We start from the raw sequence: 144,179 nt of genomic DNA, 5'->3' as shown, positions 1-144,179 counted from the left end.
GTTTAAACAACTACTCCATTTCCTTCTACGACAAAAACTATTCCCCATGAATACCCCTGACATATAGGCATACATACATACATACCTACGTCGTACGTACATGCTGCGACGACCTGCTTAGATCTTCTTCCTTCTTATTATTATAATACCACAGGCTCATGACATACTACTGATGATGATGATGACTAGAAAGCTCGCTGACTGTTACAAATGACATCAGCAGCAGCAGCAGCACCTTGGAGGGGCAACACAGATATGCCAACACTGGGTGGTGGTGGTGGTGGTGGTGGAGGAGGAGGAGGAAGAGGATGATGCAGAGGACTTGACAACATCACGTCCAACACCACTACTACCTTTTTCACCTTGTTCAGTCCTGCGCCTGAACCCAGGCCCACTTCCTGCACAGGCCCGACTGGCTCAACCCTCAGAGCCAATCCTTGTCCCAAAGTTACGGATCTAACTTGCTGACTTCCCTTACCTACATTAATCTATCGTCCAGAGGCTTCTTACCTTGGAGACCAGATGCGGATATTGGTACGTGCAGGCCCGAGACTAGGCGCAGCCGACTTTATTGGGAGGAAAAGTCTGCTCTACCTCAGTGACCTTCCCTCGCGTTTTTAAGGTCCGGCAGTGGAGCACGGGACGCCACAAGAACCGCGGCGCTCCCACGTATTTCCTGCGTGTCGTAGAAGGCAACTAAAAGGGGAGGAAGCGGGGGGTTGGAAATCTTCCCTCTCCTTTTTCATTTTCCAAAAGAAGGAACAGAGAAGGGGGCCTAGTGAGGATATTCCCTCAAAGGTTCAGTCCTCTGATCGAAATGCTACCTCGCTAATGCGGGAAATGACGAATAGTACGAAATATATATATATATATATATATATATATATATATATATATATATATATATATATATATATATATATATATATATATATATATATATATATGTTCTCGACTTCCACACATTCTTCAAGGCCCCCAGAATTTTCGCCCCCTCCCCCACCCTATGATCCACTTCCGCTTCCATGGTTCCATCCGCTGCCAGATCCACTCCCAGATATCTAAAACACTTCACTTCCTCCAGTTTTTCTCCATTCAAACTCACCTCCCAATTGACTTGACCCTAAACCCTACTGTACCTAATAACCTTGCTCTTATTCACATTTACTCTTAACTTTCTTCTTCTACACACTTTACCAAACTCAGTCACCAGCTTCTGCAGTTTCTCACATGAATCAGCCACCAGCGCTGTATCATCAGCGAACAACAACTGACTCACTTCCCAAGCTCTCTCATCCCCAACAATGTTGTATGGTTGCGAGGCGTGGGCTATGGATAGAGTTGTGCGCAGGAGGATGGATGTGCTGGAAATGAGATGTTTGAGGACAATGTGTGGTGTGAGGTGGTTTGATCGAGTGAGTAACGTGAGGGTAAGAGAGATGTGTGGAAATAAAAAGAGCGTGGTTGAGAGAGCAGAAGAGGGTGTTTTGAAGTGGTTTGGGCACATGGAGAGGATGAGTGAGGAAAGATTGACCAAGAGGATATATGTGTCGGAGGTGGAGGGAACGAGGAGAAGAGGGAGACCAAATTGGAGGTGGAAAGATGGAGTGAAAAAGATTTTGTGTGATCGGGGCCTGAACATACAGGAGGGTGAAAGGAGGGCAAGGAATAGAGTGAATTGGAGCGATGTGGTATACCGGGGTTGACGTGCTGTCAGTGGATTGAATCAAGGCATGTGAAGCGTCTGGGGTGAACCATGGAAAGCTGTGTAGGTATGTATATTTGCGTGTGTGGACGTATGTATATACATGTGTATGGGGGGGGGTTGGGCCATTTCTTTCGTCTGTTTCCTTGCGCTACCTCGCAAACGCAGGAGACAGCGACAAAGTATAATAAAAAAAAATAAAATAATATATATATATATATATATATATATATATATATATATATATATATATATATATATATATATATATATATATATATATATATATACATATATATATATATATTTTGGGAAGGAGACTTGTGTGAGGAAGTACCAGGAGAGACTGAGTACAGAATGGAAAAAGGTGAGAACAATGGAAGTGAGGGGAGTGGGGGAGGAATGGGATGTATTTAGGGAATCAGTGATTGATTGCGCAAAAGATGCTCGTGGCATGAGAAGAGTGGGAGATAGGTTGATTAGAAAGGGTAGTGAGTGGTGGGATGAAGAAGTAAGAGTATTAGTGAAAGAGAAGAGAGAGGCATTTGGACGATTTTTGCAGGGAAAAAATGCAATTGAGTGGGAGATGTATAAAAGAAAGAGACAGGAGGTCAAGAGAAAGGTGCAAGAGGTGAAAAAAAGGGCATATGAGAGTTGGGGTGAGAGAGTATCATTAAATTTTAGGGAGAATAAAAAGATGTTCTGGAAGGAGGTAAATAAAGTGCGTAAGACAAGGGAGCAAATGGGAACTTCAGTGAAGGGCGCAAATGGGGAGGTGATAACAAGTAGTGGTGATGTGAGAAGGAGATGGAGTGAGTATTTTGAAGGTTTGTTAAATGTGTTTGATGATAGAGTGGCAGATATAGGGTGTTTTGGTCGAGGTGGTGTGCAAAGTGAGAGGGTTAGGGAAAATGAGTTGGTAAACAGAGAAGAGGTAGTAAAAGCTTTGCGGAAGATGAAAGCCGGCAAGGCAGCAGGTTTGGATGGTATTGCAGTTGAATTTATTAAAAAAGGGGGTGACTGTATTGTTGACTGGTTGGTAAGGTTATTTAATGTATGTATGACTCATGGTGAGGTGCCTGAGGATTGGCGGAATGCGTGCATAGTGCCATTGTACAAAGGGAAAGGGGATAAGAGTGAGTTCTCAAATTACAGAGGTATAAGTTTGTTGAGTATTCCTGGTAAATTATATGGGAGGGTATTGATTGAGAGGGTGAAGGCATGTAGAGAGCATCAGATTGGGGAAGAGCAGTGTGGTTTCAGAAGTGGTAGAGGATGTGTGGATCAGGTGTTTGCTTTGAAGAATGTATGTGAGAAATACTTAGAAAAGCAAATGGATTTGTATGTAGCATTTATGGATCTGGAGAAGGCATATGATAGAGTTGATAGAGATGCTCTGTGGAAGGTATTAAGAATATATGGTGTGGGAGGCAAGTTGTTAGAAGCAGTGAAAAGTTTTTATCGAGGATGTAAGGCATGTGTACGTGTAGGAAGAGAGGAAAGTGATTGGTTCTCAGTGAATGTAGGTTTGCGGCAGGGGTGTGTGATGTCTCCATGGTTGTTTAATTTGTTTATGGATGGGGTTGTTAGGGAGGTGAATGCAAGAGTTTTGGAAAGAGGGGCAAGTATGAAGTCTGTTGGGATGAGAGAGCTTGGGAAGTGAGTCAGTTGTTGTTCGCTGATGATACAGCGCTGGTGACTGATTCATGTGAGAAACTGCAGAAGCTGGTGAATGAGTTTGGTAAAGTGTGTGAAAGAAGAAAGTTAAGAGTAAATGTGAATAAGAGCAAGGTTATTAGGTACAGTAGGGTTGAGGGTCAATTCAATTGGGAGGTGAGTTTGAATGGAGAAAAACTGGAGGATTTGTGCGCAGGAGGATGGATGTGCTGGAAATGAGATGTTTGAGGACAATGTGTGGTGTGAGGTGGTTTGATCGAGTAAGTAACGTAAGGGTAAGAGAGATGTGTGGAAATAAAAAGAGCGTGGTTGAGAGAGCAGAAGAGGGTGTTTTGAAATGGTTTGGGCACATGGAGAGAATGAGTGAGGAAAGATTGACCAAGAGGATATATGTGTCGGAGGTGGAGGGAACGAGGAGAAGAGGGAGACCAAATTGGAGGTGGAAAGATGGAGTGAAAAAGATTTTGTGTGATCGGGGCCTGAACATGCAGGAGGGTGAAAGGAGGGCAAAGAATAGAGTGAATTGGATCTATGTGGTATACCGGGGTTGACGTGCTGTCAGTGGATTGAATCAAGGCATGTGTATGGGGGTGGGTTGGGCCATTTCTCTCGTCTGTTTCCTTGCGCTACCTCGCAAACGCGGGAGACAGCGACAAAGCAAAAAAAAAAAAAAAAGAATATATATATATATATATATATATATATATATATATATATATATATATATATATATATATATATATATATATATATATATGTGTACATTGAGATGTATAGGTATGTATATTTGCGTGTGTGGACGTGTATGAATATACATGTATATGTGGGGGGGTTGGGCCCTTCTTTCGTCTGTTTCCTTGCGCTACCTCGCTAACGCGGGAGATAGCGACAAAGGAAAATAAATAAATGAAATATATATATATATATATATATATATATATATATATATATATATATATATATATATATATATATATATATATATATATGTTCTATGAAGGTGCGCGTTCATATACACTTTATTCGTATTCATATAACTCCGCGTTGTACAGTCAGGTTCGGTAAAACGCTATCAGACGCCTATGTGTTCTGCTCGGAAATAACCGATAAACCCCGTTGCTCACCATAGTGAGACGAAGGGTATTCGAGTACTTAGTATTTCGAATAGTTGTTTCCTATTATACAGTCCCTTTGCCTAGCGGTTAGCATGCCTGCCTCTTGCACAAGGGGTCCCAGGTTCGATCCTGGCTGATGGAGCTTTGTATGTTTTATGAAGGTGCGCGTTCATATACACTTTATTCGTATTCATATAACTCTGCGTTGTACAGTCAGGTTCGGTAAAACGCTATCAGCTGGCTATGTATTCTGTTCGGAAACAACCGATAGACCCCGTTGCTCACCATAGTGAGACGAAGGGTATTCGAGTACTTAGTATTTCGAATAGTTGTTTCCTATTATACAGTCCCTTAGCCTAGCGGTTAGCATGCCTGCCTCTTGCACAAGGGGTCCCAGGTTCGATCCTGGCCGATGGAGCTTTGTATGTTCTATGAAGGCGCGCGTTCATATACACTTTATTCGTATATATATATATATATATATATATTTTTTTTTTCATACGATTCGCCATTTCCCGCATTTGCGAGGTAGCGTTAAGAACAGAGGACTGGGCCTTAGAGGGAAAATCCTCACCTGGCCCCTTCTCTGTTCCTTCTTTTGGAAAATTAAAAAAAAAAACGAGAGGGGAGGATTTCCAGCCACCCGCTCCCTCCCCTTTTACTCGCCTTCTACGACACGCAGGGAATACGTGGGAAGTATTCTTTCTCCCCTATCCCCAGGGATAGAATATATATATATATATATATAATATTTTATTTTTATCTTTTATTATACTTTGTCGCTGTCTCCCGCGTTTGCGAGGTAGCGCAAGGAAACAGACGAAAGAAATGGCCCAACCCCCCCCCATACACATGTATATACATACGTCCACACACGCAAATATACATACCTACACAGCTTTCCATGGTTTACCCCAGACGCTTCACATGCACTGCTTCAATCCACTGACAGCACGTCAACCCCGGTATACCACATCGCTCCAATTCACTCTATTCCTTGCCCTCCTTTCACCCTCCTGCATGTTCAGGCCCCGATCACACAAAATCTTTTTCACTCCATCTTTCCACCTCCAATTTGGTCTCCCTCTTCTCCTTGTTCCCTCCACCTCCGACACATATATCCTCTTGGTCAATCTTTCCTCACTCATCCTCTCCATGTGCCCAAACCACTTCAAAACACCCTCTTCTGCTCTCTCAACCACGCTCTTTTTATTTCCACACATCTCTCTTACCCTTACGTTACTCACTCGATCAAACCACCTCACACCACACATTGTCCTCAAACATCTCATTTCCAGCACATCCATCCTCCTGCGCACAACTCTATCCATAGCCCACGCCTCGCAACCATACAACATTGTTGGAACCACTATTCCTTCAAACATACCCATTTTTGCTTTCCGAGATAATGTTCTCGACTTCCACACATTCTTCAAGGCCCCCAGGATTTTCGCCCCCTCCCCCACCCTATGATCCACTTCCGCTTCCATGGTTCCATCCGCTGCCAGATCCACTCCCAGATATCTAAAACACTTCACTTCCTCCAGTTTTTCTCCATTCAAACTCACCACCCAATTGACTTGACGCTCAACCCTACTGTACCTAATAACCTTGCTCTTATTCACATTTACTCTTAACTTTCTTCTTCCACACACTTTTCCAAACTCAGTCACCAGCTTCTGCAGTTTCTCACATGAATCATCCACCAGCTCTGTATCATCAGCGAACAACAACTGACTCACTTCCCAAGCTCTCTCATCCCCAACAGACTTCATACTTGCCCCTCTTTCCAAAACTCTTGCATTTACCTCCCTAACAACCCCATCCATAAACAAATTAAACAACCATGGAGACATCACACACCCCTGCCGCAAACCTACATTCACTGAGAACCAATCACTTTCCTCTCTTCCTACACGTACACATGCCTTACATCCTCGATAAAAACTTTTCACTGCTTCTAACAACTTTCCTCCCACACCATATATTCTTAATACCTTCCACAGAGCATCTCTATCAACTCTATCATATGCCTTCTCCAGATCCATAAATGCTACATACAAATCCATTTGCTTTTCTAAGTACTTCTCACATACATTCTTCAAAGCAAACACCTGATCCACACATCCTCTACCACTTCTGAAACCACACTGCTCTTCAAAATCTGAGATCGACGACTAACTTCGGATTTGGCGCGTACATCCTCTACAGCTGCATCTACATTCCTACCAAGGCATACACATCATCTACAGAAAGTGAACTACGCGGGAAACGGCGATCAAATTTAAAGAGGGAAGTCAGCACCACAAGTAAAGCATCCTCATCAAAGGCTCAGAGTAGGGTGCCTAAATGTGTGTGGATGTAACCAAAATGTGAAGACCCTTACTGGAAAAACAATCACTCTTGAAGTAGAACCTTCAGACACAATTGAAAATGTGAAGGAAAATAGTGAAATTGGAGAAAAATGTAGCTTAGACATTGAAGCTTATTGATACAGTGGTTAAATTGATGAGAACTGCTATTGACGTTTGTGTAAATAAAATATACATTTCCTTTTTTCCATAGCCAGAGGTTGAACCATTATGTGACATTCTTTTTTTTCATTCATTTCAAGCTAGAAGTTTCAGTTTTCTAAATTGTTTCTTACATTTCTCATATGTATATATATGTATGTGTGTGTGTGTGTATATGTGCGTATGTATGTGTATGTGTGTGTATGTGTATATGTATATATATATGTATATTATCCCTGGGGATAGGGGTGAAAGAATACTTCCCACGTATTCCTCGCGTGTCGTAGAAAGCGACTAGAGGGGACGGGAGCGGGGGGCCAGAAATCCTCCCCTCCTTGTATTAACTTTCTAAAATGGGAAACAGATATATATAAATATATATATATATATATATATATATATATATATATATATATATATATATATATATATATATATATATACATATATATATATATATATATATATATATATATATATATATATATATATATATATATATATATATATATATATATATATATATATATATATATATATATATATATATTATACTTATTTATTTATTTATTTTGCTTTGTCGCTGTCTCCCGCGTTTGCGAGGTAGCGCAAGGAAACAGACGAAAGAAATGGCCCAACCCACCCCCATACACATGTATATACACACACGTCCACACACGCAAATATACATGCCTATACATCTTAATGTACACATATATATTACACACACAGACACATGCAAATATACCCATGCACACAATTCACACTGTCTGCCTTTATTAATTCCCACCGCCACCTCGCCACACATGGAATACCATCCCCCTCCCCCTCATTTATGCGGGGTAGCGCTAGGAAAAGACAACAAAGGCCTCATTCGTTCACACTCAGTCCCTAGCTGTCATGCAATAATGCCCGAAACCACATCTCCCTTTCCACATCTAGGCCCCACACAACTTTCCATGGTTTACCCCAGACGCTTCACATGCCCTGATTCAATCCACTGACAGCCCGTCAACCCCGGTATACCACATCGATCCAAATCACTCTATTCCTTGCCCGCCTTTCACCCTCCTGCATGTTCAGGCCCCGATCACTCAAAATCTTTTTCACTCCATCTTTCCACCTCCAATTTGGTCTCCCACTTCTCCTCGTTCCCTCCACCTCCGACACATATATCCTCTTGGTCAATCTTTCCTCACTCATTCTCTCTATGTGCCCAAACCATTTCAAAACACCCTCTTCTGCTCTCTCAACCATGCTCTTTTTATTTCCACACATCTCTCTTACCCTTACATTTCTTACTCGATCAAACCACCTCACACCACAAATTGTCCTCAAACATCTCATTTCCAGCACATCCACCCTCCTGCGCACAACTCTATCCATAGCCCACGCCTCGCAACCATACAACATTGTTGGAACCATTATTCCTTCAAACATACCCATTTTTGCTTTCGGAGATAATGTTCTCGACTTCCACACATTCTTCAAGGCTCCCAGGATTTTCGCCCCCTCCCCCACCCTATGATTCACTTCCGCTTCCATGGTTCCATCCGCTGCCAGATCCACTCCCAGATATCTAAAACACTTCACTGCCTCCAGTTTTTCTCCTTTCAAATTTACCTCCTAATTGACTTGACCCTCAACCCTACTGTACCTAATAACCTTCCTCTTATTCACATTTACTCTTAACTTTCTTCTTTCACACACTTTAGCAAACTCAGTCACCAGCTTTTGCAGTTTCTCACATGAATCAGCCACCAGTGCTGTATCATCAGTAAACAACAACTGACTCACTTCCCAAGCTCTCTCATCCCCAACAGACTTCACACTTGCCCCTCTTTCCAAAACTCTTACATTCACCTCCCTAACAACCCCATCCATAAACAAATTAAACAACCATGGAGACATCACACACCCCTCCCGCAAACCTACATTCACTGAGAACCAATCACTTTCCTCTCTTCCTACACGTACACATGCCTTACATCCTCGATAAAAACTTTTCACTGCTTCTAACAACTTGCCTCCCACACCATATATTCTTTATACCTTCCACAGAGCATCTCTATCAACTCTATCATATGCCTTCTCCAGATCCATAAATGCTACATACAAATACATTTGCTTTTCTAAGTATTTCTCACATACATTCGTCAAAGCAAACACCTGATCCACACATCCTCTACCACTTCCGAAACCACACTGCTCTTCCCCAATCTGATGCTCTGTACATGCCTTCACCCTCTCAATCAATACCCTCCCATATAATTTACCAGGAATACTCAACAAACTTATACCTCTGTAATTTGAGCACTCACTCTTATCCCCTTTCCCTTTGTACAATGGCACTATGCACGCATTCCGCCAATCCTCAGGCACCTCACCATGAGTCATACATGCATTAGATAACCTTACCAACCAGTCAACAATACACTTACCCCCTTTTTTAATAAATTCCACTGCAATACCATCGAAACCTGCTGCCTTGCCGGCTTTCATCTTCCGCAAAGCTTTTACTACCTCTTCTCTGTTTACCAAATCATTTTCCCTAACCCTCTCACTTTGCACACCACCTCTACCAAAACACCCTATATCTGCCACTCTATCATCAAACACATTCAACAAACCTTCAAACTACTCACTCCATCTCCTTCTCACATCACCACTACCTGTTATCACCTCCCCATTTGCGCCCTTCACTGAAGTTCCCATTTGATCCCTTGTCTTACGCACTTTATTTACCTCCTTCCAGAACATCTTTTTATTCTCCCTAAAATTTAATGATACTCTCTCACCCCAACTCTCATTTGCCCTTTTTTTCACCTCTTGCACCTTTCTCTTGACCTCCTGTCTCTTTCTTTTATACATCTCCCACTCAATTGCATTTTTTCCCTGCAAAAATCGTCCAAATGCCTCTCTCTTCTCTTTCATCTTACTTCTTCATCCCACCACTCACTACCCTTTCTAATCAACCCACCTCCCACTCTTCTCATGCCACAAGCATCTTTTGCGCAATCCATCACTGATTCCCTAAATACATCCCATTCCTCCCCCACTCCCCTTACTTCCATTGTTCTCACCTTTTTCCATTCTGTACTCAGTCTCTCCTGGTACTTCCTCACACAAGTCTCCTTCCCAAGCTCACTTACTCTCACCACCCCCTTCACCCCAACATTCACTCTTCTTTTCTGGAAAATATATGTATATATATATATATATATATATATATATATATATATATATATATATATATATATATATATATATATATATATATATATATATATATATATCGAGGATGTAAGGCATGTGTACGTGTAGGAAGAGAGGAAAGCGATTGGTTCTCAGTGAATGTAGGTTTGCGGCAGGGGTGTGTGATGTCTCCATGGTTGTTTAATTTGTTTATGGATGGGGTTGTTAGGGAGGTAAATGCAAGAGTCCTGGAAAGAGGGGCAAGTATGAAGTCTGTTGGGATGAGAGAGCTTGGGAAGTGAGTCAGTTGTTGTTCGCTGATGATACAGCGCTGGTGGCTGATTCATGTGAGAAACTGCAGAAGCTGGTGACTGAGTTTGGTAAAGTGTGTGGAAGAAGAAAGTTAAGAGTAAATGTGAATAAGAGCAAGGTTATTAGGTACAGTAGGGTTGAGGGTCAAGTCAATTGGGAGGTGAGTTTGAATGGAGAAAAACTGGAGGAAGTGAAGTGTTTTAGATATCTGGGAGTGGATCTGGCAGCGGATGGAACCATGGAAGCGGAAGTGGATCATAGGGTGGGGGAGGGGGCGAAAATTTTGGGAGCCTTGAAAAATGTGTGGAAGTCGAGAACATTATCTCGGAAAGCAAAAATGGGTATGTTTGAGGGAATGGTGGTTCCAACAATGTTGTATGGTTGCGAGGCGTGGGCTATGGATAGAGTTGTGCGCAGGAGGATGGATGTGCTGGAAATGAGATGTTTGAGGACAATGTGTGGTGTGAGGTGGTTTGATCGAGTAAGTAACGTAAGGGTAAGAGAGATGTGTGGAAATAAAAAGAGCATGGTTGAGAGAGCAGAAGAGGGTGTTTTGAAATGGTTTGGGCACATGGAGAGAATGAGTGAGGAAAGATTGACCAAGAGGATATATGTGTCGGAGGTGGAGGGAACGAGGAGAAGAGGGAGACCAAATTGGAGGTGGAAAGATGGAGTGAAAAAGATTTTGTGTGATCGGGGCCTGAACATGCAGGAGGGTGAAAGGAGGGCAAGGAATAGAGTGAATTGGAGCGATGTGGTATACAGGGGTTGACGTGCTGTCAGTGGATTGAATCAAGGCATGTGAAGCGTCTGGGGTAAACCATGGAAAGCTGTGTAGGTATGTATATTTGCGTGTGTGGACGTGTGTATGTACATGTGTATGGGGGGGGGGGTTGGGCCATTTCTTTCGTCTGTTTCCTTGCGCTACCTCGCAAACGCGGGATACAGCGACAAAGTATAAAAAAAAAAAAAAAAAAAAAAAAAAAAAATATATATATATATATATATATATATATATATATATATATATATATATATATATATATATATATATATATTGTATTTTTATTTTCTAGAAGGGGAAACAGATGAAGGAGTCACGCGGGGAGGGCTCATCCTCCTCGAAGGCTCAGATTGGGGTGTCTAAATGTGTGTGGATGTAACCAAGAAGAGAAAAAAAGGAGAGATTGGTATCATGTTTGAGGAAAGGAACCTGGATGTTTTGGCTCTGAGTGAAACGAAGGGCAAGGATAAAGGGGAAGAGTAGTTTGGGAATGTTTTGGGAGTAAAGTCGGGTGGGTGAGAGGACAAGAGCAAGAGAAACAGTAGCTATACCCCGGAAACAGGAGTGGTGGGAGTATGTGATCGAGTGTAAGAAAGTAAAGCTCTAGATTGATATGGGTAAAACCGAAAGTGGATGGAGAGAGATGGGTGATTATTGGTACCTATGCACCTGGTCATGAGAAGAAAGATCATGAGAGGCAAGTGTTTTGGGAGCAGCTGAAAGAGTGTGTGAGTAGTTTTGATGCACAAGACCGTGTTATAGTGATGGGTGATTTGAATGCAAAGGTGAGTAATGTGGCAGTTGAGGGAATAATTGGTGTACATGGGGTGTTCAGTATTGTAAATGGAAATGGTGAAGAGCTTGTAGATTTATGTGCTGCAAAAGGACTGGTGATTGGGAATACCTGGTTTAAAAAGAAAGATATACATAAGTATACGTATGTAAGTAGGAAAAATGGCCAGAGAGCGCTATTGGATTGCGTGAGACTTTTGGATGTTAATGTGTTGAGAGGTGCAACTGGATGGATGCCTGATCATTATCTTGTGCAGGCGAATGTGAAGATTTGTAGAGGTTTTCAGAAAAGAAGAGAGAATGTTGGGGTGAAGAGAGTGGTGAAACGAAGTGAGCTTGGGAAGGAGACTTGTGTGTGGATGTACCAGGGGAGACTGAGTGAAGAATGGAAAAAGGTGAGAACAAAGGACGTAAGGGGAGTGGGGGAGGAATGGGATGTATTTAGGGAACCAGTGAGGGCTTGTGCAAAAGATACTTGTGGCATGAAAAGTGTGGGAGATGGGCAGATTAGAAAGGGTAGTGAGTTGTGGGATGAATTGAGATTATTAGTGAAAGAGAAGAAAGAGGCATTTGGACGAGTTTCGCAGGGAAATAGTGCAAATGACTGGGAGATGTATAAAAGAAAGAGGCAGGAGGTAAAGAGAAAGGTGCAAGAGGTGAAAAAGAGGGCAAATGAGAGTTGGGGTGAGAGAGTATCATTAAATTTTAGGAAGAATAAAAAGATGTTTTCGAAGGAGGTAAATAAAGGACGTAAGACAAGAGAACAAATGGGAATATCAGTGAAGGGGGATAATGGGGGGTAATAAAAAGTAGTGATGTGAGAAGGAGATGGAGTGAGTATTTTGAAGGGTTTATAGAATGCGTTAGATGATAGAGTGGAAGATATTGGGTGTTTTGTCGAGGTGGTGTGCGAAGTGAGAGGGTTAGGGAGAATGATTTGGTAAACAGAGAAGAGGTAGTAAAAGCTTTGCGGAAGATGAAAGCCGGCAAGGCAGCGGGTTTGGATGGTATTGCAGTGGAATTTATTAAAAAAGGGGATGACTGTTTTGTTGATTCGTTGTTAAGGATATTGTTACGAAGACGTGTGTGTTTGTATCTATTTCTTATCAGGGCGAGGAGTGATGCCAGAGGCTGGCTCGGAGTTTCTGTCCACCCAGCATTTTACGAGAGTGTAACTACGCCGAGACTCTGGGACCCTCCAACCAATGAGAACTTCTCCTATATTTCTATAGCCAATCGAAATGTAAGGTTTATAGCAGCAAGGGCGAACGCTTGTCTTCTGGTACCCACAACACCCGCTGAGACTTGATTCCTTTCTCTGAAGCCCAGCGAGGTGGGTAGTGTCCCCTGCTGTAGCCTGTAAGCCTGTAAACCTGTAAACCTGTAAGCCCTGCTGTGCTATAAGCCGTTACTGCTATAACGAGTGTTGTGCTATAAGTGTTTACTGTGTTACATCAGATTTACCAAAGTGTTTACTGTGTTACATCAGATTTAGCTAAGTGTTTACTGTGTTACATCAGGTTTAGATAAGTGTAACGATGAAGTTAATTGTGTCACGTCAAGCGTAACTGTCACAAGAAAGAGGTCTCCTGGCTTGAAATCTTATCTGGAATATTGACTTATGTTCAGTGTTAACGTAAATGTTTCATGCTTGATTTATGTACCTATCTTTGTACACTTGAATTCTTTCATTATAAGTAGATTTAATGTAATGCTGGTCTTTAATTCAATCCCATAACTTTATTATTGTGTTATCCTGAGTTGTGCAACTTGACAAATCTATAACGTCCTTGCAAGACAAGGTCGGTAGTATTTGTAACAGATATGTTACTGGCGACCTGGCCTGAATAAGTATTGAGATCGTAGCAATATTTAATGCATGTATGACTCAAAGAGAGGTGCCTGAGGATTGGCGGAATGCATGCATAGTGCCATTGTACAAACGCAAAGGGGATAGATGTGAGTGCTCACTTGGGAAATTATATGGAATGGTATTGATTGAGAGGTTGAAGGCATGTACAGAGCATCAGATTGGGAAAGAGCAGTGTGGTTTTAGAAGCTGTAGAGGATGTGTGGATCAGGTGTTTGCTTTGAAGAATGTATGTAAGAAATACTTAGAAAAGCAAATGGATTTGCATGTAGCATTTATGGATCTGGAGAAGGCATATGACAGAATTGAGAGAGATGCTCTGTGGAAGGTATTAAGAATGTATGGTGTGGGAGGCAAGTTGCTGGAAGCAAAGAAAAGTTTTTATCGAGGATGTAAGGCATGTGCGAGAAGGAGGAGAGGAAAGTGATTGGCTCTCAGTGATGTTTCCATGGTTGTTTTTATTTCTTTATGGATGGGGTTGTTAGGGATGTGAATGCAAGAGTTTTGGAGAGAGGGGCAAATATGTAGTTTGTTGTGGATAAGAGAGTTTGGGAAGTGAGTCAGTTGTTCGCTGATAATACAGCGCTGGTGGCTGATTCGGGTGAGAAACTGCAGAAGCTGGTGACTGAGTTTGGTAAAGTGTGTGAAAGAATAAAGTTGAGAGTAAATGCGAATAAGAGCGAGGTTCTTACGTACAGTAGGGTTGAGGGACTAGTCAATTGGAAGGTAGGTTTGAATGGAGAAAAGCTGGAGGAAGTGAAGTGTTTTAGATATCTGGGAATGGATTTGTCAGCGGATGGAACCATGGAAGCGGAAGTGAGTCACAGGGTGGGGGAGGGGGCGAAAGTTCTGGGAGCGTTGAAAAATGTGTGGAGGGCGAGGCTCGGAAAGCAAAAATGGGTATGTTTGAGGGAATAGTGGTTCCAACAATGTTATATAGTTGCCAGGCGTGGGCTATAGATAGAATTGTGCGGAGGAGGGTGGATGTGTTGGAAATGAGATGTTTGAGGACAATATGTGGTGTGAGGTGGTTTGATCGAGTAAGTAATGAGAGGGTAAGAGAGATTTATGGTAATAAAAAGTGTGGTTGAGAGAGCAGAAGAGGGTGGTATGAAATGGTTTGGTTACGTGGAGAGAATGAGTTAGAAAAGATTGACGAAGAGGATATATGTCAGAGGTAGAGGGAACAAGGAGAAGTGGGAAACCAAATTGGAGGTGGAAGGATGAAGCGAAAAAGTTTTGATCGATCAGGGCCTGAACATGCAGGAGGGTGAAAGGCGTGCAGGGAATAGAGTTAATTAGAACGATGTGGTATACCGGGGTCTACGTCCTGTCAGTGGATTGAACCAGGGCATGTGAAGCGTTTAGGGTAAACCATGGAAAGTTTTTTGGGGCATGGATGTGGAAAGGGAGCTGTGGTTTCGGTGCATTATACATGACAGCTAGAGACCGAGTGCGAACGAATGTGGCCTTTGTTGTCTTTTCCTAGCTCTACCTCGCGCACATACGGGGGGAGGGGGTTGTCATTTTATATGTGGCGGGGTGGCGACGGGAATGAATAAGGGCAGACAGTATGAATTATGTACATGTGTATACATGTATATGTCTGTGTGTGTATATAGAAGTATACGTTGAGATATATAAGTATGTATATGTGCTGTGCGTGGACGTGTATGTGTATACATGTGCATGTGGGGTGGTTGGGCCACTCTTTCGCCTGTTTCCTTGCGCTACCTCGCTAACGCTGGAGACAGCGATAAAGTATAATGAATAAATAGATAAATAAAAAAAAGAATGAAATATATATATATATATATATATATATACACGAGAAAACACACGAAGAATGGCTTAACCACCCAAATACATACGCACACACACACTCACACACACACAACACACACATATATATATATATATATATATATATATATATATATATATATATATATATATATATATATATATATATATATATAAATCAGTATATACACATCATCATATTTATCATTATCATTCTCATATTTAGTTGTCTCCCGCGTTAGCGAGGTAGCGCAAGGAAACAGATGAAAGAACGGCCCAATCAACCCACATACACATGTATATAAATAAACGCCTGCACACGTACATATACATATCTACACATTTCAACGTATACATACATATACATACCTATACATTTCAACGTTTACATACTTATACATACCTATATATTTGAACGTATACATACATATACTTACACAGACATATGCATATATACACATGTACTTATTCATACCTGCAGCCTTCGTCCATTCCCATCGCCACCCCGCCACATAAGAAATGGCACCCCCCCTACTCACGTGCGCGTGCGAGGTAACACTAGGGAAAAGACAACAAAGGCCACATTCGTTCACACTCAGTCTCTGGCTGTCATGTAATAATGCACCGAAACCACAGTTCCCTTTCCACATCCAGGCCCCACAAAACTTTCCATGGCTTACCCTAGACGCTTCACATACCCTAGTTCAACCCATTGACAGCACGTCGATCCCGGTATACCATATCGTTCCAATTCACGCCTTTCATGCTCCTGTATGTTCAGGCCCCGATCGCTCAAAACCTTTTTCACTCATTATTCCACCTCCAATTTGGTCTCCCACTTCTCGTTCCTTCCACCTCTGACACGTATATCCTCTTTGTCAATCTTTCGTCATTCATTCTCTCAATGTGACAAAACCATTTCAATACACCCTTTTCTGTTCTCTCAACCACACTCTTTTTAATACCACACATCTCTCTTACCCTTTCGTTACTTACTCGATCGAGCCACCTCACACCCACATATTGTCCTCAAACATTTAATTTCCAACACATCTACCCTCCTCCGCACAACCCTATGTACAGTCCATGTCTCGCAACCTTATATATATATATATATATATATATATATATATATATATACATTGTTTTTTTATTTGATTTTCCATAAGAAGGAACAAAGAAGGGGGCCAGGTGAGGATATTCCCTCAGAGGCCCAGTCCTCTGTTCTTAACGCTACCTTGCTAATGCGGGAAATGGCGAATAGTTTGAAAGAAAAAGAAAGAAATATATATATATATATAAATATATATATATATATATATATATATATATATATATATATATATATATATATATATATATATATATATATATATATATATATATATATATATATATATATATATATATATATATATATATATATTTTCCCTGGGGATAGGGGAGAAAGAATACTTCCCACGTATTTCATGCGTGTCGTAGAAGGCGACTAAAAGGGAAGGGAGCGGGGGGCTAGAAATCCTCCCCTCTCAGTTTTTTTTAATTTTACAAAAGAAGGAACAGAGAAGTGGGACAGGTGAGGATATTCACTCAAAGGTCCAGTCCTCTGTTCTTAACGCTACTTTGCTAACGCAGGAAATGGCGAAAAGTATGAAATAATATATATATATATTTTTTTTTTTTATATATATCTTTTTTTCTTTTTTTTTTATACTTTGTCGCTGTCTCCCGCGTCTGCGAGGTAGCGCAAGGAAACAGACGAAAGAAATGGCCCAACCCCCCCCCCCATACACATGTATATACACACGTCCACACACGCAAATATACATACCTACACAGCTTTCCATGGTTTACCCCAGACGCTTCACATGCCTTGCTTCAATCCACTGACAGCACGTCAACCCCGGTATACCACATCGACTCCAATTCACTCTATTCCTTGCCCTCCTTTCACCCTCCTGCATGTTCAGGCCCCGATCACACAAAATCTTTTTCACTCCATCTTTCCACCTCCAATTTGGTCTCCCTCTTCTCCTCGTTCCCTCCACCTCCGACACATATATCCTCTTGGTCAATCTTTCCTCACTCATTCTCTCCATGTGCCCAAACCATTTCAAAACACCCTCTTCTGCTCTCTCAACCACGCTCTTTTTATTTCCACACATCTCTCTTACCCTTACGTTACTTACTCGATCAAACCACCTCACACCACACATTGTCCTCAAACATCTCATTTCCAGCACATCCATCCTCCTGCGCACAACTCTATCCATAGCCCACGCCTCGCAACCATACAACATTGTTGGAACCACTATTCCTTCAAACATACCCATTTTTGCTTTCCGAGATAATGTTCTCGACTTCCACACATTCTTCAAGGCTCCCAGAATTTTCGCCCCCTCCCCCACCCTATGATTCCACTTCCGCTTCCATGGTTCCATCCGCTGCCAGATCCACTCCCAGATATCTAAAACACTTCACTTCCTCCAGTTTTTCTCCATTCAAACTCACCTCCCAATTGACTTGACCCTCAACCCTACTGTACCTAATAACCTTGCTCTTATTCACATTTACTCTTAACTTTCTTCTTTCACACACTTTACCAAACTCAGTCACCAGCTTCTGCAGTTTCTCACATGAATCAGCCACCAGCGCTGTATCATCAGCGAACAACAACTGACTCACTTCCCAAGCTCTCTCATCCCCAACAGACTTCATACTTGCCCCTCTTTCCAAAACTCTTGCATTCACCTCCCTAACAACCCCATCCATAAACAAATTAAACAACCATGGAGACATCACACACCCCTGCCGCAAACCTACATTCACTGAGAACCAATCACTTTCCTCTCTTCCTACACGTACACATGCCTTACATCCTCGATAAAAACTTTTCACTGCTTCTAACAACTTGCCTCCCACACCATATATTCTTAATACCTTCCACAGAGCATCTCTATCAACTCTATCATATGCCTTCTCCAGATCCATAAATGCTACATACAAATCCATTTGCTTTTCTAAGTATTTCTCACATACATTCTTCAAAGCAAACACCTGATCCACACATCCTCTACCACTTCTGAAACCACACTGCTCTTCCCCAATCTGACATGCTTTCACCCTCTCAATCAATACCCTCCCATATAATTTACCAGGAACACTCAACAAACTTATACCTCTGTAATTTGAGCACTCACTCTTATCCCCTTTGCCTTTGTACAATGGCACTATGCACGCATTCCGCCAATCCTCAGGCACCTCACCATGAGTCATACATACATTAAATAACCTTACCAACCAGTCAATAATACAGTCACCCCCTTTTTTAATAAATTCCACTGCAATACCATCCAAACCCCCCCTGCCTTGCCGGCTTTCATCTTCCGCAAAGCTTTTACTACCTCTTCTCTGTTTACCAAATCATTTTCCCTAACCCTCTCACTTTGCACACCACCTCGACCAAAACACCCTATATCTGCCACTCTATCATCAAACACATTCAACAAACCTTCAAAATACTCCATCTCCTTCTCACATCACCACTACTTGTTATCACCTCCCCATTTCGCCCTTCACTGAAGTTCCCATTTGCTCCCTTGTCTTACGCACCTTATTTACCTCCTTCCAGAACATCTTTTTATTCTCCCTAAAATTTAATGATACTCTCTCACCCCAACTCTCATTTGCCCTCTTTTTCACCTCTTGCACCTTTCTCTTGACCTCCTGTCTCTTTCTTTTATACATCTCCCACTCAATTGCATTTTTTCTCTGCAAAAATCGTCTAAATGCCTCTCTCTTCTCTTTCACTAATACTCTTACTTCTTCATCCCACCACTCACTACCCTTTCTAACAGACCCACCTCCCACTCTTCTCATGCCACAAGCATCTTTTGCGCAATCCATCACTGATTCCCTAAATACATCCCATTCCTCCCCCACTCCCCTTACTTCCATTGTTCTCACCTTTTTCCATTCTGTACTCAGTCTCTCCTGGTACTTCCTCACACAGGTCTCCTTCCCAAGCTCACTTACTCTCACCACCCTCTTCACCTCAACATTCACTCTTCTTCTCTGAAAACTCATACAAATCTTCACCTTAGCCTCCACAAGATAATGATCAGACATCCCTCCAGTATATATATATATATATATATATATATATATATATATATATATATATATATATATATATATATATATATATATATATATATATATATATTTTTTTTTTTTTTTTATACTTTGTCGCTGTCTCCCGCGTTTGCGAGGTAGCGCAAGGAAACAGACGAAAGAAATGGCCCAACCCCCCCCATACACATGTACATACACACGTCCACACACACAAATATACATACCTACACAGCTTTCCATGGTTTACCCCGGACGCTTCACATGCCCTGATTCAATCCACTGACAGCACGTCAACCCCTGTATACCACATCGCTCCAATTCACTCTATTCCTTGCCCTCCTTTCACCCTCCTGCATGTTCAGGCCCCGATCACACAAAATCTTTTTCACTCCATCTTTCCACCTCCAATTTGGTCTCCCTCTTCTCCTCGTTCCCTCCACCTCCGACACATATATCCTCTTGGTCAATCTTTCCTCACTCATTCTCTCCATGTGCCCAAACCATTTTCAAAACACCCTCTTCTGCTCTCTCAACCACGCTCTTTTTATTTCCACACATCTCTCTTACCCTTACGTTACTTACTCGATCAAACCACCTCACACCACACATTGTCCTCAAACATCTCATTTCCAGCACATCCATCCTCCTGCGCACAACTCTATCCATAGCCCACGCCTCGCAACCATACAACATTGTTGGAACCACTATTCCTTCAAACATACCCATTTTTGCTTTCCGAGATAATGTTCTCGACTTCCACACATTCTTCAAGGCTCCCAGAATTTTCGCCCCCTCCCCCACCCTATGATCCACTTCCGCTTCCATGGTTCCATCCGCTGCCAGATCCACTCCCAGATATCTAAAACACTTCACTTCCTCCAGTTTTTCTCCATTCAAACTCACCTCCCAATTGACTTGACCCTCAACCCTACTGTACCTAATAACCTTGCTCTTATTCACATTTACTCTTAACTTTCTTCTTCCACACACTTTATCAAACTCAGTCACCAGCTTCTGCAGTTTCTCACATGAATCAGCCACCAGCGCTGTATCATCAGCGAACAACAACTGACTCACTTCCCAAGCTCTCTCATCCCCAACAGACTTCATACTTGCCCCTCTTTCCAAGACTCTTGCATTTACCTCCCTAACAACCCCATCCATAAACAAATTAAACAACCATGGAGACATCACACACCCCTGCCGCAAACCTACATTCACTGAGAACCAATCACTTTCCTCTCTTCCTACACGTACACATGCCTTACATCCTCGATAAAAACTTTTCACTGCTTCTAACAACTTGCCTCCCACACCATATATTCTTAATACCTTCCACAGAGCATCTCTATCAACTCTATCATATGCCTTCTCCAGATCCATAAATGCTACATACAAATCCATTTGCTTTTCTAAGTATTTCTCACATACATTCTTCAAAGCAAACACCTGATCCACACATCCTCTACCACTTCTGAAACCACACTGCTCTTCCCCAATCTGATGCTCTGTACATGCCTTCACCCTCTCAATCAATACCCTCCCATATAATTTACCAGGAATACTCAACAAACTTATACCTCTGTAATTTGAGCACTCACTCTTATCCCCTTTGCCTTTGTACAATGGCACTATGCACGCATTCCGCCAATCCTCAGGCACCTCACCATGAGTCATACATACATTAAATAACCTTACCAACCAGTCAACAATACAGTCACCCCCTTTTTTAATAAATTCCACAGCAATACCATCCAAACCTGCTGCCTTGCCGGCTTTCATCTTCCGCAAAGCTTTTACTACCTCTTCTCTGTTTACCAAATCATTTTCCCTAACCCTCTCACTTTGCACACCACCTCGACCCAAACACCCTATATCTGCCACTCTGTCATCAGACACATTCAACAAACCTTCAAAATACTCATTCCATCTCCTTCTCACATCACCACGACTTTTTATCACCTCCCCATTTACGCCCTTCACTGAAGTTCCCATTTGCTCCCTTGTCTTACGCACCCTATTTACCTCCTTCCAGAACATCTTTTTATTCTCCCTAAAATTTACTGATAGTCTCTCATCCCAACTCTCATTTGCCCTTTTTTTCACCTCTTGCACCTTTCTCTTGACCTCCTGTCTCTTTCTTTTATACTTCTCCCACTCAATTTCATTTTTTCCCTGCAAAAATCGTCCAAATGCCTCTCTCTTCTCTTTCACTAATACTCTTACTTCTTCATCCCACCACTCACTACCCTTTCTAAACAGCCCACCTCCCACTCTTCTCATGCCACAAGCATCTTTTGCGCAATCCATCACTGATTCCCTAAATACATCCCATTCCTCCCCCACTCCCCTTACTTCCATTGTTCTCACCTTTTTCCATTCTGTACACAGTCTCTCCTGATACTTCTTCACACAGGTCTCCTTCCCAAGCTCACTTACTCTCACCACCTTCTTCACCCAACATTCACTCTTCTTTTCTGAAAACCCATACTAATCTTCACCTTAGCCTCCACAAGATAATGATCAGACATCCCTCCATTTGCACCTCTCAGCACATTGACATCCAAAAGTCTCTCTTTCGCACGCCTGTCATTAACACGTAATCCAATAATGCTCTCTGGCCCATCTCTCTACTTAATAGTATACTTATGTATATCTCGCTTTTTAAACCAGGTATTCCCAATTCATCAGTCCTTTTTCAGAACATAAATCTACAAGTCTTCACCATTTCCATTTACAACATGAACCCCCATGCATACCAATTATTCCTCAACTGCACATTACTCAACTTTGCATTCAAATCACCCATCACTATAACCGGTCTCGTGATCAAAACCGCTAACACACATCATATATATATATTATATATTATATATATATATTATATATATATTTATATATATATTATATATATAATATATATATTATTATTATATATATATAAAGGCATATGATAGAGTTGATAGAGATGCTCTGTGGAAGGTATTAAGATATATGGTGTGGGAGGCAAGTTGTTAGAAGCAGTGAAAAGTTTTTATCGAGGGATGTAAGGCATGTGTACGTGTAGGAGGAGAGAGGAAAGTGATTGGTTCTCAGTGAATGTAGGTTTGCGGCAGGGGTGTGTGATGTCTCCATGGTTGTTTAATTTGTTTATGGATGGGGTTGTTAGGGAGGTGAATGCAAGAGTTTTGGAAAGAGGGGCAAGTATGAAGTCTGTTGGGCATGAGAGAGCTTGGGAAGTGAGCAGTTGTTGTTCGCTGATGATACAGCGCTGGTGGTGATTCATGTGAGAAAACTGCAGAAGCTGGTGACTGAGTTTGGTAAAGTGTGTGAAAGAAGAAAGTTAAGAGTAAATGTGAATAAGACAAGGTTATTAGGTACAGTAAGGTTGATGGTCAAGTCAATTGGGAGGTGAGTTTGAATGGAGAAAAACTGGAGGAAGTGAAGTGTTTTAGATATCTGGGAGTGGATCTGTCAGCGGATGGAACCATGGAAGCGGAAGTGGATCATAGGGTGGGGGAGGGGGCGAAAATTCTGGGAGCCTTGAAGAATGTGTGGAAGTCGAGAACATTATCTCGGAAAGCAAAAATGGGTATGTTTGAAGGAATAGTGGTTCCAACAATGTTGTATGGTTGCGAGGCGTGGGCTATGGATAGAGTTGTGCGCAGGAGGATGGATGTGCTGGAAATGAGATGTTTGAGGACAATGTGTGGTGTGAGGTGGTTTGATCGAGTAAGTAACGTAAGGGTAAGAGAGATGTGTGGAAATAAAAAGAGCGTGGTTGAGAGAGCAGAAGAGGGTGTTTTGAAATGGTTTGGGCACATGGAGAGAATGAGTGAGGAAAGATTGACCGAAGAGGATATATGTGTCGGAGGTGGAGGGAACGAGGAGAAGATGGAGACCAAATTGGAGGTGGAAAGATGGAGTGAAAAAGATTTTGTGTGATCGGGGCCTGAACATGCAGGAGGGTGAAAGGAGGGCAAGGAATAGAGTGAATTGAGCGATGTGGTATACCGGGGTTGACGTCTGTCAGTGGATTGAATCGGGGCATGTGAAGCGTTGGGGTAACCATGGAAAGTAATATATTATTTTATTTTTTTTTTTTTTTTTTTTTTTTTTTTATCTTTGTCGCTGTCTCCCGCGTTTGCGAGGTTAGCGCAAGGAAACAGACGAAAGAAATGGCCCAACCCCCCCCCCCATACAATGTACATACACACGTCCACACACGCAAATATACATACCTACACAGCTTTCCATGGTTTACCCAGACGCTTCACATGCCTTGCTTCAATCCACTGACAGCACGTCAACCCCTGTATACCACATGACTCCAATTCACTCTATTCTTGCCCTCCTTTCACCCTCTGCATGTTCAGGCCCCGATCACACAAAATCTTTTTCACTCCATCTTTCCACTCCAATTTGGTCTCCCTCTTCTCCTCGTTCCCTCCACCTCCGACACATATATCCTCTTGGTCAATCTCTCCTCACTCATTCTCTCCATGTGCCAAAACCATTTCAAAACACCCTCTTCTGCTCTCTAACCACGCTCTTTTTATTTCCACACATCTCTCTTACCCTTACGTTACTTACTCGATCAAACCACTCACACCACACATTGTCCTCAAACATCTCATTTCAGCACATCCATCCTCCTGCGCACATCTCTTATCCATAGCCCACGCCTCGCAACCATACAACATTGTTGGAACCACTATTCCTTCAATACATACCATTTTTGCTTTCGAGATAATGTTCTCGACTTCCACACATTTTTCAAGGCTCCCAGAATTTTCGCCCCTCCCCCACCCTATGATCCACTTCCGCTTCCATGGTTTCCATCCGCTGACAGATCCACTCCAGATATCTAAAACACTTCACTTCCTCCAGTTTTTCTCCATTCAAACTCTCCTCCCAATTGACTTGACCTCAACCCCTACTGTACCTAATAACCTTGCTCTTATTCACATTTACTCTCAACTTTCTTCTTCCACACACTTTACCAAACTCAGTCACCAGCTTCTGCAGTTTCTCACATGAATCAGCCACCAGCGCTGTATCATCAGCGAACAACAACTGACTCACTTCCCAAGCTCTCTCATCCCCAACAGACTTCATACTTGCCCTCTTTCCAGGACTCTTGCATTTACTCCCTTACAACCCCATCCATAAACAAATTAAACAACCATGGAGACATCACACCCCCTGCCGCAAACTACATTCACTGAGAACCAATCACTTTCTCTCTTCCTACACGTACACATGCTTACATCCTCGATAAATAAACTTTTCACTGCTTCTAACACTTGCCTCCCACACCATATATTCTTAATACCTTCCACAGAGCATCTCTATCAACTCTATCATATGCCTTCTCCAGATCCATAAATGCTACATACAAAATCCATTTGCTTTTCTAAGTATTTCTCACATACATTCTTCAAAGCAAACACCTGATCCACACATCTCTACCACTTCTGAAACCGCACTGCTCTTCCCCAATTGATGCTCTGTACATGCCTTCACCCTCTCAATCAATACCCTCCCATATAATTTACCAGGAATACTCAACAAACTTATACCTCTGTAATTTGAGCACTCACTCTTATCCCCTTTGCCTTTGTACAATGGCACTATGCACGCATTCCGCCAATCCTCAGGCACCTCACCATGAGTCATACATACATTAAATAACCTTACCAACCAGTCAACAATACAGTCACCCCCTTTTTTAATAAATTCCACTGCATTACCATCCAAACCTGCTGCCTTGCCGGCTTTCATCTTCCGCAAAGCTTTTACTACCTCTTCTCTGTTTACCAAATCATTTTCCCTAACCCTCTCACTTTGCACACCACCTCGACCAAAACACCCTATATCTGCCACTCTGTCATCAGACACATTCAACAAACCTTCAAAATACTCATTCCATTCTCCTTCTCACATCACCGATACTTGTTATCACCTCCCCATTTACGCCCTTCACTGAAGTTCCCATTTGCTCCCTTGTCTTACGCACCTATTTACCTCCTTCCAGAACATCTTTTTATTCTCCTAAAATTTTAATGATAGCTCTTACCCCAACTCTCATTTGCCCTTTTTTTCACCTCTTGCACCTTTCTCTTGACCTCCTGTCTCTTTCTTTTATACTTCTCCACTCAATTGCATTTTTTCCTGCAAAAATCGTCCAAATGCCTCTCTCTTCTCTTTCACTAATACTCTTACTTCTTCATCCCACACTCACTTCCCTTTCTAAACAGCCCACCTCCACTCTTCTCATGCCACAAGCATCTTTTGCGCAATCCATCACTGATTCCCTAAATACATCCCATTCCTCCCCACTTCCCCTTACTTCCATTGTTCTCACCTTTTTCCATTCTGTACACAGTCTCTCCTGGTACTTCCCCACACAGGTCTCCTTCCAAGCTCACTTACTCTCACCACCTTCTTCACCCCAACATTCACTCTCTTTTCTGAAAACCATACTAATCTTCACCTTAGCCTCCACAAGATAATGATCAGACATCCTCCAGTTGACCTCTCAGCACATTAACATCCAAAAGTTCTCTTTCGCACAGCTGTCATTTAAACGTATATCATATAAACGCTCTTGCCATCTCTTACTTAATAGTATACTTATTATATTTGCTTTTTAAACTCAGTATTCCCATATCAGTCCTTTTTAGTATAATTAAATCTTATATTTCATTTACAAATTAATATGATATATTATCTAATCATATATATATATATATATATATTATATATATATTATATTTTATTTTTTTTTTTTTTTTTTTGCTTGTCGCTGTCTCCGCGTTTGCGAGGTAGCGCAAGGAAAACAGACGAAAGAAATGGCCCAACCCACCCCATACACATGTATATACATACGTCCACACACGCAAATATACATCCTACACAGCTTTCCATGGTTTACCCAGACGCTTCACATGCCTGATTCAATCCACTGACAGCACGTCAACCCCGGTATACACATCGATCCAATTCACTCTATTCCTTGCCCTCCTTTCACCCTCCTGCATGTTCAGGCCCCGATCACACAAAATCTTTTTCACTCCATCTTTCCACCTCCAATTTGGTCTCCTCTCTCTCGTTCCCTCACCTCCGACACATATATCCTTTGGTCAATCTTTCCTCACTCATTCTCTCCATGTGCCCAAACCACTTTCAAAACACCCTCTTCTGCTCTCTCAACCACGCTCTTTTTATTTCCACACATCTCTCTTACCCTTACGTTACTTACTCGATCAAACCACCTCACACCACACATTGTCCTCAAACATCTCATTTCCAGCACATCCATCCTCCTGCGCACAACTCTATCCATAGCCCACGCCTCGCAACCATACAACATTGTTGGAACCACTATTCCTTCAAACATACCATTTTTGCTTTCCGAGATAATGTTCTCGACTTCCACACATTCTTCAAGGCTCCCAGGATTTTCGCCCCCTCCTCCCCCACCTATGATCCACTTCCGCTTCCATGGTTCCATCCGCTGCCAGATCCACTCCCAGATATCTAAAACACTTCACTTCCTCCAGTTTTTCTCCATTCAAACTCACCTCCCAATTGATTGACCCTCAACCCTACTGTACCTAAATACTTGCTCTTATTCACATTTACTCTTAACTTTCTTCTTTCCACACTTTACCAAATCAGTCACCAGCTTCTGCAGTTTCTCACATGAATCAGCCACCAGCGCTGTATCATCAGCGAACAACAACTGACTCATTCCCAAGCTCTCTCATCCCAACAGACTTCATACTTGCCCCTCTTTCCAAAACTCTTGCATTTACCTCCCTAACAACCCCATCATAAACAAATTAAACAACCATGGAGACATCACACACCCCTGCCGCAAACTACATTCACTGAGAACCAATCACTTTCCTCTCTTCCTACACGTACACATGCCTTACATCCTCGATAAAAACTTTTCACTGCTCTTAACAACTTGCCTCCCACACCATATATTCTTTAATACCTTCACAGAGCATCTCTATCAACTCTATCATATGCCTTCTCCAGATCCATAAATGCTACATACAAATCCATTTGCTTTTCTAAGTATTTCTCACATACATTCTTCAAAGCAAACACCTGATCCACACATCCTCTACCACTTCTGAAACCACACTGCTCTTCCCCATTGATGCTCTGTACATGCCTTCACCCTCTCAATCAATACCCTCCCATATAATTTACCAGGAATACTCAACAAACTTATACCTCTGTAATTTGAGCACTCACTCTTATCACCTTTGCCTTTGTAAATGGCACTATGCACGCATCCGCCAATCATCAGGCAATCTCACATGAGTCATACTACATTTGAATAACCTTACCAACCAGTCAATAATACAGTCCCCCCCTTTTTTTAAAATAAATTCCACTGCAATACCATCCAAACCCCCCCTGCCTGGCCGGCTTTATCTTCCGCAAAGCTTGTACTACCTCTTCTCTGTTTACCAAATCAATTTTCCCTAACCTCTCATTTTTGCACACACCTCGACCAAAACACCCTATATCTGCCACTCTATCATCAAAACCATTCCAACCAAACCTTAAAAATACTCCATCTCTTCTCAATTCACCACTTAACTTGTTATCACTACCCATTGCGCCCTTCACTGAAGTTCCATTTGCTCCCTTGTCTTACGCACTTAATTTACCTCCCTTTCAGTACATCTTTTTTTTTCCCTAAAATTTAATGATACTCTCTCACCCCAACTTCATTTGGCCTCTCTTTTCACCTCTTGCACCCTTTCTCCTTGGACCTCCTGTCTCTTTTTATATACATCTCCACTCAATTGCCATTTTTTCTCTGCAAATATCGTCTAATTGCCTCTCTTCTTCTTTCACTAATAATCTTACTTCTTCACCCCCACCACTCACTACCATTTCTAATGAACCCACCTCCACTCTTCTATGCCCACAAGATCTTTTGCGCAAGCCATCACCTGTTCCTAATTACATCCATTCCTCCCCCCACCCCCCTTACTTCCATGTTATCATTTTTTTCCATTCTGTACTCTAGTCTCTCCTGGTAATTCCTCATCACAAGTCTCCTTCAAGCTCACTTACTTTCACCCCTTTCACCTAAAACATTCACTCTTCTTGCTCTGAAACTCATACAAATTCTTCACCTTAGCCTCCACAAGATAATGTTCAGACATCCTCAGTATATATATATATATGTTTATATATATATATATATATATATATTTATTTTTCTATATATATAAAGGCATTATGATTGAGTTGATAGAGAAGTCGTGGAAGGTTTTTAAGAATATCCTGGTGTGGGAGGGCAATTTTGTTAGAAGCAGTGAAAAGTTTTTATCGGGGGATGTAAGGCATGTGTACGTGTAGGAAGAGAGGAAAGTGACTGGTTCTCAGTGAATGTAGGTTTGCGGCCAGGGGTGTGTGATGTTTTCTCCATGTTTGTTTAATTTGTTTATGGGGGAATGGGGGTTGTTAGGAGGAGGAGAATGCAAGAGTTTTGCGGAAGAGGGGCAAGTCAGGAAGTCTGTGGGCATGAAGAGAGCTTGGGAAAAGTGAGTCAGTTAATTGTTGTTCGCTGATGATACAAGCGCTGGTGGCTGATTCATGTGAGGAAACTCGGAAGCTGGTGACTGAGTTTGGTAAAGTGGTGTGAAAGATGGAAAGTTAAGAGTAAATGTGAATAAGACCAAGGTTTATTAGGTACAGTAAGGTTGATGGTCAAGTCCCAAATTTGGGGGGTGAGTTTGAATGGAGGGAAAAAAATGGGGGGAAAATGGGAAATGTTTTGATATCTGGGGGTGGTCTGGCAGCGGATGGAAAAACCCTGGAAGCGGAAATGGATATAGGGTGGGGGAGGGGGCGGGAAAAATTTTGGGGCCTTTAAAAATGTGTGGAAGTCGGAAAAAACATTATTCGGGAAAACAAAAAAGGGTATGTTTGAAAGGGGAAAAGTGGTTCCAAAATGTTGTTATGGTTGCGAGGCGTGGGGATTATGGATAGGGTTTTTTGCGGGAGGAGGATGGAAGTGCTGGAAAAGAGATGTTTGGGGGGCAAAGTGGGGGGTGTGAGGTGGTTTGGGTCGAGTAAGTAAAAGTAAGGGTTAAAAGAGATGTGTGGAAATTTAAAAAAAGCGTGGTTGAAAAGAAACAGAAGAGGGGTTTTTTTTTGAAATTTGGGTTTTGGGGACATGGGAGAAAAGAAATGAGGAAAGATTGACCGAGAGGTTTTAAAGTGTCGGAGGGGAGGGGAAAGAGGAGAAAATGGAGCCAAATTTTGGGGGTGGGGAAAAATGGAGTGAAAAAAAATTTTTTTTTGATCGGGGGCCCGAACATGCAGGGGGGTGAAAAGGGGGGCAAAGGGGAATTTTTGGGGGAATTTGGAGCGATGTGGTATTTCCGGGGTTGACGTTTTCTGTCAGTGGAAATTTAATCGGGGCATGTTTAACGTCTGGGGGTTTTTAAACCCTGGAAAACTGTTTTAGGTTGATATTCGGTGTGTGGACGTATGTATTACATGTTTTATGGGGGGGGGTTTTGGGGCCCTTTCTTTTGTTTTGTTTCCTTGGGTTTCCTCGCAAAAGCGGGAGACAGCGACAAAACAAAAAAAAAAAAAATATATTATATATATTTATATAATATATATAAAATATATTTATATATATATATAAAATATATATTATTATATTTATATTTTATTTATATATATTTTTGGGCAAATGAATAGGGAATTAACATGCACCAATCAATGCCATCTCGGGTGAAGAGGAAAAGAAGGGTAGTGAGTGGTGGAATGAAGAAATAAGGTTGTCAGTGAAGAGAAAGAGAGAGGCGTTTGGGCGATATTTGGAGGGAAGTAATGCACATGACTGGGATATGTATAAAAGAAAGCGGCAGGAGGTTTACGAAATCAGCACATTATACTGTCAAAAGTTATGTACAAGACGGCGACCAGTGATACCGTAAAGGAAGTGTATTAAAACGAAAATGAAAAAAATAGGGCAAATAAGGACAATATCAAGGCAGAAGCTTAACTTAACTCAGTCTTGTACAGTATCCACATGAAGTCTTACAGTTGTTGACAGTACAGCACAATTCTTTCAGTAATGTCCCTGACCTTGTTTCCAAACATTTCTTCTCTTTCATTACTTAAGACATCGACATTCTTTCGTTTTATTCTAATGCTAACGGGGATTCGGACAACTTGACGCTTAACGTAACACCTGGTAGGAAGTTTAAGACGATACAGACATTCCTTCCAAGTTCCACAATCAATGAGATGATAATCACGTCACCCTCGGGATGGGTGATGGCTGTCAAGTAGCGAGAACTTCTTGATGACGTACAAATGTAAGACTGTCATCTGTTCAAACATTGTGAAGGATCAAGACACAAACTTTATGGCCACGCAGTATTTATAAGTACTAAACAATATTTGGTGTTTTAGAAATATCATGACAGGACTAACATAAGACATCGGTGTAGAAGGAAAAACAAAGTATACAAATTCCATAACAGATGATCGGAGTTATTTACAAGAGGCGTTAATTCATATTTAATTATATTTCATATTAGTGTTACTTTGTTGGTTTGTTTGTAGGCTCTTTCTTCGTGATGATACCCACTGTAAGCAATGACGAACAAAACAACAACATATATTGGAAAGTAGGCGTCATTATAGGCTCATCCTTCACTGCTAGGGGAAGTGATAAGTGAGGTTTTCATGTTTGTTGACTGGTAGACATTATCTTTATTGTCATACCCTTTTAATGAAATTTCTCCCTCTTTCATACTAGGCCAATTCAGATATTCATGCCGTATTTTTCGTAAAAGTAACTCCAAATTGTAAGTATTGTAAACTGTAGTATAAATCGCGTGTCATAAAAGTACAGTCCTGCCAATAAGATATATCTCCATGATATGTTGACTAAATGATATTAATCTAATATAATACCAGGCTGTCATCCAAGTCGATTTCGCTTTAAAAGCTTTACAAAACATGTTGCATTTACAACTATTTTAGTAAACTTTCGACGTGAGTCACCTGGATCACCGGCATGTGCGTCGTGTGTGAATCATCTACTGTTGTCTCAAGCGAATGCTCATGAAGTCTGCCAACATACTTTTTGGAAATGACAACCACACCACACCAGGACGGCGATAAACATTGTGTGTATACTTAGTAAACGGGCGGCTGACGCCAGAGGGCAGCATTCTCGATGTTACCGTTTAAGTGAATTACCAATCTTTTTTTTTTTCTTTTAGTACCCAACTGTCTCAGTATATTTCAAAAAATGTGAAAGACTCGAGGCGAGGAGCCGGGATTTTCTTAAAGGAGGGAAGTGAATTTCGAGTCGTTAAGATTTTGACGAAAAGCATAGTACAGAGAAAGTATTACATCTTGAGTTTGTTTTTAAGTTTGGTTTTATATCTAATCTCTGATACTAGTTACAGTAACAGATGCAAGTTTACTATGAGACCGACATTTTTCTATCGATAAGTTACATTTGACTATATAAAGCAGTGTTAAAAACAATCATCACAGTAGCTTTGTTTGAGGAGCTATATTAATATGCCTTGGAGGTACAAAAAAAATATCGATATTATAAAAAATTTCTCTGTTTAAGAAGGTGGATGAGAATGACACCGATTTATTAGTTATAAGTGTAAATTATGGAAAACTTTAGAGAATTGGATTTTTTTTCTATTCTAGAGACTAAAAAGGGATAGAAGAATTTCAAAGAATATACTAGGTCATTTCATTGAGCGGTTTTTGTGTGTGCTGTGTAGTTAACTCCCCTACGATACACCTCGGCCGATCTGACTGGACCTCATACGCACCAGGACATAATCATTAAATGCACCAGGACACTCCGAGATACATGTCAAAGCTCTTTGTGCCAGTAAGGAGGATGCTGTTTTTGATAAAATCTTTATTGGCGGAATGTTATTGTGGACCATATTCTCGGATAGTTAAAATCTTATCGTGTCTAGCAACCTAAATGAGGAAAGAAACCAACTTGTATTCCTTAGACATCAAATATGTTTTTACATTATCGACTACTGTTTAATTGAGCAGTGTAAATACTTTCAGTTTTTTAAGACATTTTTGTAAAATTACAAAATTCTATTAGCAGCAACTAACTGAAAGTAAGGATAATTTCTTGCGAAAGATAGAATTAAGACAAAAGTGAGGATAGTGTTTACAATCAAACACCCAGGAAGCGGCTCTTAAGAGTAAACTGATTTTTATTTTATTTTATAGCGTGGACAATAACAATGCATACCTACAATAATTCACATTGCAGGACACGGTCAGTGGCTTATGGTGAATTATGTGTCAATAACACAAGAATATCACCTTGTCAATGGTCATTATAAGGCTAGGATTGGGTTCTTTTAAGATGTCACTCTTTTTCAATAATTGCATGGTAACAAGTTGTATGTTTTTTTTGTTCCTGGGTAATAATGTTTATTTCTAATTGGACTGTGTCTAAAAAGTATAGAAAATGATTATCATTCCCTGTGCAACTTTGCTTTTGTGATCAGGACCAATGATATGTGAAATCTACCTTTTGCCAGATATTTCAGATTAGATTCAGTTGCCGAGTAGCTGTAATAGAAAACTTTCTAGAATTTTCCAGTAAGTATAGATGTATAGTGATATAAATATAGGGGCGTAAACCACATAGTTCAGTTTAGATCTAGCTGCTAAGTGAATAAATATAATTACTTTTGTCTGAGTTGGCATCTAGAGGCTGCAGCATCCAGCATGACGTTTTTGCTATGTCTGAGGCAATTTATCAAAACAAGAGGGCAAAAGTACTGATGGCGCATCATATAAGATGTGCGAGGCCTACAAAGCATATTTCAGCATGACGTCCCCAGGATCAAGTCAAGTTCTGGCCACCACATTTCTCATGCGAATACGCAAAAAAGCTGTGGCAGGTAGGATAGCAGTTCTTGTTATGATGGTTCATTAGAGTTTTTTAGAATTCAATTCTCTCTTTTTCTAATTTTCAATGTTAGAAAATCATTAATGGAATATCTTGAGGAGAATCTCTTACCACATTAGCTATAGGTGATATAGATTTAATTATTTCTACATTTATAAATTTTCTCCCCCATCCCTTGGAGAGGGGGGGGAAAAGGGAGAGAGAAAGAAAACCTCTACATATTCCTGGTGCGTAGAAGGCGACTTAAAAACGGGAAGGAGCGGGAGGTGGAAAATCTCCCTCTCTGTGTTTTAAAAATCCAAAAGAAGGACAGAGGGAGGGGGCCAATTAGTGAGGATATTTCTCAAATGCTCGGTCTCTGTTCTTAGCGCTACCTGCTAATGGGGGAAATGGCGAATAGTTTGAAAGAAAAAGAAAGAAATAATATTATATAATAAATATATATATATATATATATATATATATATATATATATATATATATATATATATATATATATATATATATATATATATATATATATATATATATATATATATATATATATATATATATATATATATATATATATATTTTCCCTGGGGATAGGGGAGAAAGAATACTTCCCACGTATTTCATGCGTGTCGTAGAAGGCGACTAAAAGGGAAGGGAGCGGGGGGCTGGAAATCCTCCCCTCTCAGTTTTTTTTAATTTTACAAAAGAAGGAACAGAGAAGTGGGACAGGTGAGGATATTCCCTCAAAGGTCCAGTCCTCTGTTCTTAACGCTACTTTGCTAACGCAGGAAATGGCGAATAGTATGAAATAATATATATATATATATGTATATATATATATATATATATATATATATATATATATATATTTTCTTTTTTTTTTTTTGCTTTGTCGCTGTCTCCCGCGTTTGCGAGGTAGCGCAAGGAAACAGACGAAAGAAATGGCTCAACCCACCCCCATACACATGTATATACATACGTCCACACACGCAAATATACATACCTACACAGCTTTCCATGGTTTACCCCAGACGCTTCACATGCCCTGATTCAATCCACTGACAGCACGTCAACCCCGGTATACCACATCGATCCAATTCACTCTATTCCTTGCCCTCCTTTCACCCTCCTGCATGTTCAGGCCCCGATCACACAAAATCTTTTTCACTCCATCTTTCCACCTCCAATTTGGTCTCCCACTTCTCGTTCCCTCCACCTCCGACACATATATCCTCTTGGTCAATCTTTCCTCACTCATTGTCTCCATGTGCCCAAACCATTTCAAAACACCCTCTTCTGCTCTCTCAACCACGCTCTTTTTATTTCCACACATCTCTCTTACCCTTACGTTACTTACTCGATCAAACCACCTCACACCACACATTGTCCTCAAACATCTCATTTCCAGCACATCCATCCTCCTGCGCACAACTCTATCCAAAGCCCACGCCTCGCAACCATACAACATTGTTGGAACCACTATTCCTTCAAACATACCCATTTTTGCTTTCCGAGATAATGTTCTCGACTTCCACGCATTCTTCAAGGCTCCCAGGATTTTCGCCCCCTCCCCCACCCTATGATTCACTTCCGCTTCCATGGTTCCATCCGCTGCCAGATCCACTCCCAGATATCTAAAACACTTTACTTCCTCCAGTTTTTCTCCATTCAAACTTACCTCCCAATTGACTTGACCCTCAACCCTACTGTACCAAATTACCTTCCTCTTATTCACATTTACTCTTAACTTTCTTCTTTCACACACTTTACCAAACTCAGTCACCAGCTTCTGCAGTTTCTCACATGAATCAGCCACCAGCGCTGTATCATCAGCGAACAACAACTGACTCACTTCCCAAGCTCTCTCATCCCCAACAGACTTCACACTTGCCCCTCTTTCCAAAACTCTTGCATTCACCTCCCTAACAACCCCATCCATAAACAAATTAAACAAACATGGAGACATCACACACCCCTGCCGCAAACCTACATTCACTGAGAACCAATCATTTTCCTCTCTTCCTACACGTACACATGCCTTACATCCTCGATAAAAACTTTTCACTGCATCTAACAACTTGCCTCCCACACCATATATTCTTAATACCTTCCACAGAGCATCTCTATCAACTCTATCATATGCCTTCTCCAGATCCATAAATGCTACATACAAATCCATTTGCTTTTCTAAGTATTTCTCACATACATTCTTCAAAGCAAACACCTGATCCACACATCCTCTACCACTTCTGAAACCACACTGCTCTTCCCCAATCTGACATGCTTTCACCCTCTCAATCAATACCCTCCCATATAATTTACCAGGAACACTCAACAAACTTATACCTCTGTAATTTGAGCACTCACTCTTATCCCCTTTGCCTTTGTACAATGGCACTATGCACGCATTCCGCCAATCCTCAGGCACCTCACCATGAGACATACATACATTAAATAACCTTACCAACCAATCAATAATACAGTCACCCCCTTTTTTAATAAATTCCACTGCAATACCATCCAAACCCCCCCTGCCTTGCCGGCTTTCATCTTCCGCAAAGCTTTTACTACCTCTTCTCTGTTTACCAAATCATTTTCCCTAACCCTCTCACTTTGCACACCACCTCGACCAAAACACCCTATATCTGCCACTCTATCATCAAACACATTCAACAAACCTTCAAAATACTCCATCTCCTTCTCACATCACCACTACTTGTTATCACCTCCCCATTTCCGCCCTTCACTGAAGTTCCCATTTGCTCCCTTGTCTTACGCACTTTATTTACCTCCTTTCAGAACATCTTTTTATTTTCCCTAAAATTTAATGATACTCTCTCACCCCAACTCTCATTTGCCCTCTTTTTCACCTCTTGCACCTTTCTCTTGACCTCCTGTCTCTTTCTTTTATACATCTCCCACTCAATTGCATTTTTTCTCTGCAAAAATCGTCTAAATGCCTCTCTCTTCTCTTTCACTAATAATCTTACTTCTTCATCCCACCACTCACTACCCTTTCTAATGAACCCACCTCCCACTCTTCTCATGCCACAAGCATCTTTTGCGCAATCCATCACTGATTCCCTAAATACATCCCATTCCTCCCCCACTCCCCTTACTTCCATTGTTCTCACCTTTTTCCATTCTGTACTCAGTCTCTCCTGGTACTTCCTCACACAAGTCTCCTTCCCAAGCTCACTTACTCTCACCACCCTCTTCACCTCAACATTCACTCTTCTTCTCTGAAAACTCATACAAATCTTCACCTTAGCCTCCACAAGATAATGATCAGACATCCCTCCAGTATATATATATATATATATATATATATATATATATATATATATATATATATATATATATATATATATATATATATATATATATATATATTTTTTTTTTTTTTTATACTTTGTCGCTGTCTCCCGCGTTTGCGAGGTAGCGCAAGGAAACAGACGAAAGAAATGGCCCAACCCCCCCCATACACATGTACATACACACGTCCACACACACAAATATACATACCTACACAGCTTTCCATGGTTTACCCCGGACGCTTCACATGCCCTGATTCAATCCACTGACAGCACGTCAACCCCTGTATACCACATCGCTCCAATTCACTCTATTCCTTGCCCTCCTTTCACCCTCCTGCATGTTCAGGCCCCGATCACACAAAATCTTTTTCACTCCATCTTTCCACCTCCAATTTGGTCTCCCTCTTCTCCTCGTTCCCTCCACCTCCGACACATATATCCTCTTGGTCAATCTTTCCTCACTCATTCTCTCCATGTGCCCAAACCATTTTAAAACACCCTCTTCTGCTCTCTCAACCACGCTCTTTTTATTTCCACACATCTCTCTTACCCTTACGTTACTTACTCGATCAAACCACCTCACACCACACGTTATCCTCAAACATCTCATTTCCAGCACATCCATCCTCCTGCGCACAACTCTATCCATAGCCCACGCCTCGCAACCATACAACATTGTTGGAACTACTATTCCTTCAAACATACCCATTTTTGCTTTCCGAGATAATGTTCTCGACTTCCACACATTTTTCAAGGCTCCCAAAAATTTTCGCCCCCTCCCCCACCCTATGATCCACTTCCGCTTCCATGGTTCCATCCGCTGACAGATCCACTCCCAGATATCTAAAACACTTCACTTCCTCCAGTTTTTCACCATTCAAACTCACCTCCCAATTGACTTGACCCTCAACCCTACTGTACCTAATAACCTTGCTCTTATTCACATTTACTCTTAACTTTCTTCTTCCACACACTTTATCAAACTCCGTCACCAGCTTCTGCAGTTTCTCACATGAATCCGCCACCAGCGCTGTATCATCAGCGAACAACAACTGACTCACTTCCCAAGCTCTCTCATCCCCAACAGACTTCATACTTGCCCCTCTTTCCAAGACTCTTGCATTTACCTCCCTAACAACCCCATCCATAAACAAATTAAACAACCATGGAGACATCACACACCCCTGCCGCAAACCTACATTCACTGAGAACCAATCACTTTCCTCTCTTCCTACACGTACACATGCCTTACATCCTCGATAAAAACTTTTCACTGCTTCTAACAACTTGCCTCCCACACCATATATTCTTAATACCTTCCACAGAGCATCTCTATCAACTCTATCATATGCCTTCTCCAGATCCATAAATGCTACATACAAATCCATTTGCTTTTCTAAGTATTTCTCACATACATTCTTCAAAGCAAACACCTGATCCACACATCCTCTACCACTTCTGAAACCACACTGCTCTTCCCCAATCTGATGCTCTGTACATGCCTTCACCCTCTCAATCAATACCCTCCCATATAATTTACCAGGAATACTCAACAAACTTATACCTCTGTAATTTGAGCACTCACTCTTATCCCCTTTGCCTTTGTACAATGGCACTATGCACGCATTCCGCCAATCCTCAGGCACCTCACCATGAGTCATACATACATTAAATAACCTTACCAACCAGTCAACAATACAGTCACCCCCTTTTTTAATAAATTCCACAGCAATACCATCCAAACCTGCTGCCTTGCCGGCTTTCATCTTCCGCAAAGCTTTTACTACCTCTTCTCTGTTTACCAAATCATTTTCCCTAACCCTCTCACTTTGCACACCACCTCGACCCAAACACCCTATATCTGCCACTCTGTCATCAGACACATTCAACAAACCTTCAAAATACTCATTCCATCTCCTTCTCACATCACCACGACTTTTTATCACCTCCCCATTTACGCCCTTCACTGAAGTTCCCATTTGCTCCCTTGTCTTACGCACCCTATTTACCTCCTTCCAGAACATCTTTTTATTCTCCCTAAAATTTACTGATAGTCTCTCATCCCAACTCTCATTTGCCCTTTTTTTCACCTCTTGCACCTTTCTCTTGACCTCCTGTCTCTTTCTTTTATACTTCTCCCACTCAATTTCATTTTTTCCCTGCAAAAATCGTCCAAATGCCTCTCTCTTCTCTTTCACTAATACTCTTACTTCTTCATCCCACCACTCACTACCCTTTCTAAACAGCCCACCTCCCACTCTTCTCATGCCACAAGCATCTTTTGCGCAATCCATCACTGATTCCCTAAATACATCCCATTCCTCCCCCACTCCCCTTACTTCCATTGTTCTCACCTTTTTCCATTCTGTACACAGTCTCTCCTGATACTTCTTCACACAGGTCTCCTTCCCAAGCTCACTTACTCTCACCACCTTCTTCACCCCAACATTCACTCTTCTTTTCTGAAAACCCATACTAATCTTCACCTTAGCCTCCACAAGATAATGATCAGACATCCCTCCAGTTGCACCTCTCAGCACATTGACATCCAAAAGTCTCTCTTTCGCACGCCTGTCAATTAACACGTAATCCAATAATGCTCTCTGGCCATCTCTCCTACTTACATAAGTATACTTATGTATATCTCGCTTTTTAAACCAGGTATTCCCAATCATCAGTCCTTTTTCAGAACATAAATCTACAAGCTCTTCACCATTTCCATTTACAACACTGAACACCCCATGCATACCAATTATTCCCTCAACTGCCACATTACTCACCTTTGCATTCAAATCACCCATCACTATAACCCGGTCTCGTGCATCAAAACCGCTAACACACTCATATATATATATATATATATATATATATATATATATATATATATATATATATATATATATATATATATATATATATATATATATATATATATATAAAGGCATATGATAGAGTTGATAGAGATGCTCTGTGGAAGGTATTAAGAATATATGGTGTGGGAGGCAAGTTGTTAGAAGCAGTGAAAAGTTTTTATCGAGGATGTAAGGCATGTGTACGTGTAGGAAGAGAGGAAAGTGATTGGTTCTCAGTGAATGTAGGTTTGCGGCAGGGGTGTGTGATGTCTCCATGGTTGTTTAATTTGTTTATGGATGGGGTTGTTAGGGAGGTGAATGCAAGAGTTTTGGAAAGAGGGGCAAGTATGAAGTCTGTTGGGCATGAGAGAGCTTGGGAAGTGAGCCAGTTGTTGTTCGCTGATGATACAGCGCTGGTGGCTGATTCATGTGAGAAACTGCAGAAGCTGGTGACTGAGTTTGGTAAAGTGTGTGAAAGAAGAAAGTTAAGAGTAAATGTGAATAAGACCAAGGTTATTAGGTACAGTAAGGTTGATGGTCAAGTCAATTGGGAGGTGAGTTTGAATGGAGAAAAACTGGAGGAAGTGAAGTGTTTTAGATATCTGGGAGTGGATCTGTCAGCGGATGGAACCATGGAAGCGGAAGTGGATCATAGGGTGGGGGAGGGGGCGAAAATTCTGGGAGCCTTGAAGAATGTGTGGAAGTCGAGAACATTATCTCGGAAAGCAAAAATGGGTATGTTTGAAGGAATAGTGGTTCCAACAATGTTGTATGGTTGCGAGGCGTGGGCTATGGATAGAGTTGTGCGCAGGAGGATGGATGTGCTGGAAATGAGATGTTTGAGGACAATGTGTGGTGTGAGGTGGTTTGATCGAGTAAGTAACGTAAGGGTAAGAGAGATGTGTGGAAATAAAAAGAGCGTGGTTGAGAGAGCAGAAGAGGGTGTTTTGAAATGGTTTGGGCACATGGAGAGAATGAGTGAGGAAAGATTGACCGAGAGGATATATGTGTCGGAGGTGGAGGGAACGAGGAGAAGATGGAGACCAAATTGGAGGTGGAAAGATGGAGTGAAAAAGATTTTGTGTGATCGGGGCCTGAACATGCAGGAGGGTGAAAGGAGGGCAAGGAATAGAGTGAATTGGAGCGATGTGGTATACCGGGGTTGACGTGCTGTCAGTGGATTGAATCGGGGCATGTGAAGCGTCTGGGGTAAACCATGGAAAGCTGTGTAGGTATGTATATTCGCGTGTGTGGACGTATGTATATACATGTGTATGGGGGTGGGTTGGGCCATTTCTTTCGTCTGTTTCCTTGCGTTACCTCGCAAACGCGGGAGACAGCGACAAAGCAAAAAAAAAAAAAAATATATATATATATATATATATATATATATATATAATATATATATATATATATATATATATATATATATATATATATATATATATATATATATATATATATATATATATATATATATATATATATATATATATTTGTGACACATGACATAGGGAATTAACATGCACCAATCAATGCCATCTCGGGTGAAGAAAAGAAGGGTAGTGAGTGGTGGAATGAAGAAATAAGGTTGTCAGTGAAAGAGAAGAGAGAGGCGTTTGGGCGATATTTGGAGGGAAGTAATGCACATGACTGGGATATGTATAAAAGAAAGCGGCAGGAGGTTAACGAAATCAGCACATTATTACTGTCAACAAGTTATGTACAAGACGGACGACCAGTGATACCGTAAAGGAAGTGTATTAAAACGAAAATGAAAAAAATAGGGCAATAAGGACAATATCAAGGCAAGAAGCCTTAACTTAACTCAGCTTGTACAGTATCACATGAAGTCTTACAGTTGTCTGAACAGTACAGCACAATTCTTTCAGTAATGTCCCTAAACTTGTTTCCCAAACATTTCTTCTCTTTCATTACTTTAAGACATCGACATTAGCTTTACCGTTTTAATACTAATGCTAACGGGGATTCGGACAACTTGACGCTTAACGTAACACCTGGTGGAAAGTTTAAGACGATACAGACTTTCCTTCAAGTTCCACAATCAATGAGATGATAATCACGTCACATCCGAGGATGGGTGCATGGCTGTCAAGTAGCGAGAACTTCTTGTTACGTACAAATGTTAAGACTGATCATCTGTTCAAACATTGCTGAAGGATCAAGACACACTTATGGCCAAGCAGTATTAATAAGTACTAAACAATATTTGGTGTTAAGAATCATCATGACAGACTAACATAAGACAGTCGTGTAGAAGAAAAACAAAGTATACAATTCCATACACAGATGATCGGAGTTATTTACAAGAGGCGTTAATCATATTAATTATATTTTCACTACTTAGTGTTACTTTGTTGGTTGTAAGGCTCTTTCTTCGTGATGATACCCACTGTAAGCAAACTGACGACAACAACAAACATATATTTGGAAAGTAGGCGTCATATAGGCTCATCCTTCACTGCTAGGGGAAGTTAAGTGAGGTTTTCATGTTCTGTTGACTGGTAGACATTATCTTTATTTTCATACCTTTTAATGAAATTCTCCTCTTTCATACCTAGGCCAATTCAGATATTCAATGCCGTATTTTCGTAAAAGTAACTCAAATTGTAAGATATTGTAAACTGTAGTATAAATCAGCGTGTCATAAAAGTACAGTCCTGCCAAATAAGATATATCTCCATGTATGTTGACTAAATGATATTAAATCTATATAATACCAGGCTGTCATCCAATTCGATTTCGCTTTAAAAGCTTTACAAAACATGTTGCATTTACAACATATTCTTAGTAAACTTTCGATCGTGAGTCACCTGATCACCGAGCATGCTGCGTCGTGTGTGAATCATCTTACTGTTTTCTCAAGCGAATGCTCATGAAGTCTGCCAACATACTTTTTGGAAATGACAACCACTCACACACCAGAAGGCGATAAACATTGTCGTCGTATACTTAGTAACGGCGGCTGACGCCAGAGGGCAGCATCTCTCCGATGTTACCGTTTAAGTGAATTACCAATTCTTTTTTTTTTTCTTTTTTGTACCCAACTGTCTCTGTATATTTCAAAAATGTGAAATGACTCGAGGCGAGGAGCCAGGATTTTCTTAAAGGAGGGAAAGTGAATTTCGAGCTCGTTAAGATTTTGACGAAAAGCATAGTACAAGAGAAAGTATTACATCTTTGAGTTTGTTTTTAAGTTTGGTTTTATATCTAATCTCTGATAATAGTTACAGTAACAGATGCAAGTTTACTATGAGACCGACCATTTTTCATATCGATAAGTTACATTTGACTATATAAAGCAGTGTTAACAATCATCACAGAAGCTTTGTTTGAGGAGCTATATTAATATGCCCTCTGGAGGTACAAAAAAATATCGATATTATAAAAATTTCTCTGGTTTAAGAAGGTGGTGAGAATGACACGATTTATTAGTTATAAGTGTAAATTATGGAAAACTTTCAGAAAACTTGGATTTTTTTTCCTATTCTAGAGACTAAAAGGGATAGAATAATTTCAAAGAAATATAATAGTCATTATCATTGAGCGGTTTTTGTGTGTGCTGTGTAGTTAACTCCCCTACGATACACCTCCGGCCGGATCTGACGACCTCATACGCACAGGACATAATCATCTAAATGCACCCAGACACTCCGAGAGACATGTCAAAGCTGTGCCAGTAAGGAGATGCTGTTTTTGATAAAATCTTTATTGGGCGAATGTTATTGTGACCATATTTTCTGGAGTTAAAATCTATCGCTGTCTAGCAACCTAAATGAGGAAGAACCAAACTTGTTTTCCTTAGACATCAAATATTGTTTTACATTATCGACTACTGTTTAACTTGAGCAGTGTAAATACTTTCAGTTTTTAAGACATTTTTGTAAAATTACAAAATTCTATTAGCAGCAACTAACTGAAAAGTAAAGATATAATTGCTTGCAGAAAGATAGAATTAAGACAAAAGTGAGGATAGTGTTTACATCAAACACCAGGAGCGGCTCTTAAAGTAAACTGATTTTTATCTTATTCTATAGCTAGGACAATAACAATGCATACCTACAATAATTCACATTGCAGACACGGTCAGTGGCTTATGGTGAATTATGTGTCAATAAACACAAGAATATCACATTGTCACATGGTCATTATAAGGCTAGGATTGGGTTCTTTTAAGATGTCACTCTTCTTGCAATAATTGCATTGTAACAAATTTGTATGTTTTTTTGTTCCTGGGTAATAATGTTATTTTCTAATTGACTGTGTCTAAAAAGTATAGAAAATGATTATCATTCCCTTGCAACTTTGCTTTTGTGATCAGGACAATGATATTTTGAAATCTACCCTTTTTCCAGATCATTTCAGATAGATTCAGTGCCGAGTAGCTGATATAGAACTTTCTAGAATTTTCCAGTAATATAGATGTATAGTGGTATAAATATAGGGGCGTAAACCACATAGTTCAGTTTAGATCTAGCTGCCTAAGTGAATAAATATAATTACTTTTTTCTGAGTTGGCATCTAGAGGCTGCAGGCATCCAGCTGACGCATTTTGCTATGTCTGAGGCCAATTTATCAAAACAAGAGGGAAAAAGTACTGCATGGCAGCATCATATAAGATGTGCGAGGCCTACAAAGCATATTTCAGCATGACCGTCCCCCAGGGATCAAGACAAGTTCTGGCCACCACATTTCTCCTGCGAATACTGCAAAAAAGCTGTGGCAGGTAAGATAGACAGTTCTTGTTATGATGTTCATTAGAGTTTTTTAGAATTCAATTCTCTCTTTTTCTAATTTTCAATGTTAAGAAAATCATAAATGGAATATCTTGAGAGAATCTCTTACACATTAGCTATAGGTGATATAGATTAATATATTCATACATTTATAAATTTTCTCCCCCATCCCTTGGGATAGGAGAGAGAGAAAACCTCCTACATATTCCCTGCGTGTCGTAGAAGGCGACTAAACGGGAAGGGAGCGGGAGGCTGGAAATCCTCCCCTCTCGTTTTAAAAATCCAAAAGAAGGAACAGAGGAGGGGGCCAAGTGAGGATATTCCCTCAAATGCTCAGTCCTCTGTTCTTAGCGCTACCTCGCTAATGCGGGAAATGGCGAATAGTATGAAAGAAATTGTAAACAATTATATAATTCTTTCATCAATTTTATATTGTTTTATATTGTTCGCTATCCCAAGAACTTGGCAGAAACCCACTGACCACTCAAGCAACTGCTACTTCTGCATGGTGGACCCTTCCAAACGCCGAACTGGCAAGACTGCACCCACTATCACGTATCCGAACCTTCCATCATCCATTGACCCGGTGCCATACGGTCCTGAGCTCCTTGTACCCACTCCTCCGGGGATAGAGAAGCTATCGTGAGAATAGACAAGCATGTCAGAGGGTGGGGAAGATGTTGTAGATCTAGATTACAATTTCAGAGTTGCAGCTGAGGAGAGAAACCCATACTACCCTAGTCAAAAACAACTCAACCACTTGATCAGAAAACTTGGTCGCACAAATTCCAATACCGAGCTTTTGACGTCTAGGCTCAAGCAGTAGAACTTGTTGGATGAAAGTGTGCAATTCGCAGATCAGATGAAGAGTCACCAAAGTTTCTTTTCTATCTTCACCCGTCAAGATGGGCTCTTCTTCTGCCACAATGTAACCAGTCTGGTCGAAACAATCGGAATCGCCTGTAACCCGGACGAGTGGCGCCTCTTTATTGACAGCTCATCCAGGAGCCTCATAACCGTGCTGCTCCATAACGGGAACAAGTACCCGGCTCTTCCCCTGGCTCACTCAGTGCTCCTCAAAGAAGAATACAACAGTGTCAAGACCTTGCTAGACGCCTTGAAGTATGATGAGTACAGCTGGGAGGTCATCGGAGACATCAAAATGGTGGCATTTCTGATGGGTTTTACCAAGTTTCCCTACTATCTTTAACTTTGGGACAGCATGGACACGCGGCGCACTACCACAGGCGGGACTGGCCACAGCGGACTGAATTCTCTGTGGGGATGAACAACGTCAAGTGGGAGCCACTGGTGGACCCCCGGAAGGTGTTGATGCCTTCACTGCACATAACATCAGGCATTATGAAACAATTTGTCACAGCTCTAGATAAGGAGTCTGCAACCTTCAAGTACCTCTAGATAAGGAGTCTGTAGCCTTCAAGTACCTTCAAGACTTCTTCCCAAGCTGTCTGAGGCAAAGGTCAAAGCCAGTGTCTTCGTCGGATCACAGATTAAGAAGATCCTGGAGTGCAAGAAATTTCCTAAGACGCTCACTAGGAAGGAGAAAGAAGCTACAGCTTTGTCGTAGTAGTTCGAGGATTGCTGGGCAATCACAAGCCCAAAAACTATGTGAGTTGGTTGAGACAATGGTGAAGAACTACGACAAAATGGGCTGCAAGATGTCCCTCAAAGTCCATATCCTTGACGCTCATCTTGATAAATTCAAGGAGAACATGGGAACGTATTCGGAGAAGCAAGACGAGCATTTCCACCAGAATATATTGGACTTTGAACGCCGCTGCCAAGAAACATATAACGAGAACATGATGGGAGATTATAACTGGGGTCTGATTTGTGAAAGTGATTTGCAGTACAATCGTAAATCTCGAAAAACGCCTCACTTTTAAATCTTTTGTGATCACTTTACATTAATGTAAATACATATTGATTTTGATTCAAATGTTTTTCTGGTTTTATGTGAATAGAAATGTGCAAATTCGCACGTTGTCCAACTGCAAATAGGTATATTTCAAAATATCACTATCCTGGTCACAGAAGCAAAGTTTGAAGGGAATAACAGCCTATTTTGTTCTACTTTATACTCATAAGCAATTAGGAAATAACACTTACTAACCAAGATCAGAAATTGTTACATAACGTTATCGAAGGTATTGGTTAACTTTGATGTTCACAAAATATTTGCACTGACGGCACTGCAGACCTTCTGGCAAAGTCGACTGCAGAACTTGAGCAACTGCATTGGATCCTCTGGCAGCTGCAGTCCTGCCACTATTTTGGGAAGATATTCATTGATTTTCTGTGGCACAGTCAGTGGACCAACCTGAATATCCATAGCAAAATCAATGAAGATATCGCTGAGCGGAACACTTCCATTCGCAGTAATAGAAGGGAAGAAGCAGTCCTTGCAAGATTAAGAAAGAATTGTACAGTTAAAAAAAAACTTTCTACCGTGCGTCTAGAGTAATTCACTCTGTTCTGCATTAGAATGATGACAATTAACAGTAGATGAATTATTTCCTACATGTTCAGTCAAACACATAAGTTAGGAATACATTTTCGACTGAATCACATCATAATCGATTAACTGATTACCTTCCTTAGAGAGAATACATTGATCAAGTTGTTGTGATCTATACGTTTGTAATCACAATGATTCATTATCATCATCATTGTTATTGCTATTATTATCATTATCTTAACTATCATCATTAGTACGAGCATTGATACAATCATTCTATTTTTCTGTTATCCCTTCTTGTAGAAAGACGGAAACATGTCCTTTCTATTCTTACGCCGTTCCTTGCTAGTACAGCATAGGATAAGTTCACAGTCAGTAAGATCAGAAAATAAAAGGATGCTTAACCTAATGACCTTGCAGGCCATCGAATCCAACCAGCCAGCAATGACATGTTCAGGAAGGAGTGAGGTGGAGAAGCTAGTGATGGATCAGAAATGATCTAAGTGAAAGAGAACAAAGGACATTCATCAGAGGAGCCTTCTCGAAATGGGATGAAGTAACCAGTGGCGTGCCGCCGGGATCAGTCCTCGGCCCATTGCTCTTCTTGATCTATGTAATTGACTTACCGAAGGGACTGGACAGAGGACAATAAAGGTGACCAGCTATCTCCTTGCAGCTATCAGAAATACATTTGAGCGTAAGTATAAGGAAGTATTCAGCAAGATGTTCACGATAGTTATTAAGTCAAAATGGAAAAAAATGAGAATATACTTCTCAGGTATCGTCACCACACTGAAAGAAACGCAAAGAACTGAGAAAGAGATGGTAAAAGAATCAAGAAATCCGAGAGAGGGATCAATGGATATGAGTTAGGGTGACTTGATCGCACCTTATGTTTTTCAACTAGTTTAATAATGTTTTTAGTAATAATGTAGCACAAATTCATTTGATTCTTTCTTGTTGACATAGATAACATTATCATTTTATTGTTTAATACTTTTGGTTAACTTTGATCACTATTCACCCCATACATCAAATGTTTTTCATCAGTTACATTAAATTTCATCTTTTCTCATCGAGGGAAAACCTGCTATTTAGGACGCATTACATATATGCCTCATTACACTTCCATTGATTACACAAAATTAAGTATTAAATCATTTGACTATTTTATGAGCCATCGTCATTCCTTCCTCATTAGGAGGGGATCATCATTTGGACGAACTGCTCGTAGTGGATCTGGCCTTCTTCGTCAATGTCCGCCTCACGGATAATGATTTCGACTTCATCCTGCGAAAGTCTCTCTCCCATGGTCATAAGGATGTGCCTGAGCTCCGAGGCCGAGATGTAACCGCTGCCGTCCTTGTCAAAGACCCCGAAGGCTTCTCGAATCTCCTCGGCTGTGTCATTCACGAAGTCCTTGCTCAGCACAGACTGATGGGTAAAGATCACATAAGTTTAAGTGACGCAGGAAGGTGGCTACAGAAAAGAAAAGAAAAATTAGAAGATAAAGTGGAATGCTAATTAAAGGGTCCCTGAGATTGTATGATAATCAAAGTAATAATGTAATAATATATATTAATCATTCAATCTATCTATACATCCATCTATATCTGTCTATCTAACTACCTATTTATATCATTATATATATATATATATATATATATATATATATATATATATATATATATATATATATATATATATATATATATATATATATATATATATATATATATATATGAACATGCAGGAGGGTGAAAGGAGGGCAAGGAATAGAGTGAATTGGAGCGATGTGGTATACCGGGGTTGACGCGCTGTCAGTGGATTGAATCAAGGCATGTGAAGCGTCTGGGGTAAACCATGGAAAGCTGTGTAGGTATGTATATTTGCGTGTGTGGACGTATGTATATACATGTGTATGGGGGGGGGTTGGACCATTTCTTTCGTCTGTTTCCTTGCGCTACCTCGCAAATGCGGGAGACAGCGACAAAGTATAAAAAAAAAAAAAAATATATATATATATATATATATATATATATATATATATATATATATATATATATATATATATATATTGTTACGAACTCAATACTTGTTGGGGCAAGGTCGCCAGTAACATATATATGTTACAAATACTATACTGATCCTCGTCTTTGCAAGGACGTTAGATTTGTTAAGTTGCACAACTCAGGATAACACTGTCTGAAAGTTATGGGATGGCATTAAAGACCAGCATTACATTAAATCTACTTATAATGAAAGAATCTAAGTGTACAAAGATAAGCACATAAATCAGTCATGAATCATTTACGTTAACACTGGACGTGAGTTTGACATTGAACATGAGTTGAAATTGAACATGAGTTAACATTGAACATGAGTTAACATTCCAGATAAGATTTCAAGCCGGGAGATCTCTTTCCTTTATGACACTTTGTTCGATAACATTACACTTAGTTAGACCTGACGTGACAAGGTAAACATCATCGTTACACTTAGCTAAACCTGACGTGACACAGTAAACATCATCGTTACACTTATCTACTTTACGTGACACAGTAGTAACGGGCTTACAGCACAGCACTCGGGTAACGGGCTTACAGCAGTAACGGCTTACAGCACAGCAGGGCTTACAGGCAAGGGGACAACACTTACCTCGCTGGGCTAGAGAGAGAGGAATCAAATCTCAGCGGGTGTCGTGGGTATTTATTACAAGTAAAGACAGGCGTTCACCCTTGCTGCTATACAACGCTACCCTTGATTGGCTATGGAACTAAGAGCAATTCTGATTGGTTGGAGGGTCCCAGAGTCTTCTTGCGAACGTCAGCAGCGATGACATATGGTGGTGAAATACCACGGCAGCTGACCCCACGCCTTGACCTGGCGCCTCTGATGAGGGTTCGGGTGCTGGAGGACTGGTCAACATCTGCTTCAAAACGGAATCATTAAGCCAAATGCTTGGTGTGCAGAACACTACGAGCCAGCCTCACAGGAAGACATCACTCCTCGCCCTGATGAGGAATAGCAACAACACCACACACGAGGACACACACACACGTTATATACACAAACATGTGGGCACACACACACGTTATATACACAAACATGTGGGCACACACACACGTTATATACACAAACATGTGGGCACACACACACGTTATATACACAAACATGTGGGCACACACACACGTTATATACACAAACATGTGGGCACACACACACGTTATATACACGAAACATGTGGGCACACACACACGTTATATACACAAACATGTGGGCACACACACACGTTATATACACAAACATGTGGGCACACACACACGTTATATACACAAACATGTGGGCACACACACACGTTATATACACAAACATGTGGGCACACACACACGTTATATACACAAACATGTGGGCACACACACACGTTATATACACAAACATATGGGCACACACACACGTTATATACACGAACATGTGGGCACACACACACGTTATATACACAAACATGTGGGCACACACACACGTTATATACACAAACATGTGGGCACACACACACGTTATATACACAAACATGTGGGCACACACACACGTTATATACACAAACATGTGGGCACACACACACGTTATATACACAAACATGTGGGCACACACACACGTTATATACACAAACATGTGGGCACACACACACGTTATATACACAAACATGTGGGCACACACACACGTTATATACACAAACATGTGGGCACACACACACGTTATATACACAAACATGTGGGCACACACACACGTTATATACACAAACATGTGGGCACACACACACGTTATATACACAAACATGTGGGCACACACACACGTTATATACACAAACATGTGGGCACACACACACGTTATATACACAAACATGTGGGCACACACACACGTTATATACACAAACATGTGGGCACACACACACGTTATATACACAAACATGTGGGCACACACACACGTTATATACACAAACATGTGGGCACACACACACGTTATATACACAAACATGTGGGCACACACACACGTTATATACACAAACATGTGGGCACACACACACGTTATATACACAACATGTGGGCACACACACGTTACAAACATGTGGGCACACACACACGTTATATACACAAACATGTGGGCACACACACACGTTATATACACAAACATGTGGGCACACACACACGTTATATACACAAACATGTGGGCACACACACACGTTATATACACAAACATGTGGGCACACACACACGTTATATACACAAACATGTGGGCACACACACACGTTATATACACAAACATGTGGGCACACACACACGTTATATACACAAACATGTGGGCACACACACACGTTATATACACAAACATGTGGGCACACACACACGTTATATACACAAACATGTGGGCACACACACACGTTATATACACAAACATGTGGGCACACACACACGTTATATACACAAACATGTGGGCACACACACACGTTATATACACAAACATGTGGGCACACACACACGTTATATACACAAACATGTGGGCACACACACACGTTATATACACAAACATGTGGGCACACACACACGTTATATACACAAACATGTGGGCACACACACACGTTATATACACAAACATGTGGGCACACACACACGTTATACACAAACATGTGGGCACACACACACGTTATATACACAAACATGTGGGCACACACACACGTTATATACACAAACATGTGGGCACACACACACGTTATATACACAAACATGTGGGCACACACACACGTTATATACACAAACATGTGGGCACACACACACGTTATATACACAAACATGTGGGCACACACACACGTTATATACACAAACATGTGGGCACACACACACGTTATATACACAAACATGTGGGCACACACACACGTTATATACACAAACATGTGGGCACACACACACGTTATATACACAAACATGTGGGCACACACACACGTTATATACACAAACATGTGGGCACACACACACGTTATATACACAAACATGTGGGCACACACACACGTTATATACACAAACATGTGGGCACACACACACGTTATATACACAAACATGTGGGCACACACACACGTTATATACACAAACATGTGGGCACACACACACGTTATATACACAAACATGTGGGCACACACACACGTTATATACACAAACATGTGGGCACACACACACGTTATATACACAAACATGTGGGCACACACACACGTTATATACACAAACATGTGGGCACACACACACGTTATATACACAAACATGTGGGCACACACACACGTTATATACACAAACATGTGGGCACACACACACGTTATATACACAAACATGTGGGCACACACACACGTTATATACACAAACATGTGGGCACACACACACGTTATATACACAAACATGTGGGCACACACACACGTTATATACACAAACATGTGGGCACACACACACGTTATATACACAAACATGTGGGCACACACACACGTTATATACACAAACATGTGGGCACACACACACGTTATATACACAAACATGTGGGCACACACACACGTTATATACACAAACATGTGGGCACACACACACGTTATATACACAAACATGTGGGCACACACACACGTTATATACACAAACATGTGGGCACACACACACGTTATATACACAAACATGTGGGCACACACACACGTTATATACACAAACATGTGGGCACACACACACGTTATATACACAAACATGTGGGCACACACACACGTTATATACACAAACATGTGGGCACACACACACGTTATATACACAAACATGTGGGCACACACACACGTTATATACACAAACATGTGGGCACACACACACGTTATATACACAAACATGTGGGCACACACACACGTTATATACACAAACATGTGGGCACACACACACGTTATATACACAAACATGTGGGCACACACACACGTTATATACACAAACATGTGGGCACACACACACGTTATATACACAAACATGTGGGCACACACACACGTTATATACACAAACATGTGGGCACACACACACGTTATATACACAAACATGTGGGCACACACACACGTTATATACACAAACATGTGGGCACACACACACGTTATATACACAAACATGTGGGCACACACACACGTTATATACACAAACATGTGGGCACACACACACGTTATATACACAAACATGTGGGCACACACACACGTTATATACACAAACATGTGGGCACACACACACGTTATATACACAAACATGTGGGCACACACACACGTTATATACACAAACATGTGGGCACACACACACGTTATATACACAAACATGTGGGCACACACACACGTTATATACACAAACATGTGGGCACACACACACGTTATATACACAAACATGTGGGCACACACACACGTTATATACACAAACATGTGGGCACACACACACGTTATATACACAAACATGTGGGCACACACACACGTTATATACACAAACATGTGGGCACACACACACGTTATATACACAAACATGTGGGCACACACACACGTTATATACACAAACATGTGGGCACACACACACGTTATATACACAAACATGTGGGCACACACACACGTTATATACACAAACATGTGGGCACACACACACGTTATATACACAAACATGTGGGCACACACACACGTTATATACACAAACATGTGGGCACACACACACGTTATATACACAAACATGTGGGCACACACACACGTTATATACACAAACATGTGGGCACACACACACGTTATATACACAAACATGTGGGCACACACACACGTTATATACACAAACATGTGGGCACACACACACGTTATATACACAAACATGTGGGCACACACACACGTTATATACACAAACATGTGGGCACACACACACGTTATATACACAAACATGTGGGCACACACACACGTTATATACACAAACATGTGGGCACACACACACGTTATATACACAAACATGTGGGCACACACACACGTTATATACACAAACATGTGGGCACACACACACGTTATATACACAAACATGTGGGCACACACACACGTTATATACACAAACATGTGGGCACACACACACGTTATATACACAAACATGTGGGCACACACACACGTTATATACACAAACATGTGGGCACACACACACGTTATATACACAAACATGTGGGCACACACAAACACACGTGCTGCTCGCAACAATATATATATATATATATATATATATATATATATATATATATATATATATATATATATATATATATATATATATATATTTTTTTTTTTTTTTGCTTTGTCGCTGTCTCCCGCGTTTGCGAGGTAGCGCAAGGAAACAGACGAAAGAAATGGCCCAATCCACCCCCATACACATGTATATACATACGTACACACACGCAAATATGCATACCTACACAGCTTTCCATGGTTTACCACTGACGCTTCACATGCCTTGATTCAATCCACTGACAGCACGTCAACCCCGGTATACCACATCGCTCCAATTCACTCAATTCCTTGCCCTCCTTTCACCCTCCTGCATGTTCAGGCCTCGATCACACAAAATCTTTTTCACTCCATCTTTCCACCTCCAATTTGGTCTCCCTCTTCTCCTCGTTCCCTTCACCTCCGACACATATATCCTCTTGGTCAATCTTTCCTCACTCATTCTCTCCATGTGCCCAAACCATTTCAAAACACCCTCTTCTGCTCTCTCAACCACGCTCTTTTTATTTCCACACATCTCTCTTACCCTTACGTTACTTACTCGATCAAACTACCTCACACCACACATTGTCCTCAAACATCTCATTTCCAGCACATCCATCCTCCTGCGCACAACTCTATCCACATCCCACGCCTCGCAACCATACAACATTGATGGAACCACTATTCCTTCAAACATAGCCATTTTTGCTTTCCGAGATAATGTTCTCGACTTCCACACATTCTTCAAGGCTCCCAGAATTTTCGCCCCCTCCCCCACCCAATGATCCACTTCCGCTTCCATGGTTCCATCCGCTGCCAGATCCACTCCCAGATATCTAAAACACTTCACTTCCTCCAGTTTTTCTCCATTCAAACTCACCTCCCACTCCCCTTACGTCCTTTGTTCTCACCTTTTACCATTCTATACTCAGTCTCTCCTGGCACTTCCTCATACAAGTCTCACTCCCAAGCTCATTGACTCTTACCACTCTTTTCACCCCAACATTCTCTCTTCTTTTCTGAAAACCTCTTCAAATCTTCTCCTTCGCCTTCACAAGATAATGATCAGATATACCTCCAGTTGCACCTCTCAGCACATTAACATCCAAAATTCTCTTTCGCGCGCCTATCAATTAACAAGTAATCCAATACCGCTCTCTGGCCATCTCTCCTACTTACATACGTATACTTATGTATATCTCTCTTTTTAAATTAGGTATTCCCAATCACCAATCTTTTTTCAGCACATAAATCTACAAGCTCTTCTCTATTTCCATTTACAACACTGAACACCCCATGTACACCAATTATTCCTTCAACTGCCACATTAATCACCTTTGCATTGAAATCACCCATCTCTATATCCCGGTCTCGTGCATCAAAACTACTAAGACACTCGATCAGCTGCTCCCAAAAACACTTGCCTCTCATGATCTTTCTTCTCATGGCCAGGTGCATATGCACCAATAATCACCCATCTCTCTTCATCCACTTTCAATCTAGGTTTTACTTTCTTACACTCTATCACATACTCACGCCACTCCTGTTTCAGGGGTAGTGCTACTCCTTCCCTAGCTCTTGTCCTCTCACTAACCCCTGACTTTACTCCCAAGACATTCCCAAACCACTCTTCCCCTTTACCCTTGAATATATATATATATATATATATATATATATATATATATATATATATATATATATATATATATATATATATATATATATATATATATATATATTTATATATATATATATATATATATATATATATATATATATATATTTATATATATATATATATATATATATATATATATATATATATATATATATATATATATAATTCTTTTTTATCATTATACTGAACCACCGTCTCCCGCGTCAGCTAGATAGCACTAGGAAACAGAAGAAGAATGGCCCAACCCACCCACATGCAGATGTATATACATAAACACCCACACAGGCACATAAACACACTTATACATTTCAACGTATACATACACATAAATACACAACCATATGCATAAATACATATGTACATATCCATACTTGCTGCCTTCATCCATTCCCATTGCCGCCACGATACACAGGAAATAGCATTCCCTCCCCTCCCCCCTTCCCCACCACCACCACCACCACCATCGAGGCAGCGCCTGGAACAGACAAAAAGGCCACATTCGTTCACACTCAGCCTCTAGCTATCATGTGTAATGCACCGAAACCACAGCTCCCTTTCCACATCCAGGTCCAACAGACCATTCCATGGTTTACCCTAGACGCTCCAATGCCCTGGTTCAATCCATTTACAGCACATCGACCCCGGTATACCACATAATTTCAATTATTTCTATTCCTTGTACGCATATAACCCTCCTGTGTGTTCAGGCCCCGATCGCTCAAAATTGTTTCCACGCCATCCTTTCACCTCCAGTTTGGTCTCTCGCTTCTCCTTCGTTCCTCCACCTCTGACACATATATCCTCTTTGTCAATCTTTCCTCACTCATTCTCTCTATGTGTTCCAAACAATTTCAACACAACCTTTTCTGCTCTCTCAACCAAACTCTTTTCATTTCCACACATCTCTCTTACCCTTTCATTACTTACTCGATCAAACCACCTCACACCTCATATTGTCCTCAAACATCTCATTTTCAACACATCCACCCTCCTCCGCACAGCCTTATCTACAGTCCATGCCTCGCAACCATATAACATTGTTGGAACCACTATTCCTTCAAACATACCCATTTCTACTCTCCGAGAAAACGTTCTCGCCTTCCACACATTCTTCAACGCTCCTAGAACCCTCTCCGCTTTTATGGTTTCATCCGCTGCCAAGTCCACTCCCAGATATCTAAAACACTTCACTTCCTCCAGTTTTTCGCCACTCAAACTTACCTCTCAGTTTACTTGTTCCTCAACCCTACTGAACCCAATAACCTTGCTCTTATTCACATTTACTCTCAACTTTCTACGTTCACACACCTCATCAAAATCAGTTACCAACTTCTGCAGTTTATCACCCGAATCAGAGTGGTAAGAGTAAGTGAGCTTCGAAAGGAGACGTGTGTGAGGAAGTACCTGGAAAGATTGAGTACAGAATGGCAAAAAGTGAGAGCCAATGACGTAAGGGGAGTGTGGGAGGAATGGAATGTATTTAGGGAAGCAGTGACGGCTTGCGCAAAAGATGCCTGTGGCATGAGAAAGGTATGAGGTGGGTAGATTGGAAAGGGTAGTGAACGGTGGAGTGGAGAAGCAAGATTGTTAGCATCAGAACAGAGAGGCGTTTAGACGATGTTGCGGGGAAGTAGTGCAAATGACTGGGAGATGTATAAAAGAAAGCGGCAGAAGGTGAAAAAGAGGGGAAATGAGTGTTGGGGTGCGAGAGTATCATCAGATTTCAGGGAGAATAAAAAGATATTTTGGAAGGAGGTAAATAAAGTGCATAAGACATGAGAACAAATGGGATCATCGGTGAAAAGGCGAATGCAGAGGTAATAACAAGTAGTGATGAGGTGAGAAGGAGATGGAGTGAGTATTTTGAAGATTTGTTGAATATGATAAAGGGGCAGGTATATGATGTTTTGGTCGAGGTGGCGTGCAAAGTGAGAGGGTCAGGAAGAATGTTTATATATATATATATATGTATATATATATATATATATATATATATATATATATATATATATATTTTTTTTTTTTTCTTTTTTTTTTTGCTTTGTCGCTGTCTCCCGCGTTTGCGAGGTAGCGCAAGGAAACAGACGAAAGAAATGGCCCAACCCACCCCCATACACATGTATATACATACGTCCACACACGCAAATATACATACCTACACAGCTTTCCATGGTTTACCCCAGACGCTTCACATGCCTTGATTCAATCCACTGACAGCACGTCAACCCCGGTATACCACATCGCTCCAATTCACTCTATTCCTTGCCCTCCTTTCACCCTCCTGCATGTTCAGGCCCCGATCATACAAAATCTTTTTCACTCCATCTTTCCACCTCCAATGTGGTCTCCCTCTTCTCCTCGTTCCCTCCACCTCCGACACATATATCCTCTTGGTCAATCTTTCCTCACTCATTCTCTCCATGTGCCCAAACCATTTCAAAATACCCTCTTCTGCTCTCTCAACCACGCTCTTTTTATTTCCACACATCTCTCTTACCCTTACGTTAATTACTCGATCAAACCACTTCACACCACACATTGTCCTCAAACATCTCATTTCCAGCACATCCATCCTCCTGCACACAACTCTATCCATAGCCCACGCCTCGCAACCATACAACATTGTTGGAACCACTATTCCTTCAAACATACCCATTTTTGCTTTCCGAAATAATGTTCTCGACTTCCACACATTCTTCAAGGCTCCCAGAATTTTCGCCCCCTCCCCCACCCTATGATCCACTTCCGCTTCCATGGTTCCATCCGCTGCCAGATCCACTCCCAGATATCTGAAACACTTCACTTCCTCCAGTTTTTCTCCATTCAAACTCACCTCCCAATTGACTTGACCCTCAACCCTACTGTACCTAATAACCTTGCTCTTATTCACATTTACTCTTAACTTTCTTCTTTCACACACTTTACCAAACTCAGTCACCAGCTTCTGCAGTTTCTCACATGAATCAGCCACCAGCGCTGTATCATCAGCGAACAACAACTGACTCACTTCCCAAGCTCTCTCATCCACAACAGACTTCATACTTGCCCCTCTTTCCAAAACTCTTGCATTCACCTCCCTAACAACCCCATCCATAAACAAATTAAACAACCATGGGGACATCACACACCCCTGCCGCAAACCTACATTCACTGAAAACCAATCACTTTCCTCTCTTCCTACACGTACACATGCCTTACATCCTCGATAAAAACTTTTCACTGCTTCTAACAACTTGCCTCCCACACCAAATATTCTTAATACCTTCCACAGAGCATCTCTATCAACTCTATCATATGCCTTCTCCAGATCAATAAATGCTACATACAAATCCATTTGCTTTTCTAAGTATTTCTCACATACATTCTTCAAAGCAAACACCTGATCCACACATCCTCTTCCACTTCTGAAACCACACTGCTCTTCCCCAATCTGATGCTCTGTACATGCCTTCACCCTCTCAATCAATACCCTCCCATATAATTTACCAGGAATACTCAACAAACTTATACCTCTGTAATTTGAGCACTCACTCTTATCCCCTTCGCCTTTGTACAATGGCACTATGCACGCATTTCGCCAATCCTCAGGCACCTCACCATGAGTCATACATACATTAAATAACCTTACCAACCAGTCAACAATATATATGCATGTACGTATATGTATATATCCCTGGGGATAGAGGAGAAAGAATACTTCCCACGCGTTCCTCACGTGTCGTGGATGGCGAAGAAAAGGGACGGTAGCGGGGGCTAGAAACCCTCCCCTCCTTGTATTTTAACTTTCTAATCGGGGAAACAGAAGAAAGAGTCACGCGGGGAGTGCTCATCCTCCTCGAAGGCTCAGATTGGGGTGTCTAAATGTGTGTGCATGTAACCAAGATGAGAAAAAAGGAGAGATAGGTAGTATGTTTGAGGAAAGGAACCTGGATGTTTTGGCTCTGAGTGAAACGAAGCTCAAGGGTAAAGGGGAAGAGTAGTTTGGGAATGTCTTGGGAGTAGAGTCAGGGGTTAGTGAGAGGACGAGAGCAAAGAAAGGAGTAGCACTACTACTGAAACAGGAGTGGTGGAGTATGTGGTAGAGTGTAAGAAAGTAAACTCTAGATTGATATGGGTAAAACTGAAAGTTGATGGAGAGAGATAGGTGATTATTGGTGCATATGCACCTGGGCATGAGAAGAAATATCATTAGAGGCAAGTGTTTTGGGAGCAGCTGAGTGTGTGTGTTAGTAGTTTTGATGCACGAGACCGGGTTATAGTGATAGGTGATTTGAATGCAAAGGTGAGTAATGTGGCAGTTGAGGGAATGATTGGTGTACATGGGGTGTTCAGTGTTGTAAATGGAAATGGTGAAGAGGTTTTAGATTAATGTGCTGAAAAAGGATTGGTGATTGGGAATACCTGGTTTAAAAAGAGAGATATGCATAAGTATAAGTATGTAAGAAGGAGAGATGGCCAGAGAGCGGTATTGGATTACTTGTTAATTGATAGGCGCGTGAAACAGAGACTTTTGGATGTTAATGTGCTGAGAGGTGCAACTGGAGGGATGTCTGATCATTATCATGTGTAGGCAAAGGTGAAGATTTGTAGAGGTTTTGAGAAAAGAAGAGAGAATATTGAGGTGAAGAGAGTGATAAGAGTAAGTGAGCTTGGGGATGAGACTTGTGTGAGGAAGTACCTGGTGAGACTGAGTACAGAATGGAAAAAGGTGGGAACAATGGAGGTAAGGGGAGTGGGGGAGGAATGGGATGTATTTAGGGAAGCAGTGAGTGCTTGAGCAAAAGATCCTTGTGGCATGAGAAGCGTGGGAAGTGGGCAGATAAGAAAGGATAGTGAGTGGTGGGATGAAGAAGTAAGATTATTAGTGAAAGAGAAGAGAGAGGCATTTGGACGATTTTTGCAGGTAAATAATGCAAATGTATGGGAGATGTATAAAAGAAAGAGGCAGGCGCTCAAGAGAAAAGTGCAAGAGGCAAAAAAGAGGGTAAATGAGAGTTGAGGTGAGAGAATATCATTAAATTTTAGGGAGAATAAAAAGATATTTTGGAAGGAGGTAATTAAAGTGCGTAAAACAAGGGAACAAATGGGGGCATCAGTGAAGGGGGCTAATGGGGAGGTAATAACAAGTAGTGGTGATGTGAGAAGGAGATGAAGTGAGTATTTTGAAGGTTTGTTGAATGTGTTTGATGATAGAGTGGCAGATATAGGGTGTTCGGGTCGAGGTGGTGTGCAAAGTGAGAGGGTTAGGGAGAATGATTTGGTAAACAGAAAAGAGGTAGTAAAAGCTTTGCGGAAGATGAAAGCCGGCAAGGAAGCAGGTTTGGATGGTATTGCAGTGGAATTTACTAAAAATGGGGTGACTGTATTGTTGACTGGTTGGTAAGGTTATTTAATGTATGTATGAATCATGGTGAGGTGCCTTGGGATTGGCGGAATGCTTGCATAGTGCCATTGTACTAAGGCAAAGGGGACAAAGGTGAGTGCTCAAATTACAGAGGTATAAGATTGTTGAGTATTCCTGGTAAATTATATGGGAGGGTATTGATTGAGAGGGGTGAAGGCATGATCTGAGCATCAGATTGGGGAAGAGCAGTGTGGTTTGACAAGTGGTAGAGGATGTGTGGATCAGGTGTTTGCTTTGAAGAATGTATGTGAGAAATACTTAGAAAAACATGAATTTGTATGTATTATTTATGGATCTGGAGAAGGCACACGATCGAGCTGACATAAATGCTTTGTGGAAGATATCAAGAGTATATGGTGTGGGAGGTAAGTTCTTAGAAGCAGTGAAAAGTTTTTCTCAGTGAATGTTGGTTTGTGGCATGAGTGCATGATGTCTCCATGGTTGTTTAATTTGTTTATGGATGGCGTTGTCAGGGAGGTGAATGGAAGAGTGTTGGAAAGAGGGGCAAGTATGTAGTCTGTTGTGGATGAGAGAGGTTGGGAAGTGAGTCAGTTGTTGTTCGCTGATGATACAGTGCTGGTGGCTGATTCGGGTGAGAAACTGCGAAAACTGAGTACCGAGTTTGGTAAAGTGCGTGAAAGAAGAAAGCTGAGAGTAAATGTGAATAAGAGAAAGGTAATTAGGTACAGTAGGGTTGAGGGACAAGTCAACTGGGAGGTAAGTTTAAATGGAGAAAAACTGGAAGAAGTGAAGTTTTTTAGATATCTGGGAGTGGATTTGGCAGCGGATGGAACCATGAAGGCGAAAGTGAATCATAGGGTGGCGGAGGGGGCGAAAGTTCTGGGAGCATTAAAAAATGTGTGGAAGTCGAAAACGTTATCTTGGAAAGCAAAAATGGGTTTGTTTAAAGGAATAGTGGTTCCAACAATGTTATATGGTTGCGAGCGTGGGCTATAGATGGAGTTGTGCGGAGAAGGTGGATGTGCTGGAAATGAGATGTTTGAGGACAATGTGTGGTGTGAGGTGGTTTGATCGAGTAAGTAATGAAAGATTAAGAGAGATGTGTGTTAGTAAAAAGAGTGTGGTTGAGAGAGCAGAGGAGGGTGTTTTGAAATGTTTTGGTCATATGGAGAGAATGAGTGAGGAAAGATTGACAATGAGGATATATGTGTCAGAGGTGCAGGAAACGAGGAGAAGTGGGAGGCCAAATTGGAAGTGGAGTGTTGGAGTGAAAAAGACTTTAAGTGATCGGGGCCTGAACATGCAGGAGGGTGAAAGGCGTGCAAGGAATGAAGTAAATTGGAACGATGTGGTATACCGTGATCGCCGTGCTGTCAATGGACTGAACCAGGGCTGTGAAGCGTCTGGGGTAAACCATGGAAAGTTTTGTGGGGCCTGGATGCGGAAAGGGAGCTGTGGTTTCTGTTTATTATACATGACACCTAGAGGCTGAGTGTGAACGAATGTGACCCTTGTTGTCTTTTCCTAGCGCTACCTCGCGCACATGCAGGGGATGGGGTTTTCATTTCATGTTTGGCGGGGTGGCGACTGGAGGGAATAAGGGAGGACAGTATGAATTATACACATGGGTATATTTGTAGATGTCTCTGTGTGTGTATATATATGTATACGTTGAGATGTATAGGTATGTATATGTGCGTGTGTGGAGGTTTTCAGAAAAGAAGAGAGAGTGTTGGGGTGAAAAGTGTAGTGAAAGTAAGTGAGTTTGGGAAGGAGTCTTGTGTGAGGAAGTACCAGGAGAGACTGAGTGCAGAATGGAAATAGGTGAGAACAAGGGACTGATGGGGAGTGGGGAGGAATGGGATGTATTTAGGGAAGCAGTGATGGCTTGCGCAAAAGACGCTTGTAGCATGAGAAGCGCGGGAGGTGGGCAGATTACAAAGGGTAGTGAGTGGTGGGATGAAGAAGTAAGATTATTAGTGAGAGAAAAAGAGAGAGGCATTTGGACGATTTTTGCAGGGAAATAATGTGAATGACTGGGAGATGTATAAAAGAAAGAGGCAGGCGCTCAAGAGAAAAGTGCAAGAGGCAAAAAAGAGGGTAAATGAGAATTGAGGTGAGAGAATGTCATTAAATTTTAGGGAGAATAAAAAGCTGTTTTGGAAGGAGGTAAATAATGCGCGTAACACAAGTGAACAAATGGGAACATCAGTGGCTAATGGGGAGGTGATAACAAGTAGTGGTGATGTGAGAAGGAGATGGAGTGAGTATTTTGAAGGTTTGTTGAATGTGTTTGATGATAGAGTGGCAGATATAGGGTGTTTTGGTCGAGGTGGTGTGCAAAGTGAAAGGGTTAGTGAGAATGATTTGGTAAACAGAGAAGAGGTAGTAAAAGCTTTGCGGAAGATGAAAACAGGCAAGGAAGCGGGTTTGGGTGGTATTGCAGTGGAATTGATTAAAAAAGGGGGTGACTGTATTGTTGACTGGTTGGTAAGGTTATTTAATGTATGTATGACTCATGGTGAGGTGCCTGAGGATTGGCGGAATGCTAGCATAGTGCCATTGAACAAAGGCAAAGGGGATGAGAGTGCTCAAAATACAGAGGTATAAGTTTGTTAAGTTTGGTGGGTATTCATGGGAAATTATATGGGAGGATATCGATTGAGAGGGTGAGGGCATGTTCAGAGCATCAGACTGGGAAGAACACTGTGGTTTCAGAAGTGGTAGAGGATATATGGAGCAGGTGTTTGTTTTGAAAAATGTATGTGGGAAATACTTAGAAAAACAAATTGATTTGTATGTAGCAATTATGGATCTGGAGAAGGCATATGATAGAGTTGACAGAGATACTCTGTGGAAGGTATTAAGAATATATGGTGTGGGAGGTAGGCTTTTAGAATATATATATATATATATATATATATATATATATATATATATATATATATATATATATATATATATATATATATATATATATATATATATATATATATATATATATATATATATATATATATATATATATATATATATATATATATATATATATATATGTACATATATATATGTACATATATATATATATATATATATATATCATATATATATATATATATATATATATATATATATATATATATATATATATATATATATATATATATATATATATATATATATATATATATATATATATATATATTTATATATTTATATAGTAAATGTGAATAAGACCAAGGTTATTAGGTACAGTAGGGTTGAGGGTCAAGTCAATTGGGAGGTAAGTTTGAATGGAGAAAAACTGAAGGAAATAAAGTATTATAGATATCTGGGAGTGGATCTGGCAGCGGATGGAACCATGGAAGCGGAAGTGAATCATAGGGTGGGGAGGGGGCGAAAATCCTGGGAGCCTTGAAGAATGTGTGGAAGTCGAGAACATTATCTCGGAAAGCAAGAATGGGTATGTTTGAAAGACTAGTGGTTCCAACAATGTTGTATGGTTGCGAGGCGTGGGCTATGTATAGAGTTGTGCGCAGGAGGGTGGATGTTCTGGAAATGAGATGTTTGAGCACAATATGTGGTGTGAGGTGGTTTGATCGAGTAAGTAATGTAAGGGTAAGAGAGATGTGTGGAAATAAAAAGAGCGTGGTTGAGAGAGCAGAAGAGGGTGTTTTGAAATGGTTTGGGCACATGGAGAGAATGAGTGAGGAAAGATTGACCAAGAGGATATATGTGTCGGAGGTGGAGGGAACGAGGAGAAGTGGGAGACCAAATTGGAGGTGGAAAGATGGAGTGAAAAAGATTTTGAGTGATCGGGGCCTGAACATGCAGGAGGGTGACAGGCGGGCAAGGAATAGAGTGAATTGGATCGATGTGGTATACCGGGGTTGACGTGCTGTCAGTGGATTGAATCAGGGCATGTGAAGCGTCTGGGGTAAATCATGGAAAGTTGTGTGGTGCCTGGATGTGGAAAGGTAGCTGTGGTTTCGGGCTTTATTACATGACAGCTAGAGACTGAGTGTGAACGAATGGGGCCTTTGTTGTCTTTTCCTAGCGCTACCTCGCACACATGAGGGGGGGAGGGAGATGTTATTCCATGTGTCGCGGGGTGGCGATGGGAATGAATAAAGGCAGACAGTGTCAATTGTGTGCATGGGTATATATGTATGTGTCTGTGTGTGTATATATATATGTGTACATTGAGATGTATAGGTATGTATATTTGCGTGTGTGGACGTGTATGTATATACATGTGTATGGGGGTGGGTTGGGCCATTTCTTTCGTCTGTCTCCTTGCGCTACCTCGCAAACGCGGGAGACAGCGACAAAGCAAAATAAATAAATACATATACATATATATATATATATATATATATATATATATATATATATATATATATATATATATATATATATATATATACATATATATATATATATATATATATATATATATATATATATATATATATATATATATATATAGGGGAGAAAGAATACTTCCCACTCATTTCTGACCTGTCGTAGAAATTGACTAAAGGGGACGGGAGCTGGGGTCTAGAAACCCTCCCCTCCTTATATTTCAGCATTCTAAATGAGGAAGCAGACGCAGCAGTCACGCGAGGAGTGCTCATCCTCCTCGAAGGCTCAGACTGGGGTGTCTAAATGTGTGTGGATGTAACGAAGATGAGAAAAAAAGGAGAGATAGGTAGCATGTTTGAGGAAAGGAACCTGGATGTTTTGGCTCTGAGTGAAAGAGTGGTTTGGGAATATTTTTGGAGTAAAGTCAGGGGTTGGTGAGAGGATAAGAGCAAGGGAAGGAGTAGCACTACTCCTGGAACAGTAGTGGTGGGAGTATGTGATAGTGTAAGAAAGTAAACTCTAGATTGATATGGGTAAAACTGAAAGTGGATGGATAGAGATGGATGATTATTGGTGCATATGCACCTGGCCATGAGAAGAAAGATCATGAGAGGCAAGTGTTTTGGGAGCAGCTGAGTGAGGTCTTAGTAGTTTTGATGCACGAGACCGGGTTATAGTGATGGGTGATTTGAATGCAAAGGTGAGTTATGTGACAGTTTAGGTGATAATTTGTGTACATGGGGTGTTCAGTGTTGTAAATGGAAATGGTGAAAAGCTTGTACATTTGTGTGCAGAAAAATAACTTGTGATTGGGAATACCTTTTCTAAAACGAGAGATATACATAAGTATATGTGTGTAAGTAGGATAGATGGCCAGAGAGCGTTATTGGATTAATTGGTAATTGATAGGCGCGCGAAAGAGAGACTTTTGGATTTTATCGTGCTGATAGATGCAAATGGAAGGATGTCTTATCATTATCATGTGGAAGAGAAGGTGAAGAATTGTAGAGGTTTTAAGAATAGAAGATAGAATGTTGGGGTGAAGAGAGTGGTGAAAGTAAGTAACCTTGGGAAGGAGACTTGTGTGAGTAAGTATTAGGAGAGACTGAGTGCAGAATAGGGAAAGGTGAGAGGAGAGGACGTAAGGGGAGTGGGGGAGGAATGGAATGTATTTAGGGAAGCAGTGATGGCTTGCGCAAAAGATGCTTGTGGCATGAGAAGTGTTGCGGGTGGACAGATTAGGAAGGATAGTGAGTGGTGGAATGAAGAACTAAGATTATTCGTGAAAGAGAAGGGAGAGGCTTTTGGACGAGTTTTGCAGGGAAATAGTGCAAATGACTGGGAGGTATGTAAAAGAAAGAGGCAGGAGGTGAAGAGAAAGGTGCAAAAGGTGAAAAATACGGCAAATGAGAGTTGGGGTGAAAGAGTATCTTTAGATTTTAGGGAGAATAAATAGATGTTTTGGAAGGAGGTAAATAAAGTGCGTAAGACAATAGAGCAAAAGGAAACATCGGTGAGGGGGCCTAATGGAGAGGTGATAACAAGTAATTGTGATGTGAGAAGGAGATGGAGTGAGTATTTTGAAGGTTTGTTGAATGTGTTAGATGATAGAGTGGCAGATATAGGGTGTTTTGGACGAGGTGGTGTGCGAACTTTGAGGGTTAGGGAGAATGATTTGGTAAACAGAAAAGAGGTTGCAAAAGCTTTGCGGAAGATGAAAGCCGGCAAGGCAGCGGGTCTGGATGGTATTGCAAGTATGAATTATGTACATATGTATATATGTATATGTATATGAATGCTGACGCAAATTTTGGAGATAGGGCGAGTGTATTTAGTTTGTGGGGGAAAATAGGGCGTGGGAAGTGAGTCAGTTGTTCGCCGATAATACAGCACTGTTGGCTAATTCGAGTGATAAACCACAGAGGTTGGTGAGTGAGTTTGGTAAAATGTTTTAAGGAGAAAGCTGAGAGTAAAAGTGAACAAGAGCAAGGTTATTAGGTTCAGTGTGGTTGAGGGACTAGTTAGGTGAGATGTATGTTTGAACGGAGAAAGACTGAAAAAAGTTATGTGTTTTAGATATCTGGGAGTGGGCTTGGCAGCTGATGGGACCATGAAAGTAGAACCGAGTCATAGGATGGGGAGGGGGTGAAGGTTCTGGGACCGATGAAGAATGTGTGGAAAGAGAGAACGTAATCTGGGAGGGCAATGATAGGTATGTTTGAAGGAATTGTATTCCCAACAATATTATACGGTTGCGAGGCATAGACTATAGAAAGGATTGTGCGGAGGAGGGTGGATGCGCTGGAAATGAGATGTTTGAGGACAGTATGTGGTGTGAGGTGGTTTGATCGAGTATGTAATGAAAGGGTAAGGGAGATGTGTGGTAATATGAAGAGTGTAGCAGGGAGAGCTGAAGAGTGTGTTGAAATGGTTTGGTTACATGGAGAGAATGAGTGAGGGAAGATTGACAAAGAGGATATATGTGTCATATGTCGGAAGTAGAGGGAACAAGGAGAACCGAGATATGGGTCTGGAGATGTACGCAGCGGTCTGATCGCTATCTTTTGGAGGATAGGGCAAAGATTTACTGAAGTTTTCGGAAAAGAGGAAATATAACGTATCGAGAAACGAGGGTGATGAGAATAAATGAGTTTCTAAAAGAGACTTGTGAGAAGAGATACCTGGAGAATTTGAGTGTAGAACGGCAAAAGTTGAAAGTAAATGAAGTAGGGGAGTTGTTGAGGAATGGGAGGTATTTAGAGAAGCAGTGCTGGTATAGTTAAGAGAAGTGTGTGGTATGCGTAAGCTGGGAGATGGGTAGGTTGGAAAGGGTAGTGAGTGGTGGGATGACGAAGTAAAGTTACTAATGAAAGAGAGAAGAGAGATATGTTTATACTTACAGCGAAGGAGTGCAAAGAGGTGGAATATATACGAAGGAAAGCGGAAGAAGTCAAGGAATTAAAAAGAGGGCAAATGAGAGATGAGGTGAGTAAACATCAGGATGAGTGAGATGTTTTGGAAAGAATTAAGTAGCGTGCGAAAAACAAGAGAACAAATTGGAACATCGGTAAAGGGGACAAGAGGGGAAGTGGTAACAAGATGGATTGAGTATCTTGAAGGAATGTTGAATGTGTATGATGATGGGTTGGCAGATTTAGGGTGTTTGGGTTGGAGTGGTATGTGAAGATAGGCAGTCATGGGAAGTGGTTTGGTGAAGAAAGATGAGGTGGCGAAAGCCTTGCATAAGATGAAATGGGGCAAGGTATCTGGAGAGGATGGTATTACGGTTGAATTTCTTAAGAAAAGGGGTGACTGTGTTGTTGATTAGTTAGAATTTTTAATGTACTTATGAATGGATCTTATGAGGTGCCTGAGGATTGGCGGAATGCATGTATAGTGCCAATGTATAGGGGACAGGGGATATAGGTGAGAGTTGTTCAAGCTAAAATGGTATAAGTTTGTTGAGTGTACGTGGGATTTTGTATGAGAGGGTTTTGACTGAGAGGGTAAAGGCATGTACAGTGCATCAGATTGGGGGGAAACAGAGTTTTTTCAGAAATGGTAGAGGATGTGTGGATCAGGTGTTTGCTTTGAAGAATGTAAGTGAAAAACACGATAGGGTTGCTTGAGATGCCTTGTGGAAGGTTTTAAGAACATATGGCGTGGGAGGAGAGCTGCTAGAAGCAGAGAGTTTTTATCAAAGGTGTAAGGTGCGTGTCCAAGAAGGGAGAGAGGAGAATGAGCGGTTCCAAGTGGATGCTACTATGTGGTTGGGGTGCGTGATTTTACCATGGATGATAATTTGAGGAAGGCAAATTCATGGGTCTTGCAGAGAAGGAGAGTATGCAGTCGTGTAGTGGATGAGAGGTCTTGGGAAGCGAGTCAGCACTTATAACACAGCGCTGTTGGCAGATTCATGTGAAAAACTACAGAATTTGATGACTGAATTTGGAAAAGTGTGTGAAAGGAGAACTTTGAGAGTAAATTTGAATAAAAGAAAGGGAATTAGGTTTAGAGGGGTAGGGGACAAGTTAGTTTGGGTACGAGTTTATATGGATAAAATCTGGAGGAACAGAAGTATATTATACACATGAGAGTGGACGTGTCAGCGGATGAAACCACGGAAGCGGTAGTGGTTCATAAGGTGGGTGAGAGGGAAAAAGGTTTTAAGAGCATTGAGGAATGTGAGGAAAAAGAGGTTGCTGGTTGGGAGGGTGAAATGGGTATGTTTGAAGATATAGTGATCACAAAGCCAATGCCTTGCTCTCACTCATACAACAGTTTTGTGAGGATGTGCAGTGGAGGGTGGACGTGTTGGAAATGAAATGTTTGAGGACAATATTTGGTGTGAGGTGGTTTGATCGAGTAAGTAATGAAAAGTTAATAAAGATGTGTGGAAATAGAAAAAAGTGTGATCATGAGAGCAGAAAAGGGTGGGCTGGAATTATCTAGACATATGGAGAGAATGAGCGAAGAGAGATTGACAAAGAGGATATATGTGTCAGACGTGGAGGGGACAAGGAGAGAAGGGGACCAAATTGGAGATGGAAGAATGAAATGAAAAAGAGTCTGAGTCATCAGAGCTTGAACATGCAGGAGCCTTGCACGGGATACAGTGAATTGGAACGATGTGTTATAGAGGAGTCGACGTGCTGTCAATAGACTAAACTAGAATGTGTAATAAGTTTGGATTAACCATGAAAATGTCTGTGGGACCTGAATATAGATAGAGAGCTGTGGTGTCGGTGCATTACATATAACAGCTAGAGGATGTATGTGAACGGATGCGGCCTTTCTTCGTCTGTTCTTGGCGTTTCCTCGCTAGCACGGGAAGTAGCGTTCAGGTGTGACGAAATGTAGCGAAAAAAAAGGATGTATATGGTATTCATGAGATGGCCTTTACTGGGGATTTTGATGCCCGTGTCATCCTAGGCAATATATATATATATATATATATATATATATATATATATATATATATATATATATATATATATATATATATATATATATATATATATAATGCGGCAGAATCAAGAGAGTTTATGTTTGTTGAATAAACTGAACCAGAATCCTTTTAACTATAACAAGATTAAACAAGTACATGGGTTGCAAACCAAGTTCTCTTGTATAAATTTATATTGAACCTGAACTGGAGCACCAAAGCCAGGTAGATGAGGTATGTGATAAGCACCTACAAGAGAGTCTGGAGCTCGGTACGCGAAGCAAGAGAGGAAAAGGAGCCTAAACAACACGTGAAACTAGGGACTTCAGTTGCGTGAACCTAGAGTGAGTTTCTCCGAAGTGAATAACCCTGCAACCCTAGCAGCAGCAGTAGCAACAGCTATGGATACCACAAGACCACCTCATTAGTATACGTGGCACTAATGTAATATATCAAGTCTTGCTCCATTCAGTCACAGGGAGGCTGATACATGGTTCAAGCTGCACATGTGGTCGGTCTGGTTGCCTCCGGAACTTTCGGTTCTTAGCAATTCACATACAAACCCGGGCAGTGGAGGCCTTGCTAGGATGCCGCTTTGCTAACTTTCCATGTACTGACAAGGTATGAATCAGTGTCATTTTCGAAGGTATAACACCGGTATAAGCCTACGTGAAACCCTCGAAAAACTTACGACGATGTGACATCGGCTTCTTGTGCCTCAAGTTCCAAGGTATAGTCCGTAGAAGACTGTTTAAAGTCACTGGATCACTTAATGATCTTGCTGTATGATCTTAGTAGCAATGAAGAATGCGAAATCTAACCTGGTAAACAGGTCTTCAATCAGAAGGTGAGAACGCTGGATTGCCATCCTCCGATAAAGGCCACACTCACCCAGCCCAGTGCACTGCTGGGCTCAGATGGTAGTCGCCACTACTTCACAGCTTCCACCTCCAAGTGAGTCGGGACGAAACCTGTGCAGGATAGCTCTTCCAGGAGCATCAGAAACTTGCCCAAAAAACGTCCTGAACTACACGAACGATTGTCGAATATGATGCACACGCCTCAAGGAAATTTGCCAGTGTACCGTTCTGTGTGGTTATAGTGGAGAGTGTACCACAACCTTAGATGAAGATAGATCCCACACTAGAAGTGTACCGTTCTGTGTGGTCATAGTGAAGAGTGTCCCACATTAGATGAAGGTAGATCCCATACTACAGAAATAAAAGTATAATCCTGGGACGTCTACATCTAATCCTATATCCCAGGATCCTAGGTTATGAGACAAAGTATAGAGCTCCCAGAATCTCTGGTGTAAGCTTTACCTTCAGTGATTCGTATGACAATACATTTTTGCACTACAACCTGATATGTACAAACTATATGATCTTATTGCATGGGAAACCTGGAGCTTTCTATTAGCTTGGATCAAATGTCCAGTGAAAAGGATATTGTGGGGTTCTTGAATGTAAAAAAAAAACATTTGCATTAACTTATGTTAACTGAACAGTTTTATGGGTGTCAATAAGGTAAAAAACATAGTCAAATCGAGCTCTGATGCCACAGAAAATTTGTAAACCACAGAATTGTGGTAAAAGATAATAATGGTTTGGCGATATTGGAAAATGGGTATGCATTCTCTTACACAAAAAATCTGCGATGACTCTAAAGCCTGATGTGATCCTCGTATAAAGACCCAGGTGAATATAATTATCTGCTGGGCTATAGGTTGTGGGTTTGAGTCCGGCTTGCTTATACTATGGGAAGGTGAATCCTTAAGTTCATTCAAGTCTAAGTAACTGGAGGTTCAGACGCTCGGATGTAATGCCAGCCACAGCACACTCTTGTGGCCAGGTAAACACACTGATTTGCATTATGTATTGAGATGTCACCAGACCAACACCAGTTATTAATGATACAAGATCTTGCAGGAATAGAAATACGAGAGGATTGTCTACACACACACACACACACACACACACACACACACACACACACACACACACACACACAGGGATCACTCTGCTATCTGTCGTCATTCGTCCGTGACGGGAGTCATTTCCTGGTTTGTGTGGATGCGTTGACTTCAACAGTAATGGTCAGGATCAAATCATGTAAGTATATGCCCTACACACTCTGTCCCAGCAACTAAGGAATTGAATAGGTTAAGATCTATAATTCTAGTTTGAGTTTTGACTGAGTTATTCCTCTAACCTGGAACATAAACTGGCACATAACTTGATGGAAATTCTACCTTTAGTTATTTCTATTCTCATGTTCCAAATAATGTTCCCAAGCTTTCAGATTTCTTTTCCAGAACTAAGGTGCAGTGTGTACGACACAAATGTTTCGTGAAACAACCCTCTAGTTCCAGTCGCAAGACTGAGCATAGCAAACCGACAATCATACAATTAACCTTCTAATAAGTATATTCAATACTACCTTTAACATTTTTCATTAACATACTAGATAATATAACATAAGCAAAAATTTTGGCATCAGTTATGGAATCTTGACATGACTTACCATAAATATATCAAAATTAAGAGAAGATGGGGAACCTATCTCTGCAATCAACTTCTTGATATCGGAATTGGTGGGATTGATGCCCAAGGATCGAAGAGCCTTGCCCAAGTCTCCTATAGGCATCTTTCCCTCACGACTGTAGATGGCGAAGCATTCCTTAGCTTCGGAGATCTGAGCTGGGCTGAGATTACGCGGCATTCCTGTTGAAGAGGCATCGGTCCATGAAGGCTTGGCTTAAGGATGAAAAAATACGAATATTATTTCCCAAGTATTTCCTTGGTGTCGTAGACTGAGTAAGAGGGGTGGAAGCGAGGTAATGGATGCCCTCCACTTCTTATATTTCAGCGTCTAAAAGATGGAACATAGGCAGCCATAATAGGAATGTTCATCATCTTCGAAGGCTAAGGCCAGGGCGTCTAATTTGTGTCTGGATGTAACCGAGATGAGGAGAAAGGAAATATAGGTTGTGTGTACGAGCAAAGGAACCTGCAAGTTCTGGTTTTAAGTGAGTCAAATATCAAGGATAAGGAGGAACAATGTTTAAGATTGTCTTAGAGGTAACGTTGAGGGTTAGTGATCGGCAAGAGCTATGGAAGAGGTAGCGCTATGAAAAGACAACAATGGCCACATTCGTTCACACTCAGTGTCTAGTTGTCATGTGTAATGCACCGAAACCACAGTTCCCTTTCTACAACACTTTCCATGGTTTACCCCAGACGCTTCACATGCCTTGGTTCAGTCCATTGACAGCACGTCGAGCCCGGTATACCACATCGTTCCAATTCACTCTATTCCTTGCACGTCTTTCACCCTCCTGCATGTTCAGGCCTCGATCGCTAAAAATCTTTTTCACTTCATCTTTCCAGCTCCAATTTGGTCTCCCACTTCTCCTCGTACCCTCCACCTCTGACACATATATCCTCTTTGTCAATCTTTCCTCTTACATTCTCTAAATGTGACCAAATCATTTCAGAACACCCTCTACTACTCTATTTACCACGCTCTTTTTATCACCATACATCTCTCTTACTCTTTCATTACTTGCGCGATCAAAGCACCTCACACCACATATTGTCCTCAAACATCTCATTTCCTACACATTCACCCTCCTCTGCACAACTCTATCTATAGCCTAAGCCTCGCAACCATGTAACATTGTTGGAACCACTATTCCTTCAAACATTTCTGTTTTCCGAGATAACGTCTCGCCTTCCAAACATTTCTCAACGCATTCAGAACTTTCGCCCCCTCTCCCACACTGTGACTCATTTCCGCTTCCATGGTTCCATCCGCTGCCAAATCCACTCCAGGATATCTAAAACACTTCACTTCCTCCAGTTTTTCTCCATTCAAACTTACCTCCCAAGTGACTTGACCCTCAGCCCTACTGTACCTAATAGCCTTGCTCTTATTCACATTTACTCTTAACTTTCTTCTTTCACACACTCTACCAAACTTAGTCACCAGCTTCTGCAGTTTCTCTCTCGAATCAGCCACCAGCGCTGTATCATCAGCGAACAACAACTGACTCACTTCCCAAGCCGTCTCATCCACAACAGACTACATACTTGCCCCTCTCTCCAAAATATTTACATTCACCTCAATAACAACCCCATCCGCAAAGCAACATTCACTGAGAACCAATCACTTTCCTTTCTTCTACTCGTACAAATGCCTTACATCCTCGATAAAAACTTATCACTGCTTCAAGCAACTTTCCTCCGAAAACATATATTCTTAATACCTTCCACAGAGCATCTCCATCAACTCTATCATATGCCTTCTCCAGATCCATAAATGCTTCATACAAATCCATTTGCTTTTCTAAGTATTTCTCACATACATTCTTCAAAGCAAACACCTGATCCACACATCCTCTACCACTTCTGAAAGCAAACTGCTCTTCCCCAATCTCATGCTCTGTACATGCTTTCACGCTCTCAATCAATATCCTCCCATATAATTTCCCAAGAATACTCAACAAACTTATACCTCTGTAATTTGAGCACTCACCTTTATCCCCTTTGCCTGTGTGCAATAGCACTATGCATGCATTCTCCCAATCCTCAGGCACCTCACCATGAGTCATACATAAATTAAATATCCTTACCAACCAGGCAACAACACAGTCACCCCCTTCAGACAGAATCTCTCTCTCTCTCTCTCTCTCTCTCTCTCTCTCTCTCTCTCTCTCTCTCTCTCTCTCTCTCTCTCTCTCTCTCTCTCTCTCTCTCTCTCTCTCTGTATATATATTTATTTATTTATCTATTTTGCTTTGTCGCTGTCTCCTGCGTTAGCGAGGTAGCGCAAGGAAACAGACGAAAGAATGGCCCAACCCACCCACATACACATGTATATACATACACGTCTACACACGCTAATATACATGTCTCTACATCTCAGCGTATACATATATATACACACCCAGAAATATACATATATACGCATGTATATAATCCATACTGTCTGCCCTTACTCATTTTCGTCGCCACCCCGCCACACATGAAATCAAAACCCCCTCACCCCTGCATATGCTCGAGGTAGCGTCAGGAAAAGACAACAAAGGCCACATTCGTTCACAGTCTCTAGCTGTCATGTGTAATGCAACGAAACCACAGCTCCCTTTCCACATCCAGGCTCCACAGAACTTTGGGCACATGGAGAGGATGAGTGAGGAAAGATTGACCAAGAGGATATATGTGTCGGAGGTGGAGGGAACAAGGAGAAGAGGGAGACCAAATTGGAGGTGGAATGATGGAGTGAAAAAGATTTTGTGTGATCGGGGCCTGAACATGCAGGAGGGTGAAAGGAGGGCAAGGAATAGAGTGAATTGGAGCGATGTGGTATACCGGGGTTGACGTGCTGTCAGTGGATTGAATCAGGGCATGTGAAGCGTCTGGGGTAAACCATGGAAAGCTGTGTAGGTATCTATATTTGCGTGTGTGGACGTATGTATATACATGTGTATGGGGGGGGGGTTGGGCCATTTCTTTCGTCTGTTTCCTTGCGCTACCTCGCAAACGCAGGAGACAGCGACAAAGTATAATAAAATAAAAAAAAAGTAATATATATATATATATATATATATATATATATATATATATATATATATATATATACATATATATATATATATATATATATATATATATATATATATATATATATATATATATATATATATATATATATATATATATATCTTTTTTTCATATTTAAGCAATAATAATAATTTCACTTTGCTTCTCATGTTGCTTGAATCCTTTAATGTAAATGTTGCCTTTAGCAACAATGATACTATAAAGAATATCTTGATGAGGAATTCACCAGAAAATTCTCTTGGTTGGATCTATAAAGTTCCTTGTGGAAACTGTGATAAATTTTATGTTAGTCAGGCTGGTAAGGATCTTTCTGTTATACTTAAGCAACATAAATATAGTATAAGAACGGGACAACAATCAAATGCCTTGTTTAATCATGTTAAAAACTATGATCATTGTATTGACTGGAGTAACGCCATCTCAGTTGTTAACTCTAACTCTGTTACCAAGAGAAATATCATTGAATCTTCTATTATTAAATACACAAAGAATTATAATGTGATGGTCTGTACAAATTAGATAACTTTATTGTTGATAAGATTTGTAAAATGATAAGTTTATGAACGCTCGTTGTATGTTTTGGACAATCACATGTTTACCAAATGGCGTCCTAGCTTCGTCTCTTCGATGTATATCAACTGACTGTTATATTCCTCTCTTGTGTCTCCCCTGATGATGTGATTATTACACGAAAGTGCACTTAGGAACTTTTCGTGTTTCATTTTCCCCGTGGACTCATAGGAAATATATATATATATATATATATATATATATATATATATATATATATATATATATATATATATATATATATATACTATATATATAGCCTATATATATAGTATATATATATATATATATATATATATATATATATATATATATATATATATATATATATAGTATATATATATATATATATATATATATATATATATATATATATATATATATATATATATATATATATATATATATATATATATATATATATATATATATATATATATATGTATATATATATACATATATATATATATATATATATATATATATATATATATATATATATATATATATATATATATATATATATATATATATATATCCCTGGGGATAGGGGATTAAGAATACTTCCCACGCATTCCTCACGTGTCGTAGAAGGCGACTAAAGGGGACGGGAGCGGGGGCCAGAAACCCTCCCCTCCTTGTATTTTAACTTTCTGAAAGGGGAAACAGAAGGAGCCACGCGAGGAGTGCTCATCCTCCTCGAAGGCTCAGATTGGGGTGTCTAAATGTGTGTAGATATAACCAAGATGAGAAAAAAGATTAGATAGGTAGTATGTTTGAAGAAAGGAACCTGGATGTTTTGGCTCTGAGTGAAACAAAGCTAAAGGGTAAAGGGGAAGAGTGGTTTGGGAATGTCTTGGAAGTAAAGTCAGGGGTTAGTGAGAAGACAAGAGCAAGGGAAGGAGTAGCACTATTCCTGAATCAGGAGTTGTGGGAGTATGTGATATAGTGTAAGAAAGTAAATTCTAGATTGATATGGGTAAAACTGAAAGTTGATGGAGAGAGATGGGTGATTATTGGTGCATATGCACCTGGGCATGAGAAGAAAGATCATGAGAGGCAAGTGTTTTGGGAGCAGCTGAATGAGTGTGTTAGTGGTTTTGATGCAAAAGACCGGGTTATAGTGATGGATGATTTGAATGCAAAGGTGAGTAATGTGGCAGTTGAGGGAATAATTGGTATACATGGAGTGTTCAGTGTTGTAAATGGAAATGGTGAAGAGCTTGTAGATTCATGTGCTGAAAAAGGACTGGTGATTGGGAATACCTGGTTTAAAAAGCGAGATATACATAAGTATACGTATGTATGTAGGAGAGATGGCCAGAGAGCGTTTTTGGATTACGTGTTAATTGATAGACGCACGAAAGAGAGACTTTTGGATGTTAATGTGCTGAGAGGTGCAACTGGAGGGATGTCTGATCATTATCTTGTGGAAGCAAAGGTGAAGATTTGTGGGGGTTTTCAGAAAAGAAGGGAGAATGTTGGGGTGAAGAGAGTGGTGAGAGTAAGTGAGCTTGGGAAGGAGACTTGTGTGAGGAAGTACCAGGAGAGATTGAGTACAGAATGGAAAAAGGTGAGAGCAAAGGAGGTAAGGGGAGTGGGGGAGGAACTGGATGTATTTAGGGAAGCAGTGATGGCTTGGCAAAAGATGCTTGTGGAATGAGAAGCGTGGGAGGTGGGTTGACTAGAAATGGTAGTTAGTGTTGGGATGAAGAAGTAAGATTATTAGTGAAAGGGAAGAGAGAGGCATTTGAACAATTTTTGCAGGGAAAAAATGCAAATGAGTGGGAGAGGTATAAAAGAAAGAGGGAGGAGGTCAAGTGAAAGGTGCAATAGGTGAAAAAGAGGGCAAATGAGAGTTGGGGTGAGAGAGTATCATTAAATTTTAGGGAGAATAAAAGAATGTTTTGGAAGGAGGTAAATAAAGTGCGTAAGAGAAGGAAGCAAATGGTAACTTTAGTGAAGGGGACTAATGGGAGGTGATAACAAGTAGTGGTGATGTGAGGAGATGGAGTGAGTATTTTGAAGGTTTGTTGAATGTGTTTGATGATAGAGTGGCAGATGTGGGTGTCTTGGTCGAGGTGGTGTGCAAAGTGAGAGGGTTAGGGAAAATGATTTGGTAAATAGAGAAGAGGTAGTAAAAGCTTTACGGAGGATGAAAGCCGGCAAGGCAGCAGGTTTGGATGGTATTGCAGTGGAATTTATTAAAAAAGGGGGTGACTGTATTGTTGACTGGCTGGTAAGGTTATTTAATGTATGTATGATTCATGGTGAGGTGCCTGAGGATTGGCGGAATGCGTGCATAGTGCCATTGTACAAAGGCAAAGGGGATAAGAGTGAGTGCTCAAATTACAGAGGTATAAGTTTGTTGAGTATTCCTGGTAAATTATATGGGAGGGTATTGATTGAGAGGGTGAAGGCATGTACAGAGCATCAGATTGGGGAAGAGCAGTGTGGTTTCAGAAGTGGTAGAGGATTTGTGGATCAGGTGTTTGCTTTGAAGAATGTATGCGAGAAATACTTAGAAAAACAAATGGATTTGTATGTAGCATTTATTGATCTGGAGAAGGCATATGATAGAGTTGATAGAGATGCTCTGTGGAAGGTATTAAGAATATATGGTGTGGGAGGCAAGTTGTTAGAAGCAGTGAAAGGTTTTATCGAGGATGTAAGGCATGTGTACGTGTAGGAAGAGAGGAAAGTGATTGATTCTCAGTGAATGTCGGTTTGCGGCAGGGGTGTGTGATGTCTCCATGGTTGTTTAATTTGTTTATGGATCGGGTTGTTAGGGAGGTGAATGCAAGAGTTTTGGAAAGAGGGGCAAGTATGCAGTCTGTTGTGGATGAGAGAGCTTGGAAAGTGACTCAGTTGTTGTTCGCTGATGATATAGCGCTGGGGCTGATTCATGTAAGAAACTGCAGAAGCTGGTGACTGAGTTTGGTAAAGTGTGTGAAAGAAGAAAGTTGAGAGTAAATGCGAATAAGATCAAGGTCATTAGGTACAGTAGGGTTGAGGGTAAAGTCAATTGGGAGGTAAGTTTGAATGGAGAAAAGCTGGAGGAAGTGAAGTGTTTTAGATACCTGGGAGTGGATCTGGCAGCGGATGGAACCATGGAAGCGGAAGTGGATCATAGGGTGGGGGAGGGGCGAAAATTCTGGGAGCCTTGAAGAATGTTTGGAAGTCGAGAACATTATCTCGGAAAGCAAAAATGGGTATGTTTGAAGGAATAGTGGTTCCAACAATGTTGTATGGTTGCGAGGCGTGGGCTATGGATAGAGTTGTGCGCAGGAGGGTGGATGTGCTGGAAATGAGATGTTTGAGGACTATATGTGGTGTGAGGTGGTTTGATCGAGTAAGTAATGTAAGGGTGAGAGAGATGTGTGGAAGTAAAAAGAGTGTGGTTGAGAGAGCAGAAGAGGGTGTTTTGAAATGGTTTGGTCACATGGAGAGAATGAGTGGGGAAAGATTGACCAAGAGGATATATGTGTCATAGGTGGAGGGAACGAGTAGAAGTGGGAGACCAAATTGGATGTGGAAAGATGGAGTGAAAAAGATTTTGAGTGATCGGGGCCTGAACATGCAGGAGGGTGAAAGGAGGTCAAGGAATAGAGTGAATTGGAACGAAGTGGTATACCGGGGTCGACGTGCTGTCAGTGGATTGAACCAGTGCATATGAAGCGTCTGGGGTAAACCATGCAAAGTGTGTGGGGCCTGGATGTGTAGAGGGAGCTGTGGTTTCGGTGCATTATTACATGACAGCTAGAGACTGAGTGTGAACGAATGGGGCCTTTGGTGTTTTTCCTAGCGCTACCTCGCACACATGAGGGGGGAGGGGGTTGTTATTCCATGTGTGGCGAGGTAGCGATGGGAACAAATAAATGCAGACGGTATGAATTATGTACATGTGTATATATGTATATGTCTGTGTGTGTATATATATGTGTACATTGAGATGTATAGGTATGTATATTGTGCGTGTGTGGACATGTATGTATATACATGTGTATGTGGGCGGGTTGGGCCATTCTTGCGTCTGTTTCCTTGCGCTACCTCGCTAACGCGGGAGACAGCGACAAAGCAAAATATGAATAAATAAATAAATAAATAAATAAATATATATATATATATATATATATATATATATATATATATATATATATATATATATATATATATATATATATATATATATATATATATATATATATATATATATATATATATATATATATATATATATATATATATATATATATATATATATATATATATATATATATATATATATATATATATATATATATATATATATATATATATATATATATATATATATATATATATATATATATATATATATATATATATATATATATATATATATATATATATATATATATATATATATATATATATATATATATATATATATATATATATATATATATATATATATATATATATATATATATATATATATATATATATATATATATATATATATATATATATATATATATATATATATATATATATATATATATATATATATATATATATATATATATATTTTTTTTTTTTTTTTGTTTTTTTTTGTTTTATACTTTGTCGCTGTCTCCCGCGTTTGCGAGGTAGCGCAAGGAAACAGACGAAAGAAATGGCCCAACCCCCCCCCCCATACACATGTACATACACACGTCCACACACACAAATATACATACCTACACAGCTTTCCATGGTTTACCCCAGACGCTTCACATGCCTTGCTTCAATCCACTGACAGCACGTCAACCCCTGTATACCACATCGACTCCAATTCACTCTATTTCTTGCCCTCCTTTCACCCTCCTGCATGTTCAGGCCCCGATCACACAAAATCTTTTTCACTCCATCTTTCCACCTCCAATTTGGTCTCCCTCTTCTCCTCGTTCCCTCCACCTCCGACACATATATCCTCTTGGTCAATCTCTCCTCACTCATTCTCTCCATGTGCCCAAACCATTTCAAAACACCCTCTTCTGCTCTCTCAACCACGCTCTTTTTATTTCCACACATCTCTCTTACCCTTACGTTACTTACTCGATCAAACCACCTCACACCACACATTGTCCTCAAACATCTCATTTCCAGCACATCCATCCTCCTGCGCACATCTCTATCCATAGCCCACGCCTCGCAACCATACAGCATTGTTGGAACCACTATTCCCTCAAACATACCCATTTTTGCTTTCCGAGATAATGTTCTCGACTTCCACACATTTTTCAAGGCTCCCAAAATTTTCGCCCCCTCCCCCACCCTATGATCCACTTCCGCTTCCATGGTTCCATCCGCTGACAGATCCACTCCCAGATATCTAAAACACTTCACTTCCTCCAGTTTTTCTCCATTCAAACTCACCTCCCAATTGACTTGACCCTCACCCCTACTGTACCTAATAACCTTGCTCTTATTCACATTTACTCTCAACTTTCTTCTTCCACACACTTTACCAAACTCCGTCACCAGCTTCTGCATTTTCTCACATGAATCCGCCACCAGCGCTGTATCATCAGCGAACAACAACTGACTCACTTCCCAAGCTCTCTCATCCCCAACAGACTTCATACTTGCCCCTCTTTCCAAGACTCTTGCATTTACCTCCCTAACAACCCCATCCATAAACAAATTAAACAACCATGGAGACATCACACACCCCTGCCGCAAACCTACATTCACTGAGAACCAATCACTTTCCTCTCTTCCTACACGTACACATGCCTTACATCCTCGATAAAAACCTTTCACTGCTTCTAACAACTTGCCTCCCACACCATATATTCTTAATACCTTCCACAGAGCATCTCTATCAACTCTATCATATGCCTTCTCCAGATCCATAAATGCTACATAGAAATCCATTTGCTTTTCTAAGTATTTCTCACATACATTCTTCAAAGCAAACACCTGATCCACACATCCTCTACCACTTCTGAAACCACACTGCTCTTCCCCAATCTGATGCTCTGTACATGCCTTCACCCTCTCAATCAATACCCTCCCATATAATTTACCAGGAATACTCAACAAACTTATACCTCTGTAATTTGAGCACTCACTCTTATCCCCTTTGCCTTTGTACAATGGCACTATGCACGCATTCCGCCAATCCTCAGGCACCTCACCATGAGTCATACACACATTAAATAACCTTACCAACCAGTCAACAACACAGTCACCCCCTTTTTTAATAAATTCCACTGCAATACCATCCAAATCTGCTGCCTTGCCGGCTTTCATCTTCCGCAAAGCTTTTACTACCTCTTCTCTGTTTACCAAATCATTTTCCCTAACCCTCTCACTTTGCACACCACCTCGACCCAAACACCCTATATCTGCCACTCTGTTATCAGACACATTCAACAAACCTTCAAAATACTCATTCCATCTCCTTCTCACATCACCACTACTTGTTATCACCTCCCCATTTACGCCCTTCACTGAAGTTCCCATTTGCTCCCTTGTCTTACGCACCCTATTTACCTCCCTCCAGAACATCTTTTTTATTCTCCCTAAAATTTACTGATAGTCTCTCACCCCAACTCTCATTTGCCCTTTTTTTCACCTCTCGCACCTTTCTCTTGACCTCCTGTCTCTTTCTTTTATACTTCTCCCACTCAATTGCATTTTTTCCCTGCAAAAATCGTCCAAATGCCTCTCTCTTCTCTTTCACTAATACTCTTACTTCTTCATCCCACCACTCACTACCCTTTCTAAGCAGCCCACCTCCCACTCTTCTCATGCCGCAAGCATCTTTTGCGCAATCCATCACTGATTCCCTAAATACATCCCATTCCTCCCCCACTCCCCTTACTTCCATTGTTCTCACCTTTTTCCATTCTCTACACAGTCTCTCCTGATACTTCCTCACACAGGTCTCCTTCCCAAGCTCACTTACTCTCACCACCTTCTTCACCCCAACATTCACTCTTCTTTTCTGAAAACCCATACTAATCTTCACCTTAGCCTCCACAAGATAATGATCAGACATCCCTCCAGTTGCACCTCTCAGCACATTGACATCCAAAAGTCTCTCTTTCGCACGCCTGTCAATTAACACGTAATCCAATAACGCTCTCTGGCCATCTCTCCTACTTACATAAGTACACTTATGTATATCTCGCTTTTTAAACCAGGTATTCCCAATCATCAGTCCTTTTTCAGCACATAAATCTACAAGCTCTTCACCATTTCCATTTACAACACTGAACACCCCATGCATACCAATTATTCCCTCAACTGCCACATTACTCACCTTTGCATTCAAATCACCCATCACTATAACCCGGTCTCGTGCATCAAAACCGCTAACACACTCATTTAGCTGCTCCCAAAACACTTGCCTCTCATGATCTTTCTTCTCATGCCCAGGTGCATATGCACCAATAATCACCCACCTCTCTCCATCAACTTTAAATTTTACCCATATTAATCGAGAATTTACTTTCTTACATTCTATCACATACTCCCACAACTCCTGTTTCAGGAGTATTGCTACTCCTTCCCTTGCTCTTATCCTCTCACTAACCCCTGACTTCACTCCCCAGACATTTCCAAACCACTCTTCCCCTTTACCCTTGAGCTTCGTTTCACTCAGAGCCAAAACATCCAGGTTCCTTTCCTCAAACATACTACCTATCTCTCCTTTTTTCACATCTTGGTTACATCCACACACATTTAGGCACCCCACTCTGAGTCTTCGAAGAGGATGAGCACTCCCCGCGTGACTCCTTCTTCTGTTTCCCATTTTAGAAAGTTAATACAAGGAGGGGAGGATTTCCGGCCCCCCGCTCCCGTCCCCTCTAGTCGCCCTCTACGACACGCGAGGAACACGTGGGAAGCATTCTTTCACCCCTATCCCCAGGGATAATATACATATATATATATACACATACACACACACACACACATACACACACATACGCACATACACACACACACACACATACATATATATACATATGAAAAATGTAAGAAACAATTTAGAAAACAAACTTTTAGCTTGAAATGAATGAAAAAATGAACGTCACATAATGGTTCAACCTCTAGCTATGGAAAAGGAAATGTACAATTTATTCACACAAACGTCAATAGCAGTTCTCATCAATATATATATATATAATATATATATATATATATATATATATATATATATATATATATATATATATATATATATATATATATATATATATATATATATATATATATATATATACATATATATATATATATATATATATATATATATATATATATATATATATATATATATATATATATATATATATATATATATATATATATATATATATATATATATATATATATATCTTTTCTTTCTTTCTTTCAAACTATTCGCCATTTCCCGCATTAGCGAGGTAGCATTAAGAACAGAGGACTGGGCCTCTGAGGGAATACCCTCACCTGGCCCAATTCTCTGTTCCTTCTTTTGGAAAATTGAAAAAAAAACCGAGAGGGGAGGATTTCCAGCCCCCCGCTCCCTCCCCTTTTAGTCGCCTTCTACGACACGCAGGGAATACATGGGAAGTATTCTTAATCCCCTATCCCCAGGGATATATATATATATATATATATATATATATATATATATATATATATATATATGTTCTGGAAGGAGGTAAATAAAGTGCGTAAGACAAGGGAGCAAATGGGAAATTCAGTGAAGGGCGCAAATGGGAAGGTGATAACAAGTAGTGGTGATGTGAGAAGGAGATGGAGTGAGTATTTTGAAGGTTTGTTGAATGTGTTTGATGATAGAGTGGCAGATATAGGGTGTTTTGGTCGAGGTGGTGTGCAAAGTGAGAGGGTTAGGGAAAATGATTTGGTAAATAGAGAAGAGGTAGTAAAAGCTTTGCGGAAGATGAAAGCCGGCACGGCAGCAGGCTTGGATGGTATTGCAGTGGAATTTATTAAAAAAGGGGGTGACTGTATTATTGACTGGTTGGTAATGTTATTTAATGTATGTATGACTCATGGTGAGGTGCCTGAGGATTGGCGGAATGCGTGCATAGTGCCATTGTACAAAGGCAAAGGGGATAAGAGTGAGTGCTCAAATTACAGAGGTATAAGTTTGTTGAGTATTCCTGGTAAATTATATGGGAGGGTATTGATTGAGAGGGTGAAGGCATTTACAGAGCATCAGATTGGGGAAGAGCAGTGTGGTTTCAGAAGTGGTAGAGGATGTGTGGATCAGGTGTTTGCTTTGAAGAATGTATGTGAGAAATACTTAGAAAAGCAAATGGATTTGTATGTAGCATTTATGGATCTGGAGAAGGCATATGATAGAGTTGATAGAGATGCTCTGTGGAAGGTATTAAGAATATATGGTGTAGGAGGAAAGTTGTTAGAAGCAGTGAAAAGTTTTTATCGAGGATGTAAGGCATGTGTACGTGTAGGAAGAGAGGAAAGTGATTGGTTCTCAGTGAATGTAGGTTTGCGGCAGGGGTGTGTGATGTCTCCATGGTTGTTTAATTTGTTTATGGATGGGGTTGTTAGGGAGGTAAGTGCAAGAGTTTTGGAAAGAGGGGCAAGTATAAAGTCTGTTGGGGATGAGAGAGCTTGGGAAGTGAGTCAGTTGTTGTTCGCTGATGATACAGCGCTGGTGGCTGATTCATGTGAGAAACTGCAGAAGCTGGTGACTGAGTTTGGTAAAGTGTGTGAAAGAAGAAAGTTAAGAGTAAATGTGAATAAGAGCAAGGTTATTAGGTACAGTAGGGTTGAGGGTCAAGTCAATTGGGAGGTGAGTTTGAATGGAGAAAAACTGGAGGAAGTGAAGTGTTTTAGATGTCTGGGAGTGGATCTGGTAGCGGATGGAACCATGGAAGCGGAAGTGGATCATAGGGTGGGGGAGGGGGTGAAAATTCTGGGAGCCCTGAAGAATGTGTGGAAGTCGAGAACATTATCTCGGAAATCAAAAATGGGTATGTTTGAAGGAATAGTGGTTCCAACAATGTTGTATGGTTGCGAGGCGTGGGCTATGGATAGAGTTATGCGCAGGAGGATGGATGTGCTGGAAATGAGATGTTTGAGGACAATGTGTGGTGTGAGGTGGTTTGATCGAGTAAGTAACGTAAGGGTAAGAGAGATGTGTGGAAATAAAAAGAGCGTGGTTGAGGGAGCAGAAGAGGGTGTTTTAAATGGTTTGGGCACATGGAGAGAATGAGTGAGGAAAGATTGACCAAGAGGATATAATTGTCGGAGGTGGAGGGAACGAGGAGAAGTGGGAGACCAAATTGAAGGTGGAAAGATGGAGTGAAAAAGATTTTGTGTGATAGGGGCCTGAACATGCAGCAGGGTGAAAGGAGGGCAAGGAATAGAGTGAATTGGATCGATGTGGTATACCGGGGTTGACTTGCTGTCAGTGGGTTGAATCACGGCATGTGAAGCGTCTGGGGTAAATCATGGAAAGCTGTGTAGGTATGTATATTTGCGTGTGTGGACGTATGTATATACATGTGTCTGGGGGTGGGTTGGGCCATTTCTTTCGTCTCTTTCCTTGCGATACCACGCAAACGCGGGAGACAGCGAAAAAGTATAATAATAATAAAAATATATATATATATATATATATATATATATATATATATATATATATATATATATATATATATATATATATATATATATATATATATATATATATATATATATATATATATATATATATATATATATATATATTGAAAAGTATTGGTACGTATGAAAGCGTGTGTGGACGTGTATGTGTATACATGTGTATGTGGGTGGGTTGGGCCTTTCTTTCGTCAGTTTCCTTGCGCTACCTCGCTAACGCGGAAGACAGCGACAACGTATAATAAATAAAAAAAAATATATATATATATGTATATATCTCTCAATCAATACCCTCCCATATAATTTACCAGGAATACTCAACAAACTTATACCTCTGTAATTTGAGCATTCACTCTTATCCCCTTTGCCTTTGTACAATGACACTATGCACGCATTCCGCCAATCCTCAGGCACCTCACCATGAGTCATACATACATTAAGTAACCTTACCAACCAGTCAAGAATACAGTCACCCCCTTTTTTAATAAATTCCACTGCAATACCATCCAAACCTGCTGCCTTGCCGGCGTTCATCTTCCGCAAAGCTTTCACTACCTCTTCTTTTTCTACCAAATCATTTTCCCTAACCCCCTCACTTTGCACACCACCTCGACCAAAACACCCTATATCTTCCACTCTATCATCAAACACATTCAACAAACCTTCAAAATACTCACTCCATCTCCTTCTCACATCACCACTACTTGTTATCACCTCCCCATTTGCGCCCTTCACTGAAGTTCCCATTTGCTCCCTTGTCTTACGCACTTTATTTACCTCTTTCCAGAACATCTTTTTATTCTCCCTAAAATTTAATGATACTCTCTCACCCCAACTCTCATTTGCCCTTTTTTTCACCTCTTGCACCTTTCTCTTGACCTCCTGTCTCTTTCTTTTATACATCTCCCACTCAATTGCATATATGGGAGGGTATTGATTGAGAGGGTGAAGGCATGTACAGAGCATCAGATTGGGGAAGAGCAGTGTGGTTTCAGAAGTGGTAGAGGATGTGTGGATCAGGTGTTTGCTTTGAAGAATGTATGTGAGAAATACTTAGAAAAGCAAATGGATTTGTATGTAGCATTTATGGATCTGGAGAAGGCATATGATAGAGTTGATAGAGATGCTCTGTGGAAGGTATTAAGAATATATGGTGTAGGAGGAAAGTTGTTAGAAGCAGTGAAAAGTTTTTATCGAGGATGTAAGGCATGTGTACGTGTAGGAAGAGAGGAAAGTGATTGGTTCTCAGTGAATGTAGGTTTGCGGCAGGGGTGTGTGATGTCTCCATGGTTGTTTAATTTGTTTATGGATGGGGTTGTTAGGGAGGTAAGTGCAAGAGTTTTGGAAAGAGGGGCAAGTATGAAGTCTGTTGGGGATGAGAGAGCTTGGGAAGTGAGTCAGTTGTTGTTCGCTGATGATACAGCGCTGGTGGCTGATTCATGTGAGAAACTGCAGAAGCTGGTGACTGAGTTTGGTAAAGTGTGTGAAAGAAGAAAGTTAAGAGTAAATGTGAATAAGATCAAGGTTATTAGGTACAGTAGGGTTGAGGGTCAAGTCAATTGGGAGGTGAGTTTGAATGGAGAAAAACTGGAGGAAGTGAAGTGTTTTAGATGTCTGGGAGTGGATCTGGTAGCGGATGGAACCATGGAAGCGGAAGTGGATCATAGGGTGGGGGAGGGGGCGAAAATTCTGGGGGCCTTGAAGAATGTGTGGAAGTCGAGAACATTATCTCGGAAAGCAAAAATGGGTATGTTTGAAGGAATAGTGGTTCCAACAATGTTGTATGGTTGCGAGGCGTGGGCTATGGATAGAGTTGTGCGCAGGAGGATGGATGTGCTGGAAATGAGATGTTTGGGGACAATGTGTGGTGTGAGGTGGTTTGATCGAGTGAGTAACGTAAGGGTAAGAGAGATGTGTGGAAATAAAAAGAGCGTGGTTGAGAGAGCAGAAAAGGGTGTTTTGAAGTGGTTTGGGTACATGGAGAGGATGAGTGAGGAAAGATTGACCAAGAGGATATATGTGTCGGAGGTGGAGGGAACAAGGAGAAGAGGGAGACCAAATTGGAGGTGGAAAGATGGAGTGAAAAAGATTTTGTGTGATCGGGGCCTGAACATGCAGGAGGGTGAAAGGAGGGCAAGGAATAGAGTGAATTGGAGCGATGTGGTATACCGGGGTTGACGTGCCGTCAGTGGATTGAATCAAGGCATGTGAAGCGTCTGGGGTAAGCTATGGAAAGCTGTGTAGGTATGTATATTTGCGTGTGTGGAAGTATGTATATACATGTGTATGGGGGGGGTTGGGCCATTTCTTTCGTCTGTTTCCTTGCGCTACCTCGCAAACGCGGGAGACAGCGACAAAGTATAATAAAAATATAAAAAAAAAATATGTATATATGTGAGAAACTGCAGAAGCTGGTGACTGAGTTTGGTAAAGTGTGTGGAAGAAGAAAGTTAAGAGTAAATGTGAATAAGAGCAAGGTTATTAGGTACAGTAGGGTTGAGGGTCAAGTCAATTGGGAGGTGAGTTTGAATGGAGAAAAACTGGAGGAAGTGAAGTGTTTTAGATATCTGGGAGTGGATCTGGCAGCGGATGGAACCATGGAAGCGGAAGTGGATCATAGGGTGGGGGAGGGGGCGAAAATTCTGGGGGCCTTGAAGAATGTGTGGAAGTCGAGAACATTATCTCGGAAAGCAAAAATGGGTATGTTTGAAGGAATAGTGGTTCCAACAATGTTGTATGGTTGCGAGGCGTGGGCAATGGATAGAGTTGTGCGCAGGAGGATGGATGTGCTGGAAATGAGATGTTTGAGGACAATGTGTGGTGTGAGGTGGTTTGATCGAGTGAGTAACGTAAGGGTAAGAGAGATGTGTGGAAATAAAAAGAGCGTGGTTGAGAGAGCAGAAGAGGATGTTTTGATGTGGTTTGGGCACATGGAGAGAATGAGTGAGGAAAGATTGACCAGGAGGATATATGTGTCGGAGGTGGAGGGAACGAGAAGAGGGAGACCAAATTGGAGGTGGAAAGATGGAGTGAAAAAGATTTTGTGTGATCGGGGCCTGAACATGCAGGAGGGTGAAAGGAGGGCAAGGAATAGAGTGAATTGGATCGATGTGGTATACCGGGGTTGACGTGCTGTCAGTGGATTGAATCAAGGCATGTGAAGCGTCTGGGGTAAACCATGGAAAGCTGTGTAGGTATGTATATTTGCGTGTGTGGACGTATGTATACACATGTGTATGGGGGGGGGGTTGAGCCATTTCTTTCGTCTGTTTCCTTGCGCTACCTCGCAAACGCGGGAGACAGCGACAAAGTATAATAAAATAAATAAAATATATATATATATATATATATATATATATATATATATATATATATATATATATATATATATAAATATATGTATATATATATATATATATATATATATATATATATATATATATATATATATATATATATATATATATATACATATATATATATATATATATATATATATATATATATATATATATATATATATATATATATATATATATATATATATATATATATATATATATATATATATATATATATATATATATATATATATATATATATATATATATATATATATATATATATATATATATATATATATATATATATATATATATATATATATATATATATATATATATATATATATATATATATATATATATATATATATATATATATATATATATATATATATATATATATATATATATATATATATATATATATATATATATATATATATATATATATATGTATATATATATATATATATATATATATATATATATATATATATAAATATATATATATATATATATATATACATATATATATATATATATATATATATATATATATATATATATATATATATATATATATATATATATATATATATACATATATATATATATATACATATATATATATATATATAAATATATATATATATATATATATATATATATATATATATATATATATATATATATATATATATATATATATATATATATATATATATATATATATATATATATATATAAAATTAAACAACCATGGAGACATCACACACCCCTGCCGCAAACCTACATTTTCTCAGAACCAATCATTTTCCTCTCTTCCTACACGTGCACATGTCTTACACCCTGGATAAAAACTTTTCACTGCTTCTAACAACTTGCCTCCCACGCCATATATTCTTCATACCTTCCACAGAGCATCTCTATCAACTCTCTCATATGCCTTCTCCAGATCCATAAATACTACATAGAAATCCATTTGTTTTTCTAAGTATTTCTCACATACATTCTTCAAAGCAAACACCTGATCCACACATCCTCTATCACTTTTGAAACCACACTGCTCTTCCCCAATCTGATGCTCTGTACATGCCTTCTCCCTCTCAATCAATACCCTCCCATATGATTTACCAGGAATACTCAACAAATTTATACCTCTGTAATTTGAGGACTCATCTTTGTCCCCTTTGCCTTTGTACAATGGCACTATGCAGGCATTCCGCCAATCCTCAGGCACCTCACCATGAGTCATACATACATTAATAACCTTACCAACCAGTCAACAATACAGTCACCCCTTTTTCTAATAAATTCTCAGCAATACCATCCAACCCCGCTGCCTTGCCGGCTTTCATCTTCCGCAAAGCTTTCACTACCTCTTCTCTGTTTACCAAATCATTCTCCCTAGCCCTCTCAATTTGCACACCACCTCGACCAAAACACCCTATATCTGGCACTCTATCATGAAACACATTCAACAAACCTTCAAAATGCTCACTCCATCTCCTTCTCACATCACCACTGCTTGTTATCACCTCCCCATTAGCCCCCTTCACTGAAGTTCCCATTGCTCCCTTGTCTTACGCACTTTATTTACCCCCTTCCAAAACATCTTTTCATTCTCCCTAAAATATAATGATACTCTCTCACCCCAACTCTCATTTGCCTTCTTTCTCACCTCTAGCTCCTTTCTCTTGACCTCCTGCCTCTTTCTTTTATACATCTCCCAGTCATTTGCATTATTTCCCTGTATCGTCAAATGCCTCTCTCTTCTCTTTTAATAATAATCTTACTTCTTCATCCCACCAGTCACTACCCTCTCTAATCTACCCACCTCCCACGCTTCTCATTCCACAAGCATCTTTTGCGCAAGCCATCACTACTTCCCTAAATACATCCCTTTCCTCCCAAGAGTTGGAAAGAGGGGCAAGTATGCAGTTTGTTGTGGATCAGAGAGCGTCGGAGGTGAGTCAGTTGTTGTTCGCTGATGATACAGCGCTGATGGTTGATTCATGTGAGAAACTGCAGAAGCTGGTGACTGAGTTTAGTAAAGTGTGTGAGAGAGGAAAGTTGAGAGTAAATGTGAATAAGAGCAAGGTTATTAGATACAGTAGGGTTGAGGGAAAGTCAGTTGGGAGGTAAGTCTGAATGGAGAAAAACTGGAGGAAGTGAAGTGTTTTAGATATCTGGGAGTGGATTTGGCAGCGGATGGAACCATGGAAGCGGAAGTGAATCATAGGGTGGGGGAGGGGGCGAAAATTCTGGGAGCGATAAAGAATGTTTGGAAATCAAGAACATTATCTCGGAAAGCAAAAATGGGTATGTTTGAAGGAATAGTGATTCTAACATTGTTGTATGGTTGCGAGGCGTGGGTTATGGATAGAGTTGTGCGGAGGAGGGTAGATGTGCTAGAAATGAGATGTCTGAGGACAATATATGGTGTGAGGTGGTTTGATCGAGAAAGTAATAATAGGGTAAGAGAGATATGTGGTAATAAAAAGAGTGTGGTTGAGAGAGCAGAAGTGGGTGTTTTGAAATGGTTCGGTCACATGGAGAGAATGAGTGAGGAAAGATTGACAAAGAGGACATATGTGTCAGAGGTGGAGGGAACGAGGAGAAGTGGGAGACCAAATTAAAGGTGGAAAGATGGAGTGAAAAAGATTTTGAGTGATCGGGGCCTGAACATGCAGGAGGGTGAAAGGCGTGCAAGGGATAGAGTGAATTGGAACGATGTGGTATATCGGGGCCGACGTGCTGTCAATGGATTGAACCAGGGCATGTGAAGCGTCTTGGGTAAACCATGGAAAGTTCTGTGGTACCTGGATGTGGAAAGGGAGAAGTGGTTTCGGTGCATTATTGCATGACAGCTAGAGACTGAGTGTGAACGAATGGGGCCTTTGTTGTCTTTTCGTAGCGCTACCTCGCACACATTAGGGGGGGAGGGGGTTGTTATTACATGTGTGGCGGGGTGGCGATTGAATGAATAAAGGCAGACTGTATGAATTATGTACACGTGTATATATGTATATGTGTGTGTGTATATACATGTATACGTTAAGATGTATAGGTATGTATATTTGCGTGTGTGGACGTGTATGTATATACATGTGTATATGGGTGGGTTGGGCCATTCTTTCGTTAGTTTCCTTGCGATACCTCGCTAACGCGGGAGACAGCGACAAAGCAAAATATAAAAAATAATAAATAATATATATATATATATATATATTATTTATTTATTTATTTTATTTTATTATACTTTGTCGCCGTCTCCCGCGTCTGCGAGGTAGCGCAAGGAAACAGACGAAAGAAATGGCCCAACCCCCCCCCATACACATGTATATACATACGTCCACACACGCAAATATACATACCTACACAGCTTTCCATGGTTTACCCCAGACGCATCACATGCCCTGCTTCAATCCACTGACAGCACGTCAACCCCGGTATACCACATCGCTCCAATTCACTCTATTCCTTGCCCTCCTTTCACCCTCCTGCATGCTCAGGCCCCGATCACACAAAATCTTTTTCACTCCATCTTTCCACCTCCAATTTGGTCTCCCTCTTCTCCTTGTTCCCTCCACCTCCGACACATATATCCTTTTGGTCAATCTTTCCTCACTTATCCTCTCCATGTGCCCAAACCACTCCATGTGCTCAAACCACATATATATATATATATATATATATATATATATATATATATATATATATATATATATATATATATATATATATAAAAAAATATATATATATTGGAAAGGATCACAATTTTTCGCGTGATCAAGATATTCCTATGAGTCCACGGGGAAAATGAAAAAACGAAAAGTTCCCAAGTGCACTTTCGTGTAATAATGACATCATCAGCGGAGACACGAGAGAGACATATAACAGTCAGTTGATATACATCGAAGAGACGAAGGTAGGACGCCATTTGGTAAACATGTGATTGTCCAAGCAAAATAATAATGATAATGATGATAATGATAATGATATATATATATATATATATATATATATATATATATATATTTTCTTTTTTTTTTTTTGCCGCTGTCTCCCGCGTTTGCGAGGTAGCGCAAGGAAACAGACGAAAGAAATGGCCCCCCCCCATACACATGTATATACATACGTCCACACACGCAAATATACATATCTACACAGCTTTCCATGGTTTACCCCAGACGCTTCACATGCCTTGATTCAATCCACTGACAGCACGTCAACCCCGGTATACCACATCGCTCCAATTCACTCTATTCCTTGCCCTCCTTTCACCCTCCTGCATGTTTTGGCCCCGATCACACAAAATCTTTTTCACTCCATCCTTCCACCTCCAATTTGGTCTCCCACTTCTCCTCGTTCCCTCCACCTCCGACACATATATCCTCTTGGTCAATCTTTCCTCACTCATTCTCTCCATGTGACCAAACCATTTCAAAACACCCTCTTCTGCTCTCTCAACCACGCTCTTTTTATTTCCACACATCTCTCTTACCCTTACGTTACTTTCTCGATCAAACCACCACACACCACACATTGTCCTCAAACATCTCATTTTCCAGCACATCCATCCTCCTGCGCACAACTCAATCCATAGTCCACGCCTCGCAACCATACAACATTATTGGAACCACTATTCCTTCAAACATACCCATTTTTGCTTTCCGAGATAATGTTCTCGACTTCCACACACTCTTCAAGGCTCCCAGAATTTTCGCCCCCTCCCCCACCCTATGATCCACTTCCGCTTCCATGTTTCCATCCGCTGCCAGATCCACTCCCAGATATCTAAAACACTTCACTTCCTCCAGTTTTTCTCCATTCAAACTCACCTCCCACTTGACTTGACCCTCAACCCTACTGTACCTAATAACCTTGCTCTTATTCACATTTACTCTTAACTTTCTTCTTTCACACACTTTACCAAACTCAGTCACCAGCTTCTGTAGTTTCTCACATGAATCAGCCACCAGCGCTGTATCATCAGCGAACAACAACTGACTCACTTCCCAAGCTCTCTCATCCCCAACAGATTTCATCCTTGCACCTCTTTCCAAAACTCTTGCATTCACCTCCCTAACAACCCCATCCATAAACAAATTAAACAACCATAGAGACATCACACACCCCTGCCGCAAACCAACATTCACTGAGAACCAATCACTTTCCTCTCTTCCTACACGTACACATGCCTTACATCCCCGATAAAAACTTTTCACTGCTTCTAACAACTTGCCTCCCACTCCATATATTCTTAATATATATATATATATATATATATATATATATATATATATATATATATATATATATATATATATATATATATTTTTTTTTTTTTTTTTTATACTTTGTCGCTGTCTCCCGCGTTTGCGAGGTAGCGCAAGGAAACAGACGAAAGAAATGGCCCAACCCCCCCCCATACACATGTACATATACACGTCCACACACGCAAATATACATACCTACACAGCATTCCTTGGTTTACCCCGGACGCTTCACATGCCTTGATTCAATCCACTGACAGCACGTCAACCCTTTATACCACATCGCTCCAATTCACTCTATTCCTTGCCCTCCTTTCACCCTCCTGCATGTTCAGGCCCCGATCACACAAAATCCTTTTCACTCCATCTTTCCACCTCCAATTTGGTCTCCCTCTTCTCCTCGTTCCCACCACCTCCGACACATATATCCTCTTGGTCAATCTTTCCTCACTCATTCTCTCCACGTGCCCAAACCATTTCAAAACACCCTCTTCTGCTCTCTCAACCACGCTCTTTTTATTTCCACACATCTCTCTTACCCTTACGTTACTTACTCGATCAAACCACCTCACACCACACATTGTCCTCAAACATCTCATTTCCAGCACATCCATCCTCCTGCGCACAACTCTATCCATAGCCCACGCCTCGCAACCATACAACATTGTTGGAACTACTATTCCTTCAAACATACCCATTTTTGCTTTCCGGGATAATGTTCTCGACTTCCACACATTTTTCAAGGCTCCCAAAATTTTCGCCCCCTCCCCCACCCTATGATCCACTTCCGCTTCCATGGTTCCATCCGCTGACAGATCCACTCCCAGATATCTAAAACACTGCACTTCCTCCAGTTTTTCTCCATTCAAACTCACCTCCCAATTGACTTGACCCTCAACCCTACTGTACCTAATAACCTTGCTCTTATTCACATTTACTCTTAACTTTCTTCTTCCACACACTTTACCAAACTCCGTCACCAGCTTCTTCAGTTTCTCACATGAATCCGCCACCAGCGCTGTATATATATATATAATATATATATATATATAAAATATATAAATTTTTTTTTGCTTTGTCGCTGTCTTCCGCGTTTGCGAGGTAGCGCAAGGAAACAGACGAAAGAAATGGCCCAACCCACCCCCATACACATGTATATACATACGTCCACACACGCAAATATACATATCTACACAGCTTCCCATGGTTTACCCCAGACGCTTCACATGCCCTGATTCAATCCACTGACAGCACGTCAACCCCGGTATACCACATCGATGCAATTCACTCTATTCCTTGCCCTCCTTTCACCCTCCTGCATGTTCAGGCCCCGATCACACAAAATCTTTTTCACTCCATCTTTCCACCTCCAATTTGGTCTCCCACTTCTCCTCGTTCCCTCCACCTCCGACACATATATCCTCTTGGTCAATCTTTCTTCACTCATTCTCTCCATGTGCCCAAACCATTTAAAACACCCTCTTCTGCTCTCTCAACCACGCTCTTTTTATTTCCACACATCTCTCTTACCCTTACGTTACTTACTCGATCAAACCACCTCACATCACACATTGTCCTCAAACATTTCATTTCCAGCACATCCATCCTCCTGCGCACAACTCTATCCATAGGCCACGTCTCGTAACCATACAACATTGTTGGAACCACTATTTCTTCAAACATACCCATTTTTGGTTTCCGAGATAATGTTCTCGACCTCCACACATTTTTCAAGGCTCCCAGAATTTTCGCCCCCTCCCCCACCCTATGATCCACTTCCGCTTCCATGGTTCCATCCGCTACCAGATCCACTCCCAGGTATCTAAAACTTTACTTCCTCCAGTTTTTCTCCATTCAAACTTACCTCCTAATTGACTTGACCCTCAACCCTACTGTACCTAATAACCTTGCTCTTATTCACATTTACTCTTAACTTTCTTCTTTCACACACTTTACCAAACTCAGTCACCAGCTTCTGCAGTTTCTCACATGAATCAGCCACCAGCGCTGTATCATCAGCGAACAACAACTGACTCACTTCCCAAGCTCTCTCATCCCCAACTGACTTCATACTTGCCCCTCTTTCCAAAACTCTTGCATTCACCTCCCTAACAACCCCATCCATAAACAAATTAAACAACCATGGAGACATCACACACCCCTGCCGCAAACCTACATTTACTGAGAACCAATCATTTTCCTCTCTTCCTACACGTACACATGCCTTACATCCTCGATAAAAACTTTTCACTGCTTCTAACAACTTGCCTCCCACACCATATATTCTTAATACCTTCCACAGAGCATCTCTATCAACTCTATCATATGCCTTCTCCAGATCCATAAATGCTACATACAAATCTATTTGCTTTTCTAAGTATTTCTCACATACATTCTTCAAAGCAAACACCTGATCCACATATCCTCTACTATTTCTGAAACCACACTGCTCTTCCCCAATCTGATGCTCTGTACATGCCTTCACCCTCTCAATCAATATATATATATATATATATATATATATATATATATATATATATATATATATATATATATATATATATATATATATATATATATATATAAAAAAGGGCAAATGAGAGTTGGGGTGAGAGAGTATCATTAAATTTTAGGGAGAATAAAAAGATGTTCTGGAAGGAGGTAAATAAAGTGCGTAAGACAAGGGAGCAAATGGGAACTTTAGTGAAGGGCGCAAATGGGGAGGTGATAACAAGTAGTGGTGATGTGAGAAGGAGATGGAGTGAGTATTTCGAAGGTTTGTTGAATGTGTTTGATGATAGAGTGGCAGATATAGGGTGTTTTGGTCGAGGTGGTGTGCAAAGTGAGAGGGTTAGGGAAAATGATTTGGTAAACAGAGAAGAGGTAGTGAAAGCTTTGCGGAAGATGAAAGCCGGCAAGGCAGCAGGTTTGGATGGTATTGCAGTGGAATTTATTAAAAAAGGGGGTGACTGTATTGTTGACTGGTTGGTAAGGTTATTTAATGTATGTATGACTCATGGTGAGGTGCCTGAGGATTGGTGGAATGCGTGCATAGTGCCATTGTACAAAGGCAAAGGGGATAAGAGTGAGTGCTCAAATTACAGAGGTATAAGTTTGTTGAGTATTCCTGGTAAATCATATGGGAGGGTATTGATTGAGAGGGTGAAGGCATGTACAGAGCATCAGATTGGGGAAGAGCAGTGTGGTTTCAGAAGTGGTAGAGGATGTGTGGATCAGGTGTTTGCTTTGAAGAATGTATGTGAGAAATACTTAGAAAAGCAAATGGATTTGTATGTAGCATTTATGGATCTGGAGAAGGCATATGATAGAGTTGATAGAGATGCTCTGTGGAAGGTATTAAGAATATATGGTGTGGGAGGAAAGTTGTTAGAAGCAGTGAAAAGTTTTTATCGAGGATGTAAGGCATGTGTACGTGTAGGAAGGGAGGAAAGTGATTGGTTCTCAGTGAATGTAGGTTTGCGGCAGGGGTGTGTGATGTCTCCATGGTTGTTTAATTTGTTTATGGATGGGGTTGTTAGGGAGGTAAATGCAAGAGTTTTGGAAAGAGGGGCAAGTATGAAGTCTGTTGGGGATGAGAGAGCTTGGGAAGTGAGTCAGTTGTTGTTCGCTGGTGACACAGCGCTGGTGGCTGATTCATGTGAGAAACTGCAGAAGCTGGTGACTGAGTTTGGTAAAGTGTGTGGAAGAAGAAAGTTAAGAGTAAATGTGAATAAGAGCAAGGTTATTAGGTACAGGAGGGTTGAGGGTCAAGTCAATTGGGAGGTGAGTTTGAATGGAGAGAAACTGGAGGAAGTGAAGTGTTTTAGATATCTGGGAGTGGATCTTGCAGCGGATGGAACCATGGAAGCGGAAGTGGATCATAGGGTGGGGGAGGGGGCGAAAATTCTGTGGGCCTTGAAGAATGTGTGGAAGTCGAGAACATTATCTCGGAAAGCAAAAATGGGTATGTTTGAAGGAATAGTGGTTCCAACAATGTTGTATGGTTGCGAGGCGTGGGCTATGGATAGAGTTGTGCGCAGGAGGATGGATGTGCTGGAAATGAGATGTTTGAGGACAATGTGTGGTGTGAGGTGGTTTGATCGAGTGAGTAACGTAAGGGTAAGAGAGATGTGTGGAAATAAAAAGAGCGTGGTTGAGAGAGCAGAAGAGGGTGTTTTGAAGTGGTTTGGGCACATGTAGAGGATGAGTGAGGAAAGATTGACCAAGAGGATATATGTGTCGGAGGTGGAGGGAACAAGGAGAAGAGGGAGACCAAATTGGAGGTGGAAAGATGGAGTGAAAAAGATTTTGTGTGATCGGGGCCTGAACATGGAGGAGGGTGAAAGGAGGGCAAGAAATAGAGTGAATTGGAGCGATGTGGTATACCGGGGCTGACGTGCTGTCAGTGGATTGAATCAAGGCATGTGAAGCGTCTGGGGTAAACCATGGAAAGCTGTGTAGGTATGTATATTTGCGTGTGTGGACGTATGTATATACATGTGTATGGGGGGGGTTGGGCCATTTCTTTCGTCTGCTTCCTTGCGGTACCTCGTAAACGCGGGAGACAGCGACAAAGTATAAAAAAAAAAAAAATATATATATATATATATATATATATATATATATATATATATATATATATATATATATATATATATATATATATATATATATATAAGGTGTTTTGGTCGAGGTGCTGTGCGAAGTAAGAGTGTTGGGGTGAATGACATGGTACACAGAGAAGAGGTAGTAAAAGTTTTGCGGATGATGAAAGCTGCCAGGGCAGCGAGTTTATTTCGTATTGTAGAGGAATTTATCAAAAAAGGTCTGACTGTGTTGTTGACTGGTAGGTACGGATATTCAATTTATGTATGACACATAGTGAGGTGCCTGATAATTTTACAAAGGCAGAGGGAATAAAGGTGAGTGTTCAAATTACAGAGGTATAAGTTTGTTGAATTTTCCAGGGAAATTATATTGGAGGGTAGTGATTGGGAGGGTGAAGGAATGGGCAGACCATCAGATTAGGGAAGAGTAGAGTGGTTCCAGAAGTGGTATTGGATGTGTGGATCAAGTGTTTGCTTTGACGAATGTATGTGAGAAATACTTACAAAAGCAAATGCATTGATATGTAGCATTTATTTATCTGGATAAAGTATATGATAGAGCTGATAGAGATGCTCTGTGGAAGGTAATAAAAATATATGGTTTGGGAGGCAAGTAATTAGAACGGTGCAAAGTTTTCATCGAGGATGTAAGGCATGTTACGTGTAGGAAGAGAGGAAAGTGATTGGTTGTCAGTGAATCCCGGTTTCCGCCAGGGTGCGTGATGTCTCCATGGTTGTTTACTTTGTTTATGGATGGGGTTGTTAGGGAAGTGAATGCAAGAGTTTTAGAGAGAGGAGCAAGTATGTAGTCTGTTGTGGATGAGAGAGCTTGTGAAGTTAGTCAGTTGCTATTCGCTGATGATACAGCGCTTTTGGCTGATTCGGGTGAGAAACTGCAGAATTTTGTGAATGAATTTGGTAAAGTGTGTGAAAGAAGAAAGCTGAGAGAAAATATGAAAAAGTGGAAGGTCATTAGATTTATTATGGTTGAGGGACAAGTCAATTGGTAGGTAAGTTCGAATGGAGAAAAACTGGAGGAAGTGAAGTGTATCTGATATCTTGGAGTGGCTTTGACGGCGGATGGAACCACGGAAGCGAAAGTGAGTCACAGGGTGGGGGAGGGGGCGAAAGTTCTGGGAGCGTTGAAAAATGAGTGGAAGGCGAGGACATTATCTTGGAAAGCAAAAATGGGTATGTTTGAAGGAATAGTGGTTCCAATAATGATGTATGGTTGCGAGGCGTGGGCTATAGATAGAGTTGTGCGGATGCAGGTGGATGTGTTGGAAATGAGATGTTTGAGGACAATTTGTGGTGTGAGGTGGTTTGATCTAGTAAGTAATGAAAGGGTAAGAGAGATGTGTGGTAATAAATAGAGTGTGATTGAGAGCGCAGAAGAGGGTGTTTTGAAGTGGTATGGTAACATCGAGAGAATGAGTGAGGAAAGGTTGACAAAGACGTGGAGGGAACGAGAAGTGGCAGACCAAATTGGAGGTGGAAAGATGGAGTGAAAAAGATTTTGAGCGGTCGGGGCTTAAACACGTAGGAGGGTGAAAGGCGTGCAAGGAATAGAGTTAATTAGAACGATGTGGTATACTGGGGTCGACGTGCTGTTAATGGATTGAATCAGGACGTGTGAAGCGTCCGGGGTAAACCAGGGAAAGCTTTGTGGGGCTTGAATATGGAAAGGGAGATATGGTTTCGGTGCATTATACATGACAGCTAGAGACTGATTGTGAACGAATGTGGCTTTTGTTGTCATTTCCTAGCACTACCTCGCGCGAATGCGGGGAGAAGGGTTTGTCATTTAATGTGTGGCGGGGTGGCGACGGGAATGAAATAAAGGCAGCAAGTATGAATTATGTACATGTGTACCTTTACATGTATATGTCTGTGTGTATATACATGTATACGTTCAGATGTATAGGTATGTATATGTGCGTGTGTGAACGTGTACGTAAATCCATGTGCATGTGCGTGGGTTTGGCCATTCTTTTGTCTGTTTCCTCGCGCTACCTTGTTAACGCGGGAGACGGCGACAAAGTATATTAGTAATATAATAATATATAGTATTATTAATACTTTATCATTATGATATTTATTCGCTGTCTCCCGCGTTAGCGAAGTAGCGCAAGGAAACAAGAAAGAATGGCGAAACGCACCAACACACACATGTATATATATAAAAGCCCACACATGTACATATACATACATAAACATTTGAACGTATATATACATATACATACACCGACATATATATATATATATATATATATATATATATATATATATATATATATATATATATATATATGTCGAATATGGCCTTTGTTGTCTTTTCCTAGCGGTACCTCGCGCGCGCTCGGGGGGAGGGGGATGTCATTTCATGTGTGGTGGGGTGGCGACTGAAATTGGATGAAGGCAGCAAGTATGGATATATATATATATATATATATATATATATATATATATATATATATATATATATATATATATATATATATATATATATATATATATATATATATATATGTAGTATCTATATATATATATATATATATATATATATATATATATATATATATATATATATATTTTTTTTTTTTTTTTTTTTTTTTTATACTTTGTCGCTGTCTCCCGCGTTTGCGAGGTAGCGCAAGGAAACAGACGAAAGAAATGGCCCAACCCCCCCCCCCATACACATGTACATACACACGTCCACACACGCAAATATACATACCTACACAGCTTTCCATGGTTTACCCCAGACGCTTCACATGCCTTGATTCAATCCACTGACAGCACGTCAAACCCTGTATACCACATCGCTCCAATTCACTCTATTCCTTGCCCTCCTTTCACCCTCCTGCATGTTCAGGCCCCGATCACACAAAATCTTTTTCACTCCATCTTTCCACCTCCAATTTGGTCTCCCAAATATATATATATATATATATATATATATATATATATATATATATATATATATATATATATATATATATATATATATATATATATATACAAATATATATATATATATATATATATATATATATATATATATATATATATATATATATATATATATATATATATATATATATATATATATAATATACATCCATACTTGCTGCCTTCATCCAATTTCAGTCGCCACCCCACCACACATGAAATGACATCCCCCTCCCCCCGAGCGCGCGCGAGGTAGCGCAAGGAAAAGACAACAAAGCCCATATTCGTTCACACTCAGTCTCGAGCTGTCTTGTATGATGCACTGAAACCACAGCTCCCTTTCCACATCCAGGCCCCACAAAACTTTTCATGGTTTAACCCAGACTCTTCACATGCCGTGGTTCAACACAATGAAACCATGTCGACCCTGGTATACTTCATCGTCCCAATTTACTCTATTCCTTGCACGTCTTTCACCCTCCTTCATGTTCAGGCCCCGATCATTCAAAATCTTTTTCACTCCATCTTTCCACCTCCAATTTGGTCTCCCACTTCTCTCGTTCCCTCCACCTCTGACACTTATATCCCGTTTGTCAATCTTTCCTCACTCATTCTTTCCATGTGACAAAACCATTTCAATACACCTGCTTCTGCTCTCTCAAATACACTCTTTTCATTACCACACATCTCTCTTACCCTTTCATTACTTAATCGATCAAACCACCTCACACCACTTACTTGTCTCAAACATTTCATTTCCAACACATATCCCCCTCCTCCGCACAACCCTATCTATAGTCCACGCCTCGCAACCATACAACATTGTTAGAACCACTATTCCTTCAAACATACCCATTTTTGCTCTCTGAGAGAGCGTCCTCGCCTTTCACACATTCTTCAACACCCCAGAACATCCACCCTTCCCCCATCATGTGACTCACTTCCACTTCCATGGTTCCAGCCACTGCCAAATACGCTCCCAGATATCTAAAACACTTCAGTTCCTCCAGTTTTTCTCCAATCAAACTTACCCCCAGTTGACTTGACCCTCAACCCTACTGTACCTAATAACCTTGCTCTTATTCACGTTTACTCTCAGGTTTCTTCTTTTACACACTTTACCAAACTCAGTCACCAACTTCTGCAGTTTCTCACCGAATCGGCCACCAGCGCTGTATCACCCTAGTGAACAACAACTGACTTACTTCACAAGCCCTATCATCCACAACAGACTGCATGCTTGCCTCTCTCTCCAAAACTTGCATTCACCTCCCTAACAACCCAATTCATAAACAAATTTAACAACAATGGAGATATCACGCACCCCTGCCGCAAACCTACATTCACTGAGAACCAATCACTTTCCTCTCTTCCTACACGTACACCTGCCTTACATCCTCGATGAGAACGTATCACTGCTTCTACCAACCTGCTCCCATACCATATATTCTTAATACCTTCCACAGAGCATCTCTATCAACTCTATCATATGCCTTCTCCAGATCCATAAATGCTGCATACAATTCCATTTGCTTTTCTAAGTATTTCTCTCATACATTCTTCAAAGCAAACACCTGATCCACACATCCTCTACCACTTCTGAAACCACACTGCTCTTCCCCAATCTGATGCTCTGTACATGCCTTCACCCTCTCAATCAATAACCTCCCATATTATCTCCCAGGAATACTCAGCAAACTTATACCTCTGTAATTTGAACATTCACGTTTGTCCCCTTTGCTTTTGTACAGTGGCACTATGCAAGCATTCCGCCAATTCTTAGGCAATTCAGCATGAACCATACATTCATTGAACATCCTTATCAACCAGTCAACAACACAGTCACCCCCTTTTTTTAATAAATTCCACTTCAGTGCCATCCAAACCTGCCTCCTTACCGGCTTTCATGTTTTGTAAAGCTTTCACTACCCCTTATCTGTTTACCAAACCATTCTCTGTGGCCCTCTCACTTCTCACATCACTTCGACCAAAACACCCTATATCTGCCACTCCATAATCAATCACGTTCAACAAACCTTCAAAATACTCACTGCATCTCCCTCTCACTTCACCATTGCTTGTTATTACCTCCCCATTAGACCCCTTAACTGATGCTCCCATTTGTTTTCTTGTCTTACTCACTTTATTTACCTCCTTCTAAATCATCTTTTTATCCTCCCTAAAATTTGATGATACTCTCTAACCCCAAATCTCATTTGCCCTTTTTTACACCTCTTGCACCTTTCTCTTGACGTGTTGCTTCTTTCTTTTATACATCTCCCACTCATTTGCACTATTTCCCTACAAAAATCACCTAAATGCTTCTCTCTTCTCTTTCGCTAACAATCTTAGATTTTCATCCCATCACTCAATATCCTTTCTAATCTCCCCACCTCCCACCTTTTTCATGCCACAGGCATCTTTTGCGCAATCCATCACTGCTTCCCTAAATACATCCCATTCCTCCCCCACTCTCTTTACGTCATTTACTCTCATCTTTTTTTTTCATTCTGCACTTAATCTCCCTTAGTACTTCCTCACACAAATGTCCTTTCCAAGCTCGCGTACTCTCACCACTCTCTTTACCCCAATTTTCTCTCTTCTTTTCTGGAAACCTCTGCATATCTTCACCTTCGCCTCCACAAGATAATGATCAAACATCTCTCCAATTGCACCTCTCAACACATTAACATCCAAAAGTCTCTCTTTCACGCGCCTATCAATTAACACGTAATCCAATTACGTTCTCTGGCCATCTCACCTACTTGCATACATATACTTATGAATATCTCTCTTTTTAAACCAGGTATTCCCAATCACCAGTCATTTTACAGTACACAAATCTACAAGCTGTTCACCATTTCCATTTACAACACTGAACACCCCATGTATACCAATCATACCCTCAACTGCCACATTACTCACCTTTGCGTTCAAATCATCCATTATTATAACCCGGTCTTGTGCTTCAAAGCTGATAGCACACTCACTCATCTGCTCCCAAAACACTTGCCTCTCATGATATTTCTTCTCATGAGCAGGTCCATAGGCACCAATAATCTCCCATCTCTCTCCATCCACTTTCAGTTTTACCCATATCAATCTAGAGTTTACTTTCTTAAACTCTATGAGATACTATCACAACTCCAGCTTCAGGAGGAGTTCTACTCCTTCCTTTGCTTTTGTCCTCTCACCAACCCCTGAATTTACTCCCAAGACATTCCCTAAACAGTCTTCCCCTTTTCCTTTGAGCTTTGTTTAACTCAGAGCCAAAACGTCCAGGTTCCTTTCCTCAAACATACAACCTATCTCTCCTTTTTTCTCTTCTTAGGTTACATCCACACACATTTAGACACCCCAATCTGAGCCTTAGATATGATGAACACACCGCGCATGACTCCTTCACATTCCTCTTTTAGAAATTTAAATGCAAGTGGGGGTTTCCAAGCCCCAGCACCCGCTCTCTGTATTCACCTTATATGACACGCCGAGATTATGTTAGAAGTATTTTTCTCCCCTATCCCCAAGATGATTTGAATGCAAAGATGAATAATGTGGTAGTTGAGGGTATAATTGGTTTACATGGGGTGTTAAGTGCTGTAAATGGAAATGGTGAAGAGCTTGTGGATTTTTGTGCCGAGAAATGATTGGTGATTGGAAATACTTGGCTTAAAAGGTATATCTATGTGAGTAGGATGGATAGCGAGGCGTTATTGGATTACTTGTTAATTGATAGACATGTAAAATGGAGATTTTTGGATGTTAATGTGGTGAGAGATGCAGCTTTAGGGATGTGCGATCACTATCTTCTGGAGGCGAATATGAAGATTTGTAGAGGTTTTCAGAAAAGAAGAGAGAATGTTGGGAGAAGAGAGTGGTGAGAGTAAGTGAGCTTGGAAAGGAGATTTGTGTGAGGAAGTACCGGTAGAGATTGAGTGTAGAAAGGCAAAAGGTGAGAGCAAATGACGCAAAGGGAGTGGGGGAGGAATGGGATGTATTTAGAGAAGCAGTGATGGTTTGCGGAAAAGATTCATGTGGCATGAAAAAGGTGGGAGGTAGGCAGATTAGAAAGGGTAGTGAGTGGTGGGATAAAGAAGTAAGACTGTCAGTGAAAGAGAAGAGAGGCGTTTGGACGATTTTTGCGGAGAAGTAGTGCAAATACCTTGGAGATGTATAAAAGAAAGCGGCAAGAGGTCAATAGATAGGTGCAAGAGATGAAAAAGAGGGCAAATGAGAATTGGGGTAAGAAAGTTGAGGTAAATATAACGCGTAAGACAAGAGTATAAATGGGAACATCGGTGAAGGGCGCAAATGGGGAGGTAATGACAAGTAGTGATGAAGTGAGATGGAGAATTTTGAAGGTTTGTTGAATATGTTTGATGATAGATTGGCAGATATAGGGTGTTTTGGTCGGGGTGGATTGCAAAGTGAGAGAGTCAGGGAGAATGGTTTGCTGAACAAAGAAGAGGAAGTGAAAGATTTGCAGAAGATGAAAACCAGTCAGGCGGCGGGTTTGACGGTATTGCAGTGGAATCTATTAAAAAAGGGGATGACTGTGTTGTTGATTGGTTGTTAAGGATATTCAATGTATGTATGGATCATGGTGAAGTGCCCAAGGATTGGCGGGATGCATGCATAGTGCCATTGTTCAAAGGCAAAGGGGATAAAGGTGAGTGTTCAATTTACAGAGATATATGTTTGTTAAGTATTCCTGTGAAATTATATGAGGGGGTATTGATTGAGAGGGTAAAGGCATGTACAGAGTATCAGACTGGGAGAGGACAGTGTGATTTCAAAAGTTGTGGAAGATGTGTGGATCAAGTGTTTGCTTTGAAGAATGTATGTGAAAAATACAGAGGAAAACCGATGGATTTTTATGTAGAGTTTATGGATCTGGAGACGGCATATGATAGGATTGATAGAGATGGTTTGTGGAAGGAAAGTAGCTAGAAGCAGTGAAATTTTTTTTCCAAGTATGTAATTCATGTGTTCGAATAGGAAGAGAGGAAAGTAATTGGTTCCCAGTGAATGTCGGTTTCCGGCAGAGTTGCGTGATATCTCCATAGTTGATTAATTGTTTATGGATGGGGTGCTTAGGGAAGTGAATGCCAGAGATTTAGAGAACGTCATCTCGAAGAGAAAAAATGGACATGTTTGAAGGAATAGTGGTTCCAACAATGTTATATGATTTGGAGGCATGGGCTATGGATAGGGTTAGGCGGAGGAGAGTGGGTGTGTTGGAAATGAGATGTTTGATGACAAAATGTGGTGCGATGTGGTTTGATCTATTATGTGGTGAAACGGTAAGAGAGATGAGTGGTAATAAAAAGAGTGTGGTTGAGTGAGCAGAAGAGCGCGTTGAAATGGCTTGGACACATGGAGAGAATGAGTGAGGAAAGATTGACAAAGAAGATATATGTGTCAAAACTGGAGGGAAGAAGGAGAGGAGGAAGATCAAATTGAAGGTGGAAGGATGAAGTGAAAAAGATTTTGAGCGATCGGGGCCTGAACATACAGGAGGGTGAAAGGCGTGCAAGGAATAGAGTGAACTGGAACGATGTGGTATACCGGGGTCGACGCGCTGTTAATGGATTGAACCAGGGCATGTGAAGCATCTGGGGTAAACCATGGAAAGATTTGTGGGGCCTGGATGTGGAAAAGAAGCTGTGAATTCGGTGCATTATACATGGCAGCTAGAGATTGAGTGTTCACGAATGTGGCCTTTGTTGTCTTTTCCTAGCGCTACCTCGCGCGCGTGCGAGGGAAAGGGGTTCTCATTTCATGTGTGGCGGGGTGGCGACAGGAATGAATAAAGGCAGCAATTATGAATTACGTACATGTGTGTATATGTATATGTCTGTGCATGTATATATATGTATACGTTGAAATGTATAGGTATGTATATGTGCGTGCGTGGACGTGTGTATGTGAGAAATACTTAGAAAAGCAAATGGATTTGTATGTCGTGTTTATGGATATTGGAGAAGGCATATGATAGAATTGATAGAGATGCTCTTTGGAAAGAATTAAGAATATATGGTGTGGGAGGTAAGTTCTTAGAAGCAGTGAAAAGTTTTATCGAGGATGTAAAGCATGTGTACGTGTAGGAAGAGAGGAAAGTGATTGGTTCTCAGCAAATGTTGGTTTGCGGCAGGGGTGCGTGATGTCTCCATGGTTGTTTAATTTGTTTATGGATGGGGTTGTTAGGGGGGTGAATGCAAGACTTTTGGAAAGAGGGGCAAGTATGCAGTCTGTTGTGGATAAGAGAGCTTGGGAAGTGAGTCAGTTGTTGTTCGCTGATGATACAGCGCTGGTGGCTGATTCGTGTGAGAAACTGTAGAAGCTAGTGACTGAGTTTGGTAAAGTGTGTGAAAGATAAAAATTGAGAGTAAATGTGAATAAGAGTAAGGTTATTAGGTACAGTAGGGTTGAGGGACAAGTCAATTGGTAGGTAAGTTTGAATGGAGAAAAACTGGAGGAAGTGAAGTGTTTTAGAATCTGGGAGTGGATTTGGCAGCGGATGGAACTATGGAAGCTGAAGTGAATCATAGGGTGGGGGAGGGGTCGAAAGTTCTCGGTGCGTTGAAAATGTGTGGAAGTAGAGAACGTTATCTTGGAAAGCAAAAATGGGTATGTTATATGTTATTTGGTTGCGATGCGTGGGATATAGAGTTGTGCGGAGGAGGGTGGATGTGCTGGAAATGAGATGTTTGAGGACATTATGTGGTGTGAGGTGGTTTGATCGAGTAAGTAATGAAAGAGTAAGAGAGATGTGTGGTAATAAAAAGAGTATGTTTGAGAGAGCAGAAAAGGGTGTTTTGAAATGGTTTGGTCACATGGACAGAATGAATGAGGAAAGGTTGACAAAGAGGATATTTATGTCAGAGGTGGAGGGAACGAAGTGGGAGACCAAATTGGAGGAAGTTAAGTATCATTATTATTATAAGGGAGAATTAGAAGATTCTTGGTGTCAATGAGAGGTTTGCGCTCAGCTCTATAAAATGATTTCTTTGCTAGCTTAAGGGATTTATCAATGAAAGATCTAGGGTACTTTAGATTAGACCCGATAGAATATATCTTCTCAAACTCATCATCAATATTCTCCGGACTGCAAAAACGTAATGCCCTAGGGAACATTGACACCAAGAATCTTCTAATTCTCCCTTTTAATAATGATTCTACTTTACTTCCCATGTTGCTTAAATCCTTAAATGTAAATATTCTCTTCAGCAACAATAATACTATAAAGAATATCTTAATCAGGAATTCATCAGAAAAATCTCCTGGGTGCATCTATAAAGTGCCATGTAGAAACTGTGATAAGTTTTATGTTGGGCCGATTGGTAAGGATCTTTCTGTTAGACCTAAGCAACATGAATATAATATAAGAACGGGACAAGAATCAAATGCCTTGTTTAATCACGTTCAAAACTATGATCATTGTATTGACTAGAGTAATGCCATCTCAGTTATCAACTCTAACTCTGTTACCACGAGAAATATCATTGAATCATCGGTTAGTAAAAACAAAGAATTATAATGCTAATATTAGTGATGGTTTACACAAATTGGATAACTTTATTGTTGATAGAATTTGTAGAATGATAAGTTTATGATTCGCTCATTGTCTGTCCTGGACAATCACATGTTTACCAAACGGCGTCCTATATATGTATATATATATATATATATATATATATATATATATATATATATATATATATATATATATATATATATATATATATATATATATATATATATATATATATATATATATATATATATTTTCATTCATTTCAAGCTAGAAGTTTCAGTTTTCTAAATTGTTTCTTACATTTTTCATATGTATATATATGTATGTGTGTGTGTGTGTATATGTGCGTATGTATGTGTATGTGTGTGTATGCGTATATGTATATATATATGTATATTATCCCTGGGGATAGGGGTGAAAGAATACTTCCCACGTATTCCTCGCGTGTCGTAGAAAGCGACTAGAGGGGACGGGAGCGGGGGGCCAGAAATCCTCCCCTCCTTGTATTAACTTTCTAAAATGGGAAACAGAAGAAGGAGTCACGCGGGGAGTGCTCATCCTCCTCGAAGGCTCAGAGTGGGGTGCCTAAATGTGTGTGGATGTAACCAAGATGTGAAAAAAGGAGAGATAGGTAGTATGTTTGAGGAAAGGAACCTGGATGTTTTGGCTCTGAGTGAAACGAAGCTCAAGGGTAAAGGGGAAGAGTGGTTTGGGAATGTCTGGGGAGTAAAGTCAGGGGTTAGTGAGAGGACAAGAGCAAGGGAAGGAGTAGCAATACTCCTGAAACAGGAGTTGTGGGAGTATGTGATAGAGTGTAAGAAAGTAAATTCTCGATTAATATGGGTAAAACTGAAAGTTTATGGAGAGAGGTGGGTGATTATTGGTGCATATGCACCTGGGCATGAGAAGAAAGATCAAGAGAGGCAAGTGTTTTGGGAGCAGCTGAATGAGTGTGTTAGTGGTTTTGATGCACGAGACCGGGTTATAGTGATGGGTGATTTGAATGCAAAGGTGAGTAATGTGGCAGTTGAGGGAATAATTGGTATACATGGGGTGTTCAGTGTTGTAAATGGAAATGGTGAAGAGCTTGTAGATTTATGTGCTGAAAAAGGACTGATGTTTGGGAATACCTGGTTTAAAAAGCGAGATATACATAAGTATACTTATGTAAGTAGGAGAGATGGCCAGAGAGCGTTATTGGATTACGTGTTAATTGACAGGCGTGCGAAAGAGAGACTTTTGGATGTTAATGTGCTGAGAGGTGCAACTGGAGGGATGCCTGATCATTATCTTGTGGAGGCTAAGGTGAAGATTTGTATGGGTTTTCAGAAAAGAAGAGTGAATGTTGGGGTGAAGAGGGTGGTGAGAGTAAGTGAGCTTGAGAAGGAGACCTGTGTGAGGAAGTACCAGGAGAGACTGAGTACAGAATGGAAAAAGGTGAGAACAATGGAAGCAAGGGGAGTGGGGGAGGAATGGGATGTATTTAGGGAATCAGTGATGGATTGCGCAAAAGATGCTTGTGGCATGAGAAGAGTGGGAGGTGGGTTGATTAGAAAGGGTAGTGAGTGGTGGGATGAAGAAGTAAGAGTATTAGTGAAAGAGAAGAGAGAGGCATTTGGACGATTTTTGCAGGGAAAAAATGCAATTGAGTGGGAGATGTATAAAAGAAAGAGACAGGAGGTCAAGAGAAAGGTGCAAGAGGTGAAAAAAAGGGCAAATGAGAGTTGGGGTGAGAGAGTATCATTAAATTTTAGGGAGAATAAAAAGATGTTCTGGAAGGAGGTAAATAAAGTGCGTAAGACAAGGGAGCAAATGGGAACTTCAGTGAAGGGCGCAAATGGGGAGGTGAAAACAAGTAGTGGTGATGTGAGAAGGAGATGGAGTGAGTATTTTGAAGGTTTGTTGAATGTGTTTGATGATAGAGTGGCAGATATAGGGTGTTTTGGTCGAGGTGGTGTGCAAAGTGAGAGGGTTAGGGAAAATGATTTGGTAAACAGAGAAGAGGTAGTGAAAGCTTTGCGGAAGATGAAAGCCGGCAAGGCAGCAGGTTTGGATGGTATTGCAGTGGAATTTATTAAAAAAGGGGGTGACTGTATTGTTGACTGGTTGGTAAGGTTATTTAATGTATGTATGACTCATGGTGAGGTGCCTGAGGATTGGCGGAATGCGTGCATAGTGCCATTGTACAAAGGCAAAGGGGATAAGAGTGAGTGCTCAAATTACAGAGGTATAAGTTTGTTGAGTATTCCTGGTAAATTATATGGGAGGGTATTGATTGAGAGGGTGAAGGCATGTACAGAGCATCAGATTGGGGAAGAGCAGTGTGGTTTCAGAAGTGGTAGAGGATGTGTGGATCAGGTGTTTGCTTTGAAGAATGTATGTGAGAAATACTTAGAAAAGCAAATGGATTTGTATGTAGCATTTATGGATCTGGAGAAGGCATATGATAGAGTTGATAGAGATGCTCTGTGGAAGGTATTAAGAATATATGGTGTGGGAGGAAAGTTGTTAGAAGCAGTGAAAAGTTTTTATCGAGGATGTAAGGCATGTGTACGTGTAGGAAGAGAGGAAAGTGATTGGTTCTCAGTGAATGTAGGTTTGCGGCAGGGGTGTGTGATGTCTCCATGGTTGTTTAATTTGTTTATGGATGGGGTTGTTAGGGAGGTAAATGCAAGAGTTTTGGAAAGAGGGGCAAGTATGAAGTCTGTTGGGGATGAGAGAGCTTGGGAAGTGAGTCAGTTGTTGTTCGCTGATGATACAGCGCTGGTGGCTGATTCATGTGAGAAACTGCAGAAGCTGGTGACTGAGTTTGGTAAAGTGTGTGGAAGAAGAAAGTTAAGAGTAAATGTGAATAAGAGCAAGGTTATTAGGTACAGTAGGGTTGAGGGTCAAGTCAATTGGGAGGTGAGTTTGAATGGAGAAAAACTGGAGGAAGTGAAGTGTTTTAGATATCTGGGAGTGGATCTGGCAGCGGATGGAACCATGGAAGCGGAAGTGGATCATAGGGTGGGGGAGGGGGCGAAAATTCTGGGGGCCTTGAAGAATGTGTGGAAGTCGAGAACATTATCTCGGAAAGCAAAAATGGGTATGTTTGAAGGAATAGTGGTTCCAACAATGTTGTATGGTTGCGAGGCGTGGGCTATGGATAGAGTTGTGCGCAGGAGGATGGATGTGCTGGAAATGAGATGTTTGAGGACAATGTGTGGTGTGAGGTGGTTTGATCGAGTGAGTAACGTAAGGGTAAGAGAGATGTGTGGAAATAAAAAGAGCGTGGTTGAGAGAGCAGAAGAGGGTGTTTTGAAGTGGTTTGGGCACATGGAGAGGATGAGTGAGGAAAGATTGACCAAGAGGATATATGTGTCGGAGGTGGAGGGAGCAAGAAGAAGAGGGAGACCAAATTGGAGGTGGAAAGATGGAGTGAAAAAGATTTTGTGTGATCGGGGCCTGAACATGCAGGAGGGTGAAAGGAGGGCAAGGAATAGAGTGAATTGGAGCGATGTGGTATACCGGGGTTGACGTGCTGTCAGTGGATTGAATCAAGGCATGTGAAGCGTCTGGGGTAAACCATGGAAAGCTGTGTAGGTATGTATATTTGCGTGTGTGGACGTGTGTATATACATGTGTATGGGGGGGGGGGGGTTGGGCCATTTCTTTCGTCTGTTTCCTTGCGCTACCTCGCAAACGCGGGAGACAGCGACAAAGTATAAAAAAATAATATATATTCATATATATATATTCATATATATATATATATATATATATATATATATCAGCTGGATCAGGTGTTTGCTTTGAAGAATGTATGTGAGAATTACTTAGAAAGGCAAATGGATTTGTATGTAGCATTTATGGATGTGGAGAAGGCATATGATAGAGTTGATAGAGATGCTCTGTGGAAGGTATTAAGAATATATGGTGTGGGAGGCAAGTTGTTAGAAGCAGTGAAAAGTTTTTATCTAGGATGTAAGGCATGTGTACGTGTTGGAAATGAGGAAAGTGATTGGCTCGCAGTGGATGTAGGTTTGCGGCAGGGGTGTGTGATGTCTCCATGGTTGTTTAATCTGTTTATGGATGGGGTTGTTAGGGAGGTGAATGCAAGAGTTTTGGAAAGAGGGACAAGTATGCAGTCTGTTGTGGATGAGAGAGCTTGTGAAGTGAGTCAGTTGTTGTTCTCTGATAATACAGCGCTGGTGGCTGATTCATGTGAGAAATTGCAGAAGCTGGTGGCTGAGTTTGGTAAAGTGTGTGAAAGAAGAAAGTTGAGAGTAAATGTGAATAAGAGCAAGGTTATTAGGTACAGTAGGGTTCAGGTTCAAGTCAATTGGGAGGTAAGTTTGAATGGAGAAAAACTGGAGGAATTGAAGTGTTTTAGATATCTGGAAGTGGATTTGGCAGCGGATGGAACCATGGAAACGGAAGTGAATCATAGGGTGGGGGACGGGGCGAAAATTCTGGGAGCGTTAAAGAATGTGTGGAAGTCGAGAACATTATCTCGGAAAACAAAAATTGGTATGTTTGAAGGAATAGTGGTTACAACAATGTTGCATAGTTGCGAGGCGTGGGCCATGGATAGAGTTGTGCGGAGGAGGGTGGATGTGCTGGAAATGAGATGTTTGAGGACAATATGTGGTGTGAAGTGGTTTGATCGAATAAGTACTGAAAGGGTAAGAGAGATGTGTGGTAATAAAAAGAGTGTGATTGAGAGAGCCGAAGAGGGTGTTTTGAAATGGTTTGGTCACATGGAGAGAATGAGTGAGGAAAGATTGACAAAGAAGATATATGTGTCAGAGTTGGAGGGAACGAGGGGATATGGGAGACCAAAATGGAGGTGGAAAGATAGAGTGAAAAAGATTTTGAGTGATTGGGGCCTGAACATGCAGGAGGGTGAAAGGCGTGCAAGGAATAGAATGAATTGGAGCGATGTGGTATATCGGGGTCGACGTGCTGTCAATGGATTGAACTAGGGCATGTGAAGCGTCTGGGGTAAACCATGGAAAGTTTTGTTGGGCCTGGATGTGGAAAGGGAGCTATGGTTTCGGTGCATTATACATGACATCTAGAGACTGTGTGTGAACGAATGGGGCCTGTGTTGTCTTTTCCTATCGCTACCTCGCGCACATGCGGGGGAAGGGGGTTGTTATTTCATGTGTGTCGGGGTGGCGACGGGAATGAATAAGGGCAGACAGTATGAATTATGTACAGGTGTACATATGTATATGTCTGTGTGTGTGTATATATGTATGCGTTGAGATGTATAGGTATGTATATGTGCATGAGTGGACGAGAATGTATATACATGTGTATGTGTGTGGGTAGGACCATTCTTTCGTCTGTTTTCTTGTGCTACCTTGGTAACGCGGGAGACAGCGACAAAGCATAATTAATATATATATATATATATATATATATATATATATATATATATATATATATATATATATATATATATATATATATATATATTTTTTTTTTTTTTTTTTTTTTATACTTTGTCGCTGTCTCCCGCGTTTGCGAGGTAGCGCAAGGAAACAGACGAAAGAAATGGCCCAACCCCCCCCCCCATACACATGTACATACGTCCACACACGCAAATATACATACCTACACAGCTTTCCATGGTTTACCCCAGACGCTTCACATGCCTTGATTCAATCCACTGACAGCACGTCAACCCCTGTATACCACATCGCTCCAATTCACTCTATTCCTTGCCCTCCTTTCACCCTCCTGCATGTTCAGGCCCCGATCACACAAAATCTTTTTCACTCCATCTTTCCACCTCCAATTTGGTCTCCCTCTTCTCCTCGTTCCCTCCACCTCCGACACATATATCCTCTTGGTCAATCTTTCCTCACTCATTCTCTCCATGTGCCCAAACCATTTCAAAACACCCTCTTCTGCTCTCTCAACCACGCTCTTTTTATTTCCACACATCTCTCTTACCCTTACGTTACTCACTCGCTCAAACCACCTCACACCACACATTGTCCTCAAACATCTCATTTCCAGCACATCCATCCTCCTGCGCACATCTCTATCCATAGCCCACGCCTCGCAACCATACAACATTGTTGGAACCACTATTCCTTCAAACATACCCATTTTTGCTTTCCGAGATAATGTTCTCGACTTCCACACATTTTTCAAGGCTCCCAAAATTTTCGCCCCCTCCCCCACCCTATGATCCACTTCCGCTTCCATGGTTCCATCCGCTGACAGATCCACTCCCAGATATCTAAAACACTTCACTTCCTCCAGTTTTTCTCCATTCAAACTCACCTCCCAATTGACTTGACCCTCACCCCTACTGTACCTAATAACCTTGCTCTTATTCACATTTACTCTTAACTTTCTTCTTCCACACACTTTACCAAACTCAGTCACCAGCTTCTGCAGTTTCTCACATGAATCAGCCACCAGCGCTGTATCATCAGCGAACAACAACTGACTCACTTCCCAAGCTCTCTCATCCCCAACAGACTTCATACTTGCCCCTCTTTCCAGGACTCTTGCATTTACCTCCCTAACAACCCCATCCATAAACAAATTAAACAACCATGGAGACATCACACACCCCTGCCGCAAACCTACATTCACTGAGAATCAATCACTTTCCTCTCTTCCTACACGTACACATGCCTTACATCCTCGATAAAAACTTTTCACTGCTTCTAACAACTTGCCTCCCACACCATATATTCTTAATACCTTCCACAGAGCATCTCTATCAACTCTATCATATGCCTTCTCCAGATCCATAAATGCTACATACAAATCCATTTGCTTTTCTAAGTATTTCTCACATACATTCTTCAAAGCAAACACCTGATCCACACATCCTCTACCACTTCTGAAACCGCACTGCTCTTCCCCAATCTGATGCTCTGTACATGCCTTCACCCTCTCAATCAATACCCTCCCATATAATTTACCAGGAATACTCAACAAACTTATACCTCTGTAATTTGAGCACTCACTCTTATCCCCTTTGCCTTTGTACAATGGCACTATGCACGCATTCCGCCAATCCTCAGGCACCTCACCATGAGTCATACATACATTAAATAACCTTACCAACCAGTCAACAATACAGTCACCCCCCTTTTTAATAAATTCCACTGCAATACCATCCAAACCTGCTGCCTTGCCGGCTTTCATCTTCCGCAAAGCTTTTACTACCTCTTCTCTGTTTACCAAATCATTTTCCCTAACCCTCTCACTTTGCACACCACCTCGACCAAAACACCCTATATCTGCCACTCTGTCATCAGACACATTCAACAAACCTTCAAAATACTCATTCCATCTCCTTCTCACATCACCGCTACTTGTTATCACCTCCCCATTTACGCCCTTCACTGAAGTTCCCATTTGCTCCCTTGTCTTACGCACCCTATTTACCTCCTTCCAGAACATCTTTTTATTCTCCCTAAAATTTACTGATAGTCTCTCACCCCAACTCTCATTTGCCCTTTTTTTCACCTCTTGCACCTTTCTCTTGACCTCCTGTCTCTTTCTTTTATACTTCTCCCACTCAATTGCATTTTTTCCCTGCAAAAATCGTCCAAATGCCTCTCTCTTCTCTTTCACTAATACTCTTACTTCTTCATCCCACCACTCACTACCCTTTCTAAACAGCCCACCTCCCACTCTTCTCATGCCACAAGCATCTTTTGCGCAATCCATCACTGATTCCCTAAATACATCCCATTCCTCCCCCACTCCCCTTACTTCCATTGTTCTCACCTTTTTCCATTCTGTACACAGTCTCTCCTGGTACTTCCCCACACAGGTCTCCTTCCCAAGCTCACTCACTCTCACCACCTTCTTCACCCCAACATTCACTCCTCTTTTCTGAAAACCCATACTAATCTTCACCTTAGCCTCCACAAGATAATGATCAGACATCCCTCCAGTTGCACCTCTCAGCACATTAACATCCAAAAGTCTCTCTTTCGCACGCCTGTCAATTAACACGTAATCCAATAACGCTCTCTGGCCATCTCTCCTACTTACATAAGTATACTTATGTATATCTCGCTTTTTAAACCAGGTATTCCCAATCATCAGTCCTTTTTCAGCACATAAATCTACAAGCTCTTCACCATTTCCATTTACAACACTGAACACCCCATGCATACCAATTATTCCCTCAACTGCCACATTACTCACCTTTGCATTCAAATCACCCATCACTATAACCCGGTCTCGTGCATCAAAACCGCTAACACACTCATTCAGCTGCTCCCAAAACACTTGCCTCTCATGATCTTTCTTCTCATGCCCAGGTGCATATGCACCAATAATCACCCACCTCTCTCCATCAACTTTCAATTTTACCCATATTAATCGAGAATTTACTTTCTTACATTCTATCACATACTCCCACAACTCCTGTTTCAGGAGTATTGCTACTCCTTCCCTTGCTCTTGTCCTCTCACTAACCCCTGACTTCACTCCCCAGACATTTCCAAACCACTCTTCCCCTTTACCCTTGAGCTTCGTTTCACTCAGAGCCAAAACATATATATATATATATATATATATATATATATATATATATATATATATATATATATATATATATATATATATATATATATATATATATACATACATACATATATATATATATATATATAATATATATATATATATATATATATATATATATATATATATATATATATATATATATATATATATATATATATATATATATATATATATATATATATTATATATATATATATATATATGTATGTATGTATATATATATATATATATATATATATATATATATATATATATATATATATATATATATATATATATATATATATATATATATATATATATATATATATATATATATATATATATATATATATATATATATATATATATATATATATATATATATATATATATATATATATATATATATATATATATATATATATATATATATATATATATATATATATATATATTTGAGCACTCACTCTTATCCCTTTGCCTTTGTACAATGGCACTATGCACGCATTCCGCCAATCCTCAGGCACCTCACCATGAGTCATACATACATTAAATAACCTTACCAACCAGTCAACAATACAGTCACCCTCTTTTTTAATAAATTCCACTGCAATACCATCCGAACCTGCTGCCTTGCCGGCTTTCATCTTCCGCAAAGCTTTCACTACCTCTTCTCTGTTTAACAAATCATTTTCCCTAACCCTCTCACTTTGCACACCACCTCGACCAAAACACCCTATATCTGCCACTCTATCATCAAACACATTCAACAAACCTTCAAAATACTCACTCCATCTCCTTCTCACATCACCACTACTTGTTATCACCTCCCCATTTGCGCCCTTCACTGAAGTTCCCATTTGCTCCCTTGTCTTACGCACTTTATTTACCTCCTTCCAGAACATCTTTTTTTCTCCCTAAAATTTAATGATACTCTCTCCCCCCCAACTCTCATTTGCCCTTTTTTTCAACCTTGCACCTTCTCTTGACCTCCCCTCCCCTTTTTTTTATACTCTCCCACTCATTTTCATTTTTTCCCTGCAAAATCGTCCAAAAAGCCTCCTCTTTCTCTTTTACTAATACTCTTACTTCCCTTTATCCCACCACTCCTACCCTTCTAATCAACCCACCTCCCCCTCTTCTCATGCCACAAGCATCTTTTGCCCAATCCCTCACGGGTTCCCTAAATACATCCCCTTCCTCCCCCACTTCCCCCCCCTTTCTTCATTGTTCCCCCCCACCTTTTTCAAATTTTGTATAAGTTTGTTGAGTATTCCTTTGTAAATATATGGGAGGGTATTATTGAGGGTGAAGGGATTACAGAGCCAATTGGGGGAAAAGCGGTGTGGGGTTTTAGAAGTGGTAGAGGATTGGGGTTTTTTTTGGGTCAGGTGTTTGCTTTGAAGAATGTATGTGAGAAATACTAAAAAAGCAAATGGATTTGTAGTACAAATTTTTTGGATCTGGGGAAGGCAATGAAGAGTTTATAGAGATGCTTTGTGGAAGGTATTAAGAAAATATGTGTGGGGGGAAAAATTTTAGAACAGTAAAAGTTTTTATCGAGGGAAGTAAGCATGTGTACGTGTAAAAGAGGAAAGTGATTGTTCTCAGTGAAAGTAAAGGGTTTTCGGCGGGGCGTGTGAAGTTCTCCATGGTTGTTTAATTTGTTTATGGATGGGTTTTTAGGGGGTAAAAGCAAATTTTGGAAGAGGGGAAAGTATGAAATCTTTGGGATAGAGAGCTTGGGAAGGAGAAATTGTTGTTGCTGATGATACAGCGCGTGGCTGATTCTTGAGAAACTGAGAAGCTGGGGCTGAGTTTGGGGGAAGTGTGTGGAAGAAAAATTAAAGTAAAAGTGAAAAAGAGAAGGTTATTGGGGACAGTAGGTTTAGGGCAATCAATTGGGAGGGAGTTTTAAGGAAAAAATTCATTTCAGCTAGGTTTCGTTTTCTTTTTGTTTTTTATTTTTTATATTTATATATTTGTGTGTGTGTGTGTTGTATGTGCGTTTTGTTGTGTTGTGTGTGTATGGGGTATATTTTTAATATATATGTTATTATCCCTGGGGTTTGGGTGATAGAATACTTCCCACGTATTCCTCGCGGTGTGTAGAAAGCGACTAGAGGGGACGGGAGCGGGGGGCCAGAAATCCTCCCCTCCTTGTATTAACTTTCTAAAATGGGAAACAGAAGAAGGAGTCACGCGGGGAGTGCTCATCCTCCTCGAAGGCTCAGAGTGGGGTCCTAAATGTGTGTGGATGTAACCAAGATGTGAAAAAGGAGAGTAGGTAGTATGTTTGAGGAAAGGAACCTGGTGTTTTGGCTCTGAGTGAAACGAAGCTCAAGGGTAAAGGGGAAGAGTGGTTTGGGGAATGTCTGGGAGTAAGTCGGGGTTAGTGAGAGGACAAGAGCAAGGGAAGGAGTAGCAATACTCCTGAAACAGGAGTTGTGGGAGATGTGATAGATGTAAGAAAGTAAATTCTCGATTAATATGGGTAAAATGAAAGTTGATGGAGAGAGGTGGGTGTTTTGGGTGAAATATGCACCTGGGCTTTGAGATGAAGATCATGAGAGGCAAGTGTTTTGGGAGACACTGAATGAGTGTGTTAGGGGTTTTTTATGCACGAGCCCGGTTAAGTGATGGGTGATTTGAATGCAAAGGTGAGTAATGTGGCAGTTGGGGGAAATAATTGGTATACATGGGGTGTTCAGTGTTGTAAATGGAAATGGTGAAGAGCTTGTAGAGTTTTGTGCTGAAAAAGGACTGTGATTGGAATACCTGGTTTAAAAAGCGGAGATATACATAAGTATACTTATGTAATTTAGGAGAGATGGCCAGAGAGCTTTTATTGGTTACGTGTTAATTGACAGGCGTGCGAAAGAGAGACTTTTTGGGTGTTAATGTGCTGAGAGGTGCAACTGGAGGGATGTCTGATCATTATCTTGTGGAGGCTAAGGTGAAGATTTGTATGGGTTTTCAGAAAAGAAGAGTGAATGTTGGGGTGAAGAGGTGGTTTAGAGTAAGTGAGCTTGGGAAGGAGACCTTGTGGGGAAGTTCCAGGAGAGGACTGAGTACAGAATGGAAAAGGTGGGAAAATTGGAAGTAAGGGAGAGTGGGGGAGGAATGGGATGTATTTAGGGAATCAGTGATGGATTGCGCAAAGATGCTTTTTGGCATGAGAAGAGTTTGGGGGGTGGGTTGTTTTGAAAGGGGGTAGTGAGTGTGGGTTTAAGAAGTAAGAGTATTAGTGAAAGAGAAGAGAGAGGCATTGGACGATTTTTGCAGGGAAAAATGCAATTGAGTGGAGATGTATAAAAGAAAGAGGGCAGGAGGTCAAGAGAAGGTGCAAGAGGTTGAAAAAAGGGCAAATGAAGTTGGGGTGAAGATTCATTAAATTTTAGGGGGAATAAAAAGATGTTCTGGAAGGAGGTAAATAAGTGCGTAAGACAAGGGAGCAAATGGGAACTTCAGTGAAGGGCGCAAATGGGGAGGTGATAACAAGTAGTGGTGATGTGAGAAGGAGATGGGTGAGTATTTTGAAGGTTTGTGGAATGTGTTTGATGAATGAGTGGCAGTATAGGGGTTTTGGGGCGAGGTGGTGTTTCAAAGTGAGAGGGTTAGGGGAAAAAGATTTGGTAAACAGAAAGGTTTGTAAAGCTTTGCGGAAGATGAAAGCCGGCAAGGCGCAGGTTTGGATGGTTTTTTGCAGTGGAATTTATTAAAAAAGGGGGTTGACTGTATTGTTGATGGTTGGTAAGGTTATTTATGTATGTATGACTCCCTGGTGAGGTGCCTGAGGATTGGGGAATGCGTGCATAGTGCCCTTGTACAAAGGCAAAGGGGATAAGAGTGAGTGCCCCAAATTACAGAGGTATAGTTGTTGAGTATTCCTGGTAAATTATATGGGAGGGTTATTGATTGAGAGGGTGAAGGCATGTACAGAGCATCAGATTGGGGAAGAGCGTGTGGTTTCAGAAGTGGTAGAGGATGTGTGGATCCAGGTGTTTGCTTTGAAGAATGTATGTTGGAAATACTTAGAAAAGCAAATGGATTGTATGTAGCATTTTTTGGATTGGAGAAGGATATGTAGAGTTGATAGAGATGCTTTTGTGGAAGGTTTAAGAATATATGGTGTGGGAGGAAGTTGTTAGAAGCAGTGAAAAGTTTTTACGAGGATGTAAGGCATGTGTCGTGTGGAGAGAGGGAAGGATTGGTTTCTCAGTGAATGTAGGTTGCGGCAGGGGTGTGTGATGTCTCCATGGTTGTTTAATTTTTTTATGGATGGGGTTGTTAGGGAGGTAAAAGCAAGAGTTTGGAAAGAGGGGCAAGGTATGAAGTTTTGTTGGGGATGGAGAGCTTGGGGAAATGATCAGTTGTTGTTCGCTGATGATACAGCGTGGTGGCTGATTCATGTGAGAAACTGCAGAAGCTGGTGACTGGGGTTTGGTAAAGTGTGTGGAAGAAGAAAGTTGGTAAATGTGAATAAGAGCAAGGTTATTATCTCGGAAAGCAAAAAATGGGTATGTATGAAGGAATAGTGGTTCCAACAATGTTGTATGGTTGCGAGGCGTGGGCTATGGATAGAGTTGTGCGCAGGAGGATGGATGTGCTGGAAATGAGATGTTTGAGGACAATGTGTGGTGTGAGGTGGTTTGATCGAGTGAGTAACGTAAGGGTAAGAGAGATGTGTGGAAATAAAAAGAGCGTGGTTGAGAGAGCAGAAGAGGGTGTTTTGAAGTGGTTTGGGCACATGGAGAGGATGAGTGAGGAAAGATTGACCAAGAGGATATATGTGTCGGAGGTGGAGGTAACAAGGAGAAGAGGGAGACCAAATTGGAGGTGGAAAGATGGAGTGAAAAAGATTTTGTGTGATAGGGGCCTGAACATGCAGGAGGGTGAAATAGGAATAGAGTGAATTGGAGCGATGTGGTATACCGGGGTTGACGTGCTGTCAGTGGATTGAATCAAGGCATGTGAAGCGTCTGGGGTAAGCCATGGAAAGCTGTGTAGGTATGTTTATTTGCGTGTGTTTACGTATGTATATACATGTGTATGGGGGGGGGGATTGGGCCATTTCTTTCGTCTGTTTCCTTGCGCTACCTCGCAAACGCGGGAGACAGCGACAAAGTATAATAAAAATATATATATATATATATATATATTTTTTTTTTTTTTTTTTTTTTTATACTTTGTCGCTGTCTCCCGCGTTTGCGAGGTAGCGCAAGGAAACAGACGAAAGAAACGGCCCAACCCCCCCCCCCCCCATACACATGTACATACACACGTCCACACACGCAAATATACATACCTACACAGCTTTCCATGGTTTACCCCAGACGCTTCACATGCCTTGATTCAATCCACTGACAGCACGTCAAACCCTGTATACCACATCGCTCCAATTCACTCTATTCCTTGCCCTCCTTTCACCCTCCTGCATGTTCAGGCCCCGATCACACAAAATCTTTTTCACTCCATCTTTCCACCTCCAATTTGGTCTCCCTCTTCTCCTCGTTCCCTCCACCTCCGACACATATATCCTCTTGGTCAATCTTTCCTCACTCATTCTCTCCATGTGCCCAAACCATTTCAAAACACCCTCTTCTGCTCTCTCAACCACGCTCTTTTTATTTCCACACATCTCTCTTACCCTTACGTTACTTACTCGATCAAACCACCTCACACCACACATTGTCCTCAAACATCTCATTTCCAGCACATCCATCCTCCTGCGCACAACTCTATCCATAGCCCACGCCTCGCAACCATACAACATTGTTGGAACCACTATTCCTTCAAACATACCCATTTTTGCTTTCCGAGATAATGTTCTCGACTTCCACACATTTTTCAAGGCTCCCAAAATTTTCGCCCCCTCCCCCACCCTATGATCCACTTCCGCTTCCATGGTTCCATCCGCTGACAGATCCACTCCCAGATATCTAAAACACTTCACTTCCTCCAGTTTTTCTCCATTCATATATATATATATATATATATATATATATATATGAATATAATTATATTTATTTATTTATATATATATTTATATGTATATTTATTCATATGTATTTATTTATATATGTATGTATATATATATATGTATATATATATATATATATATATATATATATATATATATATATATATATATATATATATATATATATATATATATATATATATATATATATATATATATATATATATATATATATATATATATATATATATATATATATATATATATATATATATATTATCCCTGGGGATAGGGGATTAAGAATACATCCCACGTATTCCCTGCGTGTCGTAGAGGGCGACTAAAAGGGGAGGGAGCGGGGGGCTGGAAATCCTCCCCTCTCTCTCTTTTTTTTTTTTTTTCTAATTTTCCAAAAGAAGGAACAGAGGGGGCCAGGTGAGGATATTCCAAAAAAGGCCCAGTCCTCTGTTCTTAACGCTACCTCGCTATCGCGGGAAATGGTGAATAGTATGAAAAAAAAAATATATATATATATATATATATATATATATATATATATATATATATATATATATATATATATATATATATATATGAATATAATTATATTTATTTATTTATTTTGCTTTGTCGCTGTCTCCTGCGTTTGCGAGGTAGCGCAAGGAAACAGACGAGAGAAATGGCCCAACCCACCCCCATACACATTTATATACATACACGTCCACACACGCAAATATACATACGTATACATCTCAATGTATACATATATATATATATATATATATATATATATATATATATATATATATATATATATATACCGAATAAAGTGCATATGAACGCGCACCTTCATAGAACATACAAACCTCCAACAGCCAGGATCGAACCCGGGACCCCTGTGCAAGAGGCAGGCATGCTAACCGCTAGGTTCTGGGCCTGGCTAATAGGAAACAACTATTCGAATACTAAGTACTCGAATACCCTTCGTCTCACAATGGTGCTCTGTGTCACCCATCCTCTTTTGCTAGTGTTTTGTATCATCCATCCTCCTGTGGTATTTCTTGTCTCACCCATTATTCCCGTGGTAGTGCTTGTCTCACCCATCCTCCAGTTGTAGGACCTGTTTCACCCACTCTCCCGTTGTAACACCTGTCTCACCCATCCTCCCGTGGTAGTACCTGCCTCAACGTTTCTCCTATGCTAGCACCTGCCTTACCCATCCTTCCCTGGTAATGCTTGTCTCATCCATCCTACCGTGGTAATGCTAGTCTCACCCATTTTCTCATGGTAGAAGCTGTCTCACCCATCCTCCAGTGGTAGTGCTTCTCTCACCCATCCTTCCGTCGTAGCATCTGTCTCACCCATTCTCCCGTGGAATCATCTGTGTCATCCATCCTCCAGTGGTAGTGCTTCTCTCACCCATCCTCCCGTCGTAGCACCTGCCTCCCCCATTTTTCCCTGTTAGTGCTTTTCTCACCCATCTTTCCCTGGTAGAACCTCTTACCCTACCTTGCGTGGTAATGCCTGTTTTACACATCCTCCCGTCGTAGTGCTTGTTTCACCCTACATCCGTGGTAGCATCTGTCTCATCCATTCTCCCGTAGTAACACCTGTCTCACCCATCCTCCCGTGATAGCACCTGTCTCACCCATCCTCCCGTGGTAGCACCTGCTTCACCCATCCTCCCGTGGTAGTGTTTGTCTCTCCCATTCTCCCTTTTTAGCACCTCTCACCCATCCCCCCGTGGTAGTGCTTGTCTCACTCATCCTTTCGTGGTAGCACCTACCTCACCCATTCTCACGTGGTAGCACCTGTTTTACCCATCCTACCGTGGTAGTGCTTGTTTTACCCATCCTACCGTGGTAGTGCTTGTCTCACCCATTCTCCCTTTTTAACACCTGTCTCACCCATCCTCCCGTGGTAGCACCTGTCTCACCCATCCTCCCGTGGTAGTGCTTGTCTCACGCAACATCCCGTGGTAGCACCTGTCTCACCCATCCTCCCGTGGTAGTGCTTGTCTCACCCATTCTCCCGCGGTAGCACCTGTCTCACCCATCCTTCCGTGGCAGCACCTGTCTCACCCAACCTCTCGTGTTAAAGGTTATCTCACCCATCCTCCAGTGATAGCACCTGTCTCACCCATCCTCCCGTGGTAGTGCTTGTCTCACCCATCCTTCCATGGCAACACCTGTTTCACCCATCCTCCAGCGGTAACACCTGCCTCACCCATCCTCCCGTGGTAATGCTTTTCTCACCCATCCTTCAGTGGAATTACTTGTTTCATCCATCCTCCCATGGTAGTGCTTGTCTCACCAATCCTTCCGTCGTAGCACCTGTCTCACCCATCATCCTGTGGTAGTACCTGCCTCATCCCATCCTCCCGTGGTAGCAAGTGTCTCACCCAACCTCCTGTGGTAGTACCTTCCTCACCCATCCTCCCATGGTAGTACTTGCCTCACTCATCCATCCATGGCAGCACCTGTTTCACCCATCCTCCCTGTCTCAGACATCCTTCCGTTGTAGCACCTGCCTCACCCAATCTCCCGTGGTAGCACCTTTCTCATCCATCCTCCCGTGGTAGTGCTTATCTCTCCCATCATCCCGTGGTAACACCTGTCTCCCTCATCCTCCCGTTTTAGCACCTGTCTCACCCAACCTCCCGTGTTAAAGGCTGTCTCACCCATCCTCCCGTGGTAGTGCTTGTCTTACCCATCCTCCAGCGGTAGCACCTGCCTCATCCATCCTCCCTTGGTTGCGCTTGTGTCAGCCATCCCTCGTGGTAGCACCTACTTCACCCATTCTCCCGTGGTAGCACCTGTCTCATCTATCTTCCCGTGGTAGCACCTGTCTCACCTATCCTTCCGTGGTAGCACTCCTCTCATACATCATCCCGTGGTAGCACCTGTTTCACCCATCATTCCGTGGTAATACTTGTCTCACACATCCTCCCGTGGTAGTGCTTGTCTCACCCATCATCCCGTGGAAACATCTGTATCACCCTTCCTCCCTTGGTAGCACCTGCCTCACCCATTCTCTTGTGGTAGCACCTGTCTCACCCATCCTCCCGCGGTAGTGCTTGTCTCACCCATCATCTCGTGGTAGCACCTGTCTCACCCATCTTCCCGTGGTAGTGCTTGTCTCACCCATCATCTCGTGGTAGCACCTGTTTCACTCATCTTCCCGTGGTAGCACCTGTCTCACCCTCATCCCGTGGTAGCACCTGTTTCACCCTTCCTCCCGTGGAAGTGCTTGTCTCACTTATCATCCCGTAGTAGTACTTGTCTCACTGATCGCCCTGTGGTAGCACCTGCCTCTCGTGGTAGTGCTTGTCTCACCGATCCTTCCGTGGTAGCACCTGCCTCACCCACTCTCCCGTGGTAGCACCTGTTTCACCCATCCTCCCGTGGTAACACCTGTGTCAACCATCTTCTCGTGGTAGTTAATGTCTCAACCATCCTCCCGTGGTAGTGCTTGTCCTTCCCACCCTCCCGTGGTAGTGCTTGGCTCCCCCATCCTCCCGTTGTTGCACCTGTTTCACCCATCCTCCCTTTGTAGCAACTGTCTCACCCGTCCTCCCGTGGTAGCACCTTCCTCACCGTTTCTCCCGTGGTAGCACTTTTCTCACCCATCCTTCCCTGGTAATGCTTGTCTCATCCATCCTCCCGTGTTTGTGCTTGTCTCACCCATCCTGCCGTAGTAATGCTTCTCGCACCCATCCTCCCGCGGTAGCACCTGCCTCACCCATCCTCCCGTGGTAGTACATGTCTCACCCATCCTACCGTGGTAGCACCTGTCTCACCCATCTTCCCGTGGTAGTACATGTCTCACCCATCCTACCGTGGTAGCACCTGTCTCACCCATCCTTCTGTGGTAGCATCTGTCTCACCCATCCTCCTGTGGTAGCATCTATCACAACCATTATCCCGTGGTAGTGCTTGTCTCACCCATCCTCCTGTGGTAGTGCTTATTTCACCTATGCTCAAGTTCTAGCACTTGTCTCACCCATCCTCCCGTAGTAGTGCTTGTCTCACCCATCCTCCCGTTGTAGCACCTCTTTCACCCAACCTCTCGTTGTAGAAACTGTCTCACCCATCCTCCCGTGGTAGCACCTGCCTCACCGTTTCTCCCATGGTAGTACCTGCCTCACCCATTCTCCCCTGGTAATACTTGTCTCACCTATTCTCCCGTGTTAGTGCTTGTCTCACCTATCCTCCCGTAGTAATGCTTTGTCTCACCCATCCTCCCGCGGTAGGACCTGACTCACCCATCCTCCCGTGGTAGTGCTGGTCTCAACTATCCTTCCGTAATAGCACCTGCCTCACCCATTCTCCCATGGTAGCTCCTGTCTCAACCATCCTACCGTGGTAGCACCTGACTCATCCATCTTCCCGTGGTAGCACTTGTCTCACCCATTCTCACTTGGGAGCACCTGCCTCACCCATATTCCTGTAGTAGTGCTTGTCTCTCCCATCTTTCCGTGGTAGTGCTTGTCTCCCTCATCCTCCCGTGGTAGTTCTTGTATCACCCATCATCCATTGGTAGCATTTGCCTCACCCATCGTCCTGTGGTTGCACCTGTCTCACCCATCCTCCCGTTCTAGCACCTTTCTCACCCATCCTCCCGTGGTAGCACCTGCCGCATCGTTTTTCCCGTGGTATCACCTGTCTCACCCATCCTTCCCTGGTAGTGCTTGTCTCACCCATCTTTCCGTGGCAGAACCTGTCTCACCCTTCCTTCCGTGGTAGTACTTGTTATATCTGTCCTCCCGTGGTAATGCTTGTCTCACCCATCATCCCTTGGTAGCATCTGTCTCACCCATCCACAGGTAGTAACACCTGTTTCACCCATCATCTTCAGGTAGTAACACCTGTCTCACCCATCATACCGTGGTAACACCTGTCTCACCCAGACTCCCGTGGTAGTACCTGCCTCAGACATCCTCCCACGGTAGTGCAAGTCTCACCCGTCCTTCCGTGGGAGCATCCGTCTCACCCATTCTCCCGTGGTAGCACCTCTCTCACCCATCCTCTTGTGGTAGTGCTTGTCTCACCCATCATCCCGTGGTGCCACCTGTCTCACCCATCTTCCCTTGGTAGCACCTGTGTTACCCATCTTCCCTTGGTAGCACCTGTCTCACCCATCCTCCCGTTTTAGAGCTTGTCTCACCCATCCTGCCGTAGTAATTCTTGTCTCATCCATCCTCCCGTGGTAGTGCTTGTCTCAATCATCCTTCCGTTGTAGCAATTGCCTCACCCATTCTTCTGAAGTAGCACCTGTCTCACCCATCCTAACACGGTAGCACCTGTCTCACCCATCTTTCCGTGGTAGCACTTGTGTCACCCATCCTCCCATGGTAGCACTTGCCTCACCCATATTCCCGTGGTAGTGCTTGTCTCTCCGATCATCCCGTAGTAGTTCTTTTCTCATCCATCATCCACTGGTAGCACCTGTCTCACCCACCCTTCCGTGTTATCACCTGTCTTACCCATCCTCCCGTGTTAGTGATTGTTTCATCCATGCTCCCGTTCAAGCACCTGTCTCACCTATCGTCCTGTGGTAGCACCTTTTTTAACCGTTTCTCCCGTAGTAGCACCAGCCTCACCCATCCTTTCCTGGTAGTGCTTGTCTCACCCATCCTCTGTGGTAGTGCTGTTCTCATCCATCATCCCGTGGTAGCACCTGCCTCAACCATCCTCCCGTGGGAGTGCTTGTCTTACCCATCCTCCCGTTGTATTACCTGTCTCACCCATCCTCCCGTGGTAGCACCTGTTTCACCCATCCTCCCGTTGTAGGAACTGTCTCACCCATCCTCCCGTGATAGCAATTGCCTCACCGTTTCTCCCGTGGTAACACCTGCCTCACCATTTCTTCCGTGGTATCACCTGCCTCACCCATCCTTCCCTGGTAGTGCTTGTCTCACCCATCATTTCGTGGTAGAACCTGTCTCACCCTTCCTTCCGTGGTAGTACTTGTTTTACCCATCCTTCCGTGGCAGTGCTTGTCTCACCCACCATCCCGTGGTAGCACCTGTCTCACCCAGACTCCCGTGGTAGTACCTGTCTCACCCAGACTCCCGTGGTAGTACCTGCCTCACTCATCCTCCCGCGGTAGTGTTTGCCTCACTCATCCTTCCGTGGTAGCATCTGTACCACCCATCCTCCCGTGTTAGTGCAAGTCTCACCCATCCTTCCGTGGGAGCACCTGTCTCACCCATCCTCTCGTGGTAGTGCTTGTTTCACCCATCATCCCATGGTGCCACCTGTCTCACCCATTCTCTCTTGGTAACACCTGTGTCACCCATCTTCCCTTGGTAGCATCTTTCTCACCCATCCTCAGGTAGTAACACCTGTCTCAACCATCATCCTCAGGCAGTAACACCTGTCTCACCCATCATCCCGTGGTAGCACCTGTCTCACCCATCCTCTCGTGGTAGTGCTTGTCTCACACATCATCCCATGGTGCCACCTGTCTCACCCATCTTCCCTTGGTAGCACCTGTGTCACCCATCCTCCCTTGGTAGCACCTGCCTTACCCATAATCTCGTGGTATTGCTTGTCTCTCCCATCCTCCCATGGTAGTGCTTGTCTCTTACATCATCCCGAAGTAGTTCTCTTCTCACCCATCCTCCCGTGGTAGTGCTTGTTTCATCCATGCCCCCGTTCGAGCGCCTGTCTCACACATCGTCCTGTGGTAGCATCTTTCTCACCGTTTCTCCCGTAGTAGCACCAGCCTCACCCATCCTTCCCTGGTAGTGCTTGTCTCACCCATCCTCCTGTGGTAGTGCTGTTCTCACCAATCATCCCGTGGTTGCACCTGCCTCACCCATCCTCTTGTGGTAGTGCTTGTCTCACCCATCCTCTTGTGGTAGTGCTTGTCTCACCCATCCTCTTGTGGTAGTGCTTGTCTCACCCATCCTCTTGTGGTAGTGCTTGTCTCACCCATCCTCTTGTGGTAGTGCTTGTCTCACCCATCCTCTCGTGGTAGTGCTTGTCTCACCCATCCTCTCGTGGTAGTGCTTGTCTCACCCATTCTCACGTGATAGAACCTGTCTCACCCTTCTTTCAGTGGTAATACTTGTCTCACTCATCCTACCGTGGTAGCACCTGCCTCAACGATCCTCCGTGGGAGTGCTTGTCTCACCCATCCTCCTGTTGTATTACCTGTCTCACCCATCCTCCCGTGGTAGCACCTGTTTCACCCATCCTCCCGTTGTAGCAACTGTCTCACCCATCCTCCCGTGGTAGCACCTGCCTCATCCATCCTCACCCGGAAGTGCTTGTCTCACCCATCCTCCCTTTTTAGCACCTGTCTAATCTATCCTCCCGTGGTAGTGTTTTTCTCACCCATCCTCCCATTTTAGCACCTGTCTAACCCATCCTCCTGTGGTAGTGCTTCTCTCACCCATCCTCCCGTGGTAGTGCTTGTCTCACCCATCATCCCGTGGTAGCATCTGTTACACGAATTCTCCTATGGTAGCACATGTCTCACCCGTCCTGCAGTGGTAACACCTGTTTCACCCATCCTCCCATGGTAGTGTTTATCTTACCCATCCTCCCATGGTAGTTCTTGTCTCGCCCATCGCCCCGTGGTAGCACCTGCCTCACCTATCCTCCCCTAGTAGTGCTTATCTCACCCATCTTTCCGTGGTAGCAACTGCCTTACCCATTCTCCCGTGGTAGCACCTCCCTCATCCATTCAGATGTGGTAAAACCTGTCTCACCCATCCTCTCGTGGTAGTGCTTGTCTCACCCATCCTCCCGTGTTAATGTTTTTCTCACCCATTATCCCGTGGTTGCACCTGCCTCACCCATCCTTTCGTGGTAGTGCTTGTCTCACCCATCCTCCCGTGGTAGTGCTTGTCTCACTCATCCTCTCGTTGTGGCACCTGTCTCACCCATCCTCTCGTAGTAGCACCTGCCTCAACCATCCTTCCCTGGTAATGCTTGTCTCATCCATCCTCCCGTGGTAGTACTTGCCTCAATCATCCCCCCGTGGTAGTACTTGTCTCACCGATTCTACCGTGGTAGTACTTGTCTCATCCATCCTCCCGTGGTAGTACTTGCCTCAATCATCCCCCCGTGGTAGTACTTGTCTCACCGATTCTACCGTGGTAGTACTTGCCTCAATCATCCCCCCGTGGTAGTACTTGTCTCACCGATTCTACCGTGGTAGTACTTGTCTCATCCATCCTCCCGTGGTAGTACTTGTCTCAATCATCCTCCCGTGGTAGCACCTGCCTCACCGATTCTACCGTGGTAGCACCTGCCACACCCATCCTCCTGTGGTAATAACCTGCCTCACCCATCCTCTCGTGGTAACACCTGTCTCATCCATCATCCCGTGGTATTACCAGCTTCACACATCCTCCCTTGGTAGTGCTTGCCTCACTCATCCTCCCGTGGTACCACTAGTCTCACACGTCCTCCCGTGGTGGTGCGTGTCTCACCCATCCTTCTGTGGTAGCACCTGCTTCACCCATTCTTCCGTAGTAACACCTGTGTCACCAATCCCACGGTGGCAGTGTTTGTCTCACCCATCATCCCGTGGTAGCACCTGTTATACTCATCCTTCCATGGTAGCACATGTCACCCATCCTACAGTGGTAGCACCTGTCTCACACATCCTCCCGTGGTAGTGTTTGTCTCACCCATCCTCCCGTGGTAGTGCTTGTCTCACCCATCGCCCCGTGGTAGCACCTGCCTCACCCATCCTTCCGTGGTAGTGCTTGTCTCATCCATCTTTCCGTGGTAGTACCTACCTCACCCATTCTCCCGTGGTAGCACCTGTCTCACCCATCCAGACGTGGTAAAACCTGTCTCACCCATCCTCTCCTGGTAGTGCTTGTCTCACCCATCCTCTCGTTGTAGCACCTGTTTCACCCATCCTCCCGTTGTAGGGCATGTCTCACCCATCCTCCCGTGGTAACACCTGCCTCACCGATTCTCCCGTGGTAGCACCTGTCTCACCCATCCTTCCGTGTTAGTGCTTGTCTCACCCATCCTCCCGTGGTAGTGCTTATCTCACCCATCCTCCCATGGTAGTGCTTGTCTCACCCATCCTCCCGTGGTATTGCATGTCTCAGCCATCCTCCCGTGATATTACGTGTCTCACCCATCTTCCCGTCGTAGGACCTATCTCACAGATCCTTCCGTGGTAGCAACTGTCTCACCCAACATCCCCTGGTAGCACCTGTCTCACCCATCCTCTCCTGCTAGTGCTTGTCTCACCCGTCCTCCCGTGGTAGTGTTTGTCTTACCTATCCTCCCGCGGTAGCACCTACCACACGCATCCTCCCGTGGTAGTGCATGTCTCACCCATCCTCAGGTAGTAACACCTGTCTTACCCATCCTCTCGTGTTAGCACCTGTATCATCCATCATCCCGTTGTAGCATCTGCCACCCATCCTCCCGTGGTAGTGCTTGTTTCACCTATCATCCCACTGTAGCATTTGTCTCACTCATCCTCAGGCAGTAACACCTGTCTTACCCATCCTCTCGTGGTAGCACCTGTATCATCCAGCATCCCGTTGTAGCATCTGCCACACCCATCCTCCCGTGTTAGTGCTTGTCTCACCCATCCCCCCTTTGTACCACCCGTCTAACCCATCCTCCCATGGTAGTGCTTGTCTCACACATCCTCCCGTGGTAGTGCATGTCTCACCCATCCTCCCGTGGTAGTTCTTGTCTCACCCATCGCCCCGTGGTAGCACCTGCCTCACCCATCTTCCCGTGGCAGTGCTTGTCTCACCCACAGTTCCATGGTAGCACCTGCCTCATCCATTCTCCCTTGGTAGGACCTGTCTCACCCATCCTCCATTGGTAACACCTGTCTCACCTATCCTCTCGTGGTAGTGCTTGTTTCACCCTTCCTCCCGTGGTAGTCCTTGTCTCAACCATCATCCCGTGGTAGCACCTGCCTCACTCATCCTTCCGTGGTAGTGCTTGTCTCATCCATCCTCCCGTGGTAGTACTTGTCTCACCCATCCTCCCGTGGTAGTACTTGTCTCACCCATCCTTCCTTTGTAGCATCTGTTTCACGAATCCTCCCATTGTATCACCTGTCTTACCCATCCTCCCGTGGAAGCCCCTGTCTCACCGTTTCTCCCGTGGTAGCACCTGCCTCAAACATCCTTCACTGGGAATGCTTGTCTTACCCATCCTCCCGTGGTAGTGCTTGTCTCACCCATCCTCCCGTGGTAGTGCTTGTCTCACCCATCCTCCCGTGGTAGTGCTTGTCTCACCCATCCTCCCGTGGTAGTGCTTGTCTCACCCATCCTTCCGTGGTATTACCTGTCTCACCCATCCTCCCATGGTAGTGCTCGTCTCACCCATCCTCCCGTCGTAGCATCCGTCTCACCCATTGTTCCGTGGTAGCACCTGCCTCACCCATTCTCCCGTGGTAGCACCTTTCTCACCCATCCTCCCGTGGCAGTGCATGTCTCACCCATCCTTCCGTGGTAGCACCTTTCTCACCCATCCTCCCGTGGTAGTGCTTGTCTCACCCATCATCCCGTGGTAGCACTTGTCTCACCCATCCTCCAATGGTAGCACCTCTCTCACCCATCCTTCCGTGGTAGCAATAGCCTCAACCATTTTCCCGTGGTAGTGCTTGTCTCACCCATCCTCCCGTGGTAGTGCTTGTGTCACCCATCCTCGCGTTGTAGCACCTGTCTCACCCATCCTCCCGTGGTAGTGCTTGTGTCACCCATCCTCGCGTTGTAGCACCTGTCTCACCCATCCTACCGCGGTAGCACCTGTCTCAACCATCCTCTCGTGATAGCACCTGTGTCACCCATCGTCCCGTGGTAGCATCTGTCTCACCCATCCCCCCGTGGAAGCACCTGTCTCAATCATCCTCCCATGGTAGCACTTGCCTCACCCATCCTCCCGTGGTAACACCTGCTTCACCCATCCTTCACTGGTAATGCTTGTCTTACCCATCCTCCCGTGGTAGTGCTTGTCTCACCCATTCTCCCGTGGTAAAACCTGTCTCACCTTTTCTTCTGTGGTAGCACTTGTCTCACCCATCCTCCCGTGGTAGCACCTGCCTCACCCATCCTCCCGTGGTAGTGCTTGTATCAAACATCCTACCGTGGTATTACCTGTCTCACCCATCCTCCCATGGTAGATCCTGTCTCACCCATCCTCCGTTGGTAGTACCTGCCACACCCATCCTCCCGTGGTAATACCTGCCGCACCCATCCTCCCTTGGTAGCACCTATCTCACCCACCCATCCTCCCGTGGTAGTGCTTGTCTCACCCACCCACCTGTGTTAGTGCTTGTCTCACCTATCCTTGCTTTGTAGCACCTGTCCCACTTATCCTCCCGTGGTAGCTCTCACCCATCCTACCGTGGTAGCACCTGTCTCACCCATCCTTCTGTGGAAACACCTATCTCACCCTTTCTCCTGGGTTAGCACCTGTCTCACCCATACTCCCGTCGTAGTGCTTTTCTCACCCATCCTCCGTGGTAGCACCTGCCTTACCCATCCTCTCGTAGTAGAACCTGTCTCATCCATCCTCCCGTGGTAGTGCTGGACTCGCCCATCATCCAGTGGTAGCACCTTTCTCACCCATCCTCCCGTGTTAGCATTTGTCTCACCCATCCTCCCGTGGTAGCACCTGTCTCACCTATCCTCCCATGGTAGTGCTTGTCTCACCCATCCTCCCATGATATTACCTGTCTCACCCATCCTCCCATGGTAGTGCTTGTCTCACCCATCCTCCCGTGGTAGTGCTTGTATCAAACATCCTACCGTGGTATTACCTGTCTCACCCATCCTCCCATGGTAGTGCTTGTCTCACCCAGTCTCCCGTGGTAGAACCTGTCTCACCCATCCTCCGTTCGTAGTACCTGCCACACCCATCCTCCCATGGTAATACCTGCCGCACCCATCCTCCCTTGGTAGCACCTGTCTCACCTATCCTCCCGTGGTAGCACCTGTCTCACCCATCCTCCCGTGGTAGCACCTGTCTCATCTATCCGTCCGTGGTATCAAATGTCTCACCCATCCTCCCGTGGTATCACCTGCCTCACCCATCCTCCCGTGGTAGTGCTTGTCTGATCCATCCTTCCCTGGTAGCACCTGTCTCACCCATTCTCTCGTGGTAGTGCTTGTCTCACCCATCATCCAATGGTTGTGCTTGTCTCACCCATCCTTCCTTTGTAGCACCTGTGTCATCCATTCTCCCGTGGTAGCACCTGTCTCACCCATCCTCCCGTGGTAGCACCTCCCTCATCCACCTTCCCGTGGTAGTGCTTATCTCATCCATCATCCAGTGGTTGTGCTTGTCTCACCCATCCTCCCATGATATTACCTGTCTCACCCATCCTCCCATGGTAGTGCTTGTCTCACCCATCCTCCTGTGGTAGCACCTGACTCACCCATCCTTCCGTGGTAGCACCTTTCTCACACATCCTCCCGTGGTAGCAACTGTCTCACCCATCCTCCCGTGATAGCACCTGCCACACTCACCCTACCGTGGTAGCACCTGTCTCACCCATCCTTCCGTGGTAGCACCTGTCTCACCCATCCTTCCGTGGTAGCACCTGTCTCACCCATCCTTCCTTGGTAGTATCTGCCTCACCCATCATCCTGTGGTAGTGCTTGTCTCACATATTCTCTGTGGTATTTCTTGTCTCACCCATTCTACTGTGGTAGCACCTATCTCATCTATCCTCCCTTGGTAGCACTTGTCTCACCTGTCCTCCCGTGATAGCGCTTGTCTCACCCATCATCCCGTGGTAGCACCTGTCTTACCTATCCTTCCGTGGGAGCACCTGCTTCACCTATCCTTCCTTGGTAGCATGTCTTTCACCCATCATCCCGTGGGAGCACCTGTCTCACCCATCCTCCCGTGGTAGTGCTTGTCTTAATCCTCGCGTGTGCTCGCCCCATTTTAACTCTTAAATTTCGCTTTATCTTTTCGTCTTTACTTTTCCTTGGGTCGTCGAGGACCGCACCTTCCTTGGGTACCCTCGGTATCTGCTTAAACTTAACATCAGAATTTCTTCCTGTGCGCGAGTCATACCGCCTCACTAGCTCTCTGAACCATAGCTCTCTCATGACCCGTTATGAGTCACCTGCCGTGTTCCTCTCTCTCGTCTCATTTTCATTACACGTCTTTCGTTCATTATTTTTCATCCTTAACGTCTATAGCTTAGCACCTCACGTTGTCTTGCTCTTCACACTCGCTATCAGTTTATAACTCACCTTCCGCCTGTTCCACACATTTTCCTAAGGTTCATCCTAGACCCTGTGTCACATCTTATCTTCTCTCAAGTCACAGTGTCAGTTCACTGTTTTGTACCTTACACTATCAGCTGTTACTTGTTTATAATCTTGCGGTCATAAACACTCCACGTCATGCTTTTCTCGCGCATCTGAGTTTTCACCAACAACTCAACACATCCACTATTTCTTCAAGCTTCTTTACTAGCACATCCACATCTGTAAGTTATTATTACGACGAACATTAAACTTGTTAACACAGTACATTTATCACCACTGCAAGTAAGAAATAACAAGAAGACGCAAAATTCTTTACCATGCTGAACATTACTGTACACTTCATCACGAATCTTACCAAGAACTCCATTTCTAGTGGACAAATACTGTAGATCAGATATAACACTTATTAGGATAGAATTTAAGCGCAAAAATAAGGAAAGGACGAAATTTTGAGCTGTTTTGCCGGCACTCATTGTCTATTACAGAGTATTAAGGTAAATAAGGCGTCTCTTACTTGGAGGTTTAAGAAGGTGGATCTGGAGAAAACTTGGCACGAAATAGAACCGGTCAGCTGATGAACAGTATAACAACTGATGTACGTTATCACAAAAGGCCTTTGACTAGCTTGCGTTACCTCCCTGGCGAAGATAAGGCTTGCGGCTGAAGTTATCAGATATGGCCTTATCTGCCGTGCTGCTCGGCTTGGCCATCACTCCTCCATTCACCTCTGTCCTAAGGCCTTTCTCTGCCATAGGTTATATATAAATATCATTGTCATTATCGTACTAGAATCGACATTTCCCGCGTTAGCGAGGTAGCGCCAGGAAACATGAAGAAAGACACCGATTCAGTACACATATGTGTACATATGCGCACACATGCGTACACACACACACACACACACATATATATATATATATATATATATATATATATATATATATATATATATATATATATATATATATATATATATATATATATATATATAACGTAAGGGTAAGAGAGATGTGTGGAAATAAAAAGAGCGTGGTTGAGAGAGCAGAAGAGGGTGTTTTGAAATGGTTCGGGCACATGGAGAGAATGAGTGAGGAAAGATTGACCAAGAGAATATATGTGTCGGAGGTGGAGGGAACGAGGAGAAGAGGGAGACCAAATTGGAGGTGGAAAGATGGAGTGAAAAAGATTTTGTGTGATCGGGGCCTGAACATACAGGAAGGTGAAAGGAGGGCAAGGAATAGAGTGATTTGGAGCTATGTGGTATAACCGGGATTACGTGCTGGCAGTGGAATGATCAAGGCGATGTGAAGCGTCTGGTGGAAAACCATGGAAAGCCCTGTGAATGTATGTATAATTGCGTGAGGTGGACGTATGAAAAACAGTGTTAAGGGGGGGGGTTTTGGGCCATTTCTTGATTCTTTCGTCTGTTTCCTTGCGCTACCCACGCAAACGCGGGGAACACAGCGACAAAGCAAAAAAAAAAAAAAAAAATATATAAATATGCATATATGAAATAGATATTTACATATATACAGGGGGGCGTAACACACACACACACACACACTCACCACTCGACACCACTACACACACACACTACACACTACCACACTCTCACAAGACACCACACACACACACACACATTCACACACACACACACACACACACCACACACACACACACTCACACAAACACACACACACACACACACACACCCCACACCACACACGACACTATACACCAACACACACACACACACAAACACACACACTCACACACTCCACACGAGACACCTACAAAACACACACCACACAACACGCACACCACAGAAAAAAAAAAAAAAAAAAAACACCAAAACGTCATACACCCAGCCGAAATGCGTCGTGACTCCTTCCCGTCCCCCGCCGCCCGCCCAGTCCCACCCCCCCCCCCCCCACCCCCGACCCCTACCCCCTACCCCCCCCGCGCCCCACAACCCACCCAACACAGCGAATAACCCAGTAAACCCCCCCCCCCAACCCCAGCCATAGCAACCCACCCCAGCCCGCCCGACACCCCCATACACCCCCAACGAACCCAACCCACAAAACCAAGCCCTCCACACACCCACCAGCAAGTAATCAGGCCCCTCTCAGCCCAAAAACTTATTTAATATACCACACCATCATTATCACCACCACTTAGTGACTCCCTCTACACCTCGAACCCCACACCTCCGGACACAAACGAAACCCACTAGGTTCAATCTTACCTCACTCATGTCACTCCTAAGACCCAAACCATATTCAAACCACCCAACCTCTACTTCACTCACAACCACGCACGTTATTATTTCCACACATCTCTCATACCCATACGTTACTAACTCGATCAAAGCCACCACGACACCACACATTGTCCTCAAACACTCATAACCACACACCAACCTCCTGCGCACAACTCTAATTTCCCTAGCCCCCCCTCGCAACCCCTTTCAAAAATTGTTTTGGGAAACCCCTATTCCCCTTCCCTAAAAAAAACCCCCCCTTTTTTTTCTTTCCCAGATTTAAAGTTCTGGGCTTTTCCCCAAAAATTTTTTTAAGGGGTCCCAAATTTTCGCCCCCCCCCCCCACCCTATGATCCCCCTTCCCCTTCCAAAGGGTTTTTTTCCGTGACAGAACCAAATCCCAAATTTTCAAAAAAAAAACACTTCCCTCCTTTCCCGTTTTTTCCATTCAAAATCACCTCCCAATTGACCCGACCCCCCAACCCCACTGTACCTTTAATTTTATATATAAATATTTTATTTTAAATTTTTTATTTTATTTAATAATTTTATAAAATAATTTTTATTTATATAAATATATTTATTTATTAAATATATATATTATATAAATATATTTTTTTTTTTTTTTTTTTTTGCTTTGTCCGCGTCTCCCCCCTTTTTCAGGTGCGCAAAGGGAAAAAGACGAAAGAATTGGGCCCCAAACCCCCCCCCCTACAAAATGTAAATTTCAACGTTTCCCCACACCAAAATACATACCTACACAGCTTTTCCCTGGTTTAACCCCCAAAGCTTCCATGCCCTTTTTTCAATTTCCCTGACAGCACGTCAACCCCGTTACCCCCATCGATCAATTCCCCTCCCATTTTCCCTTTCCCTCCTTTCAAAATCCTGCATTTTCAGGCCCCGAACACAAAATCTTTTTCACTCCCTCTTTCCACCCCCCAATTTTTTCTCCCCCTTTCCCTGTTCCCCCCCACCTCCGGCACATTATCCCCTTTCAATCTTTCCCCCACCAAAATTTTCCTCCATTTTGCCCAAAAACCCTTTCAAAACACCCTCCCTTTGCTCTTTTCAACCACGCTCTTTTCATTTCCACACATCTCTCTTACCCTTACGTTTCTTATTTGATTTAAACCACCCCACAACCCCACCCTTGTCCCCCAAAATCCCCCATTTCCAGCACATCCAAAACCCTGCGCACAACTCTATCCCCGCCCCCCCCGCAACCCAAAAAACATTGTTTGGGAACCCCAAACCTTCAAACATACCCATTTTTGGGTTTCCGGGGAATTTTTTTTTCCCCGTTCCCCATTTTTCAAAAAGGGTCCCCCAAAAAATTCCCCCCCCCCCCCACCCCCCTTTTGATTTCCAAATTTTCCCCTTCCATGGTTTTCCCCTCCCGAAGATCCACCCCCCAGATATCAAAACACTTTACTTTCCCCCATTTTTCTCCATTCAAAATTCCTCCCAATTGGGCTTTACCCCCAACCCCACTTTCCTTTTTTTTTTTTTTAAAAACCTTGCTCTTATTCAAAATTTTTCTCTTAACCCTTTTTTTCTTTCAAACACTTTAAAACCCAAAATCAGTCACCAGCTCCTGCGGTTTTTTTACTGAATCAGCCACCAGGCTGGGACATCAGCGAACAACAACTAACTTCCACCTTCCCCCCCCCTCTCCACTACCAAAAGAATTTATACTTGCCCCCTTTTTTTTCCCCGGAAAATTTGATTTTACCTCCCTAAACCCCCCCATCCATAAACAAAATTAAAAACCATGGAGACCCAAAACCCCAACCCCTGCCGCAAACCCAAATTTCCCCGAGAACCAATCACTTTCCCCCTTCCTACACGAAAACCCTGCCTTACATCCTCGATAAAACTTTTCCCCTGGGTTTCCCAACAACTTGCCTCCTACACCTTTTATTCTTATACCCTTTGAAAGAGCATCTCTATCAACTAAATTTTATGCCTTCCCCCGGGTCCTTAAAAAGATTTTTAAAAAAAAAAACCATTTGCTTTTTTAAGTATTTTTTCCCATACAAATTTTCCCCAAAAGGGAAAAAAACCTATCCACACATCCTCTAAACCCTTCTGGGAAAAAAAACTGCTTTTCCCCAATCTGATGCTCTGTTTCAGCCTTCACCCTCTCAAACAAAAACCCTCCCATAAAAAAATTTTCCAAGGGAAAACTGAACAAAAATTATAACCCCTGTAAAATTTTAGGGACTCCTCTTATCCCCTTTGCCCTTTTTACAAATTTGGGCCCATTTCACCATTCCGCCCCAAACCCAGGGCCCCCCCCCATTTAGTCATACATACATTTTAAAAAACCTTACCCAAAATCAAAAATACAGTCCCCCCCCCCTTTTTAATAAATTCCACGCAATACCCTCCCAAAACCCTATATATATATTTTTTATTTTAAATTTTTAATATAAATATATTTTATATATATAAAAATAAATATATATATAATTTTTATAAATTTTTTAAAAATATATATATATTAAATATTTTTTTTAATTTTTTTTTGCTTTGCTCTGTCTCCCGCGTTAGGTTTAAAACCAGGAAAAAGACGAAAGAAGGCCCAACCCGCCCAAATACAAAAATGTTAAAACATACCCCCGTCCACACACGCAAATTTACATACCTTTTACATCCAATGTTTCACATATAAAAATACCACCCAGACCTTTTACATATATACACCTGTACA

At 41.9% G+C, this 144,179-nt stretch overlaps 1 protein-coding gene across 1 annotated transcript; it reads right to left on the bottom strand.

Moving 5' to 3' along the window:
- Positions 1 to 43,758: 43,758 nt before the first annotated feature.
- On the bottom strand, positions 43,759 to 139,839 carry LOC139755478 (uncharacterized). Its single transcript, XM_071673816.1, has 3 exons — positions 139,715 to 139,839; positions 73,424 to 73,623; positions 43,759 to 48,714 (listed from the first exon to the last, which is right to left on the bottom strand). Exons 2-3 carry the CDS (start codon positions 73,619 to 73,621, stop codon positions 48,478 to 48,480), a joined length of 435 nt encoding a protein of 144 aa, XP_071529917.1. The 5' UTR covers positions 73,622 to 73,623; positions 139,715 to 139,839; the 3' UTR covers positions 43,759 to 48,477.
- Positions 139,840 to 144,179: the final 4,340 nt, after the last annotated feature.

This window comes from Panulirus ornatus, chromosome 19 (assembly GCF_036320965.1).
Source record: "Panulirus ornatus isolate Po-2019 chromosome 19, ASM3632096v1, whole genome shotgun sequence".
In the NCBI taxonomy this organism is placed as follows: Eukaryota; Metazoa; Arthropoda; class Malacostraca; order Decapoda; family Palinuridae; genus Panulirus; species Panulirus ornatus.
Note: the sequence above shows the minus strand (reverse complement) of the source record. Positions and strands in the feature narration are given on the sequence as shown.

What these genes read in the sequence shown, in the direction of transcription:
- LOC139755478 (XM_071673816.1), bottom strand. Translation starts at nt 73,621, where the DNA reads ATGCCGCGTAATCTCAGCCCAGCTCAGATCTCCGAAGCTAAGGAATGC. An exon ending in TTAATTTTGATATATTTATG is followed by an intron (nt 48,715 to 73,423) that starts GTAAGTCATGTC and finishes TTTACCCATCAG; the next exon opens with TCTGTGCTGAGCAAGGACTT.